Source organism: Nothoprocta perdicaria, unplaced genomic scaffold (assembly GCF_003342845.1).
Source record: "Nothoprocta perdicaria isolate Ctin4 unplaced genomic scaffold, notPer1 scaffold_27, whole genome shotgun sequence".
In the NCBI taxonomy this organism is placed as follows: domain Eukaryota; kingdom Metazoa; phylum Chordata; class Aves; order Tinamiformes; family Tinamidae; genus Nothoprocta; species Nothoprocta perdicaria.
Window position 1 is genome coordinate 1 of NW_020455499.1, and position 116221 is coordinate 116221.

A 116221-nucleotide genomic window follows, 5' to 3' on the forward strand; every position below is an offset into this window, starting at 1 on the left:
ACCAAAAAAAAAAAAAAAAAAAAAAAAGACTCCTTTCATTTAGGGGGTTAAATCCCCCAAATCACTTTTTCCTCAGAAGCAGAGAACAGGCTCCACAATTGCTAATAGATAATGTCAAACCCTAATAATTGCTGTGAGTTGTATTGATTCTTTCTTACTAGGGAAGAAAGAGACAAGCAACAAATTATTTTCCTGCAATTAAAAAAACTTCCATCACAAATTAACAACTGCTTCAATTAGATTGGGATAGGCTGAGAACAAAACTTCTGAATTTGGATTAAATGGGCATCTTTTCTCTAAATTCAGTTCTGGATTGGGGTAAGGGGCAGAATTTTCCGTCGGCTCCGGGAGATTTTGCAACATGTTGCTGCTTCACTCGGTGCCAGGTTATACACACACATGCATATGTTCACTTGCTGCAAATAAATGTGAGGCAGGAATCAGCTGAGTTAAAGTGTTATATATATAAAAAACCCCCCCGTGTGTGTATATATATATACACATACATATTTGTTATTTTTCTCAAACCAAAAGCATTTATTCTTCCCTGAAATCTGTTCTTCCTCTGTCCTGTAGGTCTAACTTTGTTATGCAGACACTTCCCCAGGCAAGAGCAGCACCACGATTCCCGGTTTCAGTAAAAGTTAATGCAGATTATCACATTATTAGCTACCTAAAAGCATTGCCGGCAGCAGCACCGGCCTCTCCTTGCACCACTAGACCTTGATCTGCGAGTGGCTGCGACGGAGACTTCGCTCTCACCTGCTACCGAGGCTGCTTTAGTGCTGCTCAGAGACGCACAGAAACGGTGGCTCTGCAACCTGCAGCCTTCAGTGCAGATGCCACCTCCACACCAGGGAGCAGCCAGGTGCATTTTTGTTGTCCTTCCTTCCCTGTATTGTGCCAGGTCGTGCTCACGGACACTTGTAGGTTCGCATGGGAGAAGCTTCTTGCAGTGTCCTGCGCTGGGCTGCTCTTCTGCAGCAAAGCCGCCTTCCCCAAATGGACTGTGGCCCACAGCAAGTCTTATCAAAGCCTTCTCATTTCCCATATCTCTTCCGGAATAAAAAGTTCCAGGAAGAGCTAATTTCTTTTTTTTTTGTTCCATGTCCTAAACCCTTATGTTCTGTTGGATTAGCATTCCAAGACCTATCTCGCCACAGAAAAAATACCAAGGATGAAGCCTCTCTGGGATGTGCTTTAAAGTGGGAGTTAAAACGCGCCCAGGCTCAGGCAGTGCTTTGTGGGGCACAACCCTCACACAGGGAGAGCAGCGGAACCCCCCACTCGGGGCACTCGGGGAGAGCAGCCATCCAGGGCTCTTCCAGTCACCCGCGGCTCCTGGGCAGCGCAGGCGCGATATGGCCAGGGTGCATTATAGCTGGGGCATGCTATAGCCAGGGCGCATTATGGCCAGAGCGCATTATAGCCAGGACGCACTATAGCTGGGGTGTTATAGCCAGGGAGTATTATAGCTGGGATGTGTTATAGCAGGGTGCATTATAGCCAGGCCACATTATAGCTGGAGTGTGTTACAGCCAGGGTACATTACAAATAGGGTGCATTACGGCCAGGGCACATTATAGCTGGGGTATGTTATAGCTAGGGAGCGTTATAGCCAGGGCCCATTATTACCAGTGCACACTATAGCCAGGGCCCCTTATAGCCATCGTGCATTACAGCCACAGCAAGCTGAGTGCCAGTGGTTGGCAGGGTCCCCCAATTCTTTTATCATGTGGGCAGAGAAATGCCGTGGCAAACTCTGCGTTTGTTTTGAAACCTCAACATGTTTCCCAGAGTTTATTTCAGTTGTGCTCGCCATGAATTTTCAACTAAATTATCTCCTTATATGTTTGGGATTCTGTAAACGAAGAACAGCTTAAAGCACCACTTGGTTAACATTTCTTAGGGAACTCTGAACTGTGAGCTGCTCCGTTAGTGCCATTAAAACCAGCAGAGAGAATAAAGACGCTGAAGACTATGTGGAAGGTGCAGTTATGCTTCGGCTTAAACCAGTGTCCTGCTTTTTGCAGGAAACAGCTTTGACAGCCACCGATTTCCTTAACTTACCTGCCGGACGTTGCTTGGGACAGCATCACACTGGGATGGGATACGACAGGAAAACTATGGACAGGTAACCAGGCTTTCACTCTTAATTGGGAATTCTCAATTTTTTTTTTTTGTTTACATTTTAATCGCCTTTAACATCGTTGGCTGCTATTTAATTTTGGAGTGGTGCCCATGGTCCAGTTTGGGCTTGGGCACCCCCTTGAGCTAGGCATTTTACAAAGACATAGGAAGACATAGTCCCTGCCCCCAAGAGAACATCACAGTAACTTTTTTTTCTGGTGATTTAATCATAATATTGACAACTTTATCAAAAATTACAAAACTGATATTAAAAAAATTTCTAATTCTTAGTAAGACTAGAATGGGTTTTTTTAAAAAATAGAAAAGCATTTTTATGCTACTGCTCTTCTGGCATTCTCACATTACAACCCTACATAGCAAAATACAAACTGTAACTAGGAAAGGTAGCAGTCCTAAGGTAATTCAGTCCACCATGAGTCCTCTAATATTTCTATACCACCAAACCCAGGGACTCCAAAACGATACCACATTACTTATAAACCTTCAGCAAAACTGATTGAGGAAATAGCTTTACGTTCTTTTTAACCCCTAGCACCTTAGACTGTGAGTATAGCAGACTGGGGACATCAGAGAAGTGTTGGGTTTTTTACTATGCAGATATTATTTTCAAGGCTGATATCAGCAAAACTTTTGGTCAGAAGTGAAAATAGGAAGAAAATCCATCGGAATAAATGAAAATATTTTTATGGTGTTCACAAAATGCACCATAATAGAAAGAGGAATATTTCCTTTAATTTGAACGTCATCTGAATGACTCAACCACATTGCCACAAAATAAAAAAAAAAAAAAAAAAAAAGAGAAAAAAAAAGGCATAATAAATAAATAAATAAATAGACAAGAATATGTAACACTTTACATCCTCAAAGAATCACGTAGTTCACTAAAATCTACCAAGATACTGAAATACTTTGTGGGCTCCCTTTGCTCAGCCAGTTCAGCTCTGCGTGATTGTGCCATATCAACGACAAATGAAACCTTGTTCCACTTTCCACAATGGAGTATTTTTTCACTTTTTAAATATAGGAATTCTCTCTTAAATTAGCAAGTAGGCAAAAAGTAGTCTTTTTTTTAATTTTCATTTTAAGTCTTCTATTAGAAAAAATATAGATTTATTAAACAAAAAATAATAAGGTAGAAAGAAGGGTTGGGCCTCCATCAAAAAAGTATATTATGCTTTAATGCAAAGAGAAAGAAATGGCTCTATGGGCAAAATTCAAGTACGAGTGACCAGTTTTTTAATTGTAAAGTCGGTGCAACATTTTTTAAAATGTTACAACACTGCATGACCTGTAATGCTCACAATATTTACATTAACTGCTTACATGAAACCATAAGAACTCTAAAAGAGAGAGAAAGAAAGAAAAAAAAAACCTGTATGGACTGACACAAGCTACTCCTAGCACCCACATCAATGCCATCATTAACCAATGAAACCAAGTGCACAAAAATACTTTACATAGCCTACTAATGTAAAGTATACAGTGGTGAGAAAGCACAAACCTAAAAAGCCGAAGGAAGGGCTGGTCGGTGCCAACGCAGCCATTGGGACAGGACACAGAGGTGGAGAGAGACGGAGGACACGCAGGCACACGGGCAGGAGTGAAAAACGCAGGCGAGGACGAGCGGCGGCCACGCGGCCACCGAAAACGGACAACACAGATCTGGGAACACAACGGACGTGTCGGCTCGTGCCCGAAGGGGCAGGGGGGCCGCGGGCGAGCGCCGAGGCAGGGCCGCCCCTCAGCGCCTCATGGCGCCGCGGCGTCGCGTCATGGCGCCCTCAGGTCGCCTCATGGCGCCCAGGCCTGGCCTCGCCTCATGGCGCCCTCACGTCGCCTCATGGCGCCCGATGCCGCCTCACCAAGCGCCTCCCGAGGTGCCTCCACAAGCACCTGGGAGTCGCTGCAGGGTCCACACGAGCAGCGGGTTACGGAGCCCGTCCGGGAGCAGGGACGGGGAGCCCGGATCTGCTCCGGGAAGGCTCCGCAACAGAGCTTGTCACCGCTGCCGCCACCACCGCCACCGGCCGTGTTCAAAACAAAGGAAATAAAATGGAAATAATGTTGTGCTACACTTCCGTTTGTTAATTTTATAATGGCTCATAGCTTTAGACTTTTAAATCTGTAGTGTTATTATTTTTTTTTCTACATATGTTTCACATTTCTCACTTAATATAACATAAATAATTTGGTTAATAGATTTAACCTGCACATTTCAGCCACATTAATATATATAAGAATCTGTTAATGGTATAAATAATTCTTTTTAAATAAAATAAATCTGATATGTTACATAATACTGATAAAAATCACTGTTGCTAATAGTTTTGTAAGCCACCCTTAGTTTTTTGCAATAACACTGCGAGCTGGAGTTACTTTGACGAACGCTGCAAACGCTGCCCTTCCGCTCTCCTGCCAAACCAGACGGTCACCGGTACCGATCACGTTAGTACGACAGGGCCTCCGCCCCATTGGAAGTAAACGAGATGGTTAATGAAGTTAGATAATTTAAGCTAATAAGTCTAGGGGGTTTGGAGGGTTCAACGTTACTGGGGATAGAAACTGCTTTGTTTATCAGGTGGCTATGAAACTTTAACTACAGAAACGGTTGACTAAAATAGCCCATCTACTTTTTTTTTTTTTTTTCCTTTTAATAAAATCTACAGCATTCTACTTTAAAAGTTAAGTAAATAAAAACGCAACCAAAGGTTGCAGCCTTTGAGCTACTGATGAGACCTGTGCTCCCGCATCCCTCGGGGCTCCTGCGGAGGCCGCAGACGGGGCACAGCACTTCCAGGCAAGGCTCATTCCAAACACACAATATAAACGAACACTCAGTGGCGTGAAGTGTATGTCATAATTAAGGTATTACATAATCATGCCTTCTCTCTGCTGTTAAATACAAAAACAGCATCTTTTACATTATCATATAAAAGCATTTAGGCTGTATTTTTATTTATCACTTTACACTGGTAGTCTCTTGTATGTGTACTCAATAGAAACCAAAGAATTTTGTACACTATTTTTTTTTGTACAATAAAAGATAAAGTGTGCATTAGGTACGCTTGTACATGACAATATTGTACAATATTTACATTTCAGATATCACCATGAAATTCTGTATTATCTATATACACAATGAAAATTTCTCAGAAACATTTGGACTATTTCTTATAATCACAATTTTAGTATTATAGAAAAAAGATTCAGTAATCATCTGACATTGTTACTGTAACCTTTCAAGATTTCTGATTGGCTTATCCAGCAACCACTATCCCTCCTAATCATCAAAAATATTGTACCACTAATCCACGTAGCACCCTGGGATGGCATCTATCTGTCTTCATATAAATATTGATATAACCACATCTATATCAATACCTACACACAGACTTATGTGCATGGTCATGTCGATAAGCACTGGACCAGTAACAAAGACATTCAATGTTATCTAGAGATCTTCCTCCTCTTGGGTTTTGGAGGCTTCACTTGTCGGTCTCCCTGTGGGATTTGGTGGACCTGAAAATAAGTATATTTACAATTAGCAACGAACATGAGGCAAAGCAACCAGCCAATAATTAAAAGTCAATATGTCACAGTTCTTGATGTTTACACGGAAGTTGGAAGCAAAAGGCAGCTCAAGAAATTTACACAAGCGGGATCAGGCTGCTTGTTCAAATTAAAGGATCAGGCTACGTTTAGCAAACTCAGTTTTGGTTTCAAATGAGAAATTCCATTTCAAGCTGAATCCCGGAGGAATTTGCATGGGAAGCGCTTGGGCTGCTCGGCAGAGCGAGTGCGGGCTGCCACCCCCACCTGCCGGCAGCAACGAGCTGTGTCCGGGAGCAGCTCCCGCTGCAACAGCGCCCAGCACCAACCAGGAATCCTTCAGCAAAGTGCTCAACTGCTCCCTTCCCAAGTGCCCTCAGAGAGCTCGTTTGCTGCACATTTAATGGCTCTTACAGTAGAAATAATGCTCCATGCTTACAGTTTGCACATACTTTTCATTCAAAACAACCGATATCTCAACAGCAGTAGCTGCAGAAAAAACACAAGTCACTACAAAGAAAACGATCTTTGAGTTTCTGTGCTTATTTTTAACAATTATAATATTCATGGAACTGACTGCAAATTTTGTGACCAGCTAATTAAAATATAAATCAGGACGAGTTAGCAACAGGGCCTGGCATCAGTGCTCCTGCAGCACGGAGCTGCCAGATCCAGGAAGCTCCTTGCAGCACCTTCCCCTGAGCCAGTTTCTACTGTAGTTAATACACAGACAGCAAACTGCATGTATTAATGCAGGCTTTATAAACCAAAGTAATGGAATTTGTATCATCGGCACTGATTGCAATAAGAAGATGCTTAAACTGGAAAGATACTGAGCTTGCTAACGAACAGGGTACTATTCTAAAAAGAAGCACTGCTGGATTTGATATTAACAGTCTTTTTAACTTACCTTACATGACAGTATCTTTCACTTTAGAAAAAAAGTGTATTCAAAATAGGGTCTCATTCAAAAGAATGACAATTTTAAATGTAGTTTCAGTAACTTTCTCTCAAGTGAAGAACAAGTGAGCCTGATTTTGCATCACTAGTCAGAGAAAACCAAGGAATATGAGCAGGACTAGAACCGATGCAAAAATTATCAGGCTGCATGTGCAAAATGTATCAGGGATCCATCTTTGTAAAAAATATAATTGGCAATATAACTAAAACTTTACATCTTTTTCAGCTTTTCCAAATGATTAGACATTTGCAGTTTTTAGCACAAGAGAAATCATGAAAATCCCACCTCATTTAAGCAAACACACAGCAAAAATCATATTAAAAAGCAATCCAAACCAACACTCCCGGTCTTCGATGCGATGCACATGCACAAACACAGACAAATGGAGACATTATTGCTAACATGAAGAGAGACTTACATTCCCAGACATTTTGTCTAGTTCACTCATGGCCTCATGAATAGCAGCTTCTAAATGGTTATTTAGCTTTCCACTTCTAGGAAGAAAAAATTAATAATGCTGTCAGTAATTCTTCGTCATGGAAGGAAACTGTTAAGATTCATAGAGAGACACAAGCACCACTCGGACAGAGCTTCTCAGGCAGTGCAAACAGCAAAACCAGACCTAAACAGGGAGTACTGCAAAGGGCTCCTGCTATAATGACCAAGAGGAGCATCCGAGAGCCAGACTCGGGCACAGGGCAGACACGGGAGGCCTGTCCTGAGCTGGCACCCAGATCTGCACCCTGACACCTGCACAAGCAGGTGTTCCTCAAACATCTCGAATGTACCAAGTTGCACAAGTTTAACTGCGGCTTGGAATGAATTAAATCAGGGCCAAGGGAGCTTTGTGCAGGTTCAGAAGGACGTGTTCTGATTGGGCTGAGATCAGCCAGAGGAACTATAGGATAAATGAAAATAAAGGTGCTCAAATAAAAGATGGTGAGTCTGCATGGGCTTCTGGGCTGCCTCAGCGATGCTGCTTTACAAAGACAACACAAATGATAAAAATAACCAGAATTTCGCTCAGAAGCAGCAGAGCTTCCTAGGAAGGTGCTGCAACGAGTCCACCTGTAATGCAAATACAGTGTTAATAACACGGCATTAATGGCTTGCCTAAATTCAATATTAAATTAGCTGGTTATACAAGCAATACAGAGAAACTCCATGACATAACACGCACAACTTTTATGGCACTAAACCTAGAAAAGAACGTGCATGCAGTGCATGCAAAAAACTAGGGTATCAGTTGTAGCCTTCAATGAGAACGAAAAGAAATTTCACGTTTTAAATACTTGCCTCTGCAGGTGTGCATATCATGGGTTTTCAAAATATCAAAATTTCTGTACTGACACTAAAAACTTGAATTTCTGTTTTAACATTTGCATTTGGGCTGATACTTAGCACGGCATTACCAGAATATCCCCCATTCCAGTGGCAATCGGTCCTACCAGACTGCAGGCCAAGTGTTAAATGGTAGTGTGCAGCCCCATTTCTGTTAACAAAACCTCAGAGAGCCTCCTTGGGGTGAGGGATGTCACTCCGCAACGCTGATTTTCATGGCCATAATGAAAGAACACTGGCAATTAAAATAACCATGGAAAGCTTTATGGAATAGACCTTTTTCCGCCCATTTCTTTCTCTTAGTGTGTTGCCCTTGGGCAGGAGCTTCCTCACATGACCTCTTGAGGTCTCGTCACCCTTAATACGACGTCTGGGAATACATGGACAGCATGAGAGGAGACCATGGTCCTGGGCAAGACCCTCAAGAGACCTGTGAGCATGCACGGGAATGTAAAGGAGATGTAATTTGCGTTTTTCCCTATTTCCGATGGTATTTAGGGTTTTCCCTATGTGGACCTTTCTTTCCAGTTCTCCCAACTTCATGTATGATCGTTTGGAGATGGAAGGAGGCCGGGTGCCAAAGCAGGTCCTTGTGGCCAAGCCCACAAGGAGGTGGGGATGGTTTGGAGAGCTTCAGAACAGGGGGAAGAGGCAGCGGCTCCCTCCGGCTCCTGAAGAGCAGGATCGGGACTGCTAACATGGAAACGCGTGGGCAGAAACACAGAAACCAGCTGCACGTAAGGGCTGTCGGCAACAGCCCCCAGGAAAAGGGCAACCAGATACCAGCAAGAGCAGCCACCACGGGAGCAGTGACACCTCCAGAAACAGCCCTTATACTGAGGGAAATTCCTACATTTTTAAGAAGCTACGTTTTTCTTCAACTACCCCGTTTCTTTCGCCTGTCACCCCTCTTTGCATTTGCTCACGGCGTCATCCTGAGTGGTTTTGCTTCAGGGAGGGCAGCAAGGCGCTGCCAGCAGCACTTCCATGAGCGCGTGAGACAGCAGCAAAACACGCGGAGGGCGATCTCCATGAAAGCACCAACACGGCCCCTCTGGCATCAGGAGCGCTTCCCTTGTGCAGCGCACGGCATGTAAATAGGGGAAGCGCTCACACCTTAAATGGAGCTGCACAAAATAATTATTTAATTCCCTTGGGCGGTGTTTATTGCTGCGAGCTGCCGGCCCCGGCATCCCGCAGCCTCCGAGGCCGACGCGGAACCCGCGCCCACGATTCCTTCTCCTATCCTTTTATAGCGGGCAGGAATTTTCTCCTCCTAAACTCCACTGCGTCTTCCCCTTTTGGTCTACGCTTTTGTTCCCTGGCCAAATACTTCCTATGTCACGTTTCTGCTGCCCTTATAAAACGGTAAAGTAGAGGTGGGATGGCAAGGTAAGACCAAAAGAAAATCCCAAGGTTTGCACATCTGCTGAGATCTCCAAAACGAGAGCCTTTAGCAGAAAAATAAGGTAATTACTATGTTTCCCTGGGGAATAAATGAGCTTTTACTTACTTTCTGTTCCTTTTCCTGGCTCGGTTGTAAGCTTCTAGACCTTCCGTTAGTGTCTTCAACTTCTCTGGCTCCACCTGAGTGAAGGTATGAACACCAAACCACATTACCCAGACCTGCAATTATCAAACACTGCTTTTACTTTGCTGCTAGACATGCATTTCTTACGGAGCCTAAGTTGCAGTGCATCTAGAAAACACTAGCACCTTCCCAGCAGAAAAGAAACGGATGCATAACAATGCATACCAGGTACGCATCTCCCTCATATGCCTTCCCCCTCTTATGCACATGTATAGAATTGCATACTGCTAGCAACAAAAATGCAAGGAGAAACATGACATTTAGGAAAACAAAATTAAGAAAGGAAAAACATATCTAAAAAGTTAGTTTTTCTTTCTAGTATTAATACGAACAGCATTGTTGTTTAAATCTCATATTCTGTACTCACATTTTACATACAGTTTTACACATTTTGGACCACTTGGAAAGCATTAAATTATTAAGGTATCTAATACACATGATCCCATTCTTACAGATGCCAACAACATTACAGAGTTCTCCATCGCCCCAAATTTCCAGGTAAGGGTTTTCAGGCCTTAGCTCAGCCGTGCTGTTAACACCATGCCCAAATTCATTCCTTTGGCAGAAGAGCCACTGTAAATGCTTAAATGAAGTTAAAAAAGCAATCAAAAAATCCATGCCCTCTAATAGATCCATATTTACACATCAACAAGAGCTTGCTTTAGTGAGCTATTTATGTGGTTCAGCTACAGGTCTTTTTTCCTCTTTTATTTAAGCACGTGTGTCAACAATCTGCTGAATTAGGAATGAACCTGAGCGTAGCTCCACAGGGCTGCAAACTGGCATTTTGGGAACGTTAACTGGACACGTAACCAACACAAACAGGAAAGGAAATGAGCTATATCTGTACAATTTTAGCATTTGCATCAGCACATTATTTCAGCGTGGTTCACAGTCATTTCTACACTGACAAAACAAAAAGAAGGTAAAAATCCCTTTTTCCTTGCTGGTAGCCTTGTATTTTGTTGGGCTCATTTTGAACCTTTGTGCAACTCTGCAAGACCTTTACATAACATTTGCTTCATTAATAACAATACAACTTGTGCTTGGACACTTAGAAAATTAAATCCATAAATACAACTTTGTGAAGCCTGTGTACAGCCTGAGAAGGAAATCTGAATGTGACTTCATTCTTAATCTAACCTTCCGATTGCCAAATAATTTACATTTACAGTGAAACTGCTTTTCAGAAGTGACAAGTTGAAGTTTTCCAAACTTTGCTCAAGAAAATAGGCTACATATAGTAAAATTTCAGACCAAATTTAACATATCTTGGAGTTTGCCTCTGTAGAAAGGCAAAAGCTCATATGGAAGCAGATCTCCTGCAAGGAGCACTCAGGGCAGCTTCACGTCCCCATCAAACCCCCTGGACTGTGATTCGATCCTTATTTTAATAGGATGATTGAAGGACAAAATAAAAAGCTTACCATTTTCAACCTGGATAGAATTAGGGGCAATAATGGAATTAGGCCCAGCCTGTAGCTATGAAGCTGTACTCCATGATGGAGATATGAGTACTAAATTGGACAGTATCCATATCCATGAGACATAACTGTATATAAGCAGCAAACTTCACTGAAGGCTGCATGTGTCTGCCATTATATATTTATATGTAAAAAAAACATATATAAGAGTTATATATATATAAGAGTTTAATGGTGAACTGCTTGTAGGCAGAGTTCATCTGAGGCTTGAATAACAAGTAACTTCAATCTCAAATACAAAAAACGAATCAGTATCTTAATTTTTTTTGAATTTCATGATGGCAGAACATAGAAAAACCTATTACCAACCTTTTTGAAGTTGGGACCAAACTGCTAACCTAGAGTGCTCTGAAAGTAAGTCTACAATAAGCCATTACAACACTGAATAATGCATAGGAATTGGATTTCCAGGGCACTGATAAAAACCCCATCTATTCCATTTGCAGGAGCACCAAAGCTCAGTCTCCCTAGGGGGGTGTTTACACAGGCCACGTACCAGTTTGCTGCTCTGGGCCATCTCCAAGGAGCTTGAACACTGAATTCCTGTGAAAGGGCAAAACCAGCCACGTAATCTGCCCTCACAGGGCATTGGACTTAACTCCATATTCATTAAAAAAAAAAAAAAAAAAAAAAAAAAAAAAAAAAAAAAAAAAAAAAAAAAAAAAAAAAAAACCACCCCAAAAACACAAGCTCAAAGCTGGGAAATGTCCTGCTTTTCTAAGGCAAACTTGGATGGGGGTGTTCAGGGTGTGCCGGGCAACTCACTTCATGCCACCCTAACCAGCATCCTGGATGTGAGGATTTCCCTTTCTCCAGTTATTTCTAACTACAAATGCCCCCGATGCTGCTACTGCCTCTGAAATGATACTCATTTGAGGAAAGGCTGAAAATTGGGGATTCAAGAGCCAGTCTGTAGGGGCAACGCAGTAAGAGACAGCGCAACGGGTCTCCTTTGTCTGCACGGCTCTCACTGAACTTTTTGCTCTCTTTTTAAGCCAGCCCTTATTTTCGTTGCATCTGCTTTTGCTCTATGTATGTATCCACAAAACGGTGTCCTGTTCAGAATTTCCTGCTGCTCCTGCTCTGCTTCCCTTAGTTCTCCCATTACCAAAAGGCAAGTGTTGACTGTGAAAAAATGCCATGCTTGGTGGCACGTTCGGTATCTCCCTTCTCCTGGCAGAGAAGCACCATTCTAGCTGCTCTTCAAACAGAAATGTTACAATGAATGCCCAAATTCCTTTAAATGGAAATAAAAATCAAATTCATGTGTGACATAGAGAGCAGAGAACACACGATGCATGACAAAACCCCACAGCACAGGGAAGTGACACTACCAGGTAAGAAATCAACATTCAATTACACAAACGCTTGAACAAGATGCTGCAAGAAGCCTCCTCAGAAAACCCAACTCTCAAGTTGTAAGTGACAGCTCTCAGCTGCAAGTGACTCCCATGGTGAATTCTAACCTTGCCGCATCTTCCGAAGAGCGGGACTTCCGAGGACCATTTGCTTTACAAACTTGTTCTCTTTTTCTTTTATTTAGAAATAAAAAGAAGCATTTGTGGGAACGGCTCCTGTCCCGCTCTACTAGCGCAGGGCCACATCTGCCCTCACACTTATTTTCACCTCCGTTTTGTATCCTCAAACATCCAAGCTTTCAGCCTCGACTCCTGCTCTTTACATGGTTTCTCATACTGCATTTCTTGTTGGAGAAGATATTTATTATTATTATGATTAAATGAAGGATCTTCTGAATCTAACGGTGCTTCGCCGCATGGGACTCGGTGATGAAGATGAGGCAGCAGCTGCTCTTGCTGCCTCCAGCCACGGCCTCAACGTGAGAACCTGTCCAGCTGGGGAGGGATCCACAGCTCGTGTCCACACTGTCTGTGTTCCAACACAACAACATCTAGGCCATTAAATATAGTATTAGGCAACTAATACATATCACATAAGGGATAACATTAAGGTAGACAGCATGTGTGTTTGCACATCAGTGACTATACGCTCTCGCACCCACAAACTGGTGAGCCAAGTTGCAAAATTGCTGAGGAATGCAAGTGTGAAAATTTTCTGTTTTTTACAAGACGTACAAAAATATGAGCTCTAAAAATGCATTAAATATGGACTGCATAGGCAATAAACTTTTTATGACATTAACACATACTTGCAGCATTCATGCAGCGCGAGGAGCGCACCAGTAATTCATACAGGACAGCAGTGGTGATCGCCTCTTCATTTCTCCATTTTTATTTAGTCGTTTACACTTTGCAGTGTGCCCAAGACCTCTGTCTTATTGAGGACTGTTTGCCTGCACTTTGAAAATATGTGCTGAAGCTTGGGGATCTAACCCTTTCTAAAGGGTAAGCTCCTTAACATGCAAATACTGCTGCTGGAGCACGTGGATTCCTCTGAAGTAACTACTTTTTAGCTGGGTGCAGTTCCTGAGCTACATGGCTTTTCTCTGCATATCTCCTCTTGGCACTTTGGGGGGAAAAAGCAACCTCTGGTCCCCCAGTGTGGCCATTCTCACATCCCTATGGTTGTTTCATGCATTGCATCCAGCAGGAATATGGGGGAAAAAAAAAAAGACAAGGTCATTTTTAAGTGGTTCCATTTCTTTGTGCTAGGGAGAAAAAGGTATTTCATTAGATCTTTGCTTTCTGTTTACATATTTCTAGAATTTATCTAGAATTTCCTTTTTTTTTTTTTTTAAATGATATTTTAAACCAGGTGGTATCTTCCCCATTAACAGATGTTCAAAGCCTGCTGTCAAGGAGGGAAAGCTTATACATTTCTTGCCAAAGAGTGTGTGTCAGTCAGCAACCTTCCACTTATTACAGATTCTGCATTCTGGTTAGACGAGTTTTACATTTGGCGTTTTTCACCACTTCTAGATGCCTACGAACACCTTACACATCGCACCACTTCCTTCAGGAACAGTCAGAAGGTCACCGAACTACAAAATCTAAGTTAAACAGTTTGCTGTAAAAGCCCAATTTTTTTTGTGTGACAAGTCTTCTGTGGACAGATTACCTAGTAAGGCATAATTAAGCCTGAACGCAATCTAGCGTATTTCATGGCACTGGCAGAAATTCCTCAGTAGATAATTATGGGATAAATTCCATTTTTCAAGTTATACGTATGAAATAAAGCAATCTGTACTACTAGAGTAAGAGACAAAGAAATAAAAAAGAAAAGAAAATTATACCAAAATAAAGTTTTGATAAGACACTTGTGTGTATGTGTGCATGGACATACAGATAGCTAAGTGTGTATATATGTATAGATATATAAATATACCTTCCCCTCCTCAGTGTTTTGTTGACATGAATTGTGAACTTCTTCTTCTCTTACTAGTTTTCCAGGCCATGAAGTCAGTCCTTTGATTTGGCCCCAGACCAAGTCGCCCACATTAAACGTCCTTGGCCTGTAATGTATCAACTCATTGGAAGAAGGGGAATCTGGATTCCTTAGGTCATCTTCACTACTGATGCTTTTAGCATCCGAAGGGCTAGGCACACACCCATTAATGCTTTTGGCATTGAAATCTCCATTGTAATGGATGTAGTCTTTCACCAACGAACTCTCCAAACTATTCGAGGAACTTGGAGATTGCTCCTCCAGAATTAGGTCTTGTTTAGAAGTGTTCAGCAACTCTCCAAATCCTCTGTTCTGCTGAGGCCTATTTCCATTTATGTGTGCACATCGTTCCACAGTGTTCTCCAGTCTTTCCTTAAAACTCATCATAGTTCTTTTGTAATTGTTATACCTGAAATTCTCCTCCAACATTTTATCACTCTGACAGTTTCGTTGTGATAACAGTATCTGATGCTGCTCCCCCTGTAACAACGGCAGCGTGGAGATGTTATTGGGCCTGTCATGACAAGGGCTACTATGGATATGGGCTGAGTGGTCTAGAAACTCCTCACATTTCCATCTATTTATCTCACCGATGGGACTTTGCTCCCCTTCCCACTGTTTTTTGGGTGTGTTACAGCTTGCTGACTTGTAATATTCATACCCATCCCCTTCACTTGAATTTTTACCGTGCTCTGAATTCTTCAGGATTCGCGTTCCTCTGGCGTTTCTTATCCTACCTTCGTGATCAGAAACGGCAACGTTTCTCCCGTGGATGACTGCGCTGACAGCACTAGAAAGATTTAGCGGGTCGCCAATTGAGGCTGTGAAGGCACTCATGGCACTCAAAGCTGGAATGGGACTCATCTGCGTGGTGCTGCTCACGGCCGTGGTGATCACCACTTGCATGCCCTTGCTCGCCGCGTCCACCACCGCCTTGTAGATGGCATCCACCGAGGCATCCCCCTGCGCAGCGACGCTCACGTTGTCCTTGGGCGGCTGGCCGAGGGGCGGCTCGCTCCGCTGCTGCAGATCGCACGAGGCTTCTTGGAAGGGAGGAAGCATCGGGTTGGAGCTCTCGGGAACTGGCGGCATTCCCATCTGAGTGAGCATTCTTTTGTTTAGGGCAGCAGCGTCTTCCTGCATTCTCACCTGGGGCAAAAGGGCAAAAGCGGGGGAGAAAAAGATGGAAATCGCTATTCTGCTTAAAGTCTCACTTCAGTAGGTAAACTGTGTTTCATTTTGATTAAAAATTAGGAGGGTAACTTAGGTTGCAACAGATTAGAAATTTTGATTTTGGTTATACATCAGTGACAAAGTTTAAAGCTGAGATAGTAAATAGAAAAAAAAATAAATAGAGCAGAACTGAGAGGAAACCACCCCCCGACTGTTACGACTTCGCCTCATGGCACAAAACAGCCTTGCATGAAATGACACAACCTGCCACCCGTCGCTGTGACTTCACTGTTTCCTTCTGCTCCTTCTCAGACCCCCATTTTATTTCTCTCTCTGCTACCTGCTCCTGCAGGCTCCTCTGTGCTCGCTCCTCTGTCAAACATTTCTGCTTTTCCCTTTTTGTTACATGCTCTCCTCACGGGACAGCCTTTTACTTGAGTCCCTTGCCAACCACGCCTGCATCCCTTTGCATTGCAGCTGTTTTGCCAGGCACTGCACAGCAAGCCACAACCTTCAGATTAAAGTAACGGAGCTTTTTGTATTTCTTGTCACATACGTAGGGAGCGAAGACAACAATATTAATCGCAGAGCCATAACAAAAAGCTTTAAGTAAAAAGGGCAAAATATTTCCCAAAGCTCCTTCAAATACTCGCCATTACTAAGTATTCACATAACTGAGCATCTGAAGCAAAGAATGGCTGAGATAAAGCTACCCAAATTCATAAAAAATCAGAAAAAGACAATTACAGGGCTGTGATTTTGCAATAGCAGTGCAATGTCTGCACTGAGAAAATGACACGTCTTCTTTCTCCTTCTTAGAGGGTAAAAGCACTCTCTGGCATCACGCATTTACGTGCTTCAGTCTTTACCTTGCGAGTTCTGCAGCAACCATGCGAAAATCAAATTATATTAAATGCACATTGTAACTGGCTTTCTTACCCTGCTTGGCTGCTCTGCCCCTGCCAGCTTGTTGTTTTAATCATTCAACTTGCAACATGAGGGCTGTCTATTCAGGATGGCAGAGAGGTATCATTTCTGCACACTCTGATGCTGTATATTAGCCCCAGTGGCTGTTTGCTTCAGCACACACCATCTCTAGCAGAGCTTTTCTTTCAGCTTCACAGAGAATATAAGAGAACTGGTAGATACAGCAAACTACTAACAGTTTTTAAGTTCCTAGTTACTGTAAAAAAGCCAAGAATATTTCCTTTCCACCACTGAATTGTTCAGAGTGGTCCAAAAGTGAATTTATGATCATCTTTTCAGTCGGAAAAATAGTTTAGCTGTAAATGTATAGCAACTGCCAGAATATGCATAGGATATTGCTTTTCAGCATAGACAGCATAACTTTTTTTTTTCTGAAGAAATTACACCCAACTTCTAAGAAAGAAGGTATAAAATTTCCATAACAAATATACCCATTTGCAAAATGCAAAACCTGCTGAAAGAAGGCAGCGGCTGAAAACACCATAATGCCTTAAACACGCAGCAAAAGCGCCGACGAGGGAGGATACAGTTTTACCCGCCGGGGGATGCGGGTTGTTTGAACACGGCCCTCCCTTTGCCTTCTACCTGGAAGTTCTGGAAGAGACAGGCCATGGGGTTGGGGTTGTTGGGCGGGCCGGCAGCGGGGGGCTGGCCCGGGAAGCCCTGCACGCCCTGGTAGCCCTGCAGAAGGTGCTGCTGCGGCTGCGGCGCCGGAGGAAACATCTGGTTGTTGTTGAGCAGCGACTGGAGGTGGCTCAGCTGGTGGTTGTTCAAGGTAGTGTTTAGGGAGGACATGTCACCTGCAAGGCAAGCACAGCGGAAGCCTGGTCAGCGCGGGCTTCACAAGGGGCCAAGAACTGCCTTGGCTCAAACACGGGTCTCCTGCTCCTCGGGGGGACCCTGCTACGAAGAGCAGGGGCTTCTCGGGGCCCTCACACAACGGCCCCCCGTTACGCTGAAGAGAAAAGAACTATTTGCAATCTTCTGTGACGGGAGAATCTCCCTGTGCGTGAAAGCAGGAAGGACCCCAACATCAATACCACAAGCACTGGTAATATAAATATGCTGCTGGACCTGATTTTGTAAAAATAAAAAACAATATGTAACTAATAAAATGTAGCTGTTTCCTACTTCTTGTCACCAAAAGCTTACATTTTTGGTAAAGGTTTCAGAATCGCTGCTTGATTGTATTTTCCATGAAAAATTAAAAGCAGTGTTGTGTTTGTAGCAGCGATTTGATAGCTAGGATTAAAGTACTGGAGTAAAACGCTTTTCAGCTCTTCACCACTGCTTTATATCTGCTAACAGTTTATTTATTAATTTGTGCAGTCCAAACAATCAATGAACACTAGTCGTGTTAGTCTAGTAGGCTTAATCTAAAGAAAAATTAAAGGATTTTTAATCACTTCTTTCGTGAGGTGCTTGTCAAGGGAGAAACCCCTGTGTTTCTGAACTACAAGAATAAGTAAAAAACCAAAGACCTGTGAGCACTGAAATACAAAACAAGGGCTCGAAGGGCAACCTTCCTCTCTGAACCCGTGTGAGGACTGGAGTGCTTCGTGTCTCACCTCACAGGGCACGTGCTAGTGGGGTTGGCACTTCCCATTCATCTGATACGGGGGCGTTTGGCCGTTTCTCACCTACCGCACAGCCACTCGTACTAACCCTGTGATGCCACAGGCGCTTGCAAAGGGAAACGCCGCGTCCCGGGACGCGCCCGCGCTCGCGCTGCTCCAGAAACGAAAGCAGCCCAATTGCTTACGGAATTTGCAGGAAAGGGGCAGGTCTAGGTGGCATCAGAATTAAGAGCAGAAGGTAATTTCCAAACCAGCATTTAGCAGTACTGAATTAAAGGAGCGCGTATTTAGAATTTCTTACAGTACTAGTTACGTTTTTCTCAATGAACAAGCTGTAACATAGAAAAGCCTTATCATAAGAGTAGAATGAAGTGGATTCTTTAACAATAGGAACTAGAGTCACAATTTCCCCCTCCCCAACCCTTTCTTTATTTTTTCTCTTTTATATCGGCGAGTAAATTGAACTTACCAAGCAGACCCGTCCCCAGTAGCGGGTTTAGCAGCTGTGGCACCACAGAGTTACTGTTGAGTTTAGCTGGACCAGATGCATTCCCAGCACTATTAGATATGTTGAGCAATGTTTCTGCCATTGACACCACTGCTGTGCCACCAGCCAGGGTGGACACAGACAGTGCTGCCACTGCTGATGAGGTGGTGGTGGTGGTAGTGGTGGCCTGGGAGGAGGTGGCTATGGAAAGCTCTGGATGAGGAGCGCTGCTGCCCGCCGCGGCGTTCAGGACACCTCCCACCAGCTGGGGGTTCAAGGCCATTAACGCGGAGGCCGCCGAGACGGCCGGGAGGAGCAGGGGGTTGGAAGTGGTGTCGGCGCCCGAAAAGCCCGGCCCGGGGGCGCCCAGGGGGGTGGCGAGGAGGCTCTCGGCCCGGCTGCTCTCGCACGGGGCGCTCGGCAAGTGCTCGGGTGGGTTTGTCAGCGGCGCTACGGCGGGCAGGGGGTTATTCTGCTGCTGCGCCGCCTCTGAGATGGTCAGGTTGAAGGATGGCAGGGGGAGCATGGCAGCTGCCTGGGCCTGGTTCTGCAGGAGGGCGGCTAGGAGCTGGAAGTGAACAGGCTGCAAGACCTGCCCGTCCACGTCACTGGAGAGGAAGGCTAGAGCAGCATTTACATTGGGGTTGAGCAAACCTAGGGGGTTGAGGTTGACCTCGGACTTGCCTTCTCCTGCTGAAGGCTGCAGGATATTTAATAGATTCTGGTTTAGGAGATGTTGCTGATTCACTGGCAAGGAGATGGGCAGAGAATTGAGGAGGTTTTGATTCAAGGAGTGTGGAAGGTTGTTGTTTGAAGCGCTGTTCGGTGGGAAATGAAGGGAGTGTTCGTGGCCGGCAAAGGGGAACTCGCTCCCGACGGGCAGCTGGCTCTGCAGCGCGTTCCCCGCTGCAGTGGTGACTATAACGCCATCCTGAAGAACAGAGGTTGTCTTCGTGATGGCGGGTTGGCTGGTGCCAGCTATGGCTATAGAGGATGACGGTCCCGAAACCCCTGCAACGCAAAAATGCAAAACACATTAGTAGCACGCTGCCTTTGGGAAAACACTCATCAAAGTCACAAAGTAACCAGGTTAATCCAGCAGAGACATGTTTGAAACTTGTGCATAGAAAAGAAAACATTGTGAGCATCCAAATTGCAGTATTTTTCAGAAATCGCGGAATCTGCAATGAATTAGCCCAGCCACATACTGAGCCACATCTCATCAGAAATTACATAACTATATACTTGTATTTTCCTCAAATTGCTTGAGCAGCAAGAGGAGTTCATTTATTATACTTTTCTATTCGTGTGAACCTGAAAGTAACTGTAACAACATCATTAGCGCCGAGGACCAGCGTGAACTGAACTGCAAGGACGAAGGATCCACGGGAGACATGGAGGCTGCTGGGGGAAGTGTCCTCCCACCTCATTATTTATTGAGAAAAAACACAACTAATTGGAGTGGCCTCATCATATCCGTCACTCAGCATGGAAGGAAAGGCCAAGTCTTGGCAACTAGATTGATTCACTGGGAGGGTGTTCCCCAAAGAAGCATTATTATTCTTCCCCCCTTTCCCTGTATCTCAACAGCACTTTGACCAGCTGTTGAAAGTTGAAGTCTAAAATAAATTATGCATTTCCTTTTAATTGAGGGAGAGTGCTGCAGTGATGTGATCACACCCAAAACAAACATGAGGGGGGACAAGGAGAATTAAAGCAAACAAAATTACCTTGAGAGATGCCCTTCCACTTTATGCATCGCATTAGCGAATGAACATTAAAAATACATAGGAAAACAAACTCTGGTCTTGATGCTATGTAACTATTATCCATTCCAAACTGCCTGTATGCATAGCTAATGTGAGGAAGAGCCAAAGGTAGCAAGTATTTTTCCAAAGAAATTCTATTCAAAAAGTTATATGCAACTAACTGGTAAGTAGGGCGAGGTGCTGACAACTCAAGGAAACATGAAAATTAAGAGCGAGTGTCTCTGACAGGGGCTACAGAAAGGAGCATTACAAGGGGAATCCTTTTCCACATGTGTTAACGAGTATGATTTATTCCTAACACACACCTGAAAACTCTGGTTATCCAAATTCAGCTACACAAATCCCCCAGAAATTCCAACTAAAATATAACTCACTTTTTTCTTTTAAACATTTGAAATATTTTAAATTACCTTTTCCGAAAAGGAATGTAATTTTTTTTGGATCTTGGTGTAAAAGAGCAAATTCTTTTCCTTTCACGACCAAACCAGTCCTATTTCTAACAGTCTCCATGTCATGGGGTGAGCCCGCGGTGACCCACGCCGGCCGCAGCACGCTGCGCTCCGGGGAAGACTTTCCTCACTTACAAAACAGAAAAGCTTTATTTTTATTCATCTATCTATTTTTAAGATTATTCAGCGTTAACGCTCCCAGGATTCATGTATAAAACCACAGATTTAACAAATACAAGAGCTATTCTTTTTTTTCTTTAGGAACTCTTACTCCTGCAGTCGGGAGGAGATGATATATGCAGGTCTCTTCTATATGCAAGTCTTTTCCTCGGCGAACAGGGAAGCCTTCCCTAGAGGAAACTTCATTCAGTGTTTTCAGCAGCACACGGGTAGATTTTTAATTCAGGTCTACGCAAACTATTCTATATTTAGCGCTTATGAATAAAAACCTAATTCAGGGTTTTCGCATGGACTAATCTATTTCTAACTTATTTATGATCATATTTCACATTCCACTCAGGTAAATGGTCACACCAAAGAGTGTCTCAGAATTCTAAAACTGTTTTTTTTTTCTCACTGAAAAACAGTCTATTTCTTATCCCTCATTAAGCCCTACTTCCAGAAACCTAACCTCAGAGGTCTACAGGGCCTTCAACGCTTGCCCTCCCTCCACTTTAATGAGGCAATTAATTAATTGCTACTGGGAGAAAGAAAAGCTTGATGGAACCTGAGTAGTAGGAAGAAAATGTTTATTTCAATCCAGGCTTGAGAAATGAGAGATTTAAAGGCTGCTTTTCAGAAGCAAGGAGCTGCTGCCCGTCCTGGACCTGTCTCCAGCAGGACGCAGCAGGAATCGGGATGGAAAAGTTGTGGAGAACTGGAAAGTTCTGCAGCTCCTATGCTCTCCACAGCTGCATCCTGGAGAAACCTCTCTGCACCAGTACATGGCGCTGGCAGGATATAATTTGTGAATCTCTTCCAAAACATCATCGCTAACAAGTCAATATTCCAGATGGAGAAACATATGCAAAGCCATTCTCATTAAAATATAGCACTGCTGGACATCTTTTCAAATCTTCACTGCAACTCAAAAGACAAAATACCAAATTGTTTATTTTTTCCCTTATAAAACACATGTAAGTTCTGAAATTTCTGAAGCAAGGTGCAAAATGCTGTCATCCCTGGGAAGAATCATGCAGCTCTTGGGAGAAACCTCTGAACTGCTTTTTCCTTTCGTTTCAAGACAAAGTCTCTTGAGATCCAGGGTGAAGAGGAGCAGTTTCATCGTGTTGACTCTTGAGGAGATCGGGTACGAGGTGACGCCCAGCACGGGGAGCAGAGCCACAAGGAGCGCGAGGGGCCCGCACGGACACACGGTCTATCTCCCCCATCTGTCACGAGATCAACTATACTCTTGGACATGGGAAGCCCAAATCCCAGGAAGGGGCCTTGCAAAACCAGGCGACAGCACTAAGGCGATCTGGAACGGATGCCAGAGTCTGAAGAGGCCTTTTAATTGAAGCAGTATCTTGGACCATACGTTATCTTGAGGAGGATTTTCAAGGAGGGCGGGATGAGGCGAGGAGCCCACAGTGCAGGTCGGTGGGAAGGGTCACTGTGAGCGAGGGCCTCGGCCAGGAAGGTCACAAGGAAAAGAGGGCTGTGACTGTGACCACCTGCATCTCCTTCGGGCCCCATAGGATGGCAGAGAGGGGGGAAGTAGACGCAGCAATTCCAGACGCTGGGATCGCCAACACTGCGACCTCAAGTGCAGTGAGAAATGTGAAAGGGACGTGAAAGCTAAGAGGAGAGCATAAGTTTTGTGAAAACATGACGTTTTGCATCCGGGAAAGGCACCAGATACGCGATTATCTCAGGAATCAAGTCCTCAATAACGAGAAGTTCTTAGAGCAAAAGCAGAATGAAAAAAGATGAAGGAGTCAGAATAGAAGGAAAGAAAGCTGAGGGCAACTGCAGGCTTCCCAACCTTGCAGATTGAAAGCTCTGCCAAAGGCCTTCGCAGCCACTGAGAAAACGGAACTGCCTTCACAGTGCTGTGAGTAGAAGAGATAAGAAATAAGCCTAGCATCTTGGAGGGTCAAATTAATGCTTTGGGAATTAAAAAATCAAGAGGATATACATTTTTAAAGGTTTTGGCTTTCATTTCTGTGCATTTCTATTTTGTTTTCCTTTGAAAACAGGTTTCTTTTCCCATGTGGGTTGTGCCTTTGTGAACCGCACTGGCTCCTCTTTCTGAAGTGCCGTTTGAGAGGAATCCGTAAGCAGATGCACTAGCATCACACGTCCTATGAAATCAGTGGCTATATACTATGAAATATAGCACGTATGTACCATATATTGCATACATGTATAGGACATATGTACTGTGAAATCGGGAAGATTCACTCTCTCTACTCATTTTAAATGAGGGGATCAGAGTGGGAGGTATTTATCACTCTGATATCAGTGTTGCTTTCCCATGGGATGACAGCAACATATATGTAAGCATCTGTATAAGCATATATGTAAGCATATGTAAGCATGTACACTACATCCCTATTTGCTTTTCTCCCATAAGAAGAGTCTACGCAGGACTAGTTTCATACATGCTCTGGCTCTGGCTTGGAAGCGCCTGTTTTTAACTGTTTAGTTTCAACTTAATAAATAAATACAATACAAACACAAATAAATACAAATACAAAAGAAATACATTGTGGAATTATACGGAGGTTGGTACCCAAAACTGAACAGCCGAACAGGCCAAATGCTGCATTTGCAACGCAGGTCTGTAAGTCCCTTGGGTTGCTACCTTTGCTTGGGGTGTGGAGAAACCCTGAGAAAGTTTTTAGACTAGTATTATTTTTTTTTCTAAAATTGCTTTAAATATGACAACTAGAACTCCATTCTACTCAGCTCAGTAGATAAGATTACAATCTAACAGGCCTAAATGCTAGCATTTGGAATTGCATATTGCATATCTAAAAGGCATTTGTAAGTACATATAAAAATCCTCCAAATCGGAGGGATTTCAGAGAGCTCCATATACCATATCCCAAGCATCCACAACAATTCCTGACAAACGGCCAGGTTTGGCAGGGTTATTCATTTCCCTTACACTCTGCACACTAACTGTGCACAGTGCACAAGGACAGCAGATGGTGACAGCACTGGGGGCAGTATTTGCATTCGGTGCAGGTGAAACGGAAACAGCAAGCGCAGTTTTGGAGAGGAAAACGGGATCCAGGGATCAAGTATCAGTAACGGGGTAGCGATCCTGACCCCAGGCTCTGATGTGGGTTCCCGGGAGGGCCCGGGATGCACTTTTTTCCCTATTTCCCCCAAGTTACGCTATTAGTCTACCCTTGAGCTCCAGGGAGGTAGAAAAGGGAGAGTTCCCTAGTTTCCTTCCTAGCTCTAAGGTCCTGTGGGCTCAGGAGCGCGGAAACGTTAGTCAAAAGTTCTCAATTTCTTGCTCTTATTTTACAAGAACAAGAGCAGGCAGATGGGATACAAGGAAAGGGATGACATTGGTGTCAGGCTGGTGGGGTATTACCAGACATCCCTCTCGTTCCGCACTGTATTTTTTAAACAACAGCAAGAGGTGCACAGCAAGCGCCACCGGCTGTCTCTGGAAAGTGGGATGCGAGCCATGGATTTCAGACTAAGCAAAGCGAGAGCCAAAAGCAAAGCAACATTTCTGCAGCAGGAGGAGAATTTTGTCTGCATGAAATTACGTGGGAGCACCAATAACTTTATATACAGTGAGGAAGGAGCGACCTCCCTGCAAACCAGGCAACTCAAACTGAAAGCAAATTGCTGTAGCCTTCCTAGGCACTTCCACAAAATTAAAGAACATGAAACTACACTGTATTTCTGCAATAAAACACAAAATTGCAATTCCAATATAGCAATTAGAAGGTGGTAATGCAAAGAATATTTTACATTTCTCTATGTAAACTCCTTGTTATGCATCCTAACGTTTCACAAGCTGCAATGTTGCATTGATGGAACTTGTAGGAGGAGACAGGTATTACATCAGGCACTTAGGAAATTAAAAGTGCTGAAAAAAATTGGGCTTTTCCTTTCAGGAAAGCACTTCAAAAATCAAAACCTGTAAATTAAAATAAAGAAATAAACAACTCCCCCACCAAACAACATGGGCTGTATTCTGCTGTGATTTAGGGGAGGACCTGCTCCAGATCATTAAGACAAATGTATAGAGAATATAGAAATATAGAAATCATTTTCAATATAGAATATAGAAAACATTTTAAGAGCTTAAAACCAAATAAATCTTATGTATACACTTTTGAAATTTGTGAGTCCTTATCATTCTGCGTATTAAACCCAAAATGCACTTAGCAGTATTTTACAATTGGTATTTTCTGTATTGCATGCTTAAGTTTAAAACATTTCCTGGTTTGAAACCCTAATCCAAGTGACATTTAACTCCCAGGTCACACAACGAGCTGTCTGCTGAAACCTTCGCTCTTTTCTTCCTCTGCTGAACAAAACCCAGTGGCTCTCACAACAGGAACCTATCAGATTCCCTTGGAAGTGACTCAGCAACCACAAACCATCCTCGACAGGCAGCACCCATCGCCCAAGGAGCCTACCAGGACCCAAAGGGCAGGGTGCTGCATCATCGTATAGTCCTAACCTGCAACCACCCCATTCCTGATACTCAGTATTTTTCAAGTATTTTTCACTCTAGCAAATTATTTTAAGAAAAAAAAAAAANAAAAAAAAAAAAAAAAAAAAAAAAAAAAAAAAAAAAAAACCCTCACCCAGGAGCCCAGTCCCTGCCAACTGCATATAAATTGATAAATTGCTGTAAAAAGGCATGGCAGTCAAAACACACACTGACCTGACAAGAGTCTGGGTAACCACAAGTGCAGGTTATTGGGAGTGAATGGCAAATTCAAATGGGAGAAAAAATGAAGAAATAAATAAAAGGAGGCATGTGCCTAAGCACATCAGGTGCTCAGCAAGAGGAGCTCAGCACCGTGGACTTGTTTTTATAAATAAAGGTAATTAGAAAACTCTACTCCACTTCTAAATTCTCCACCTACTGCAAACATGATGGTAGCAAGTAAGTTTGCACCATCTGCATAAGGGTCTGTCACACATTAACTATTCTGGTTGCAGCTAATCTCATCACTGATGACTATTAAGGCAATCATGCCTTTATGTTTGGAGAATGTGAGTGGGTTTGTGTTCTTCCATCCAGAGTAAAAAGAGCAAATTATTGGAATATCCAATGATACCAGTCAGACGACCTACCATACAGGTCATATACCTGGATATCCTAGACTCCCTAGGAAACATTTCCCCTATTCTTTAGGGTCTTCATTTGAATAGGAAATGAATGTCTTTTTTTCCCCCTTCCTAAAACAGTCACATTGGACCACAGATGAATATCAAAAAAGTGGTGCTAAATTTCAAGTAACAGTAACTCCTTATAATGATAATTTTTGTTGTTCCCGAGCAAAAGTGTCTCTGTACATTTAAATAAACTGAAGGACAGAAATCAATAGAGCGCTGCAATCTGCTTTATAATTAGAAGAGTACCTTGCTGGCATCCTGTCTGGAGGCGATTGAAATTTAATAGGAGACTTCTCTCAGACAAAGCAAGTCTCAAGCAGGCTGCCAGCCAGCCACTCTCCTAATTTTAAAATCTGTTGAAAGGTTCTACTGATTTTATATTTCAGTGACATGTAAAAGTAATTTGAGGGAGCAAATCCAAAGGCTCATGTATGTGAATAGGGCATTTGGTAGACGCTTAGTGGTTTGCACCACGATGCAAACTTTGACCATGCTGTTACATTCAGTATTTTCTAGAACAACCCATCAGGTTTTAAGCATAGGCAGACAACTTTCAGAGAAGCAAGGGCCCACACTATGCAGAAGGTTGCTACTACATCCAGTAGTAAACCTAATGAAAATTTCAGATTAGAATTTATGCTTCAGTTTCCAAAAACCACCCAAATACGGATATGGTTCAAGCACCTCATCCCTTCCACCTGCCTCACAACTTAAAGCATTTCTGTTCCTGATGCTCCTGGAAGGTAAGGAAGGATAATTGCCCCTCACTAAAAACCAATGAGGAGAAAGGAACAGCAGCTTCACAGAGATGAGAATCGGAAGCAATGCCCTTTACATCATAGGCCAGTATTTTTCACTGCATTAAGCACAAACCTTTTTGTCAGACTAAAACAATTCATTACATGGGAGACTCAGCTTTGTGCCACCGGCAAAAGCAGGAGCAAACTGAACATTTCCAATGGCAGAGGGTTGGGAATGGCCTGAGCAAGGCCAGGGGAGACCACCCCGATCATTAAGCCAGCTCCTCTGCACGCTCGGGCTGTCTCTGCCAACACACCCAGCGTGTATCCTACATCCATCTCTGCCAGGGGTTCACTGCGTGCTTCCCTTTCCATGCTTCCAAAGACCTGCATAACCTCTCTATTTTTTTTTTCCTGACAGTTTGCACTAAGGCTGTTAAATCAGAGACTCCTTCGAGGCACTGTTTTCCAAGATGACGTTCCATGCTCAATTCTGTATTCCAAATTATATTGCACTATACTTGGCTGCCTTAATATGGGTTTTGTCTGAGTGGAAAAGAAACTCCTAATTAAATGGTCACATGTGCTCCTCCTTATTATCTTACTATTCTTCCAGTCTCTAAGTTTCACCAGTTAAACTGTAGTATCCTGGATCTAGGACCACAATAGCCTCAAGACATTTTTCCTCCTCATACGTATCTGTCCTTTATTTGTCACTACAAAACTTCTAGACCTGGAGCTTCTTATATTTCTGATATTCAGATATTTGAGATACCTTTTTATCTTTAATCCTATTAGCTATGGTTATTAGATTAGTCCCCTTGGTTTCCCTTATCAACTTTGCTTCCAAACAGTTTTTCCAGTCCTTTGCCTTTATGCCATCCTTTATGCATTGTGTGTTCCCAGCCGGAATGTCAACTGCTCCACACTTACACACACACTTTCTATGCTGTGAAGGCCTCCGTGTTCCAACAGCAAGAATAAAGCAAATGAACCAGAGTCTGCAACGACCCAGAGTGCTATCTTCCCATTACAGAAAGAAGAGACAAATACAAACCTACTTCTGAGTGGCTTAATGAATAAATCTTAAAGCTGCCAAATTAGCCAGCTGGATTTTACCTTCAGAATCTCCTTCAGAACTAGGAGAGGTTGATTAACAATGAGAAATACAGTGTAAAAGGTTAACGTAACATAAACAGTAACGTTGACCATGTGCAGGTATGAGCCTAGGACTCAATCTCCTGGATGAAAATGGACTCTTTTCACATAAATAGCCTTAAATAATCTATATAGATTTGCTGCCACTTTGCTGCCTCCTATCAGGTAGTTGTTACTAAACAGTGTTGGCAACACACACAAGGTAGACCTGATAGCTGGAAAGTCAATAAAACATAAAAAGTTAATAGAAATGCAACTGGTTTTCAAGTGCTCAAACTAGGAACATGCCTGAAAGCCTCTACCACATGAACAGAAAAACTTATTTCAACATGAATTTCACTGCTAATTCTATCACACTCATACTGAAAATTACCCGGAAATTTACCTGGTAAAGATACTATCTGCAAACAAAGGCAGAATAACCAAAGAGGGCTCTTATGGTTAAAGCGTAATTAAAAGCCCAAGCAATAACCAGCCAGCTAATTGTGGAGATTCTCAGTATTTTTCCTCCGAGGAACTATATTCTGATGAGCAGCTATTCTGAAAACTGGCCCAGAAACAGGCAAGGGATGTAGCAGAATGGCAAAACCGAGCGGAGCAGGCGAGAGGGGGAGCACGGAGGCGTCGCAGCCCTGGTTCTGCACCCCGGCTCCTCACCCTGCTCCAGCCCGGACACCACCGCCCTGCGGCCCCTCCGTGCGGGACAGACCCCCGACCTTCCTGCGGCGCCGAGATACCTCTCGTTTCAATGGGGAGCGGGAATCCAACCGGCACAGCAGCCCCAGCACCGCCCTGGAGAGGAGCCTCCTAGGCAGGCCCGGAGTCAGACTCACTAGCAGTGAGCCAGCAGCAAGGGCAGCGCTTCCAGAAGGGAATGCTTCCATTCCACTGCAAAATGCAACCAAAATACAACCCTGGACTGCAGTGTGCGTGGGGTTCTCCTCAGCCGCTGGGATGGCGCAGGGCCAAAAAGGTCCCGTCTGGGGATGTGTTTAGATTCTCTGTTCTTAGAAGCCCACTTGAATGACCCTTAATTAACGTTTTATTGATAATTCTTAAATAACACACAAATTTTGTTAATCAGGCCCAGCCTATATTTCCTGCAAGGATCCTGAAATCTTGGAATACTTTTCTTTTTTGTCAGCTTGTCAAGACAGAACCACCATGAAAAGGTTACTAGCTGTCTGCTTGTGACATAAACCACCAAAATATCTACGGAAAATGAAAAAAAAAAGCCTTTTTTTTCCTCCGGAATGGAGAGAAACCATTAAAAGCCATTAGAAACTGTGGCCAGCATCATTTTAGAAAAAAGATTTTGTTATCTAAGTCGGTTCCGTGTTTTGAGGCATCAGCAGCTCTCTGGGAGGCAGCCCTGGAAGGCGGCCGGGCCCTTCCTGGGCTAAGAGGAGACCCACACGTTTATGCTCCTTCCACCTGACCTGATGCCACCTGACTGTGGATTGTATCAAGTGAACACTTGGAAAGTTAACCGAGCTGTGAGATGGACATAAAGTGGGGACGATTTTTCCGCTTACAAAATTAACACGGTATCACCATCCAAAAACGTGTACTTTGCTCAGCCAGCAGGAGCTAAATGAAATCCACCTTTCTGCGATGTCTCCCTTCTATCTTCAAACAGCACAAGGAGAGTAGGAGCTGCAAACCTGCCTCCTCTGGGAGACTCGGTGATGAATAAACCAGGAAAGCTCGCTACCCTCTTCCAACCAAATGCACAGGTTATCCAACCATCTAATTACCAACTTAGCACAATTATTACAACCAAGGCAAACACAGGCTTGACACTCTCCCCATTGCCCAGCCCCAAGGAAGGCTATTTTGCAAGTTTTTGTACCCCTAGTAGCTGCTCTAATCATCTAATCTCATTAGAGATGATTAAATAGCACTGGGTATTTAAAACAAGTGGCAGAGAACACATACCTGGCTGGGAACAGATTCTAACTAGTTGAAGCAGCAGGACATGCAGCAAAAACAATTTATTTGGGCAGTTGTTTGAAGAAATGTGAGGCCTAGGTGTGTACAAGAGCACATGAATTTTATTTGTGAGGAGAGTTAAGAGAAGCAAAGAGTGGGCACAGGAAGGAGGACAGGATGTTTTTGTACAGGAAAAGGGAGATAGACTTTAGTCTACCACTGTTTTTTCTTAATGGTTTTGAGTGGGTATCAGCATGAAACGTGCATATTTTTTATACTGGTGAATTCAGATTTCAAAGGTAGATATGCAGGAAGAATCCACTTAAAAACAGCCAAAATATATTTGCACACAGTCAAACACCTGGGTATCCTTTCACAAGGAAACATACCTGCTTCAGGACTGCTTTGATTGCAGCTGCTAACAAGGCTGTTGGGGATCACTGGGGCGGAGGAGGCCGGGATCCTCGGCGGAGGTGGGTTGGGATGCAGCGAGTTTCCTAACGCCACTCCCGGCTGCGCGAGCATCCCGCAGCTGCCGCCCGCCTGCATCTGGGTGATCAAACCCGCCAGGTGGTTGGCGGAGGCCGGGCTAGTCCCGTGGACAAAGTTAGTGCTGGAGCTCTGGCAGTGGCCGCCTTCCCCTCGCAAGGGCAGGCTCTGAGCCAGGGAGTTCTGCAGAGCGCCCGGGTTCACACTGGTGTCTGCAAAATGCATCTGGTTGCCAGAGCAAGGCAAAACAGGATTTGAGCTCCCACATGTGGTGGTACTATTGCTGCTCAGGTGAGAGCTTTGACAGCTCATGGACTGCAGTAACTGGGACATTGAACTGATGGGAAATGAGCTTTGACTTTGTTTCCTTATCAAATCGGATCCAGCCTTGGAGGCTCCAGAACTGTCCAACTGAGACTGTCTCAGCAAACTCAACACCGTGGTGGTCGGCTGCTTTCTCTTCCTCAGAGCATCTTTTTGCTGAGACATCAGTTTGTCTCGCAGTGCTGCTCGACCACTCTGCCCTTCGCTTGTTGGTAGGAGCACGTTGGCGGCAGGAGGGAACATGGTATTTAAAGTGCTGTGTCCTTCGTTGTTGCCACCACTGGCAACAGGTCCAGAATTGCTACTGCTGTTATTGTTGGTACCAGCAAGTTTATTTTGATTTGCTAGCTGTGCTTTGGCTGCTGCTGAGAGTAAACTACTTGCTGGAAAAGAGGCAGCGTTGTGCTGGTTCAAGATCTGATTTAAAGGCATTCCCAGCAAACCCGGCTGACTCTTCAAGGAACTGCTTCCAGCCGATGCAGTGGGAAACACTGCATTGTTTGGAGGATTTAATACATTACTCATTCCAGCAATTAATGGGTTGGGGATCTCCTTGTATTGATTGAGTCCATCGTGCTTGGTGGAAGGGCTAGATGGCATAGATGGCCTGGGTGACCCTATTGTTGACCGTGGGGACCTGGGAGGAACTTTAATACCACTGCAGGACGACTGTGGTCCCACTGGAGGCAGCAGGAAATTTCCATGATCTGATGACGTGGAAGAGGAACGTGATCTTTGGGGAGAAGCCTCGATCCTCGCAATCCCGGACCCCATCATGTGAACGGGGGACGTCACTGGTGACGGGGAGAGGGAAGTGGAAGCCGAATGCTGAACCCTCTGAACGTGAGTGCCGTGGTTCATGTGGCCGGGTTTCACGGTGGGCAAAGGAAGGTTACTCGGCAAGGGGACGACGGCGGGAGGCATGCTTACATTCATCACGGGTACCTGAGAGTGGGCGTTCGAATGGAAAGTCGTCGGGTTGATGATCACGGGATTCTGATTCACCGGTTTGCTGGGAATCGGGTCCAGAATGCCGAGCGGATCCTTTTCTGATGGCAATGGCTTTTTCTGCAGGGCACACGAAGGTGGAGGGGGAGGAGGTGGGGGGCCCTGGGGCGGTTTATGGTGGAACATTGCTCGTGGTACTTCCATACCAGCGGAAAAACTACACATGGGCTTTTTCATTACTGGGCTTTTTGTGGTCAAGGTTGGGGAAAGAGGTATATTAGTCCTTCCAGCCATTGCACAGGATGACTGTATGGGAGAACCATGTAGCATTACTGATGGAGGAGATAAAGGTGTCCTGCTCATGTGAATAGGACTGGAGTTGGGTGCTCCATGAAAACCGGGATTGCTCCTTGTGAAAACATCAGGGCTTCCAAGTGGGTCAGTCCTAGGAGAGATGGAGCCATCTCCATATATCTGTGATCCTGATGAAGCTGGACTGGGCATCCCACCATGACTGCCACGATATGGAGACTTCTGTCCCAGTTCACTACTACCCAATCTCTGCCTCGGATAGACAGAATGAAGTTCTTGTTGCTGGCTTCCAGCCATTTCTTGCACGTAAAGCCTACCCATGGCACTAGATGCCCCTATCATCAACTTGAAAGGAGTCTTACATTCTGGCATCACAGAATTTGTAATTCCTTCATGTGATTTATTCCTCATCGATCTTGGAGTTGCTGCTCGAGTAGGAACTACTGGAGTTGCACCTGATATTAAAACCACAAAAGTTACCAGTTAGATATCGGAAATCACAATCCAGTGCAAAACTACAGTGCATGGAAAGAACTGTGAAAGCCAGAAAGCCTTTTAACTAAACTCCTGTCTAACCAGCAATAATACCTAAATCACGGTGCGTCACGCTCCCACAGTGTGGTTGCCCACAGGTTAACTCCATATCCCATATAAACACTGTGTGAAAATGAACAAACTACTTTAAATCTTGAGTATCCTACGTTTCAAGTACACTTACCACCTATATAAGGTTATTTTAGCACAGTCCTTCCCAAGCATAGATTCCTAGAAATGCTCCCCTCTCCCTCAGCTTTTTTTCTCTTCCCTGTAACACCCACCTCCATGCTCTGCTCCCGAGTCCCCAGCATTACTGCATCCCTGTACAACGGGCTGGGTGAGCAGGATGTCACTTGCACAGGGAAAAGGAGTCTCTGGCACCATCTATTGAGTATGGGAGGAAATAAGGCGAGAGTCTCTTCTCCTGCCGTGGAGGGGAGAGCAGGATCCTGCCCCAAAGGCCAGGGATGAGGACGGAGAGGGAGCCTGGCACTTATGCCCAGGTGCAAGGCAGGAGGCCGCGCTCGGCACTGCCCGGCCTCGGAGTTCATCTGCTCTTGCTAACTGCTTTCTGGAAAGGGATGTTATATAATGTCCTTAATGCTTTTCTGCATTAAGGCTTTTCCTGCAGCTGCTGCTACAGGTTTTGTTTGGCATCAGATTATTACATTTAAGAAGTGATTTTTTTGTTTGTTTTCAGCATAGAAGCCTTGGGGATATTTACATTTGTGCACATGTGAATCCTGCTCCCCATCATGAAAAACCTGCTGTAAGTTCTGGTTCTGAGATCAGATGTGCCTGCATGCACAAAGCCACCGAGTCCACTAACACTGATTTTGCTTTTTAAAACTTTTATTTTTTTAGTCTTTTACTCCAAGGACACCATCATGAGCAGCTTCAAGTCTGGTGGACCTTCTGCCAGTTCTGCTGCTCGGGGAATTTGTAATCCAGATTTCAGTGGGAGCTTAGTAAGGGAAAAAATGAATGCATTTTTGGCATGCAGCCTGTGAATATGCAAAGTTAAATTTGAGTAATGAGCTAAAGATTGCATGTTCAAATGAATCAGAGCTACCTTTAAATTCCTGACTCACTAGAACTCGAGTCCCCTCTCTCCTTCAGTCTGGCTCTAGGAGACAGACGGCACCAACAATTCTCCCTTCATCCTATTTGCTCAACCAGCTACATCAGGACAGAAACAAACTTAATACCTTTCCCAAAATATAACTCAAGCCTTGTCCAGTGGGCAGAGCTCAGGGCTGAACTGCAAAGTGAAATATGTACAAGAAGCCTCACCTTGAATGCTGAGCCTAGGCAAAGCAGCAAATATGTGTGCTTAAGCATGAAGGCATTCTTGCATCTATCGAGGTGCTTTATTAGGAAATTGTCTTTTGCATTTAGTGCACAAAATGCTTGTACACAGAAGGTAAGACTGAATAAACAGGAATTCTGTCTTTCTTTAACTGAATTTTCCCTTCCATTTTCTAGTTCTTTTTAAAAGGAATTGTAATTTAAGAACTACTAATGAAGAACAATAAAATATGCTATGGAGAATGCATAGTAATTTGGGAAAATGTACTGTTCAGTATAGAAACAAAAATTACAACCCCAAACCAACTTGAACAAAGCTTTAAAACCACCAATAGCCATCTGAAAATGTAACACTACCTCAGCACCATGAACATCACATGCATTTCAGCACCAGGTACATAACTGAAATCTATTGTTTTTTATTGTCTTTAAATTTTCCGTTTCATAGTCAGGCTGCCAGTGGTTGGCAATTAGCCTGCTGTTATTCTTTCAGTATAGAGCTGCAAAAGATCTTTCAGAATATCAAGGGCCATTTCTGAGCAGATGCAGGTCATAGCATATAATCGTAAACTTACTGAGCTTAAAAGTATCTTTGCTCCCTTGTCCTAACTACTCAGATTAGGAAGACTTCTTCAAAATATTTTGTGGTAATCCGTAAAAATTACTTAGTTTTTGACTTAAATTTCTATGCAAATCTCGTTTTGTTTTTCAATGCAAACTCTGTCCTTTATTTAAAGTAGCTCTATTTTCTGGTGCTGGTTCTCCTAATGTGGTTACTGACAGCAATTATATCTCCTTTCAGCCACATTTTGCTAGGTTAAACAAGGCAAACCCATTTAGATCCCACCTTCTCATGGAACAGGCTTTACACTTCTCTAGCTATTCTGATAACCTCTGTGGCACCAGCTCGAGTGCCTCTTTCCTGAGTGCTGCTAGTGAGAGCAGGAGCTTGGCAAGCTGCTGTATGACAACATTTGTACTCCTCTACTTTAGTATCACACTGATCTGTGCCACACTGCCAGCTGGTACCGCTCAGAGGCATCTTTGATCAGTCAGTATATCCACGTTGCCTTCTTTCTCAATAATTCACAGTAATAGCTTTTGCTATTAGTCCCCGGGTGAATAACCTCACAGTTAATAGGTTTGTTGCTATACCTTGCTTGCCCTCCAGTTCTCAGGGACTGCCTTTTTTTTTTTTTTTTTTTTTTGACATACTATGAGTTTCTCTTGTTTTGATAATACTGTCAGCTTCATCCATCAACAAATTATTTCATCTTTGTGTTAGTAAGAATCATGAAAATATTAATCCAGGTTGGTCTGAAAAAATAATCCTTGAGAAATTACAGTGGAGAGATCTTCTCTAGCTGTATATTCTGCCTGCAATACCATTTCCCACTTAGCCTTGTCCTTAGCTGTATTATAATCCCTTTATAATCACTCTACTCAGCTTCTCTAATTTCCCATGTGACAGAATATCAGACATATTACCACAGTTCCAAAAGATGACAGTGAATGTATTTCCTTTGTTTGGAACAATCTGCTATCTATTCGAAGGAAATCATGCTCTTAGTCTGGGATGACCTGCTTTTCAGACCCATTTTCTAACTACCCACATCTCTAATTATTTTTTTCTTCTGAATCTGTTTACTACTGCAGTATAAATACATGCCTTTTGGGGATGTGTTAGTATAGCACTTTGTAATTTTTAGAAATTAGGTAATTATATGATTCTGTAAGATTTTACTTACTTGTTCCACCACCAGGACTAGTTAGAACTAGTGAAGGATGTGGTGCTTCCATGCTCTTATGAAGTGTAGCCACAGCAATAATCTTCCTTTTATGTATGCATAGTTTGGTGACATCTTCATCTGCTTTAACATCTTCAGCAGTTCTCTGCTTCACAGCAGCTCCAGGATCAAAATTAAATACCTGGGAGTAAAAATTCCAGCATTTAAAATAATTATTTCATAGGCAACAAACTTACCGAATATACCTGAACCAGAAATTTTACATAAAATGATATTTGTCTCTATTCTTCAGATCTATCTGATGCATCTTGCACTGAACAGGAGATATCTTGATAGTATGCTTTGAGACTGTAAATAGAAATTGAATATATTTATAATACATAAACAGAGACAAGTAAATTGTCATTTAGTTATGCTGAACACTAACGCCCTGCAGTTTGAAGACTTTGAAGGTGATAAAGAGAGGAAAGAGGAGCTACGAGTGAGTGAGAACATATTATCATTAAGCAGGAAATTCTAAAATGTGTATGTAGATGTACAATTGTTTATTTTAGCATGTTATAGTGATTCAGCTCAGTTACTGAAAACAATGCATCTCTGTTATATTTATATGTATGGAGCACCTTTTGTGCTTAGTTTTAAAATATGTTATCAAACCACATGAATTACTGGTCTAATCCCAGCAGCTGCTGGACTTCCCTTCCTGCAAGGAAGCTTCCACGGCGGCTCTGCTGAAGCTGCTGCTCAAGGCCACTTCTCATCCCAATTCTCACACATTAACACAACGCTGTTAATGGGAGGTTTCTAACTTGACAGGGAAGTGTTCCCACACAGCAAGAACCAAATCAGATCTCCAAGAATGTGACGGGGAGAGGGAAAGGGAGGAGGAGACGGAGACTCATTTTACTGGTTTCCTTTCCCCCATTCATCTTTATTCTGCTAATGAATAATCCTTTCTACTTAAATATTTACAAAAATGCCAATTCCTTAGGCGCCTGCCAGTTATCTCATCTCACATATACATGATGTGAGCACATTATGTTCTATCACTGCATCTCAGCTGACAGAGTGGATAAGGAGGATGATGAGGGATAGGGAAGTGGGCTCTTCCATACCTTGGGAAGAACCAGAGGACATTCCAGGCCACACTTGCATGTCCCATCAGTCAGCAAGTAAGTCTTCACCTGCTCCAAGCACGACAATAAAGACCCACTGGGACTGAAAAGGAAGAGAAATGATAAATAAAAGCAATTGGATAGATAATGACTTCTATCTAGTCTCCTAACAGCTCTCATAGAGAATGTGAAAAATATATAGCTACGATTTCATATTGTTCCACAGTATTTTCTGCTTCTAGTCAAGACCTAAGAGGATGCCTTACAAATGGCAAAAAAAAAATCTCATTTTCAAGGAAGACCTGACTACAGAGAAAGAAACTTGACAAGTGTGGAAAAAAAAGGAAAGTAACTGAGATTATGGATATTTACTATTCATGCTACAGCCGTGCAGGATTCCCTATCCGCTGCCTGACAACACCGAGATTTGCTTCCCTGTCCTGCTCCTACAGAGCGCAGCAGCCGGCGCAATCCCCACAGAGCTCCCGGAGGCAGGGCCGGCACCGGTGCCTTTTTTAGGACTGGGATGAAATTTAAGAAGAAAACATCACAGAAGTGTGTTTCAACAAACACCAAAATCCAACATGGGAAATGGGCAACAGCAATAACCTGCTGTGGCTCCGACTGTCAGGTGTGTAAATAACTTGGTTTTGTTCAGCTCAAATTTCAAGCCTCTCGCTGGAAGTGAGAAATGCTTCCCCAAGAAGCCAGTCCAGTGAATTTCTCATAAAGCGTATATGGATTTCTTCAACTCCCACCAGAAAATCATTATCTCCATAGCCAAAAATAGGACACTGGAAATTCTGCTACAGCAAAATCACTAATTCATAAGATGAAAAAAAGTTCTCATGTCACAAATCTCTAGCTCCCAGATTGCTCTTCATTACTTAGCCATCTAAGCTGTTTATTGCTGAAAACATAAAATAATTAGTAAGGACTGGCCAAAACCCTGGTTCCTAATGGCAGCTGTAAATAGTAGCCCTAATTTTAACAAAACTGATGCAAGTGGAATATTTCAGATCACAAAAAAGCCAGACATCAAAATGACCAACTTTCATATTTCAACCCAAATGTATAAACAACTACTTCTGCATGACAAGTCTTAGTTGTATATATAGCAACATCTGCAAATGACATTTGAAGTTATGCTAACAGTTTAATTAAGTGATTTATTTGCCAAGCCTGGCCTGAAATTGCTATTTTAGAGAGAATTACTTGGGTTGAAAATGCCTAACAGTGAAAGCTCTGAAGATACGCAAGATAAAGCAGCAATCTAAAAATACATGGTACAGGTATGAAGGAAAAAGTGATTGTAGGGCTGGAAAGCCAAACTTCTCCTACTACAAACTGAAGCCCCTCAACTGGGGGGATTAAATAAGATGCCATTTTGTGCTGTCCAAAGGCCTACTTAGCAGCAAGAGCTAAGCTCCTGTGTAACTGAGCTTATTAGCAGCCCTTGGGCTTCCCTGTTCCCTCTGTGTCCAAAGGGATGACTTCTCCAGCAGAGAGGGTCACCTCAGGAACCCCCGGCACCATCGTCAAGATGGAAAAGCCAACTGGAGATGTGAGTGACACTGAAAACAGCAGCTTGCATGGGGGAATACAGGACAGAACCACTTCAAAAGGCCTCCTGAACAAAGATCACAGGTAGAAAAACAAGACTGAAAAGCGACTGTCCAACATGTGATACCAACACGACTAGTTTATAAGCAAAATTAAACAGGATAATTAACTGTATAAAGGTGACAAATGTAAGTCCTTGTGCCTGGATATAGGGATGATAGAAAAAAAATCCAAATCTTTCTTTCTCATTGATTTTTAACTAAGGCAGAGGCCCAGTAAATTATAGCTGTAATGAGAAATACATGAGAAAAGTGATTTATCTTTGACATGCATATCGCTGACATGGACTTTGTTTGATTCTGTTAATTGAGAATGTAACAAGAAATCCTGGAATGAAGTTGATTTCTTATGGTAGTTCAGTGTAAAACTGAAGTACGCTTTGAGTCGTTAAAGAATTCTATATCGATAATACATAAAATATTGCAAAGAGGGGGTTATTTTAACCACAGAATATTGGGATAAGAGTAAGCAAATAATAGATTGCTAATCATTCAAAACTAATGTGATGTAAATCTGATGTATCTGTATTTTGTTAATGGTAACTAATTTTTTTCCAGCAACATTAATTTGTGGTTGTTGCTTGCCTACAAACACTAATTTAATAGTGATTTCACAGAATCCCTGAACGGTTGAGGTTGGCAGGGGCCTCTAGAGATCACCTAGTGCAGCCCCTGCTCCAGCAGGGACACCCAGAGCACGGGGCACCCGGTCACATCCAGGCGGGTTGGGGAGATCTGCAGAGCAGGAGCCTCTGCAGCCTCCCTGGGCAGCCTGGGCCAGGGCTCGCGCACCCTCACACCAAAGCAGCTCTTCCTCACATGGATTTCAAACAATTTATTTGCTCCTGTTTCAGGATGAACAAGAAAACCCCCAGTAAGCTAACAGAATAAACAGATAAAACACCTAAAACTGCAGTGAGAGATCACAGTCTTGTGTACTTGTTTTTCTACATGAGAAATGTGGGGAAATCCATACAAGTAAATCGTGCTGGAGAACACCCAGTGATGCTGAACTCGGAAACTCCACCAAACGTTTAAAAACTGATGATATCCGGGGTTACTAAACAGTTACACTGCATAATTTCCTTCCAAAACAAAGTATGAAGAATGCAAAGCATAATGTACATCTGGAATATAAACCCAGAGAAGACTTCAGGAATGGCAGAATAAAGTTACATGACACTGCATGAACTAAGCTGAAGACTGGCTGCTGAGAGCAAAACAAAGTCCCACTCTGTCCAAACTGCTGAAAGTTGTTTTGATGCCTGGCCATCAATTTGAACTCGACCAGCAAAGGGTCTAATGAAAATCCCATGCTGGTGCAAGGGAAAGGCAATGTTTTTGCATCTGCGAGTATGACGGAGACAACATACCTTTCTCATCACCTCAGCTGCAACATATAATTCAATTCTCTGGCTAGTTTCACTGTAAATGGTTTGAATAATAAAAATAAGGAAGGTTGAGGTTGCTACTGCTCAACTCTTAAATCCACATGACAATAATAAGTAATAAAGAACTATTCATGCCTAAAGCAAAACGTATAGCAAGGGTATCAAATTTTCAAGACTTGCCAATATTAGATTTGGAAAGACAGAACAGATGTTGTGGGCATGTGAAAGGCACAACTTCACTGACTTAAATGGGCTCCACCAAAACCAGTGGAAAAACTGGTCTAACGCTTCCAGAACAAGAACTCCCTGAAGTTTTTGAGCAAAAAATGAGTCACGGATTTACCATGTGTTCTTGCAAAACTACAGTGAGCACAAAACCAGCAACCACTTCACATAACCTTACCTGATATAGAGCACTCCACTTTGGTCTACCCGTCGTTGCCACCCAACTGGAACTTGCACTGCTGGTGGCCCTCCATCCGTGTCCCCTCCGTCACACTCCTTTCCTCCATTCATTTTTCTGTTTCTGTTTATGAGTCTTCAAAGATATCAACAGTAAGATGATATCCTTTTACTACATGTCATCATGGCCTCCCAAAGAAGGCCATTCAGAACCTTTCCCCAAATTGTACAAAGTGCTTTGAGAGGCTCCAGCTCAGTTTGAAACCAAGTCCTTAAACGTGGCCATTTTTGTTAATGAGTCAGTTTCCCATTACAATCCACATTAAATATGCAATGTTTAACTCCTTATATATTCATAAGGATGGACTATATAGATAAAAATTAGTGCTTCCAACTTGGGAAAATGGTAATTCACCAATCCTCTGTTACCTGTCAGAAAGGAGAATGGGGAAAAGGAGAATTTCTAGTTCAACAGCATGGCTCCAAGCTTGATGACTGTCTAAGATAACTTGTATTTTGTGAAAGCTCGTCTCATTTTTATAAATATGAGTCAGATCTAATACCTCCAGGTATTATACCCTTTATATGCCACATTCTTTTTGTTTTCTTTTTATCTTCCATTCATTATCCAAATTCTCTTCTTGAGATTCTTTCATGACTCCCCAGCTCCAATAAAACAGTCTGAAAAACACAGATATAGAAAACATATGAGCCATTTTCCTGTGCCTCTTAGCCCAGCTCTGTAACTCATGAAAATGTACAAATAACAGAAATAACATCTGCATCCGTTTACATCAAGGTATCACATACATCAAGAGTTTAGAATTGAAATCTTAACCATCAATAAAACTGTAAAACAAGGTTAAGGGTAAACACAATCTCACCAGCATATTCTTTTTCTGCGTGGGTGTAACTGAACTACAACTGTAGTTATTAAATAGTTAATTTATAGTTTGGATGATTTGGGGATACATCTTTTAAATGAACAGCTTCACAAATGCTTTTTTTTGAAATTATCACTGAGTGACTCGCTCAGCAAATGTCCTTTATAAACAGTTTATAAAACTAAATGAATGTGAAGGAAGTTGCTTTTAGGGTTGATAATATCCGACAGAATGGAAAAAAATTTTGCATTTAAACTAGATTACAAAAATCAATTTTTAAAAAGCTGTACAATAAAAAGGAAAAAGCATCATTGGATTTCTTAATCTAAATTTAATATCAGAAACTTCATTTTCTTCTGCATAGATGTCAGAATGGCTATGAAACAACTGAAATGAGAGAAGCAATACACTTTTATGATATTCTTGTATAAGCAAGTCTTCTTTAAAGAAGGTCAGAATTACATGAACTGCTATCCCCTCCAAATAAAGATTTATAAGTAACCCAGAGAAGAATTAACTCTCAAAATTGGAAGCTTTATTGAGGTGAGACAAACATGGAATATACAATTCTAGTAAGTATGTTATAGAACTATAAAACAATAATCCTAAAACTCTACTCCGTCGTAAAGACTCTATTACATGTTTTATTTGGAACTGCATGCCAATTCTGCTTTATCATTCCCACTGCTAACATTTTTAAATACAGCAACTGTTGTTATAGACGTGGCGGATTTTTGTAAGAAGACGTTTTCTGAGATAGAAAGCCTGAGGATTTTAAAACATTTCTAACAGCACCAACAATAGCAGGTCTACAGGCAACAATATCAGCAGCTCCTTTGAGACCACTCGAGGAAGACTCCAGAGACACAAACAGTCCTCGAAACGACTCCTTTAAGTGCCCTTATGCAGCACACGCTTTTTGCATGTGCTGCTTATAAATGGAGAGTTCAAAATGTTACATAAAGAGAGAAAAAGAGAAAGCAGATGTAATATTTACAAAGTGGACTGGAAAGAAGAGTCTGGAGTCTGACTAAGGTGCAGAGATCTGCAGAAAGAACCCTGTAATTCTTTCCCAAAGACCTGCTGCAGCTTGCAGAGATCTCCTTCTACACTATGGAGCATCCCCATAGGATGTAACCCTGGCCAAAACTGGGGAGAGGATGACGAAAATTCACAGCTAGAGGTTTGCACAGGTAAGAGCTTGGTTGAAACATGGAGGTTGGACAGACTACAATTATTTCTTTGGAATTATGCACATGTAACTCCCACCTTGCCCAGCGCACGCAGGGCATCTTGCTTGCAGCCAGCGCCTCTGAACAACTCCACTTCCCAACACACTTGCATGTCCTGTGTTTATTTATTTATTTATCTAAGAGAATATATTTTATATTACTAAGTGGAAAATGTATATTACTAAATTGTGCATCTCTGTCCAGGAGGTGGAATCAAAATGCAATGGAAATTGCACAAGTTTAGGCCTGCAGCCCAGATAGGTGTTTCAGGAAGCAGGGCATCATTTGTGACCTACTTGCTGCTTCCCCTAGCAAGCAAAGGTTATTGGTAAGAGCCAAAAGAGCTTTCTGGGGGCATCACCTGTGGCTTCTCCAAGCAGCCTCCGAGGCCTCCTGCCGCTTCCTCTCCATGCTGCAGATCCTGGGCACTGACAGCGGGAAGGTGAATGAGGACAAGCTAAAGAAGATTAGAGCTAAAGTCTCACGAAACACCTTGCCATGGCTCCTACACAAACAGTATCTCTCTTAATCTTGGGACCTGGCAAACAGAAATGGGATTTGGGAAGCTCTTGGCAAGAGCACAACACTCTCCAGTCCTGGTCTCTGGAGGGGAGGCTTTTAGTTTAGCAAAGTTTAGCCTTGATTCCTAGGAAAAAAAAGAGGAGGTTTATCCCCATTAACAGGTAACAGACAAGGTTTCATCGAATACAAAATGGAATTTACTCATAAGTTTCATTATTATTGCAGAAAAGGGCATTGATATTTTTATTGCAGATGCCATGTACGGTATTTTATTACAGATACCATATATGGTATTTTTATTACAGGTTCCATGTAAGAATAAAATAGGTAAATTATTTCCCCGTTATTTTTAATGAAAATTAATATTCTGTAATACAGTAAAATTAGACTTAGAAAAGAGGTATTTAAAATACTGGAAGCAGATACTACAGCAAAGGTTCGTTTCTTGACTCAGCCTCACTTGTTGCTACTTAGGGCAATTACACTGGATCCATAATGTGGAAAAAATAGCCATTAGTATTGCTTTGTGCAAGAAACAAAAGACACTTAAGTAACCTTGTATTTTTACTGGTTCTACAAGGCCACGTACCAGCTATCACTACCATAATGCTTATCATCATCTAATCTGATAAACCACCTCTGGGCTGCACATATTTTGAAATAGTACGGCAAGAAGCATAAGAATTCATGTGACTTCCTCTTCTGCAGCCAACAGTTAAAGGTTTTCACTCAGTACAGTCACTTGGAATAAAAAGGCTGCTTCAGTCATATACTTTTCGGCAAAATTTATTGTTTATATGACTTTTTCTTGAGGCTGAGGCTCTGGTTGTTCACCAGAGGCTGAACAACTGTAAACTAATACAAGGATTTCAGTGATGTCAAAATCCACGTGTATGTGTGATTACCCATTTTTCCCAAGGTACAAAACCACATCAAACAGCACATCCCACCTCAGCAGAAAACTGCAAACAACACTCCTCTCATTAACCAAGTTGGACCTTTTTCTGCTAATTTACAGCCCTCGTGTAAGTTGGGCTCTGTGAGGACAGGCCAATGTGCCCGTGTGCTACAAGTTACAGGACAGAGAGAGGCTGAGGCTCCATGGAAGCTTCTTGGAGGACACAGGTCACCAGTGTGCAACTGGTCCCAGTTTTACGTGTTTCTACGCAAATGCTCAAGGAATTGGGATCGGTTTAGTGAACGGAGCAGGAGGGATCAACATCAAACCTTTGTGTTCTTATCAGTCCAGCACTGCCCTCCTCCCCTTCCGAGGGACCTCTGCCCCCTTCCCTATCAAAGTACTCCAGCCAAAGTATTTTTATTGGTTAAGAAAGTATTTGGATTTTGGATCGGATCCAAAGTATTTTGCACACTGGATTCATGCCAAAGGTCTGATTTTCATCAACCCCTGTAATAAATACCTCTTCTCTGTAATCTCATCATAACTCCAGACAGCTCATGTTATCTCACCACGGGTAACACAACTATCCACGTCCAAATTGATTCCTCCTTTTTTCCCGAGTGCCAGGGCACGCCTTTCAGTGTTTTGCACTCCACTTCCATTATATTATGTTTAAAAATATTTTATGAGAGAACTACATGGAATTGTTTTTCCCCTACTTCCCCCAGCAAATAACTTCCCTCCCATGAAAATGCTCTCTCTAGTTTTCACATGTCGAAAGTTTGTTTTCAATTTTTAATGCCTCGCTTTTTAAAACGCTCCAGTTTCAAAGCCTTTCTGAATGTCTGGCTGTTAATGTTCACTTAACTAAAAATTGATAAAGTGGTGAAATAGAAAACTCGGTACAAAGATAAAAATAAACTTAGATAACAATAGTCTGCATTTATACCTATCAGGATAGATGACCATATCTGACTTCCATCTATCTCAGTGATATCCAGGTAGTATTTACTTCAATAGCAGTGGATGGAAACTCAGTAAGGAATATTTTGGCACTCTAATGTTGAAAATATGCTTTGTAACTTTTTAAGAATGAACTTTCAAGTGTGTTTAGCAATTCTATTCATTATAGAGAAAAGCTGCTTAGAGGCCTTCACAAAAGTCTGCCTCTCTGATGTGCAAAACTCAGCGCTTATCGAAGGGCTGACCACAGATTTTGATTATAAAGTTTTGCAAATGTTCATTCACAAAAAAATATTGCTTATAATTCCAAATACCAAACTCACTTGCAAGCTTTACTTTCCATCACAAAAATACTTATAATGTATATTTGATCAAATTTACAAAATATCCCCCTCAGTTACTGTTAAAAGAAAATTCTGTGTTTTTCTGGTACTAGTTCAAATGCATTTAGTATATAAGGATTCAGCTGCCCTTAAATCATGGTCTTGGGGTTTTAGAACTAACACAAATTCTTAGCTTGTTAAAGACCACTATTTTCAAACTAATCAGAGTTAAAATGAGTTTTAGTTATCACCTGCTAATTACTCATCTGTTTAATTCTATCAAAGTAGTTAGTAAGGACTCACTCATATAATCTAATTAGAAACAAAGACATGTCCCATCGCTTTTAGAGGATGCTTTTCCATTTTGAAAAGAAGCATTCTCTTCACCAATTAGATTGGTACTGAACAATTTATGAAGTGCTATTTTTATGAGAGTGGTTAAATAAACAAACATACCTAATGAATATTTTGTTGCATTGAGCTCTAGTACTGAAATATAGCTGTAATACAGCCTGGTCTTTGTTTTGAGAAAGACATCTTCATCTTACTCATAAATAAGAAGTATTAAGAATACACTGCAAATAACCATAAAATTGATCTATATTGAATGATTTAATTAAAATGGTACATTATAAATTGCTTTTTGGGCAGAAGCAGATTGCAGCAGTCCAGCTACCCTGGCAGGGAAGTATTTACAACTGTACAAATGACAGCACTGTTTGATGCTGCAGCTCGGCTCGTGTGGCCCTACCTTAAACTGGTTTTGGCGGTGTTGAACTTTTCAGGCTGGGAAGACACCAATTTAACCATTCTATAAAATGAGAGCTATTTGGATTAATTCACTCATAAGTAGTGAACTATTTCAAGATCCAAGGCCACCTTACCCAGCCCTCTCCACTTCTGCAATGTTCTTTACGGGTACCCAACAGACAGACCCCATCTCAGACCCAATTCCTTGGCTGCATGGACACCATCCCACAGCACTCACTGTCTAATGCTGCCAGGCTGGATGATCAGAGCAGTCACTTCAGGGCTACTACTCAGGAACCTACCTCAACACAACAATTTTCAGCTGTATCACTGAAAATGGGCAGGGAAAAGATTCTGACAGAAGAGCAGTGATTTACTGTCATGGATTCTGGCTGATCATTAAGAATAAACAATACAAATCTCTTCTGCTAGGCCATGTTGGATAAGGTCGCTCTTAATTAATTAGAAATTGCAACTGTTCCTACCAATACTTACAGTAGTACTGGTGGTGAAGCTCCAGTCCTTAACTTAAGAGACTCAGTATCACTCGAGCTCTCCAAGGCAATGGCTGAGCTGGCAAGGAGAGGGACTCTTCCCACGAGCTTTATGCAAAGGAAAGAACCAAAGCGTGAACCTTTTGACTCGCTTTTAACACATCCACCTCTGTGACTCCTGAGTTGGGAGCAACTGAAGTCTTCCTTTCCAGTAAAAAGGATGGAAGAAGCATCTCCTCCTTGAGGGAAGGGGTGATCTCCTCGGTGTACACACACGTGCACACACAGCTGTGCACAGCGGCGCGGGCAGGGCCTTCACAAGAGCACACGCTGAGTTACCAGGCAAGCAGGAAAGACGGAAGCAAATAAAGTGATGTCCTTTCAAACCTCGGGCCTCTCCACTCTGCAAGAACTTATTACACATAATGGCCACTTGACAGTGTCTGTACGAGGATACAGCAGGGCCATAAAGCTCTTTCAGCACTCCACATTAAATTCCTGGCTTTGCAAGGGAAATAAAAGGTCAGGACTGTGTCTGTGAAACAGGCTTATGCTGCTTGTACTTTATGCTGCCAGAAGACAGCGATCCTTTCTTTTTTTTTTTTTTTTAATTTTTAAAATTAAGGCTAATAGTTGGTATGAAAACAAGCACTTTCAAACAGGCAAGTTGTTCCACAGGACAGAATTTCTTGTCACCATTATCAGCAAACCCTTTTTAGGGAATGTTTTGAAACAAAATGTCACTAACCTAGCCACTAGTAAGAGGAAGTGAAGAAATATCCATTTTGTCACTCCAAGAGAGGAGTTTCTAGTATGAAATATGTTTCTCTTGAGCAACCTACCAGCGTAGAGAACTGAACAAGGACACAGATTTTTTCAGTATTTATGCTTTTACTTTTCAATAGTCTCATTTCTGTGTGCAAACATAAAGCTGCCATAATCTTACACAAACTCTTTTTTAAAAATTTTCTAAAAGACAGCAGCAAGTAAAGTAAAATTCAGCAGAGAAGAGACTACCTAACGAGGAGCCTATCCAATGAGTTCAAAAAGATAAAACCTTCTATAATAAAGACGAATGAGAGTTAAATTCTTCTCAGGAACAGCTTCTTCAGTTCTTGTTTCCCTCACGTCACACATGCTCAATACCTGCGGTCGGTTCTGCAGCTGAAAAGGCCTCTTTCTGCTCCACTTTAAGCTTTCTTTGGGTATGAAATTTGATCTCCTCTATCTCTGTTTTGCCACAGAGAAGTCCAAGGCTCTTCAAGCATTTTATTTTATTTTATTCTATTTCATTTTGCTGACATAATTCTTTTCCAGATTTTACTTTTTTGGATCAAGGAGGCATAGTTCATTTTGAGGTCCGATGTCCTCTATCCTATTTCCCTGTGGCTGCAGTTACTTTCAACGATTTTAACACTGACTTTTTTCTAAGCAAGTGGTGGACTTCAGTTCTCTCCGTAAGAGCCCAGCAAACTCTATAAACCCAGAAGTGACAGTGAGCACGACACGCCCCTTATCGTGAGGAAAGACAACAGCAAAATGTGGGAGAAAAAGAAGAAACGTCTGCAGCTACGTGAAGGAACCAATTCAGACCTTCAAAGGGCAACTGCCACAGCAAAAACAGGTATCAAAATAGAATAATCCCATTTGCTGCAGTGGGGACAGTGCTCCCTTGCTAACCTAATGCACAGAGACATTAGAAAACAACAACTGAAGACAATTACGTGGGTCAGGAAAAGTGATAAGGGTAAGTGATAAGCTGCAGACCAATGTAAATTTAAAGCTGTACAAATAACATACTCTGTTATTTTTTTTTAACTGTGTAAGAAATTCAGCCACAAATATTATAAAGGTTCAAACTGCTTCAAATGCAGTTCCAGACACAAAAGGACAAACTCAATGTCCGTGTTTCTGTCCTCCAAAATCTCAAATTATTAAATATAATTTCACAGAAGTTTATACAGGAGGCTTATATGAATTTCATAAACAAACACACAAAAAATCCTCACTTCCTTTTCACTTACACAGTTAAAAAATAAAGCAAAAAAAAACAGGTTACTGGAAATATGATCAACAGCTTTAAGCTGCAGCCATGGCAATTATTCTGCAGTTATGATAGCCCCAATCTCCATTAACTGTGCTATGTAATGTCCGAAATACAGGAGGAAAGGGTAAAAATAAAATTATGCTTCTGAATCTCACATGCAGAGACCTCAGTTAACCACACTCACTCGCTCTGTATTAGATACCTGAAGCTCAGGACACAAAATATTCAAATTATTTAAAACATTCAGACTGAGTTTCTCTGTAAGAGTATGTCAAAACCACAGCCGGATTGCAAATTAAGCCTCTAAATTGTGCTTTTGTGCCAAAGTAATAAGTCACATGACTATGCTATTTTTAGAAACAAGGATTTTTTTCTCCAGATGCTTTTCTTTTTTTACCCTGTTTACTGAAACAGGCACCTCTACTCAGCACTTTCCCTCATGAAAATACCCTTAAGACATTAAAAATAAGATAAGGAAAAATCAGCTATTCAGATACCTTACTGCAAACTCTGCAGCATTATCTGGCATAACAATAAAAGCGCTGGAGAGCTGAGGCTGCCTCTGTGAGATGGGGTGTGCTACAAACCTGTACAATATGATGCACAAATCTCTTGCTAGCATTAGGAGATTATTATTCACTGTTTTTCAATGATACACTAATTGAATGCATATTTGGAGGATTTGGCCCCACTGCTTTATTTATGAGAGAGTCACTATGAAGACTCTTCCTCCCTCTTCTAAAAGAGCACTCAGAAGTTTAAAGATATGTACAAAAATTAGTGGGTTATTTTAATCCTTTTAAAGCCTTCATGCCATGAAAATTATGACAATATTTACTGATATACAAGAGGCCCATTAATTTTAAGTTTAATCACTTTAATATAAATTGCTGTGAATATTTGTATACTTGACCTTTTCTTATAGTTTCCTTCTACTTGCACAGGTCTGAGTCAACTGTTCTAGGAATATACCTTTCAACTTGAAATACTCTCTCAACCTCTTATTAAACCTCATAATTATTTTGCTGCGTAAGAAAAATGAAATATGTAATGCAAATATAAAGTACTTTTAAATATGCTAATGAGCAGTAGTATACAGGATAAAAGAACCTGACCTTTTTCCTCATTAAGCATTAGATTTAAGGTGGATATGTTCATCTTGTTCATTCCAAGCTGAAAAACAAAGAATCGGTTGAAACAGAAGATAAGCAATATGGTCCTCTTAGTATGTAAAGATTTCAATACTAAACTATTCTTAATTAGCCCTTAACATTTATACTCATTTGATCAGGGAGGTTTCTTTGAGCAGCGCTTCTTCTCTGAAACAAACACCTGTTTCCGCTTCATATTCTGTCCACATTTTATTTCAAGAAAACATCATAAGAACATAAGAGATAGTCTAATGTACAACTTTTTAAATTACTTTGTATTCCAGCACCAATGAAATAAAGTTCTCCACTGCTCAGATGCATTTAGTTTCACATAAGATTTTGTGCTTACTGAGTCCAAACCCTCTCTGCTGTCTTGGTGTCCTGGGGAGGGCTCGGAACTCGGCCCCTGCTCCACGAGGGCAACACCCCTAATCCCCTCTGCTCAGAGATTTACATTGCAGAGAGGCAGGGTATATTTAATCTACTCAAACAAGCAAGGTATCTAAATGTTACTTTCTGCCTATTTTCAGGTTGATTTTTCACACAATAATCGTCAGCGCTGTTCACATTGACACCTTAATGCAAGGACAAATTTCATTGTCCAATAAACTGCAAGAGACTGCTCTCGGGCTCCTGCAGAATGAAATGTATGTTTTTATGATTGCTCTCCATTTTACTACAAGGATCGTGAAACTCTCCTTGGAGTTATTTCACCATCCAAATGATGCTAAAAATCTAGGTTCTAATTAAAAAGGAAAAAGGAAAATCCCACATTTTCTCAGGATATGTTTCCAGAAGCACAATTTTAGAAAAATATTTTTGAGTCCAGAAATATTTTCTCATTGTTCTAGGCTACTAACCTACAATTTAACACAGAGGCCTGGGTGTTTTCAACAAACACCTAAGAAACCTTTGTGCAACACACTTTGAAATGCCATCTCTATCCCTTTTGCTACTTCTAAAGAGTTTTTTTCCCCTCTCACAGTTAACAGAAGCATTAAAAGGCAAAATCTTGGCTATCTGGATTTTGAACAACAAAAGCCAATTTCTTGTGCTTTTTAAAAAATAGAATATGCAGGTTACTCAGCATACGTTCCGTAAAAGCTTTTTTCTTTTTGCATCCTTAAAAACCTCCTTTTCTCCCTCACAAAGCAGGAATGAGTGCTTTTATACTGAATGAATTTCTCAAGCCATATATCCTCTCCCAAGTAGTTAACCACTATGAGGGACGAATACTGCTTCTTTTTACAATATTGTTATGTGTAGGGTATAGACAGAGGATCCCTGGTAACGATGGGCAGCTCCATCCTGCCTGGTGCCCAAGGCCTGGCTCACGTGAGGCTCTGTAAAACCTGATTTTACTACAGGGACAATAAAACGACACACTCCAAGCTGCACAAGAAAAGGTTTGATTCTCTTGAGGGGGAATTCAATTTGACAGATAAAAAAGCACTGCACATGCTCACCAAGGCAGGGAAAACAAAGCAAGAGTAAAGACTAAGGGTACACAGAAATTTGAAATGCATTTCCCTATTTCCCTCTTAATGATAACTTTTTAAAAGCTTGATTAAAAGATATTCATTTAGTAACACAAATATTTCCTATCACAAAAAAATCCCCCCATAAATGAACGTGACCATTTGCATCATGAACAGATGCCATCAGCTCTTGGAATCAAAATCTAGGAAGTATGAACTGAAGGCACAGACAGCTACGATAGTTTTCTGCTTCTCTTCTTAATGTATTTATTTCTTAGGTTACACTGACACAGACCATCTCAATCAAAGACTGAATTCACCAAAATCAGCATCGAACATCCAAAGATGGAACCTGAATTTTACTCCACCTTAGATAAGGTCTTTTAAAGCACTTTAAGTAAAAAAGAAAAAAAAAACCAAAGGCCTTGGGTTCATTTTATGCAATGCAACTTGGTGTCAAGTAGGTGAAAACTTTCAATACCAAATTCCTTGAACTGAAATCTGTTATCGTTAGTACCAAAAGTTTTCAGGGAAGTAAAGCAAGGCTAATCCCAGAGTCAATTTGGTAGAATTACGGAAACTGTGAATCTGATGAGGGATCTCAGGAGAGCTATCTCGGCAGCCCACCGGCACTGAAGGAAGGGCAAATTTACTGAGATCATCTCCGAAAGCTCATTTCTCCATGCATTTTAAAAACTTTCAATCAGAGATTTCATCACAGTTGCAAGTAAAAATTCCCAGTTTTTCATCTGTATTTACAGCCAGGTATTAGGGAAACTAAAAAGGCCTGCAATATCTAGCCTAATATCTAGTCTAAATTATCTTTACTGCAAATTAAGCTTATCTTTTCATCTTAAAAACCTTTTTTTTTTTTAATCCTTAGAGGAACTGCCACCATTCCTTTTCTAAAACAGTCTTTTCCAAGCCTCCCATCCATCCTGCAGCACTTTTTCCTACAAGAAACACAATTCTTTCAACTGTTCTTTAACCATTCTGTTTTATAACTCTCTCACCAGTTTTTAGCTCTCTTTTGCCTTTTTCCAAAGACTTTTTTTTTTTTAAAGAGCAGTATCCTAAACTGCAAAATCTGCTCTATCTGAGGTCTGACACACTATCTTTTCAAATTCCCAACAGGAATGAACATGTATGATGTCTATTTTCCTTAAGCACGCCAACCACCTTCCTCTTATAAAAGAGTAAACACAAAGAAACACAGAAGTTTTGGGGAACTTATTAAAATTATTAAAAAGTATTTTTTCCTCCTCAAGCAAAATGTCTGCCCAGAAAGTACCATTAAGTACCATTTAACCATGAGTGAGCAGTGTGCCCTCGTGGCCAAGAAGGCCAATGGGATCCTGGCCTGCATCAGGAGGAGTGTTGCCAGCAGGTCAAGGGAGGTGATTCTGCCCCTCTACTCAGCTCTGGTGAGGCCGCACCTGGAGTACTGTGTGCAGTTCTGGGCACCCCAGTATAGGAGGGACGTGGAGCTTCTGGAGAGGGTCCAGAGAAGGGCAACCAGGATGATTAAGGGAATGGAACATCTCTCGTATGAAGAGAGGCTGAGTGAGCTGGGCCTGTTTTCTCTGGAGAAGAGACGGCTCAGAGGGGATATGATTAATATGTATAAGTTCAGGAAGGGAGAATGCAGGAGGAAGGGGACAGGCTGTTCTCACTGGTGGCCAGCGATAGGACGAGGGGTAATGGCCACAAGCTGAAGCACAAGAAGTTCCGTCTCCAGGTGAGGAGCAACTTCTTTACTGTTAGGGTGACAGAGCAGTGGAACAGGCTGCCCAGGGAGGTTGTGGAGTCTCCTACTCTGGAGGTCTTCAAAACCCGCCTGGATGCCACCCTGTGCCACATGCTCTAGGTGTGCCTGCTTGAGCGAGAAGGTTGGACTAGATGATCTCTAGAGGTCCCTTCCAACCTTAAATATTCTGTGATTCTGTGAAAGTAAAAATGAAGATTTTAAAGGGGTGGAGAGGCCTTTGAAGAAGGAGAAGAGAGGAGATCTGGGCTTGAGCTGTCTTGAGAAGGGAAGGGGGAGAGGCCCAGAGAGACGATGGAGCCAGACTCTTCTTTGATGTGCACATTGAAGGACAAGAGGACCCACACAGGGCTCCAAGTTTTAAACAGACATTAGGAGAAAGTTTTCACCGAGACTCAACATCCCTACGCAGAAGCCTGATGAAGCCGAGGTACCTTCAACCTCAGAAAGAGTCGAGGTTCAGATGGAAGAGGCCTGAGCAGCCTGTTCAAAGCTGGCCCTGCTTTGAGCAGGGGTGGAAACCAGATAATCTCCCCACGCCCCTTCCAAGCGTTACCTGTGATTAGCTGGTAACTCTGCCTCGTGGCTTCCCGAGCTACACTTTTCTGCTACCTTCAGCAGAAAACATTAAACAACACTCCATTAATATAAACATTTATGTCTTTTTATCCATTAACACAGAGAAAAGAATCTGTTTGTTTATTCGCTCAACGATTTGCTTTGGTCCAAATGCAGAGTCGAAGGAATTAGACACTTGCCCCATGAGCCATTCATGTCCAAGGCTGGGCCAAGTTTGGGTACAGAGGGAGTCAGCCCCTCACTAGGAATCTGCAGTATCAAGAACGGAAGCCAGAAAAACAGGTATTTCTGAATGCGGCCACGACAGCGTTGGAGACCACAGGTACAGTTTACAAGTGCCAAGGAGAAAATACCACAATACTTTCCACATTTTCAGCAAATCCTGCTCATCTACAATCCTACAATCTACTCTGATTGCCTTTCTGTTAACTCTACCGAAAGGGACAGCTCTCTAAAAAAACACAGACTGAAAACAACCTGGGAACATAAAGTATTCTGTGGGAATACTATAAACACCAGTTCCATTTTCTCCTTTCCCAGTACAAGCCCCTTCAGGAAGACTAACAGTGAAGAAATTACCCACGAGGATGCAGACGTTCCAATCTGTTTGAAAACCTTCTTTTGAAGCAGTTGTACTCAGCTACAGTGAATCGTTAAGATGCCCAAACACCTACTGCAAATCAACATCATTTTATTTAAACAGAGTAACGCACATATTTCTTCAACTGGGGCACATCAGATTAGGAATCTCTTCAGTCTTTTCTGGAGGGATTTAAAAAAGCTTTGGAGAAATCTTAAAGCTATGGAATTAGCCTGGTATTTATAGCACAGATTCCTAGTGTGCTCTTTGAGCTTCCTAGGACGTTCTTTTTCTCCATCTGCTGGCTGCTGACATGGTGTAACCTTGTATTTTGATTATGAAAATGTATAAGAATAAGAGCATTTTACGTTTCACTGTAAAGTTCTGGCTTCATCTCAGGACAAGCCAGCCACTCTTCATTACTACAATATAATCTAGGTCAAGAATGGTGCCGGGTATTTTCTGACGCAGAGAAGTGGAGCTCTATTGTTTAATTATGTCAAAATGTATTACTACTAATTATGACTAATACTCCGTATGAATCACACTCTTACAAAACTGTAATTTTCTTACCATTAAAATACTGTGCTTTATATGCTGTTTCAAAGGAATTTGTTAAATCTAGGTCAACAATGCTTTTTTTCTTCCTTGTTCAGTTAGCAAAAGGTCCACGTATGAGTGCATTATCTTATAGAAAGACATGAATAGATTAATGATTTATTTCAGCACTGCTAAATGCTGATTTTTTTCTGCTGTCCACTGATCTTCTGATTAGTTTTTGTAGCGTTGCTTCAAACCTTTTACATTATACCACCTTTATATACATTATATCAGATAATTTTTGCAACAGTCTCTCCTACCACAGCATAGATCAAAATGAAATCCTGAGTCTGTGTGAATAAAAGAAGAAATGCACAGCCTTCCTTTGGATTACTTACCTTCAATGCTCCTCATGGTCTTGCTTCTAGTGACTTTGGGGATCTTCAGGTTTCTTAAAATTCTTCGTGTCCTTTCAGCTTTGCTTTAGATATTCTCCTGTTTACAGCTGGGTGATGGGCTATGGCCATGGAGGCTGGGTCCTGGCCTTACTGCACCCCTCATCTGTGGACTCTTGCACCCCACGTTGTATCTGTCGAGACAGCAACATCGCTTGAATTAAAGGATTAGACAAATGTTTTGATTTCACTTTTCTGGACTGCTTTCAAAGCCATTATCCAATTACTTTGCGGTATGAACTATAATAATTATAATATTTGCTTTATAAAAAAACAGTAGAATAACTCTGAAAATGATGAAAAAAGCATGTTTCACTAAACTATGAAGGTTATATCACTGTCTGCAAGAACAAGGAGATTTCTATAAAAATAAATACACGGCTTTTTATAATGATGGGACTAGAACAAAACTGCCTGCATACAAAATCATGTCTGCCAAAAAATTTTGTGGTACAGATACATGCTAAAACCTTCAACTTGCAAGGCAAAAAGCCTTGGCCTTAAAGAGCTAACATATTGCAGCTCACACGACACAAAACTATTTTAGAAGTAATTTATCTCGCTTTCTCAGTGATGACCCATCACAGCAAGGGCAAGGGTCTTGGCGGCTGTTCAAAACCTCTTCCTTCCCCCTGCAGAAAACACCACACAAAATGTGTAGGAAAACCTCCAGATTAGTCCAACAGGAAATATGCAGATTCGCTGAAGGAACACTGGCAGCCCATATCATACACAGTATTTACTAGATTCTTAAATATCTCAGTAAGGTTCATAACCCCAGAAATGTTGCTTACTTGGCCATGACCGGCTCTTTAGCTTTTATTGACCTATTATTAGCAGTACCAGGAATTCAACTGAGCTATTAGTTGATCAGGACCTTCAAGGACAAAACGGGGCCACAATATATTGTAAAATATATTGTAAAAACCAGACCAGACAGTCTGGCTTTCATACACATTTACCAAACCAGCAGAGTCTTTCTTGGATCAATTTTGTGGCCTTTTTATTTTTTTTCTCCATGGGCGAACTATCTGGAAGAAAAACACTTAACTCTTGTTCTATAGTCCATACTACTTTGAAAACTGTATTTTTATAAAGCCATAACCATAGACTGCATGAAGTTCTTTCTGGGCTTTCCTAGTGCCTGGGACATGGGATAGCTTTCAGTTTTGAGCACTATTCATTTAACACTTCTGAAGATTATGGGCCTTAGCAGTTTTTATTTATCGAGAGCACTAAAAGCTCCATAGACGATGGCTACAGAGCTAACTTCAGTAGTCTAGCAATGCCAATGGAGGAAATACGTAAGAAGTCTTTTCAAAGACTAAAGAGTGCTTTGTCCAAAACTATTAAATCTTCCGCAAGTCTAAAGATAAAAATCAGGAGGCCAAAATGACAGCAATTCTTGTTGCCAGATCATCCAGTCCACAGGCATAAGATGATTAAGATAAAAATAAATAATAAAACATTTATAACAAAGTAACAGAAACAATATTATTGCTAGTAGTAAAATAAAGCCTCTTCCTCTTAGCTGAAAGGGCTTACAATGAACAAAACAATCCGCACGTGAATATCAAAGCACCGTGACTTGACAAAAGCGAGGAGCCAGAGGAGGCCAAAATGCAAATACACCTCAGAAAAAATACTGTATATTAGCTGGTGGAAAAAAAAAAAGGGGGGATTTTCAGGGAAGAATACGTCAGGTTCTCATCACAAAGCCAGATACGACACGAAAAGAAGAGGTCTTCTTGACATGGAGGTCCTGGGGCCTGGGACACGGGGACGTCCTCCTGTCAAGCGTCCTGGCACGTGCCAGGTCGGCCCTGGCTCCCCGTTTTGGCTTAACTGAAGGAGCAGACAGCGACGTCTTCTACAGTATTCAGAAAGTTTAAATCTTAAAATCTGGCATATAAGTAGCATGAGTTAAATATATAAATTTCTTCAACTGTAGAAATGATTGATTCTTTAACTTCCTTCTCTGTATACAGAATTTGATTATAAAATATTTGAAAAATAAACATCTTTAAGTTAGTCATAAAATTGTAAATAAAAAGGATTTATGGCTTCACAACAGAGCTTTCCCTTACAGAAATAACACAAATGGAAAGACGGTATAACCCATCTTTAAAGAACCTGCATAACAGCATATCTCAGACTGCAATTTCACTATGGAAATAATATTCTACAGATAAAATTATTTATTCATGTTTAAATACATTGAGAGCTATCGATTGGAGACTTTTTTTGTAAAGGCCTACCCTTAAGCACATAATGCTAATCACAGCAAACGCTGTAAAACAAATTTACTGGAAACAATTCCAGAAGATACAGGAGCCCAATACGAAGTCACATAAGAGCTTAAACAACGAGGTCATGCGGATACTCCTGAAGACTGAAGTGGCATCAGTAGAAGAAGGCCCTAAGAGATCCATGTTATTTAAAAAAAACTATATATATATATATAAACCTGTTTTTTAACCTTTACTAACTATTTAGCTAATACAATGGTATCAATGAAGTAATGACACAAATCGTCTTACTGAGCATATGAAAATGAAAACATGTAAACAAAGACTTAATTAAAATTTCTGCTGAAAGAATCCCCATTAATTATATATATTCGGTTTATAAACTTACTAGCAATAAAATATGAGCATCACAGACCTAGGGTGATGAGCCATACAGAGGACTTTTACAAACTACTAAGCCAAGGAAATACTTGTGGCTAATATGAATTCAATAGATTCCATCTTGCTGTTTCCCTGCTGAAAATCTCTCTCTCTCTCTCTGCTCTTAACCAGTCTTCTTATTTTTCTTGGCTCTTTTTTTTTTGATAAAGAACTAGAATAACCATCTGTAAAAAATTTCAAACGATCTTTTAAAATTTTCAATTAAAAAATGAAGACTTGACATTGAAAAAAAAGCACTTATACTTCTGGAAATCTGCTATTTAATGTAAGATGGTGATTATTACAGACTGCCCCAGCCATTACTAAATAGCTAGCACTGCATCATGCATCAAAAGATCAGGTTATTTTTATCATTCGGAAATAAGTATAGGACTTATCCCCGACTACAAAACATTTATCCTTCCATTGCATACACATCCATACCAATCAACTTCCCCAGGCTGCAGATATCTAACACTGAATGTATTCTGGGGGGAAGAAATAGCTATGTTTTTTTCAGTGAATATGCTAACAGATTAAAAGACCCAAGCTCTCCCCATTAACTTTTTAAGACACACAAAATATCCTTACAGTACTTGACAAATCTAAAATTCAAGATGCTCCACTATGCTGTAAGACAACATAAAAAACGGCAAAAAATCAAAAATGCTTTCCAGTAAAAGCAACAGTGCACCAACATTTCAGTTGGTTGCTGCCCCAAATGAGTAGCAAATGGCAGCCAGCAACATTTCTTTAATTTTTGTTTTCCAAGATACATTTTAAGTGTATAGTACCTAAACTAATCTACTGGATAGTTGACTATTTCTCAAATTATTCTTTCCATGTAAATTGTTGAAAAAAATGAAAAAGGCCCTTTCAAAAAATATACATATTCCAGATCAGTTAAAGGCTCCATGTGGGAATGACTGGGCAAAAGTTTGAGGCTTCTTTGCAAGCATCTGATAAGACTTCTTTTTCTTTAACAATTGCTATTCTTATTTTGTTAAGTGAAGCCCCCAAATACATATTTAACAATTGCACAGGCATCTATAATGTTAAAAATAAACACGACATTCTGCAAGTTTTAATGGTGGCACAAGAAGACACCAACATGGGCAGAGAAAGAGCTTTCCTTGTAACCCCAGAGACTACTGGAGGTCACTTTCCATGATACGGCAACCCCAAAAAATTAAATAAAGTTGCTAGTCACCAGTACACATGTACAGTTGATGACTAGCATGTTACATCAGAGAAAAAACAGAGGAAATGTTTAGGAGGGAAACTTAAAAAATGCATTTCCTGCACTTGAGTGGGAAGGAGAACTGGCTGACCTCTGCTCAGGTGGGCTGGTGGAGGGGAGTCCTGGGCTCGGTGCTCTCAGAGCGTTGGGAAGGAATTTGGGAAGTATTGCTTCTTCAGGGCTTTTGGATTCCTTGTCTGCTTTGCAGTGAAAATGCCTCTTCTTCCTGCAATAAAATACACTGTGTAGTAAAGTAAGAGCTGTGAAAGGACAAATTACCAATCCCTGTTAAAACACAACCACGCGGCTTCTCTAAGGACGGCTTCACTGCACAAGGAGAACACGGGGTCATCCACATGCTCAAATGTTGGGAAAAGGGGTTCACTTGCGAGGAGCCCTGAACTTCAAAGGGCCATTGAAACCCCCTAATTAGTCAGTGTTGTGAACTGTCTTCTAGAAGGACCTCTCTTTCTTTAGTGACCAGAAACACAAAACCAGTAGAACAGCCTCTGAAGGGGAGGGCTTCAACGTGGAGTGCATGCTCCATTGCTTTACATTTTTCATATTTCTCTCTCTCTCTTTTTTTTTTTTTATAGTTGAAACTATAAAAATAGAGCCTATGTACTTGGAGAATAAGGAAAACTGACCTTTTTATCTGGACATTCTTGAGAACTACCACAAAATTTGAAAGAATCAAAATAGTCAAAAAAGACATCCTGTGCCTGTTCCTTATGTATAATCACCTATACATGCACGCCCCTGATATATAAAAATTAACATAAACAATGCCAAGTAGCTAAGACACTTATGAGAGCAGGTTGTAGAACTGTAAGCACGTTAACAGCTTTGGCCCTACGATGAGAGCACTGAACACACTTAACCCCTTACCAATATTGTTTGCATATGGAAAATGTAACTCACATATGGAAATGCATTATAATGATGGTTGCACACTCTTACAAGAAAAAAAAGAAAGAAATAAAAAAAAGCAGCATAAGGAGAGAAGTAACTTAAGTGATTTTCTCCTAAAAGAAACACAGCTCTGTAATTCTGGGAACTGAATGTGTGAATGAAAAGTGAGGACGCTTCCGCAGGAAGGTCTTGTACTTAATTGTGTATTTATTTTATTTAGTCCTGCAATCAGCATAAATAATGGCAAAAATATCTTTGTATGATTATTGCTGTACAAAGTAGGGACTATATGAGCTTTGCAGCTCTCCCAATGCAGAACCAGAACCTTGGCAAGTCTGGAAGATGTGGCTCAAGTCAGGGCCCCGACAGCTGCACAGCAAGAAGCTTGAAAATGATGCAGACACCAGCTGAATCTTCGGGAAACTGGGACCATTCTCGAGCAGGAAAGGCCCCAAATGTATTTGCCCTTAGCCACGACACGGGCCTCCATCCTCGTTCTGCTCCCGGCTGCTCCCTCCTTGCTGCGGCCGCCCCGGTGCCACCGCGCGGATGCACCCGAGCCAGATAGGGAGCCGCTTTGAGCATTTCCGTGGGATTAGTCCTAACCCAGATCAGTTCCCTAATCCGCCCGCTGCAGGGAGGCTCGGGCAGCTCTGCGCTCACAGGAGCCCACGCAGGAGCCCAGTGCGGGACCTGATCCTACAGCAGCGGATTTGCCTCTTGTTTAAAGCTCCTGTGGAAATTCTGCATTGGTTTCTTCATTCTTTTTATAACAGAATAACATATTACTGAAAAGACTTGCTCCTTCCCCTGTTTACATAGAAGGATTTCAGTATATTGCTTCATTGTTTAAATAAAAGCAGTGTGTAGCTACCCACACATGCAAAATGTATGACCCTAATTCTAAATTTTAACTGCTGTAATACCTAAGAGTAGTTAGGGCTTGTCTTAGAATCTGCTCTGAGTTACCTGATTAAAGCCTTCATAAAGCTGTTGGAAACGGGTAATCCTGTTTCTTACTGTTGAGAATTGACATACATTATCCTACAAGTTCCTAGACACGGCATCTGGGGAAAATGAGGTTAAAACATAACAGATGACATAGGAAAGCAAGGAAAGCTAAATCCTGCCTTCCCAGACTACCTTTGCAGGCATGTATGGCCTTTCAGGACTGTTCTTTTTATACCACAGCAACATTAATACAAAAATAAATATTATTAATAATATTAATAATAATGTTAGTAATGGTAACCTTAAAATGTATTTAAAGATCTAACAATGCAATATACTGGGGAAAAATAAGGCTAGAGGATGCCCTGCTAAAATACAGGAGTCTTATGGAGGAGCTTGCAGATCAGCTCTAAGGCTATGTTTGCTTTATGCATATGACACACAGCAAAATAACGTTTCTCAGGTTTGGCAACCATGTCATCTGGGTAGAGGCAGCTTTGTACTGAGAGGAGGCAAGGGAGATGCTACCTGGCTGTTCCCTCTGCAGATACATTTGAAAAAGGAAAGAGATTTTTAATTTGCAAAAGGAGAAAATCAGAGGCATCAATTTAGCCAGCAGCCGCAGTCCTATAAATCCCACAAATCTGGTACTTTCACAAAGAAAGGGACAAGTACTAAGGATCCGTATCTCACGAACGCAGAGACACTTATTTCACAACAAGCCTGGTTTTCGGCGGCATCGCTCGTGCAGCCCTCACTGGGCCACTGAAACCCGGAGCGAAAACAACCGAAGGGCCGAACAGCCCAGACGGGGCGCGAAGCCCGCGGCGGCGCCGGGTGCTGCGGAGGGGAGCGCGGCCGGCGCCGCTCCGCTCGCTACCTGCGCGTTGCTATGGCGAAAATTCGCCTCTCTTCCCTACCTTCCTCTCTAAGAGCCTTTCTGCTCCCTCCTTCCTGGGCTCTCACAAAGTTAATGCTCGAGGTTTGGAATTGTAAGGTGCCCTAAATTAAAGGTTTGCTCAGATATTCGTGCATTTTTATTTATTTGGGTCTTGCAAAAGGATTTTGTAAATGAGGTTTAATTGATATTTTAAAATGGCTTTTATTCGTCTGTAACAGTGTATTGAAAACTCATAATTTCTTTCCATGAGCTGTGCTGCATACCTGGTGCATATGCGGTTCTGTTCTCTAGTTCAAATACAAGCAAAGGAAACACAATCTACTTTTCTCCTTCACTGCTTTTTAATTTAATATAGAGATAAGCCTGAGACTGATGAGAACTGAGATGATAAACAAATGCTTTTAGCTGCGGCTAATACCAATTTGTCTTTTTGCTCCCTTGTCCCGCTTTTTAAACAAGAGTTGTTAGGGACACAAAAGAATGGATTAATCAAAGTGTTTTTGTTCAGTTGTTACTACTTTGAGCCTGCAGACGGACCGAATCCGCTGCTGTTTTTGCCATAGTCGGGCTGTAGGTAGGAGCCCTCAGAGCAAAAAGGCAGTGAAATGCAAAAGGACAACGTGAATCCACTGTCTTCTCCCTCTGGAAGGTGAATATATAGCCACAATATACAAAACATAACACCCAAAAGGAAACATATTTGATATAATAATGTTGGTAAGGAGGAACAGGATCCTCTTCCCACCCAAGGAGTCCACGCTGCAGGTCCAACTGACAGCTCAGACACCCACTGCCGACAGAAACACCCACAACAAAACTTGCTCAAACACTTTCTGTTTAATTAGACAAAAAAACCAAGTTTCCTTTTGATCTGGATGCTGGGCAATGACCAGGCCCTAGGCAAACCCGTCAGCAGCACAGGCAACAGGGATCAAGGGGTCCCTGCACTTTGAGCTGAATCTCTCACCCAAAAGCTCCAAGGAAAGAAAAGACGCAATTTGGCGCATGCCCTTACACTTCAGATTTTCTTAATGCTACAAAACCACCACATAATAAAGCGCCTCCTCTCAGACACGACAGTGTGCCACTGTTTAAAATTAGATCCTCCAACAAGAAGACTATGTAAACTCCCCTGAACGGTGCAATTCCTTATTTAAATAGCCCTGGCGGAGTTCTCCATAACTGGCAATCCGCGGCTCTCCCTGGCGCTCGCGAGATCCCGGCGGGCGCAGGAATCTGCAGGCGGGAGGATCGGGGTCGGCCCCACTTCCACAGCGGACTCTTCCTCCCACGAAAACATGGGTTCTGTTCCCATGCCAGGAATGGGTTAGGAACTCTTAGGGAAGCCCAGTTACAAACCAAGCAACCACGGCGGCTGCCTCACCATCCTCTCCAGCTCAAAACCTCCAGAACGGTTTTGGGCTCCAGGGAACGTTACTCACCACTAGCCCCTTTGGTGCTGGGGTTTCTAACACGCTGATTTTCACTCTTTGCCTCTTTACTCTGCCCAGGCCCTAAAACAGACAGGTTCTTCCTGGCCTCCTCCTCTCCAAAGACTTCCTGGCTTCTTTCGCGTACTTCTTCTGAATCGACTAATTAGTACTACTAATTGCCCAATTCATTCATAAAGTATCAGGATGGTATTTTAGTAATCCCCCGGCACACGACTCCTAATGCAGAGCGCGGCTCCGGGAATTTTAATTCCATTCTCGCGCCCGCTAATAGGCGGCTTCCCGCTGCGCCTGGTTTAATCCACACTGGAGCACGACCGGGGGGATTCTTATAAACACCCAACTGTTTGAATCTGCTTTGTTATCTAAGCAAAAACATCTTATCAATTCACAAATAGAGATAAAATTTCTCTAAAAATGTAGCCCCTGATCTTTTATTTTTAAAAACAGAACAAAATTTCATTAGATTTTATGGAGTTTGGTTTTAGAGAACTTTGAAGGATCCATGGTAATATCATTACACTTTACCCTGATTTTTAGAAATATATAATGTTTTTTGCAAGTGGTGTGAGGATTAAACAAGCTATACATCATTAACTTAATTAATAACAAGTGTCCCAAATATAACTGGGGAAAAACATATCCATCCTCTTAAAAGGTAAGAAAACTAGCTTCTTTATTCAGATTTTTTTTAAAAAAACCATGGTCAAATATTCCATCCTCTGTCATTTTTACTTTATATTAAGTAGAGCCAATAAAAGAGTTTGCAAGAAGGCTAGAGATGAGAAAAAGACCACAGGACTACAACAGCTAGGCTATAAGTTGCACACGGACGTGAGACCCTAACGGTTCCCAGCCATCCCAGCAAACCTGCTGGAATCCCTTGAGTTTCAGTTTTGGGCAATTCCCTGCTGAGCCACCAGGCAATCCATGTTCTCCAGAAAGCCCCAAGTCTCCTGGCTACACCTCTAATTACTTTTCTTTTTTTTTTTTTTTTTTTTTTTTTTTTTTTTTTTTTTTTTTTTAGACACTGGAGTAAAGACAAGAGCTCCCCCGACATCATCGTAACTCACTCTCTTGCTCTTGTTTCCCTCATTTGATTTTCTCATGGATTCACCCTGATCCCACACCCCAATAACCCCCTTGTCTGCAGTCATTTCCATCCAGCAGCATCTCTGCCTCTTGCAAGGCTTCCAGCTATTCGCCAGCTCCCTCCTAACTTATTTCACTACTTCCCATTTCTGGTTCCCCACCTCACTTCCATTTGCTCCAACTCCCTACGAATTCTCTATGGAGTCTCAGCAGGGAAACCTTGGCCCAATATACTTTTTTACTCCGTTGCTCCATCTCATTTAGAGGAACATGACAGGGAAAACAAGCACCCTTCCTCCAGAGATGTGGATGAGGATGTTCCAGGGAAACCAAACTCCCAGCATCTGGACTGACTGGAAGGAGTGGAGTGTAATTAAACTAGCACTCAAGTGCTATTAATCATATCAAAAGCTTAGCAAAGTCTCAAGAAGAGCTTTAGGGAAGTCGGGTTTTCCTCCTGGACAGGGTCAGGAGAGCCCTTTGGGATGTCGTTATCATGGTGTTTTCTGTCACATGCTCCCCCCTTCATCACAGGCCTCTGTAACGGGAAAAATCAAGCTCTTTGGAGATGACAGCAATTTTAGCTACAGCTGGTAGAGAAAAAGCATTTTTTAAAATGTCCCCTAGCAGAAGTTAACTCTGAGAGTCACCAGACAGCAGAAAGTGATTAATTCACAGGTATTTATTCAATATTCCAACAAAGACACTCAAGCACATGTTGGAATATTAGCAGTTATGGTGCTCAAAGTAAGCAAACGTGTGTGAAACCAGAGACAGTCGGATCCTTCCCAGCACAGTTTGCAATTGTACAACAGCAATTTTTGCCAACTACTACAAACCAAAAGCTTTACATTTCCCAATTCCTGTTTCAATGCAGTGTTTTGTAACGCAGATTTATATATTTAAATTATATGCTCAAGAATAATGAGGGGAAAGAGGCATGTAACTGCTTTATTGGTCTGGCTTTCCATTTTTTATTATGTAAAACAATATTTTTTTTTTAATCAAATAAAGAAAATTTAAACATTGCATTATTTTTACCTGGAGCAATTCAGCAACAAGGAAGACTAGGGCAGATACCCAAGCCAACAGTTAAAAGTGCTGATGCATTCGGAAGTGTCAGCTATTCATACAGAAAATGAAGAAAGAAAGAGGAAATACATATTTCATAATAAAGTTGTAATGCATTTTCAGAAAGGCATATCACACAGTACCATAAATTTACTATCTCTTTGCTTTAACTGAGACAAGTGAATAGCTTCTGGAGGAAGGGGATAAAAACGAAAATAGACAGCGTTGCCTTAGGAAGGAAGACTCCACCTACTGCAAACCTAGACGCAATTCTTTATCCCACGTAAGGCGAGGAAAAAGGGATAGTAGTAACAGGAAGCATTTAAAGGTGTCGAGCTATTTGACAGTAAAACAAGAGCAAGAGAAAGTAGAAGGGATTTTTAGAGGAAATACAAAAATATACACTGAAGGATTAAAGTAAACTATTCTTATACGAGACGGAACTCCATCAAATCAACAAATTAGTATCTTTTCTGTATTATAGAATGTTTTGTATATTATAGAATCTTTTCTATATTATATTATCAAACTCCATAACACAAATTCAACACAGAAGGTGCACGAGGCTCTTTGTTTTTGGAAAGTGAATGGCTATACTGATGTTGTCATACTGAGATCAAGAAAAACGCGTTTCCTGGGCTACAGGAACCAAATTAACAGATTTTACCAGCCCCAGGTCAGCCAGCTCTTCCTATCCACAGAGCAGAGGAGCCTCCCAAAGCAGAATTTTCAGCAGCCGTTAACAGATCCGTGCTCACACCTTGCCTTGGTTCTCACTGCAAATTCTATCTAACATTTTCTCTGCCACCAAAAACAACTGTCACGCCAAAAAAAAAATTTCTAACACCTAAGAGAAAAGACTTAAATCCTCCAGGTGGTAGCATGAAATTAAACACTTGTAATTGCTTTGCAAGTTTTCTTAATTTAGTAATTAAAAAATGCAAGTATAACAGCTGCATAGCTTTACATTTTCGTATGGACCTAACAGTAGTGAACTTCACAGTTTGAGTGGCCAAATTTAACTTGTTTTTTTTTTTTTTCCTTTTTCACAGAAATCCCACCACGAACTTCCTGCTGATTTCTTTTTTAGCATGTTTTTGCCCTGGCTGGATTTAGGGGCAAGAACAGCAATTTATCAGCCTGCTGAGCCCGTAGCAGGCTCTGCCCAGCTTGCAAGGCCGGAGCAGGGCCCGGGATGAAGGAGTTAAGGGGAGCTGGCACAAGGCCTTTCCCAAGGAGATTCTGCAGCGTCCATTCAGTGGGAAAACCCTGAAACTCCGCCTGCATTACACCAGATTGAAACCGATGGGGAATCAGACCCGCTGGCAGCTCCTAATCCCGCGGACGAAGAGGTTCGTGTTGGAAGCGAGCGCCGGGAGCTCAGCAAGGAGCTGCGGCCGGCGAGTTGGGCAGGCCTCCGCCTCAGCACAAGCTCCATGAGACCCCGGGCCCATCTCCTCCTCGGCAAAGCACATCGGGACCACGGAGCAGCCTCTTTTCTCCCGTTCTCCTTCCTCCCCGCTCATCCCGGCCGGCACCACGGCGGCGGTGCTGCTGCTTGGAGCTCTCAGCTGCTAAGAAGCATCCAAACTAACTCGGCACATGCCCTGTTTGAAGCTACCGAATGGCTCCTCTGTCTTCAAAGGATTACTCACTGCTAAGAGTAATTGAATATAAGCCAATTGGATTTCAAAAATATCTTTTGGAGGATGCCAACGAGGAGTCCCAGATGCATCCAAGGAGGAATATTTTCGTCAGCTTTTTGGATCGTGCCAAACTGGAAACCTGTGACCAACACATCGAAACCCAGGCTGGGACCTAAGAAAGGGCATTTATGATTCTACTCCTTCCTCCTCACGTTGGATTAACAAGATGATCAAAATTCTGTGGAATGGGATCCTCGCTGAGGAACTAACTCCTTGCCGTGATGCAGGGTGCCAGCAGAACCACGCTCATGCATCAGGGTGCAAAATTGGGAATAGGAATCACCCATTCCAGCTACTGCTCCGGTTCAGAGCACACATGACACATCCAAACTTTGGGCAAAGGGGATTTATTTTTTTGATTTCCACATAGCCTGGGATGAGAGGGGTGAGAATCCCTGCAACCTCTACAGCCTCCTGTGGCTGGTTAACATCAGCTGTTACAGCCCTAAGGCATTTAACTGCCCCCTTGTACAAGAGGAAATATAAGGAATGTTTCCCAACCCTTACCTAATAACCCCCAAATTACCCCCCCCTTCTTCATAACAAAGAGTTTCCTGCTTCACGACATCCATAATTTCACATTTATGTGAGGAATTTGTTGCTAGTGTTCTGGCCACCGTGAGGCAGCAGGAATCAGTATCGGTGTGCGATTCCTTCCCTAATTCCAGGAGCTACAGTCTTTCTGACAGCTGTTGCTTGAATCCTGCTAGTAACATGTTCTGTATCTAGAAGTTTCAATGCTCCAGACAGTGACTCAAACTACACATCAAGCAGGACCTCAAAAAGAGATACAGAAAATGAACCAGCAATTTTTTGCACCAACCACTTTTAATGCACCAACACAATCCCCATTAAAAAACATATCTAAATGTGTCTTAATATCAAACATCTTACCAAGACGTACACAGGCAAACAGGAATTACCCTAAAAGCAAGAATCCTGCAAACCCAAGTACTGAAACTATGTTTAAAGCTTAGCAAGCAAGTCAGGACTCGTCTCACTGCAAAGGCCCTGTGCTTAACAGTTACCCTGTGCAACACTGCATCAAAGAAAACATCACCCTGATGTATAGGACTTGAATGCAGTTATCCACCCTGAAAGCCATCAGCGGGATTTTTTCCTCTTTTTTAGCCAGCATTGGCACAGGCAGCTCTGGCATAGAGTGTTTTCATTTTGCACATGCTTAAAAACAGCGCTCATTGCCTGGGACAGTTGATCTAAAAGTGTTATGTTCTCTCCAATTTAGCAAGATCTGCAGGGGTGAGCTATAAAGATTCCTTGTGCCATTAATTGTTTGACTTTCAGCATCCTTGAGCAAGGCTCAGTTTCTTTTTCAAATATATACCATAAATTATATATATTTTTCTCCCTGACAACTGATTCATTTAAACAGAAGCATGTTAAGCTTAACAGTTTGCAACGGGGAAAAGCACGGTGGAGAGATGTGAGCAGCAAGAAGTCACAGGATACAACGGTAAGGTGATGAATTTTAAAGGTGCCTATAAAATAGACCAGATCTTAGCTTAAAACACCACTTTTGATGTCCCACCCTGAGCACTGCACTCGCCAGCACAGCAGCGAAACATCTGAGCAGCAAGTGAAGCTCTTCTGTGCACGAGGCGGAGACTTTTTGGCACCAGTTAGGATCACAGGGAATTAATAGAGTAAATTAACAGCCGGGCAGGAAAGTTCTCCTCCAGCATCCAAAAAGTCTAGAGCCATTTTTGGACTTGTACACATGAACCACTAGAACAACAACAGATGAAGAGACGGCCCAATTCCTGAGAAGGACCGGCCAAAGGCCTTAAATCTTGTGTTCCTGTCAAAATATTTCCAAAGATACCACGTGTGGCATCTAGCAAAAGCTGGGCCCTAAAAAAATTAAAGCAACCTAGTGAGGAGGAGAGCGACTGTACCGTTGTGTGCAATAGGTAAGCAAGAACCGAGGCAAAGGGTCCGTAGGGCGCAGGGCTCTGGAGACCACCAGCCTTGGCATTTGAAGCTCTAAACAGATCTCAGGCAGCACAATTAGCAACATGTAGGTGTATTTAAGGGAGAGGGGGGTAAAAGCACAAAACACAGGTCTTGGGAGGTGCGAGGCTGGGCGCCAGGGGAGGTTGGTTCTCTGCAGCCGGCACAAAGGGAGCCTTGAGGCGATGGAGATGGGAACAAACCGCCCGTGTTGGAGATGGGGATCCCACCACTCACACGGCCAGACTGGGAACCCACTGCTTTAGTGAGCGTAAACCACCGAGGGGCAGAAGTTAGGAAAAAACCTGCTCAAAATTCTGATTTTCTCTAGGAACTGCTCTCAAAAGAAGCTCACTGTCAACATCTTCAGTATCCCCCACCAAGTCTTTATTTATTTATTTACTTTTTTATTAGTGCAAAAGAGGCATGGAAATGAAAGACAGGCAGAGCGTTAGCATTCAGACAGTGCTCCCTAATGCTGCCAACGAATAGATTTTAAATGGCACAAAATACAAGATGAGTTCAGGGACAGATAAGAAAAATGCTGCTGATATGGAGCCTGTAGCCTAGAGCTGGTATTACAAAACACGCGGCGAAAATACCTAAAAACATGTGAAATCCAAAGGGAGGCCCAGGTATCTCAAAGCAGATGCCTATATCTGGATTTGGCAATGAAACACACGTCACTGGGCGCCGCTCTGCACATCCTAACCATAACTAACCCCCATCTCAAGGGGGCCAGGACCTCGCTCAGACTCAGGAATTGCTTACGAACATGCACCGAGTCAAACAACCGTACCTATTAAAAAAAAATCTTTTAATCACCACTAAATGACCAAGTTCAACTCAACACCAAAGCTTACAGTTCAATCCTATGTTTATGTTTTGCACGTTTCTATTTCCACCTAACAAAATAATTCACAGTCATGACAGCTCAGTCAGTCGCCTGTGCTTTTTTTCCCCTTTTAATGAACGTATCTCATTATCCTGAGTGTTTTATGAACACAAACCTAAGCCAAAACTTGGTAAAGCTCAGTTCCTAGGCTCTGGGCTCAGCTGGCTCTAGCACCTCATATACCTAGTTCTGGATGTAGAACTGACCACGGAGGAAGGCAGAGACCCTCTTTTCTTCCAGTCCCGAGGGTGATCCCTCCGACCTGCCCCTGACCAGACCCCAAAAGTCCCCCGGAGTTTCAGCTTCCCTTGCAGCAAGGCTCCATATCTGTAAAACTGAGCAAAAAGCAAAGCGAAAGCTCAAAGGGATCCTAGGCTAAGTCTGCACTTGGAGCCCAGTCTCTTAAGTTCACAGCAAGGCAATTTTTCCCTATCACAGATTTTCTTTTAAATCATTATTATATACTGGGGACAAGAGAAGCCTTAATTCTTTTTTTAGCTTGCCCAAATCTCTAATGCTTTGTAGCACATTCATTCTTACCAGCAATTTAGAGCATAAAGCAAGGGGGCAGGACAGTAACAGAGCTGCAGACTAAGTACGCTATATAGCTACTATATGCTGAAGAGAACTGGGCAAGAGTTTAGTGTATTATTTGAAAATTAATGGCTTTCATGGGCTTTCCACTCTGCATTTTTGGGGAGGAAGGGGCAAGAAGTGTGGGAAAAATCCTCAAACATACAACTAAGAGGAAAAATAAGTATACTGCACTGGAAGAAAAATAACATGCCACGATACTATCTTGAAAGAAATGTTAGCACCTATTAACAGGGAAAGAAGTTATGTCCTTTGAGATGAAAGGCAGAGCAGTATCAGTTTCTTATGAGAAGCAATTTCTCACTATTACAGGTAATCAAACAGAAGCAGTTCTCTAGGTGAAATGATGGGCTCATTCTCAATTTCATGCTTCAAAACAAGACCAGGTAGCTTTCAAAAATGCAAACTTTAATTCAAACTAACTCTCTTTTTCTGAGAAAAAGCACGATGGCCTGCATATTGTGGGATGTCAGACGATGTCATCTCCGTTGCTTCTTCTAGCCTTCAAATTTTAAAAATTTCCTTCACTTTCCATTAGATGCCTGGGAAAAAGCCTGACCTACCTCGGCCAGGAAAGCACAATAAGCAGCAGCGACAGAAGACACAGCTAAATAACCTACGCTCGATTAGAATACGCTCCTTCCGTCTTCACACACTTCTATAAAAAGTCCCTCCAGCCTGAAAACATTTTATTATTGATCACTGCACTTTAATGCTTCGCAAAGGCGAATGCTTCGGCTCAGGGCAGCAGGCACGTGCTCGCAGCGAGGAGGAAGGAGCCTTCCTCCCTGCTCCCAAATCCTCAGAGCCCGTGGCTCCCAGTCCCATCCCTGCAGCTGCAGCCCAGCAACTCCACTGGCACTTGCAAGACGTCCTGTATGTTCAGGTCTTCTAAATATCGTGTGTGATGAAGGACAGGGGCCCACAAAGCTCATACAGTGGGTGTCTAACATTACTTTTGTTGTTGAGCTAGCTATTTTTGGTCAAAATCATCGTTTTTGGAAAAGGCCACGCTAAAGCCCTGATACATTTTGGCAATGAGGATCCAGAAAGTTCTTTCTTATGTCCTATGAGGGCAAAAAAGCCCAAGCATTTCACAAGATCCTTGTGTGGCCAAAATGGAACTTCAATACTCCGCTCTCATGCTGAGTAGAAGTCTCTGTTCATTTTTTTAAGCAAAGAGAAAGAAATAGAGGTATTAATCAACCACACATTAATCAAACGAGTGTGCTCCCACTGCCTTTAAAATGTAGGCAGGAGCTGAGGCAGGAAAGCCACCTGAAACGTGTGCAGCTTCAAAGCACGCCCATCCTGAGGAAGGTGGCTCAATCCTTTCTAAAAGATGACGCAGTGAAAAGAAGTGACTTGCCAGGCATGCAGATAGAGCATAAGAGTGATCTGCAGCTTCCTGAGAGTTTTAAACTTTTAGAGGTCTAAAAGCAGGATGATACGTGAGTAAAATCACATACTGATCAATCTTCCATGCAGACAAAATAGTATTCCAGTATTATTCCAGTTAATATTGACTTTTTCATGCTTTTCAGCCAGCAGAAAGTTATCCAACCTTCCGCTGGCACCAGCCTCTAAAGACCCAAACTTTTCTGGCTTTCTCCAGCTGTGAAGTTTCACACTACTCACAATGTCCTAACTCCCTTCACCAAGCTCTCCTGAAAACACATCTAGGGTTTGCAAAGCCACAAGGAAAGCAGAAGTTGGCAGGCAACCAGTGGCCAAGGGCTCCTGCTCTTTCCTGATAAATTAGCACCTTTATTCCCTGATTTCTTCGTCCAGCCCGGTGGCGTTGCAGGCTCTAGTGCATGTCCGCACCAGAAAAAGGATCCCAAAACTTCCAACAGGCTTAGGAGCTCCAGGAGAATTAACTATGTGAGGGTTGGTTATATACTGTTTTTCTGCCTTTTATTGAAGGTATAAGGTCATAAACTGTGACCAGATCTGCTTTTCCATTTCCTGTTTCCATTTGCCAGGACATCAGATTCCTTCCTATCTACCTTCTCAGAAACTATTTCCAAATTAGACCTAACATTCAGCAAGGAACACTTCTAATTTTACTCATCAATAACATAAAAAAAAGAGTATCCCTTTTTTTCGAGCATGCACCTGAAATATAGGGGTGTTACTTTGCAAATTCATTCTGGGATCTATGTCCTAAAAGGTTTTAGATCCCATATGAAGAATTTAGACAAAGTTGATTAAAAATAGCTATTTTCATTACTCACAATACCTCGCAAACAGAAAGTTTAGTTTACCAAATCTTCCCAGGAGCTCAAGCATTCTTCCCCTCCCAGACCTGTACCTACTGCCAATAAAAACATTAACTAATTTAAAGAACGAGGTGGAATTATCAAAGCAAATCAGAAGATCTGAATCCAGTGTGTTACAACAACGAAGAATTACCTTCTCTAAAACACTGCGTTCTATATGCATTTTTCCTTTATTTTCTATAATTAACAAGTAATGATGGCAGATCTCTGATCTGTTGTTTTGAACAGGTAGGTCTTAAAGACAGAATAAAAGAGGACCTGGCTCAATTACCACAGAAATCTCCTGATGACAGGAAAAAAGGTATTCACATAACTTTTCAAATTAATAATAATATAATAATAATATATATAATTCACATAACTTTTCAAATTAATAATGTAAAAAATACACACGCACTTTCTGGAGCCATACAAGATACCGGGACCACAGGATGCCAATCTTTAGTTAATTCCAAAGCCTGGCACATGTACATCTAGCTTTCTTTTGCTAAGAATTTTGTTATTTTTTTAAAGAAGGGAATTTTAACAGTTTTGCTATAAAATTATTAGTTTTACAGAGACATAAACAATTTATCTTAGCAGCAGGAAACTTTTACATTATTTAAATATTTAGCTTTGAAATTCCAATTAAACCACTAACCCTGATTAATTTAGTAACAGTAAAAATGTGTGGGAATATTTACTTTTCTTTGGGGCGCTCTGTGTCCTAGTTTTCCAAAACCTAAAGCTCCTGTAGCTTGCAATATTTATTTCCAGTATTTGCTTCAAGCAGCAGTTTAAAACATCAGCCCACATTTAATTTGAAAAATCTTCCAGAATGACCAGCTGGAAAACAAATGGAGAGCATGGAAGGCAAACACAAAATGTGTATTTTTAGGTCAGTCCCAGCCTTCTTGTTCCTGTGACACGTGAAAAACATGGCAAAAAAGCTCCAATATTCTTTTGCTGAGGCCGACACTTACCTCTTAAATCTATTATATTTAAAACACATTCTAAAATGTGGCTGAGAGTAGAGACACAGAAAGCCTAACTTCCACTTGTTTTCAAAAGCCTTTAAATAATTTCCGTGGAAGTAACTTTGGAATTAAGTAGGCTTCCCTATACTACATTTAAGCAGCATAATTAGCTTCTATCCTGCATTAGAGAAAACAACTTTGGTTTTCACAAAATAAATACCATTTCATATTAAAAGACGGGAGAGGACTGACTGCTCTCATTAGGGCCTCAGAAAAAGATAACGGGACTGCTCGGTTTTATTAACAATTTGGGAAAAATTGTCTGTCCGTGTGCTCGGCAGAGCTGCAGGGAGGAGCGGGGCTGCTCTGCTGTCCCCTCTGGTGCTACCAGGGTTTCCTGTGCAGAAAGAGCTGTGAGCACTGCCCAGCATTGCTACCCTTGCAGGATGGGGGGTCCTCTTTGATTAATGCTGTGTTTCTCTACTGTGTTTTTGTGTCCTTCTCTGTGAGGTTGGAGACTTCCCTCCGCAGATGGGAATGTGGGGAGGGAGCGTGAGGATGGAGAGCGGACCTGGAACAGAAAGCAAGTGACACTGGGAATCCCTTGGATGAGAGAAGAGAAGATGAAGACAAGAGAGACATGTGGAAGAGACAGAAGACATCAGACACAGAAGGATGCTAGTGAAAACGGCTCAGTTTGAAACTGGAGTTGGGAAAACCGTAGGATAAAACTAGGACTAAAAGCTGATGCCCAGGCCAAAAATCCATTCAGTTCCTGGGGCTTTGCAAGAAGGATCACGGCCCTCTCTCCTGGCTCCACAGAAGTTTTCATGGAAGGAGGACCCCACTTCTGCATCTGCTGTACAAAGCACATAACCCAGCAGCCCAGCAACAGGGACACATGGAAAGTTCACAGAACCCAATATGTTCCTCAAAATGTCTTCATGGGCTGGGTTCGGCTACGCAGTCTGCACTTCCAAGCTCTGCCTTCGGGACAAAGTCAGCAACCGAGACCAAAGAACTGGAGCCACGGACAACTAACTAAAAATAGTATACAGTCTCATTAAATGCCATTTTTTTAGTGCAAGGATTTCCATTTACGGGCAAAAATAACACACTATCATACAAATAAAGATAACTCAGGTTATCTTTAACCTGCATGATAACTCAGGTACTAGTAGGTAAATCAAGGTCACCAAGGTTTTGAAGTATTAGCCTGCAAACACTGTAATGCGTATTAAATACAAAAAGCCCCTATATTTAAAAGTAGATCAAATGGCACAGAAACAGTGCCTGCACATACACAGCTGTGAATAGTTTAGTATTGGTAGACAAAAAAAAAAAAAAACAGTGCAAAATAAGAGCTAAGTTAGGGAGAAAAAGGGCTAAATGTTTTTTGGATTTAGTCAGAAGCATTCTGAGGTTTACCCACTCATATATATTAAAACTTCAAGGAAATAATCAGTTAAACATTAACCTTACAGAAAGAAAGACTTTACCAGTTTTTCAGGTACAAAGAAGGAAAAAGAAGTAATCTTCGCAACCCAAATGCAACCTTTTATCCCCACTTTTCTTTCATCAAAATTTGGGAGCTCCTCATTTTGGGGTGACTAGATCAGCATTCCCCAAAGGCCACCCTTGCAGGAAACAGTAACAGCAGCAGCCAGAAGATTTAACCTCACCATGGCACAGGTATAAATAACCTTTATCTTATTGGAATAGAGTTTAGGTAGAATAGGTAGAATTTATCTTTTAAATGAAAAAGCTCTTCCATTCTGGGGTTCAAAAAGAGAAAGAAAGAAAAAAAAGGGGGGGGGGGGGGAAGGATGCCTAATTTTCTTTCTTAATTTGAACCTTCCTCAAACAAACAGCTCCTCTTTGTTTCCTTATTTTAGGTCATGTAATTCAGTTACGCATGCCACACTCTTTAACTATTTCCCATCTGCTTTTCTCTTATAAAATTGTTTGGGGACTAAGAAAATCTAGAATGATCCCAAACCTGATAAAAACAGGGCTGCTTTAGCCCAGATGCATCTGCTGGTGGCCACTGCACAGGGCAATATATGTTTTAGTGTCCGTGCAGTCAAACTTGGGCCGGGAAAAAACAAACTATAAAGGCCAAAGTGAAAAAGTGTTATTGAGGGAGTGCACATCAAACGCTAAGTAAACAAATAAAGTCTTTTATTTTCATCATCTAGAAGTGAGAGTCTTGATGCCGTGCAACCCAGACCTGCTGCTCCACCAGGCTAACTAGGTACCTACCAAGATTTTCACTTCATGCTGCTTGAAGAATGTAAGAGTATAAGAATGTAAGAGTAATAAAGCTCTGCAACAAAGTCCTTTTCCCCAGCAGCTCCCGGCTGCCCAGACACGTGCAGAGGAGCAGGACGAGCTCTGTGCTCTGCACAAACTTTGCGCCAGCTACTTGCTCTCCTCGCACTGCAGGGGAAAAGAGCATCTTTAATAGCCCCGTGAGGTTTGTTCTTCAATCAACAGCTCATGGGAGCTCTTTGGCTTTGGGGAGCTAAAAGACTTACTCAGCAAATGAAGAATGTTACACACTTTATTTCAGGAAGCCCGAGATGCAGTGGTTGTACACAGAAGTTCAAAATCAAGTGGTACCCTCATTTTCTAACCTGGCTACTAAGACAGAGAAAGGCAAATATGCAGATTTCAAGTGAATTAAAGTGCCCCATTAGGAGTTAAATTATATCCTGGAATTATGTCTTAATTGGTTTGCTTATAGACAAGCTGTACAGCTAACCAAAAATCTACGGCCATATAATCATCACTAAATTTCAGACGCTGTCATGTGCAAATTTAACAGCAGATAAAGAGTGGGAAAATTAGCTCTACTTCCACTAGACATATAGTCTTCTCACAATATTACCCAAGGTGCTTTATAATAAACAGGCAATAAATACACACAAAATTATTCTGAGTATCTACCACATATTTTGGAGATCACAGTCCATATACTCAAAATAAACAGGATGAGCAGAGACATATCTCTAATTAGAATGAAGACATGCTTCCAAAATCATACAGAAAACTAAGAGGCCAATCCCTGTATTTTATTGTGTGTTGCTATTTCTTCTCCACACAGCTTCTCAAGCAGCAATCCCCACACTGCAACACTGGGGTGTTTACTTCTCCTGTTGATACCCAGGATAAGCAGAACCTCCTGGCTATGCTCAGCACTGCACGCACGTGATGCAAAAGATCAGCGACAGAACAATTCAGCAAGGATAACGACTGCAATAGCAAATGCAGAAGCACTGAGTCAGACTGTCACATTTTTATAACTAAAAGATGCAAATATACCCAACAACTGCTTTCAAGTAGCCTATTTTTCATCTTGGTTATTAAAAAAAAGTTTAAAACATTCAAAAGTGAAACCAGGCCTTTATTTTGGAAGAAAAAAATTCTCTATCTCCCACAGACATTTTACTCACCTTTGCTGTCTAAAGGAAACAGATTTCGAACATCTTCTCTGTAAATGACATATTCTTCAGTATATTTATACCTCCAATGATCACCATCGTCAATAAGGATCTGAAAAAATTCACCACAAAACAGTATGTAAGCCAGGTCAGCTGTAATCATACTTAGGCTTTTTTTAAAATACATATTTGCTTATATATTTATTTATTAAGAAGGCATAATCTAAAATGGTATATTGCACATAATACAACAATATATTTAGTGCTTTTAAGAGCAAATGGACAAGCACTAAAACTATGATATTGGAGTGCATTTATCTACTTGAGGCACAAAACAAGTACTCCGTATTAACATATTTAAGATCAAACCGCAGCAAACTCGGGAAATTTACTGTTATCATACTAAAACAACATCAATGGCAATCACCCATGATTTAGGGATTACATAAGACATATGCATAGAGGAGTACTGAAGAATGCTCTTGACTATGATAACATGCGATAATAGAATTATTACGAAAAGTTAAAATAGTTCTCTTATTCTGAAAAATCAAATTACAACTTCAAAATAAGGTCCCTAAAAATGTCAGTTACAATTTTAAACAACAACAAAAGTGGCTCAATAACATAAGCACGTGGTGCCATTTGTTACTATTGTTTTCTGACTTTGGAACTGTAACCATAGGAAAATGAATTAAAAATAACACAAATGTCTGTGCTTATGGCAATGCCAGAAACCAAACTAGCTAGCCTCAGTATGGTGACGCATATTAACTTTATTTCATTTGGAAGTACCCTATACCCAGGAGTTCTATATTTTAAAGTCTCAGTTTCTTTGCTAAGACAGAAACCACTCAGCTATCACGAGCACAACAATATTTGGGGAAGGCTTCCTTAATAAAAGCGCTTCAAAGGGCAGACGAAGCCTGGTAACAGCCTTAAGTCAATACCACCCTTATGTATGTATAAAATAAAGCTCTGCTGCTGCAGCCTAATACACATTTCAAAATTCCTAAACGCTTTTGGTCCTGATTTAGCAATAAAAGCCATTAACTAGAAAGATAACAGAGTTAAAAAGTATACTTGTCCTCTCATAAATCATTTGTTGCCCTGCTCAGTTGGTGGGTTTCAACCTATGAAGCCTGAACCAGCCCCCAAGGTACCAGGGTGGGCTGTGGGACAGAGAAGATGCAAGACGGAGTATCTGCAGCTCCCTGTCCAAACGTTTATTTTTTGGAGTGTTTCAGAATCCGAGATTGGTTGCCCATAAAAGCACCTTTGAGCCTGTAGTTAAGTGTCGAGCTGCTCCATCAAATCCAGCTGTCAATAGTCTTCTATAGCTGAATCATACCCTGAACTCCCCAGTTTTTCCAAAAATTGCGGCCTTTCCTTTCTGCCGCTGTGCAAACCATGCCCACCCTGTCCTCTCTATATTAGCACGTGACTATTTTATTTTACATTGCTGTTTACATCCCGCTCCTATTGCGGATGGTATTTCTCATCATTTTTGTCCTTTTCACATTCACACGAAGCGCAACAATTGTTAGGATACAACTAATTTTGTTCTCACAGCCTTGAAGAAACACTGAGCATCACTGCAGGGAAAGAAAAGCAAAACAAGAAACCCCATTTCTTCTGCATTAATGCCCATATGTTTCAGGAACATCTTACAAAGCTCTCGAGACCAGTTCATTTTACTAGGGGTAAATACCCAGGCGGTTGGTTATTTTTTCTCTCAGTGACTTTGGGTTCTTCTTCCCAACAGCCAGGAGGAGTCAGTACAATCTCATCTTCAATTAACTTGAGTTTACCAGTAAATTAAAATGAAAGGATGTTTTAATTTACTGGTTAATTAAATTGGTAAAACATTCTTTTGCTTTAAACACATACTCTTCTTTATATTTCCTGATACACGTATGCCACCTAACACCAACACGAGGGAGGAGGACAGCTACACGCACTAGAAATACAGGCACATTTCGATACAAAACTCAGAGATTTTCTGTTTAAAAAAAAAAACACAAAACACCAAAAAAATCCCAAACTATATTCAGATTTTTTTAACCTCTTGAGCACCTTGCTTTGAATGTTGTTACTCTGAACATTTGCAAGATGAAAGAGTTGGTGCTATGAGCTTTGCATACGAGTCTGGTACCAGCCCACAAAACATATGTCTCTGCTCAAATGCAAGAAGCTGTTTTGATTTTTTTCCTTCCTTCCTGGACAGGGAACAAAACAAATGAATCTTCTTTGGAGACACTAAGCTTGCTCAATCGCCAAATACATCATGATACACAGAACCAAAAGAATATTTTGAATAATTTATTCCCAACAGCAAATTCTGAAGAAGATAAGCTGGACGCATCACAATAATCATTCAAGGAAAATGCTCTAAAATCATTTGGGATATACAATATATTGTTTTCAGGCATTATTATTTACCCTCATGGGTGCTACTGAGTCTTAAAAACAACAGATTTATTTTTAACCTAAACATTTTATAGCACAGCCATGTAAAAACATCAATATGTTTTTCTAATGTCATTAGCGGAATGGCTGGTTCCTACTGTAAATAGTTCTCTGTATTCCTATTTTGGCAATTGGAATACTTGGAATAATGCAGATTTTCCACTATTAATATCACTGACTGGAAAGAAGCATTGCTCAAGCCTGGTACAAAATGATCAAAACAGTTGGAACCTCTTCCTTTACATTACATGGGTGGAAAACGCACGTGAGCTTCGTGCTGACTTCTGGGACGTTGCAAGGAACCCGTTAGCCTGGAGACCGTCCTGTTTCCAGGACGGGGAGGAAGGACTACCAAGGGCTCCGACGGCTCGCGATTCCGACCGGGCGCTCGCCTCTGGGAAATATGCTGTTGTCAGTTGTAAGGGGAAATTTATAGTCCGATGGAGATTATTTCATGCCAAAATAAATGTACATGGAGAACGTCAGAACTTGAGTACACAAAAGAAAACCAAGAATATCTACATGTGGTTATCTAAGGATAAATCAAAGCCTCTTCCAAATTAATAGTTTTCAATAAAAAATAACAAGCCAGATCTGTCTCCTCTTGTTTTTTTCTAAGAGAACAGCAAGGGAGGATGAGTGAGATCACACACGAGACCCCTCTGCTCCTGTACTATCCCAAGAAGGAACTTGCTCCTGCTCTTGGCCACTCCATAACATTTGGCTGACACCAATAAAATTGAACTTATGCAATTAGGAAATATGCATTAGGAAAGAAAAAAATACAGACTTCTTTTTTTTTACTAAAATTTAAAAGCCCCGCTGCTTTCACCATTGATAAAGCAGCTGAGGCCGCACCTTGTTTCAGGAAGAACCTCCCTCTCTCCCTCTGGTCTGAGGGACCCATTAAGCTACACAATAAGGAAACCCCGTTTCTCTTCCAAATCCAGGTGTCCCTCCCCCTTGCAGGTTTCTTTATAAACACTCATTTAGCAGCTCAGCTTTCTTTGAAGCTGAACAGTGTCACCGCTTCCACAGTTAGCAGCAGCAGAATTCTCCCCGAAGGTCTATTTTCATTTAAAAGACCTGTTTGTCTCTTCAACATTCACAGTGCGTAAGGGGCCACCACCTCCCAGAGCACGGAGGGGACTCCACGTCCTACCTCCAACAGGATCAAACACATCTCTGAGCTTACGCAAAGCTACGTATTATCTCTCATCACACAGAGGAGCAGGCCACAAGTCCTCAAGCTCTGCAGGGTGTCCCCTCCCATGAAACACCCACCTTGTTTTCCCACCCCATTCCCTGACAGTGACGGACGGGATCATCCCAGAAACCTCTCGGTTCTTCCTCCACCCTTAGCTATTTGAGACGACCTTAACAGCAGAGTGTGCCCTTAAAGCTGGGGAGCTTAAAGTGAGTGCAGATGTTATGAGTCATCCAGCAGAGCACGAGGAGGCTTCTGCATCAATTTTCGCCACATCTCGGCAAGCTCTGAACCTTGGGCTTCCCAGGCAGTAGCACTGGGAAGAGGAAGATCACAGGATCAATACAGTCGGAAAAGACCTTCCCATCTTGGAAAAGATGGGAGGGTTTCAACTGAGAGCTTAGTTTCCTGGGCGAGAGGGGAGCCAAAGTAGGAAACTGAAGGCTGGGAAGGGGAGACAACCTGGGAAACCCATGAACAGACCGACCTCGATGCTGGAGAGACCCCCAAGGTCGAGAGGAAACACCTGGAAGAGCCCTGGTGCCCTATGAATAACCCAGAAACCGGGAAATACGGGAGCTGGGCTGGAGCCCTGTTCAGGCTAGCGGGATGGCGCAAGGCAGCTGAGAAACCATGTTTCTTACGCTTTGTACTTTAGATAGTATAAAATATATTGAATATAAGAGAAGAAATGCCCCTCAGATCAATGGCTCCACATGCGGCTTCCAGCTCTGCTCAACAGCCCATGTTCAGAAGAGCAAGAACGCTGCTGAGGAAGTGCGGAATGGCAGGTTCTGCACAAATGGATCTTTAGGCCAAATGTGTCTGCAAAGCAGTGACATGCACCTAAATAACTGCTCCAGAAAAAAAAAAAAAAAAAAAAAAAAAAAAAAAAAAAAAAAAAAGGTGGCCTTTTTGAGCTAAATTGTGATGCTTTTCCCAAATAGAAGGGAAAGGGAGAGGTTAAAAAATGGATTCAGAGATAAGGAAAAACAGGGAAGAAAATCCTATTAAGAAGGAATTATTATGGACTAAAATTTTAATATGGACTAAATATCATTCAGTTCAAAGGATGTGGGCTCAAGTGTGTGCCTCACATGCAGTACTGCACATGGCTCATCTACGGTCTTCTGACACACACGGATCCCAAAAGCTGTAAGAACCAGGACCAGGATCTTTGAAGCTGCCATGGTTTTCACAATACTCATCCAGCTGCACTGAATTCTTCCCTTAAGAAGTGCAGTAAAACTACAGATTAGCCTTCAATGTGATCTATCACTGTAACGGACTAATATTAAGGCTGATAAACACTGAGTAACCCACGACCTAACGAGGATGGGACTGAGAGCTCACAAAGTTGGAGACAGTCTCTCATTGCGGGGGGTTAGAAGGAAGAAGGATCTGCAGAGCTGTTGAAGTGAACGTCAACTGAGACAGAGAAAGAAGTTTATAAACAATAATGTAAAGCTAAAGGCATAAATTTCAGATGTTACAATGAAAATATCAGGAAATGCTGAAGCTGCCTGCACTTTCCATTAGGGAGAGCAACACGTGTTGCAGTAAGACCAAGATTCACCAAGAGAGCAGCCGATCCCCTCTGCTCCGCTGCTCAACCGAGAGCAGGGGTTGCTTGAACTGAACTTCACACCTGGATTCCCCACTTCATCCCAACACCTAACATACGCCCAAATACACTCGTCAATGGAATTTATTTTGTAAGTCACGTGAACATGGTATTTTAGTAATAGAAATCTGAGGCAGAGCGATTTAGTGACCTCCTCAAATTCTCCATATGTCAGTGGTATAGATGGAAACAAAATCTGAAATTTCTGTCAACTCTAATCTCGTCACTCCTGCACTACAATCCCTGCGATAGTTCAAATCCTTCAGATAATCTGAGGCTGCAGAAGTCGAGAAAAATGAATGAAAAGGATTAGGGATATTAACTGTTTTTTTTTTATTTTCAGATTCAAGCAAGAAAGGGAAAATATTATTTTTATAACTATGCAAGTATTACTGGGCTTTGTAACATAATGTTCTTCTTCTGTTTAGATGGTTCCAAAAATATTCACCTCCAATTTGTGGCAGCTGATATCCCCCTAACAGCATTTTCTAGCTCCAGGGCAGTCGATGTCTATAGCAAATCTGTAGAGAACTGATGTCATAGTAATAATTTTCTAAACATAGAACTAAAGAGTGAAGGAGCAGCATTACAGAGCTGAGAGGTATCCAGCCTTAGCTTCTGAATGGGTATTTCATTTCAGCCCTTGCATATATATAATACCTGCAAAACCACTGCAAGTTGGACTGAAGTTCTATTTTTGCTTGATTTTGAGAAAACTAAGTGCTGACATCTACCATTACAAATAATGAGCTTGTGCTTTCAAAGACTGAGTAGCAGAAATCTCACGACTGAGGGAAAAACTGGAAAGAGGCCACTACATGGCAGATAAAACACTGCCATCTCTTCAGAGATTTTTCTTTTAAAAAGGAAAAAAACGGTGCAATGTTAAGTCTCAACTGTTGGGAGAAACAACTCTCCTTCAAAGCTGAATTAGAAATACTTAGGAAAAGCACAAAAATGTCATAAATGCAAGAATGTATGCATCAGTGGTGATTACACAGTAAAAGAAAAATAAATGCATCTTCAGATACACCTCGTTCTGTTTTCTGTCTTTTTTAAACAGAAAAGGTAATCAAATGAAAGAGAAAACTGCCATTAATTGGCTGATCGTGCACAGGTTTCCCTGCAACAGCCTGTTTGCATCCACTTAGCTAATGCATAGTTACTTGGAGCAAAATAGCAAGTTTAATATCACATCTCAGGTACAAACAGGGAAAACACAATTGTTTGATAGAAGAATGGGTGCAAAAAAATGAGGAAAGGACACAGGGACATCACCAGAGCCCCCGCTACCTGTTCAGCAGAGCCATTCCTTAAGATCTTTATGTTTGCAGAGATTAGATCTTTATGTTTATAGAGAAACGATTCAGCTGCCTGCTGACCTTCCTACCTAGCAGGAAAAACAAAGCAAAACTTGCTCTTCATTTGCACCAGTCTGCAAGCTCCTGGCCATTCTAACGCAGAAGAGTTTCCTGTTAATTTTTCTGTACATTGAAAGCAGTCCTGATGAAATTGAAAAATGCTCATTTTTGGTACCCGTATATAACACCAGCTTCCAGACTTAGCAACAGTTGGCTTGATTCCAGTAAATAAATTGATATAGGTATTTCCATGGATTTGGGAATATCTTATTTGTTTATTTATTTACTTATGGATAAAGATGGGAAGCAGAAGGAAGGACTGGGAAGCCTGGTGCTACATCTGGGAATCCCAGTTAGCAGGATATCAAGGTCTTCTCTGCATTTCTACCCTCAACCTTCAGCTGCTGCTAACTGCATTTAATTCACCAACACGAGAAAGTTTTGGTGTGAATCTTAACATCTGTAGTTCTACAAGGGATTTCTCTTTCAGTGGAGTTTCCAGAAACAAAAAGTGGCCCCAGATCCCACAAGCTCTAATGGAGGCATTTCTCCTTATACTGGCAGTGCATGGTCACTCTCCATATGAAGTCCGGGAACCCCATCCACATAAAATTGAAATTCCTTTTGTTCTATCTATACAAATACAGGTGGCATCTCTTCCTCCATTTTCCCACATTCCGGTTTCCGTACCCGCTTTCCCTCCACCCTGATGTTCAGAGATGGGCCAGGCAGGAGGGTCCCCAGGGCTCCTGGCTGCTCCAGGGACACGGAGCAAGCGGCACCTGAGTTGGGCCAGAGAAAACAGCAAAAGGTGGGAGCCAGGAGGGGGTGTGGAAATGTGCCACACAAACCCAAATGCTGCTCTGGAAGAAAACCCAGGCAAACCACCCTGCAGCACAGGCATCATAATTCTAAGGAGAAGGAACAGCTCTCAAAAGGAAGAATCAAACAGAAAATGGTAGAAAAAAAGAGATAATTCTCTAACTATTCAGGTAAAGCAGTGCAGGCTTTGCTTTGACTTTTAGTTTCTCTAGAAAAAGCTGGCATGATCTTGTTATCTTTTTGAAAGAAATGGCACTGACACTACTACTGCCATCCACTGCACAGCTGAGCTCCAAGCATGACTCATATTTACTAACATTCTTTATCCTCCGTTAAAACAAGACCATTTTGCAGAAGTCCTAACTGCAGCACTTTTAACAAGGCCCTAAACAACTACCATGTTCATCACACTGATTGCTGTCAGCAACAGCGACCCTCACCTTCCCAAACTCCCTTGCTTTCCTTGGCACCCAGACCTAGAGCTATTTTTCAGCTGATTGCTTAGGTTTGGGCAACACAAAAGGCACGAGCGAGAACTTTGCTCCCTCAGCCTACCGGCATAAGCAGCACTTTGCAAGAGGTTTGCACTGCAGACAGAAAGGAATTTATATCCCTTTTCAACCACATACCCGCTATGTGCAGAGCAGTCCTGTGGAACCTGCAGATCACTAAGGAACATTCAAGCACTTCCAAAATGCAAAAATGCAAATATCATTTAAAAATAGATGATTTATCTGAACTTAGGCCTGCATTCCCTCTCCGGTTAAACAACAAAATAAACACCTATTTCATCCATGCTTCTGAGGATGTCTCCTTGACAAGCAGATTTTTAGATACATGAGAACATGAGAAATAAGAAGAGAGACTGTGGTGGTACTTTTTTTTTTTTTTTTTGGATGGACTTTTTGTTTCTTTACCTCATTTCCCCTCCAATGTATTTGGTTGCCAGACTAAAAACAGTGTTTCTGTGTAGCAAATGCATTGTGCCATTTAATCAGCTTAGCTCAATGGTAATTTTACACTCTGGTAAGAAAGGGGACTGAAGTTTCAGGCAGGGACAGTTTCTTGCCAGAAGGCTCTCAAATTCGGTTGCCACCCTTGCCAAGTCCAGCGACACCAAATCTCCAGCCTACCTGCTCCACGATCCCTCAGGAGGCCAACCTAACTCAAAATATCAAGTATCTGTTATTAAAAAAAAAAAAAAAAATTCTTTCACAAAAAGATCATCAGTTACTATTAAAGACTTCAGCTCCGCACTGGTAACTTCTTTGCACTTCCCAGCTCCCAAAATGCACCTAATACATCTTCTAGAAAATTCTGGCTTTAGGCTGCTATTCCTTTAGATATTTCTGCCTTTATCAGTTGTTTTTTTTTTAGCACTGCTTTTCCCATCTTCTTGTTGAAAAGAGAATCTTTCTCAGCAATCTGTGTTATCCCTTGGAGGGGTTTGTGGAGCGCCAGGGCATCCTCATCCCGCCGCAGCCCTTCCACACATGAGGCAATTCCAGGAGAAGAAGCAGGGAGCAATATTCCCTTCCCACCCTATCTGGATGAAATGTGATTTGGAGCTTTTGGAGCTTTTTGTTATGAAAATGACCTTGTTAGTTCTTTTTTAAGGACCTCTCCCTGGAGAGCCAGAGCCACCACATCCCTGTTCCACAGTCAGGATGGGGCTACCACGACCGCAGTGCTCGGCTCCCCCAGCACCCAGCAGCTCAGGTGTTCAGTTTGCCTCTTCACTACCTATCAAAAACAATATTTGCAGCAAAAGCTGGTTACAGACGTTGGTGATTGGGGACTGGCTATTCTTTGAGAAAAGGAGGGTCTGAATGTCTGTATTTCAGTAAAATCCTCTTGGGAGGGCACCGAGGCATTTGAGCCTAAGGAATAGTTGTGTTTTAAGGTTTAAGGAGAGATTTAACTATTTTTGTTATGTATCACATAACATCTCTTCTTTAAATACGTACGTGGTTGGGAGCTAGGCTAGTCTCCAGTTTCACGGAGGCGGCACTTCATTACCGAGCTGGAGGTGACAAGCCAGGTTATTATTTCAAGGAAGGCTCAGTGGGAACAAACGCTGCTCACGCTCGGCACAGCAGCGGGAAGAGGCCTGTGCTACCCAAAATGAGGACAAGGGGATCCTGAGAGACCAAGCAGCTACAAGGACAAGCGCAGGGTCCTGCACCTGGTCAGCAATAACCCCAGGCACCAGTAGAGAACAGGGGTTGGAGTTGCTAGGACCTGGGAGTTCTGGCTGACACCAAGTTGCCCATGAGGCAGCAGTGCCCTCATGGCCAAGAAGGCCAATGGGCTCCTGGCTGCATCAGGAGATGTTGGCAGCAGGGCAGGGAGGGGATCCTGCCCCTCTGCTCAGCTCTGGGGAGGCCAAACCTGGAGCACTGGGGGCAGCTCTGGGCTCCCCAGGACAAGGGGGACATGGAGCTGCTAGAGAGGGGCCAGTGCAGTGCGACAGGGATGAGGAAGGGACTGGAGCATCTGTCATACAAGGCGAGACCTAGTGAGTGGGGCCTATTCAGCCTGGAGAAAAGAAGGCTGAGAGGGGATCTGGTCAATATGTGTAAGTACATGAAGGGAGAATGTAGGGAGGAAGGGGCCAAGCTCTTCTCAGGGGTGGCCAGTGACAGGACAAGGGGCAATGGGGACAAGTTGAAACACAGGCAACTCCATCTGCATGTGAGGAAGAGCTTCTGCACTGTGAGGGTGCCCAAGCCCTGGCCCAGGCTGCCCAGGGAGGCTAGGGAGGCTCCTGCTCTGCAGATCTTCCCAACTCACATGGATGTGACCGGGTGCCCCATGCTCTGGGTGTCCCTCCTGGAGCAGGGACTGGACTGGATGATCCCTAGAGGTCCCTGCCATTCTGGGATTCTGTAATTTCAAACCACTTTAGAGACATTTTTCACTTTAAATTAGAGCTCTTTTAGAAGTTCCAGTAAAAGTATCACTTATTTTAACAGATTTCTTAACTATAGTTCCTAATAGCTATTTGTGAAGACTGGAAAGATATAAAGGGAACAAGAATAATCAGTAGACCACAAATACATACTACAACCTCATCTTTTTCTAGAGTGATACTAATCTCAAACAAAAACAGGACCTATAGCTGGTAAGATTGTCACCCAGGCCCTCCTGATGGCAAATATGGTGCCAGTATCTATACGAGTGCCAGAAAATCCAACCAATCCAATCCAACAACAAAAGATCAGATTTTTTTTTCATATCTTCCTTCTTTTTATTTTCTCTGACCACTTCAGCCCAAGTAGTTTTTGCTCTTGTTTATTCCACCTTGTCCAAAATGAAGTCTGGAGTTGTATGGATCATTTTGCTCCTGCAATGTCTCAGTGGGGCTCGTGGGATGTCACACGCTCACCAGTGACACAGACTCAGTGACATGACTGGAAGAGGAGCCCTCCAAGGGCCTGAGGACAGAGCCTGCGAGTTGGGTTGGGTTTTGCAGAGCCTGGGCATCGTGACAGCAGCTCCCAAGGCAGCAAGATTCCCAAGAGTTTAGCACATTCTTTGCATACCCATATAAGACTCTTTTGCATTGATTGGTTAAAGTGAAGGCAAAGGGGAGAAGAAGAAAGAAATAGAACAAAAAAAAAATCAGAAAGAGGGTGAAAAGCAGAGCCTTCGTCTTAAAAACAGTTTTTTCCTCTGCTTTCTTTGGGAGAGTCTTCTAAAAAAAAAAAAAAAAAAAAAAAAAAAAAAAAAAAAAAAAAAAAAAAAAAAAACCCAAAAAAACCCAAAAAAACCCAAAAAACACTACTACTATAGAATATTCTTTCACAACATTTTATCCTAATCTTCTCTTTCCTCATTTCACAGCTTTTATTCTAGCCCCTGCAATACCCCTGAATATTTCCTTTTTATCTTCAGCTGTTTACAGTTTCAGATATACAGAGGTTACATTACATTCTGTCTCCTTTCCTTTCTTCGCCCATCTACATTATTTCCCTATAAGACGAGACAAAGGCTCGTTCAGATGCCTTCAGTAAGCAGAGCATACCACTATCTGAGGTCAGAAGAGGTAATATGAAATATCTGGCTGGATCTCTTGGAATGGATGCCCACACAGACATATCCCGTAAGCAGCTTCATTCTTCTCTGCAGGTTGCACCAAGGTCCTAGCATTTGGCTTCCAGGTCTCTCACATCAGGACCTATGAGACTTCAGGCAGTACCTCCTTCATACACAGTCACCTCGGCCGTTTGAAACAGTATTTTCACCCTAAGCAGTCAAAACAATCTATCTGACCCGGGAGGTTGTGGAGTCTCCTTCTCTGGAGACCTTCCTAACCCGCCTGGATGCCACCCTGTGCCACATGCTCCGGGTGTCCCTGCTGGAGCAGGAGGCTGGACTAGAGGTCCTAGAGATCTCTAGAGGTCCCTTCCAACCTTAACCACTCTGTGATTCTCTGTGAAATAAGCAGCACAGAGTAAACGTAGCTTTATGATACGCCCTGACCAAACTCCTCCCATGCTCCCCATGCAGTCCCCGTAGTGACACCCAGCTCTCCTCCTCCCACACTGAGGAACTGCTGCCACCCTTGAACATTTTGGGTTGAAGAAGCTGATGTGGTGGCTGAAGCAAGTGCAAACACCAGCAACAAACTGCACCACGAACTGGCCGTTTAAAGTAATTTCTTTTTCTCTCCTCTGTAGTAATTATAACTTGGATGTGTTTCTTAATGCAATTCATTGCAGAAACAACGTGCGGTGGCAGAAGAGAGGGCAAGGCGACCCTGGCATAGAAATGTCACACTGTCACCTCAGCCCTCTCCGCACCCTCTCTTAGGGCAGAGTGACACTCTCATAATTCACCCTCCTTGCACGTCAACCAGCCCCCTACATGTACCCATTAAACCCACCAGTTTCTTTCCTCTTGATCTCCCAGCGAGGAAACAGGCCCCGTTCACCGCTGGGATGAAGACCCGGGAAGGCTGCAGGTGGGCAGGCAGAGCTTAACCAAGCTCCCCAGGCCCAGCCAGCAGCTCTTGTGGGGCAGACGCTGCCCCTGCTCCTTCCACTCGCTCACGCCACAGCACCTCAGCACACAAACGATCCCCAGCTGCCAGCTCAGCACGGGAAGGTTTAAACCTGGATTTGCTCGTACTATAACTCTTTGCTTCCTTGCTGTCAAGGCCTGAGATACCCTGAATTCTGGGTGCTCTAAGAGCTGTAGAGATGCTGCAAAACAATCCCGACCCCCTCTCTGCCTTTTTTTTTTTTTAACGTAAGGAAGTATTTTTTAGAGTAAATGGTGTCGGTGTCCTCTGCTGAGGCTACGGTGCCAGCTTATGGCAAAGGGACACCAGTGCTTTGGGAAAGGGCAGTCTGCTTGTCAGGACTGCTTTTCTGCTGGCATCAAAGTAATTTAATGCAAAGAGTTAATAAAATCAGTACTAAGACTGTCCTTAAGAAAATCCTTGTTCGCTGTGTCCTGAGAGCTCCCCTTTCAGCACTACCAGCTGTCGCTTTGGAAGATCCTTAGCAAGGTGCGTAATTCCTGCAGCCCTTCCTAGAGTCTATGGTTTTGATAGAGCTACATCAAGCTGCTTCCCTGAAACACCTCCCCATTCCTCGCTGAGCGGGAACTCCCTGTGGCAAACAGCACAGCCTGAAATAGCTCTGAGAGCCGTAAATCTCCCTTCCCTCCCCGGGGTGCCTCAGCTGCCTCCTCCTCCAGTGGCAGAGCACAGGAACCCACCACATGGGCACCTTGCTGGAGTCTGTTTCCTTCCACCAAAAAACAGAGGCAAGTGAGTGCAAAAGAGAAACACAACAGGCCGATCATCATCATCAGCAGCAGCTTTAACTACAGAGCCCTCTCCATCTGCAGCCAGGGAGCAGCTGGGACGGTCGGTACCTGCAGTGCAAAACTCAGCCTTTTGAGCCACCGATTTGGGGCGGCCGCCTGCAAATCCTTCAGCCAAATTTTGCTTCACATGTTTGTCCCTATTTCCCAGGCACAGTGCTGAAAGCAAAGGCTGCTCAGAAGAAGGAAACTTTCCCTGGCAAGTCCAATACAGCTTAGTTAATGGGCTGTGCGGCGGCTGACAGAAATTTTGCAATGCTCAGATGATTTGATAGATGGGGATAAGCAAGTCTTGACCACGAAGTGTTGGAAAATCCTTTAATTTCACAACACGTTGATGCTTGAGAAACAGTAAAAAATACTTCTGATTTTAATGGCCTGAAATTTAGCTCAGGGAGTACAGGCAGGGCCCTCCGCTTCCTGATGAAACAGAACAAATTTTGGGACAATAAACCCAAGGATTTTATAGCACTCAAAGTCCTGCTCCATCCATGATTTACAGCGACATTTCAGTACCAACATCTGTATGACGCTGAATAAATCCCAGAGAAACTACATGACTTAGAATAATGAAATACAAATTCTAAATTAGGATATTGCACTTATATGTTATATGTATAGACCGTTACAATATGGAACACAAGTAAAAATGTTCACCCATCAATATCATTCTTCCCACTGCAGCTAATGCTTCTTCAGCCAAAACAAGTTTCATTCACCTCAAGATGGAAAAACTTCAACCCCACCTGGAACACGGCCACATTTAGGTTAAAGCTTAAAAGGACATTGAAATTTTAGCTCTTCTAGCTACTATTTACAAGTTGAAAATGACGTTCCTGATTACTAGTTCCAGGGCTCCTCTTTCAGAGATGCCCCCAAATTACATTAGTAAGTCACAAACTGCTGCATTTGGGAAAGAAACTCCCATTTTCATGATTTTAAAAATAATTTAAATAGGAAATACTAATGGAAACTTTGCCAACATTAAATTTGGCACTTAAGTTGCTATGAGTTGTTAAAAATATGGAAATAGGTATGTTATAAGCGTGTTTGACTTTTTAAATAAGAGCCAGATTTACTGATAGAAGTAAAAAGAAAAACATTGTCTTCATTTATCAGCGTTATCTGCTGTATCAAAGACGTAAAAAAATGTAACTAATGTATAGAAAAATTTGGAAAGTGAACACCTTCTGTGCCAAGATTTTGAACACAGACTGTAGTACGTTGGGTAAATGAGAAAAAAAAAAAGTAACAGAAAGGCCAGAATAATGATTATCTAGTAGCGACACTGCATTGAGATGACAGCAACACAAATGACTTACAAGTCTATATACAATAACTGTTCATCACACTGCAATTCCAGCCTCAATTCCAGCTTCTGCTGCTTCCCGGTCCCACACAGAGATCAGTCCCAGCAAACTGGCAAGAGGAACAGAATATTCCTTTCATAGCATTTAAATAAATTATAACTGCAGCGAGGCCAAGAAGCCGGCAGGCTCCACAACGCGGCACGTGCCAAGCGCGGCTGCTTGGCGCGAAACCTGCTCCCAAAAGAGCCTCTGGACTCCTCCTTCCCTACGGAACAGGATATTGGAAATCATCTCATTTCTAAAGCTAAATATGAGGGTTTAAAAAGTCCAAAATGTTTTGGTGATATAAGACTTGCTTTTGGTCAAGGAATTCAATGAGTTTGAACTTTCAGATACTTACAAATATGTGAATTTTAATAATAATTGTTCAGGCTTTTTTCCATTAAGCACCTGAGAAGCTACTCAGGTCAATGGAAAGCTGGCCTTGGCCAAAGTCCCCAAGGTCACGTTTTTATACACAACCACTTTTAAATGCTCTTCCTGAACACCACAAATGGGAGCTGAAGGCTTTTTTGGGCACGAATGGACCGATCATTTTAGGTACCTCAAATCGCCCTGATACTTTTGCAATGTCACTTTTCAAATGCAATCACACGTGAGATTATTAAGTGCTTATTAAAGATTTGAAAGAAACCCTGACAGCTTTTTATAAGAATAAAGGTTTGCATAGATGCACAGTATACCGGATATTTTGATATTCATCCACCATTAAAGTCAGTCAACTCTGGGAAACAGAACAGCCTACAAATAAAAGCAAGGAAATACAAACTGGATTCTATGAAGAGGGGTAATTTAATGCTCACATTTTGGACCTAAAAATATCACCCCATAACATTAAGGGTCAAAACCAAACCTCTTCAGCTGGTGGTCAAGCTAAGTCACCTAATCACCACTGTGCTTCAACTTGTCTGCAGCCAGCCTGAGGTTTTCTGGTGGCCTATGGCCTTGCTGGGCTGTTTGGTGGTGGCGTGTTGTCAAATCAGAAGGAAATAGAGATGATTTAGAGATGGTTTATAACTAGCAATATCAGGAACTACAGAAAGATAACCCAGGCTGCACACCCATGCTACAGCTAGTAATGTTTTCTGTTATTTGTTTGTGCCTATAGGATTTGGTTTCGTACAAAAGGCATCCTCTGGAGAACTCGACTAGCTCCACCATAAACAGAAAGATAAATTCAGCACCTGCACAGTTAAATCCCCCCTCCCAAGTATTTTCCCCAAACTGCAAATCCTAAGCTCATAGGAACAGCAAGTGCAAGGTGCGAGTGCTGCGCTCAGGAAAAAGGTCAGGAAAAAGGTCAGGAAAAATACAGATCCCAGCTCCGTATCCCAACCGTGCTGCAATTCCTGCCGATCTCTCCACGTCCCAGCGATCCCACATCCCAGTGGGATCTGGCTCCACTTGCAGCCTAGCTGGACAAACTCCCAGAGCCACAGCCGGGGGCCAGGCAGGACATGGGCATTAAAAGACCCGACGTGCTCAAGACCAGGTTCCTGAACCCTGCTTTCAAGTCTGCAAACCACTAGTGAAAGGGATTTTTTCCCCCTCTGTTTCAATAATTTTGTTGTTTTCAAAAACTCAAACCCAGCGCGGGGGCCCGCCTTTCCCAGAGGTTTGGGTGGGAAGGCGGCAGCAGGAAGCCCTGGTGCGGGCTGCACTCGCAGGGGCGCGTGTGACGGCAGCACCCGAGCGCAGGGCACGGCGCGGCAGGGAAGGCGGCTTCGCTGGAGGCTCCAGGCACGTCCTGCTTCCTCTGCGGGCAGTGGGGAAGGAGCGCTCCCCTTCCTGCGGGTCAGTATCCTATGGGCCCTGCTAGCGAGTTCCTGCTCCTCTTAACGCACGTGGGGAAACCACTTCTGCCCACCAAGATGGGGGCAATTCTTCCTTTGCAAAACTACCTGGTGTGTCCCTCCAACTGGGGCTAGAGCCCAAAAGTTCCAAAAACACCAAAAGTTCCACAGGAACCTAAGGAAAAAAATTCTTGACAGAGACAGTGAGGGTGCCAGAGCCCTGGCACGGGCTGGCCAGGGAGGCTGTGGAGTCTCCTTCTCTGGAGATCTCCCAAACCCACCTGGATGCCACCCTGTGTCCTGTGCTCTGGGTGGCCCTGCGTGTGCAGAGGGTTGGACTGGATGATCTCTAGGGGTCCCTTCCAACCTTAAGGATTCTGGGATCCTATGATTCCACTGCCTGTGTTGGGAGGCTTTGCCTGCCTTTAAGCTGAAAAAGCAAGTTGGGACTTGCTTTTCAAGTTAAAATTAATGGCACCGTGAAAAGGCCACTTAAAGGCAAAACAAAGGAACACAACTTCACATCAGAGTCACAGGAGTGCCAAGAACACCCTGAGCCTCCAAATCTCCTGTTTATAACTTGCACGTTCTCCTATTTTCTTCCATAGTGTGTACGCAACATAGCAAACTTCAGGAAGACATTTTGATACTAAGTACATATTGATAATACCTCCCTGTGATCATTCCCTCTTCTGACAAACTCCAAGTTCATTAAAAACCCGCTAATTGCTCTATCCTTTTAGTAAAGGAAAACACGCACCTGGGATTTTTTGGGATAATTTAGTTTGACCAACCTGTATTAATGATACTGCTGATTTCAAATAATGTGGTTGATGTCAGACTTTCATCTCTCAACCATGTTTTTCTTAATGAATGAAATTTACTTTCTTGAAGATTGAGCTTTAAAACTTGCTTGAACATACATCCTTCATTGGATTAAGAAAATAGAGATACTCAAGTGATCTCAAAAAAGTGTAAGCCACTCTTCTAAACAGCAGAAAAAGAGTATTGAAAAAGCGCAGTAATTTTAATCCATAAATGATTCTTAGGCCCAGAAGACGATAGGCACTGCTACCTCCGGAACCCATTTCAACATTTCCACTAATTTAACCTACAATCTGCTGTTTAGTTCATGTACCAACTTCTTCAATTCTTGGTACATGTAAAACCCTTTCCCTATCCAGTACCTTGTTTCTCTTCCATGCCTACAACCTCAATTCCTTTGGTTGCACAGTGTTTTAACTACTAAGTTAAAATACGTTTTTAAACTGGTATCTTTACCAACATTAAAATTGTTATACATGTATATATAAATATTAGATTTTTACACATCCCTGGAAAGAGGTTAACAAGGCATGTTTGTACAGCTCCTGGGCACGGGTGATAAATCCTGCTCGTCACACAGCAAACTAGGTATGAGTAAGAGCAAGAGAACACACTTATCATACTAGCTTCTAAAAGTTGTTTTATTAGACAATAATTCAATAGAGAAATATCGTAATTCAGTATGTACAACGAGACAGAAGCAGAAACCTTATCCCATTCCAGGTCCTGACCAGAGCACATTTTCTAATCTCAGTTTCCTGTTATCAAATGAGATATTTGTTTGACTTGTAAGTAACTATAAGGATGCACCAAAATAATCAACTTTGGGGAAAAGAAAAAAACAAACAGAAAGATAAAATGGAATTGTGGGGCCCTAAAATATCATAATATGGGATTATTAGAGCAAAGGAACACAATCTAAGCATATCAGGGCAAAATTGTACCAAAAACCTTAAATCAAACGACAAGACTTCACCAGCAATTGAAGACGTGTAATCATGAAGCACGAGCTGCCTGTCCACCACAGCAAACACCTGGGATGCCCAGACCTTTATCTGGGTTTTTTTTTTTTTTGTGTGTGTTTTTTTTCTGGTAACAAAGAGAAACTCACTGTTGGTGACAAAACCACGTGGAAGTTGAGCCACTCTTTGCAGCCACGCAGGAGCAGCGAGCAGGAAACACGGAGCTAGGAGCGAGGTGCTCAGGTCTCTGTCTGAAAGGCTTTGGCATAAATCACGAGACCTGCTGCAACATCTGCATCAGTCTGGTGTTGCGTGGAGCTGCTGAGCAAGGGAAGCTGCTGCTCAAAGCTCTTCCAAACAGTACGAAATTGAGATGATTGCCTTAATTCCCACATTGCCTACAGTATTCCAAAGAAGGAGAAAACCCACCACAGAGTTACGATTGTTTTTTCTGCTGCTGCTTTTCTGTTTAGCAGGGCTGGAAGCAGAAGCAGCAAGTCTGTGTTCTTGGAAACATTACACTGCACCGGCTCATAATTTAAAGGTTATTTCTGCAACCAAAAGAGCTCAAAATTGCTCTTTCGGAGCTAATACATCCTTCTTCCTGCCCAGGAAATGCTCAGCAGAAGTTCCCTGTTGGAAAACTGGGAAGAAGCAAGTGCTTTATCTGAGCTCCTGCTCGCAGAGCTGTTGGCCCGCCCCTGCCTCCCCTCCATCTCCTTCCTCTTCTACCTGAAGCCCTCATGTCCCAGCGCAACCAGACAAAAGGACTTCTAACACCACACAGTTTGGTCAGAATTTTGTCCTATGAAAGGCTCATCTCTACAACCTTAAATTAAACACAGGACTCTCCGAAAAATAAATAGATTGTCTCATTCCAATATTCTCCTAAGTTATTTCTCCACTGGCACATCCAGATATTTTATGAAAACCTGCAATCAATTTATTCTATGTGACACTGGTAAACAAAGTAATGGATAATTTAATTGCCTTTGTCTCTCTAGCTCAGAACTGCCTTTTAGTGGTATTTATCTCAAATTATGATCTACAAAGAAAATAAATTATAATTGGACTTACAAAATTGATCATATTTAGAGGTTGACAACTGTCACAAAGACTAATCTGAATTTTAGCCGTCCAGAAAGAAGCTTATTTGATCATAAAAAAAATATCTGCAAAGAAGGCTGATTTTGCTGTCTCATGTTTCCTGCAGTATTTTACTCACATTCATTTTTCCAGATTTATTTATTTATTTATTGCATTTGTATAAATCGCTCTTCCAGTTTCTTGCAAAGCACAGCAGAGACTCTCTTTTGGCATCTTTTTTTTTCCTATAGAAATATAATATAATCGAATCTTAATAATATGTGTTCCACTGAGAAACAAATAAAAGGAGTTAAAATGCTCCATGCTAATCACTATGACATAGAGCATCCTGCCTTCTCAATACTAGTGCAAATCTTGAAAAAAATACCAAACCTGAATATTTGTATACAAAAGTAAAAATAACACATGACATTTATTTTCTAAAGCAAAGTCTGAATCATGGTATATGGAAAAATTATGGCAATGCATACCGTGCATTCCTGAGAGACCCATGGATTTTCAGAATTCCTACCTATTTAAAATATATCTTATAGTTGCACCAGACTACAAAAGGAAATTGGTATAAAACAGGTATAAAAATCCTTCTTTGTTTAGAAATTTCCTCTGTAAAGAAGCCTTAGCACAGAAAATATCTTCTGTTTTTTCACTGAAGATATGGGTGCCTAAAAAATAATATTCCTGTTTGCCTACTTTGAGATTCATACAAAAAAAAAGAAAAAAAAAAACCCAACCCCACAGATCTGAATCTGGAAGTGAAAGTTTATTTTCTTTAAGGAGAAACGTGCAGGGTGGAGGCTGGGAAAGGAAGCAGCCAAGGAGGCAGCTGACTACACTTTTGCTAGTGTGGGTATGAATGGACTTCAGTAAGGTGTCTTAGACCTATTTTGCCTAGAAACTGAAGCTTTTTAGGGCATAATTCCCATTGCCTGGAATTACTTCGGATTATCTATCTATGTGGACAGGAGAAACACAACCTTGGACTTGAGATTGGCACTTAGGGGTTTCACAAAAGCCCATGTAAGGATTTAGTGATCTCCACCATCCGAAACGGCGCAGCTCAGTCCTTCAGACAAACTTACCTCTAGCAAAGACAAGGACCTAATTGAAACCCAATGAAATCTTTTACGAACATGTGTGTTTGCTTTACACGTTAAAAACAGGAAGAACCACAGCAATAAATCCTTACTGTTATCAGGCAAAGCAGCCACCAACATTTCCCCATTCGGGATTCACAATTCCTTGCGTGTCTTTGGCGTCAGAGAGGGACAAGAGGGAGAATCCTGGGCAAAAGGGATTAAACGCAAGGAATGCCTACAGCGCAAACAGGAGGGTGCAGCTGCAGACAGACGCACGGACGGAGGCGACGCATCCCGCCGGCTCGCTGGTGTGCACAGCGAGGCGGATGAGGGTGCGGGTGGCAGCGTGTTGCAGCCTGCGCCCGTGCGAGCTCCCTGCCCTCGTGCCCGGTGCCCAGGCCCCGGCACTGCCCTCTCCGCAGCGAGCAGCCGGTGCCCGGAGCAAGGGGGTCCCTGGCGCGAGGGGGCAGGCAGGGCGGCCTGCGAGGCTCCCACGCCAAAGCCACGCAAGCGCTCACTGGAAAACAGCGGATCTGTCTCCAAATGCTCGTGCCAGGGCCCTTCTCTTCACATCTCCCTTTGAGACATGACTCAGCTCTGCTCTGAGCTGAGCAGAGCGCAAAGGAAAAAGGCCACGCAGAAAAGAACTGGTGCTTTTATCTCCTCTCCTGTCCTCAGCAATGGGCCCATGACGGGCAAAGCAACTGTCCTCTCCTGCAAATGAATTTTATACTTACAAACGTAAGAGGCTAGCCAAGGGGCTAAAGCCCTGTCATTAAAGTGTTAATACAATGATTTGCTACCAGAAAATTCAAGCAAATAAGAGGAAGACAGCTAAGGAGGAGGGACGAAACCCTGCTCTCCCGCTAAAACTTGGTATGTTTATGCAGGGAATATTGCAAGCCTAAAAGCTAAAGTAAAAAAGTAGTCACGCACTGTCATCCCTGCAGCACACGCGGCTCGGGAACCGGTGACCATGTGAACTTAAGCAGTGCTCCCTAAAGGGTAGTCGGCACCACTAGCCATGATAGTATATAGATAGCTATAGTATGGATATAAAATGTATGCATTTTAAAAACTGGGCTCTGGAAGAGCAAGCATTCCAGAGGAATTCTCATAGCATATTTAGTAAAGACCAAAAGGTGAATGCATAAACATTATTTAATTGTTTTCAGCTTTTTATACAGGAGCAAGACAAACAAACTGCCAGGGAGTGCAATCCCCCCAACCTTTACTCTGCACGGACATCAGAGGAGCACTCTCAGATAGGCATCATCTCAAGTCAGCTGTATTTATACAAAGTCCCCACGCAAAAGCTCATCAGCCAATGGTAGATGCTTCTGCCTTAATATGAGCTCAGAGCAAGATGCAGAGGAACCATTTTTTATTTTATTTTCCATCAGGACTATGGATATGGCTAAGGATCAGACATGCTGGATAATGAAAAGCAACTGCCATGCCTCCGGAAGGTTTCTGGCACACAAACCTCACTTCTCAGGGTTTACAAACACCTCCTCCAAACGCATTTGTTATGTCTCTTCCTCTCCAAAATTGCTGGCTCTTGATGACAGATGCTGCACAACACCGAGCCCGTTGCTGGTAAGGGCCTAAGCATATGTGCCGGGCGGCTGCGTCCGCTCCAGAGCCGCGGTGTCGGGGCAGGGATTACCTGCTGGCCACAGCAGCACCCCGTGCCCCGTATGCACTGGCTTTTCTAGGGAAGCAGAGGCCACAGCGTGTTACCAAGCAAGGCTAGTGCCACGACGCCCGTTTCGATCCTCCCTAGCTGCTCTCACTGCAGGCAGCAGCTCCAGCTTCCCGTGTGCGGAGCCGCACACGCTGCCGCCAGAAGTGGCTCCTTCCTCTCTAGGAACAAGAGCGAGAACCCAGAGCAAGCGGGTGACCCTCAGGCACAGCCTTTCTCACCGGGCCCCTTCACCACAGATGCTCCTGCAGGGAGGGCAGGAGGGTTTTAGGCCGCTGCCCGCAACCCTCCAGGCCCTCCAGGCTCCGACTTGGTGCTGCTCTCCTCCTCTCTGGGTGCCAGGATGGGCCGTCTCATCAGCTTGTTGCCACCAGCAGTAGCTTCTACAACAGGCTCCATTTTGTAAAGGCACTCTGATCTAAGCAGGATTAAAGAAACTTTCTTTTGCAGAAAAAGGGCTTGTTTTAGGAAACCGACATTTCAAATTGAGACAAACGGGTGCCAATGACACTTCCTTCACCACACAGAAAAAGGCAGAGATGAGGAAGGAGTGTTTGTGCATATCCACGCATAAAGCACAAGACTGACTATCACCATCTCCTGTGTGGTCAGGACAACGACCCTGCCAAGGCACTTGCTGTGCGGGGACGACGTCTTCGCCAGGTGCCCCATGGCGGTGTCTACAGGGCCCCATTCCAGGCACGTGGATGGCAGCTTGGAGGCTTCTTCCCCCAGCAGCTCCCGGGCAAGGGCCAGCGCAGGCAGGGCACAGAGTCAGTCCGTGATGGAGCCACTTTACCAAGTGAGGCCTCCAACCAGAGGCTGCTGCTGAAGGAGGCTCTAGAGGAGGAGAGCTCCAAAAAAGGTGAATTAGCAGCAAGCACAGACACAAATGTGCTACTTGTCAGAGTACCAGGAAATACTCCTAAGCGCCAGCTAGGCACAGTTCAACCACATCTTTCTTTTCCTTCCTCCCAGAATACAAAAACGACCCCAAGAGTTCAACACTTCTTAGAAACAGATAATCATTTTTAAGAGGACAAGCAGGTCATTATTTCTCCAAAATGCCGCTGACACAGAATCCTAAATTTACACCAGAAAAGGGTCCACCAACCCCAAAGACTCAAGAAGAAAGAAGAATGATATCTATCCTTAGCTGAGAAATTCACCTTGGATGGGTGCATTCCCATCCGTTGGTACTTCCCATAATGTGCGGTTATGGAGGAGCCAGCACGGGTTCCGAGCACGGCAGTGTTCCCGGAGGGAGCTCCCCTGGAGGCCGCCGCTCCAGCTCCCGGTTCCGAGGGCAGCGCCTGACTCCCCGCGCGAGCGCGGGCAGCAGCTCGGAGGGCTCCGACTGGAGCTGCCGAGTTGTGCTAATTAATAGAAATTGCGCTAACTGGATATACGGCTTGTGGCTGGATTGCCATGTAGGATATGCCAATAGTTTCACTCATAGACATGTTTGAGCCCCAGACCTTGTACTGTCAACAGGCTAACCAAAAACACGGACGTGTATGTGGCTTGGATTAATGATTGGGTTTTTTTTGCAAATATTGTGGGCATAATTCTTGCAATCTCCTCATGCTGAAAGCTAATGCTGCTTATACATAGTTTTTTGCTCTTTTGCATCATCTACATGAATCACTCAAACTCCAGCTGTCTACTGTCACACTCAGAATAGCACCTGTGAGGACTGGTAGGGACTAAGACTTCGGGAGGAACACCAGAAATGCCCATGTGCATTTTACAAACCAGCACAGGTCACTCGTACTGCTGCATGACACCAGAAACGTGTTTAGAGATGGAAAACCCTCTTCTGCAAGGAAATGACAACTGTGGGTGCCTCTTCCCTTCCCACTCCCTATTCAGGGAGTTTGAACAGGTCATCCTTCATTTTCTAAATACAGATGTCATGACTAGATTCTGCTTTGTGAACAAGAGCAGAGTGATTCCAGCCTGGAATAGCAAAATCCCAGAGCAAGGCACAGGGCCCGGTTGACTCCTGGGTAAGGTCACCACAACCCATGGAGGGCAGCTGGGAGCCTGAGGATCTACCCGCTGCGAAGCAGCCACAGCCGAGCAAGGGGTAGCAGCAATTTTGTAATACAATGGGGTAATAAAGTGGAAGCAGCTTCCACATCTTAGCCTGTAATGCTGGAGTAATGAAAGAATATTATAAGCAGCAAATTGGGTGGCTCTAATTGCAAGGTATTAGTAACACTATTTCCCTGACTTCCTCTGTAATAACTCAGATGAACTCAAAGGACTCAAAGCAAGAGAAAGTAACTTAAATATGGGACTATTGCTTGATTTCCTGAAGTTTGCATTTAGTTAAAAAAAACAGGGGAAAGAAAACAAAAACCAAGCCAAACTAAAAGCCCAACCCCCAAACTAGATTTACAGGTCTAGCAAGTATTACAGCATATTTCTGTAAACTTCCACACTCCTTGCAACTCCATCAAACCCGTAATTTAATAGTGCTATATAGTTATTAGCACTAGAGGAGTGTTTCAGTAGGTCTGGAGAAGAACCCGAGCAGCAAAGCAGCACCCAGGGCCCTGGCTGCTTGGGCTCCCACGAAGACCGGCCGCCGCAGGGCCGTTTACAAGCTCCTTGCACGCCCTGACAGCTGGTTCAATTATTAACAGCATTAACAACCTGGGCACCATGCGACAAATCATTTATGACCCTCTTCCTCTTTCCTTGCTGCTTTTGCCTCTTCTTTCCTGCCCGGTGTCTCAGTTCAGCTCAACTCTTTGTTCATTTACTCTTTCTGCTGGGGGTGGGGAAGAAGCAGAGCATTTTTCAGTGAGGAGCCAAGTAGGATCCTTTTGTTTTCCCAGATTTATATTTTTTAAATTCGGTATGCTTTTCCTTCTGTACTTATTCAGGCTTTAAAATCCCAACTGGCAAAATGCTCCTTGACAAGACGCCCAAGCCCCTATGCCAGAAATTTAAGATTGCCCTTAATTGATAGATTGTATCATTGAACGGGGCCCTTTATCTGTGCTGGTGACAACGTTTCCTCGGGCTGCAAGGGCTTTAAGAATATATTGGTCTAGCAGAAGCGGCCGTGCAGAAGGATCCCATCCAGACGATATGCAGAATATTCCCAAGGGTACAATTCTGCATCAGTTTTTATTTCACGATCCAATTTTGCTTTTCAACTTATTAGTGGTCAAGAAACTAGAATACTTTTCAGTGTATTATTGGTTAGTTTAAGGCTCTGTTTATTTATTTATCTTCTAAAATATAATGTCATGTTAATTTCTGGAAGAAGAATGATCAGGAAGTTATACATACCTTTCTAATGTCATTACTAAATGGCCTACCAGTCTGTAGCACCAGCACATCACAAACACTCCGGCTGCTGCACTAGCAGAGTAGGCCACTTTCTCCTGGAAAAGCTGCATTTTTCTCCCTCTCGATCTTCATGCTGAGCAAAGATGCAAACACAGAGCAAACTGCTCCTTGCTCACCTGGACCTGTCCCCAGCCTTGACAGCCAAACCTGTCTGAAAGATGCCTGTTTGCAGCAGTGCCTTCAGTTCACTTTAAATTAAAACAATATGGGTGCTTATGGCTGTGCAGGGCACGGCGTAACCCAAAAACACAGATCATGCTGGCTCCATGGCGTTCAGATGGCAGCTCTTTTGCCTTCAGGTGTCAAATGTGCGTTGTGCTGCAGCTAAGTTTGTATCAGAACGTGCCCGCGCTAGTGGCTTGCTGGAAGTCATGGTAGCATGAGCTGGGCAAAACCCTCTGCAAAAGCACTGGAATGCTCCTCCTAAAAAATAACATTATTCGGAAAGTACAGGGCTATCACTGCTTAAGTAAATTAATGACAGACCTTCCCAGCCACGTGAAGCTGTGCACTGTGCCAGTGCAATGCTGTTATACTTGTGACTGGGAAGGAGCTCATGGGGCTCCCGGAGCTCTCGGCTAGCCCTGTGCCAGGGAAACCCCACCAGCAGTCAGGAATCCCAGAAGATCCCCCTCTAAAAAGCCTGCTATCACTGCACGCATATTGGCTGCATTCACCACTGTGATCATCTCATTTCCCTGCATGGACAATGAGCAACAGCAACTCTCTCAAAAAACACTCCACATCTGCCTTGTTTTCTCCATTGAGGCCTTGGGGTATCTCAGGATTTCACCCTGTCTGGCCTGCCCTGTGTTGGAGGGCAGCTCCAGGAACGGCAGAGCTGCCGGGGTTCCCATGTCTCCAGCCTGCCGTGAAGAGCTCCCTTGGGAGAGCGGTCAGTGCCATCTGCAGAGCCACGGCGTCGCGCTCCCCGCGGCCATCCCGTGTTCCCACGGGTGGCTCATCCAGCAGCTGTGGGATCACTAGCACCGGTGGAAAAAGGGGCAGAACATCATTCACCAGCTGCACCCCTTCCTGAAATAAAAAAGGTGGTGGCAATAGCCATTTTAGAGCCTCCAAAATGTTCGCATCAGTAACTGTGAGCTACAGCTTGGCATGACTGGAGTGCGCACAGTTAAGGCAGGGGGCTCGGAGCTCGCTTCTGCCGTGCCACTCTGCATGTTCTGTAACGGGGTCTGGCTCTGTGGGGTGCAGAGCACCCAGAGCCATTGGCTGAACAACACAATCACAGAAAGGTTGAGGTTGGAAGGGACCTCTAGAGATCATCTAGTCCAATGCCCTGCTCCAACAGGGACACCCAGAGCACGGGTCACCCGGTCACATCCAGGCGGGTTCGGAAGATCTGCAGAGAAGGAGCCTCCACAGCCTCCCTGGGCAGCAGGTCAATCCCCAACCAAAGCTGCAGAGCACCCAGTGCCATGGGTAGAACAACAAGTTTGACCAGTTCCCAGCTCCAGGGCCCAGGGAAGCAGGTGGACAGATGATGCCAAACACCCTTTGGTTCAATGACCTGTAACTAGTTCTATCTGCACCTCCCAGTTCTCAAGCTAACATGAGCATCCACATGGACTTCACAGCTCCATGGGCAGAAATTGAGACCAAAACTAAGCAGGGATGTGAAATGTTAACTGCTTCAATCTATCCATTGAGTTGCTTATCCAGTGATAAGTCTGCCCTCAAAAACAAAAGTTCAAAGCCTGCTAAGATGCCTTTTCCAAGACATTAACATTGACTTTTTGATCTACCTGCTCCAAACTGCTCCAAATTGGGAATCATCTAAAGACCAATATCCCCTTTTCCTGCATGCTGGTAGTGAGAGAGAGAAAAGAAAACGAGAGAGAAAAGAAAACGAGAGAGAAAAGAAAACGAGAGAGAAAAGAAAACGAGAGAGAAAAGAAAACGAGAGAGAAAAGAAAACGAGAGAGAAAAGAAAACGAGAAAAGAAAACGAGAGAGAAAAGAAAACGAGAGAGAAAAACTGTGCCCTTGAAAGGACAAGTTGAACAGCTTTAGGTATGCTATAGCCGTCTTCATATTGAAAAATAAATAATTTTGTTACACATTGGCTGCCCTCAACGAGGGGCAACTCCAACTGCACCTCTCAAAGAGCTCCTCAGTTACCAACCATCAAATGAAGTTACCTCAAAAAAGCTGCACACAGATAAACAAACACACGGATTTCAAATTGGGCAAAACAGCCTCTTCCCCCCAGAAATTCACAATATTCTGTTCAGACTTTCTGAAGTTTCATTATGGAAAATCCATCATCAATATGTAAATCACATATAGACATTACAATGCCAGGACTGAATCACAACGCATTGTACATTAAAAAAAAAAGAGCAAGAGAGAGAAACAAAAAACAAAAAAACAAAAAACAAACAAACAAAAAAACAACCCCAAACCCTGTCTCAAAAGCCCAAACCGACAGCTTACAGAATACGTGGCTGCTGCACAGAAATGACATCCTACAATAAGCATTAAAACATAAAAGCAACATAAAGATTCCTGCTTATAGCTGAAAATGCTCCAGCACTTAAAACCCCTTGAATTTCCAATTTAATATACCAGCTTGAAACACTGAGGAAATTCCTCTCCCACTTTTATCCAAAACAATTAAATTTGATTTTAAAATTTTGCTTTTGATATCACTGGAAAAGTTATCTAACAGGAATGATCTTCTGAAGTTAATCCAATTGCTGAGTATAGTATTCATATTCCTTCAACAAGAAACATCTTGGCTTCCTTAGGTGCTCCCCTTGCAAAGCTCTCGGAAGTCAATCTTGCAGTGTCCAGCTATATAAATATATCTCAACAGGACCCCTAAATTCTTTCCAATCTATTTTCCCAAGTTAAAACAATTACTTATTAACATACTATTCATCAAATACTGAACCATGGGGAAAATGCATAACCAACTCATTGCTACTTTGCAGATAATTTTATTTCAGCTGATTGAACAAATCTCTCTCTCCGTGGCTTTGGCAGAGCTGTATCAGGATATTTATTTACCAGAATGTATGCAGCTGTTGGAGCTTAGGAGAAAAGAGAGAGAAGAAAAAAAAAGTCTAAGATTTTTGTGACAGATTCTTTTTAAACCACTGAATATAAAAGAAAAAAAAAGAAAAAATAGCAAAGGTTTATTTCTTACAATACAAAGATATTCCTTGGTAACCACTACAAATATTAGCAATATTTAGAATCTAATAGCAGTAGCAGTAGTTGGAATTTAAGTTGCCCAATAGAAATTAAATTTGGAATTCAAGCTTAGCTTATTGTTAGAAAATCCTTCTACTGCTCATCCTAAATTAACACTACTTCCCCCCACCCGACACACACACATTCTTCTCTGAACTATTTAAAACCACCTCACTACACAAGGCCCAATTTCATTTTCAAAGAAGCCCATGAAAATAATCCTTCATTATTACTATTATTCCTATCACAGTAATTCCAAGGTTTCAGTCAAGCCTGTGACAAATACACAGAAAGACTCTGTCCAGAAGATGCACAGATAGGTTTTGTCAGCCACTGAGTACCAGGGAATGAGAAAATAACTCTTTAAATGCAGACTGCTTAAAGCATATAAAACCAACACCTTTGAACTTCCTTCAAAACTTCTGCTCCTATTTCTGTTGAAAGGCCTAAAAATTCAATATACACAGAAACTAATGTTATTCAAAAGATGCCTATGCCCTCAATAAGGTATCATGGATTTATTTCCTATAGCTTAAGCCAAATTTTTAGCCACAGGCAATGCTATGCATACTAAAACCTCTGTCCATACTCAACAGAATCACTTTTGTGCCTTTACATACAAACACAGAAATATTAATTTGAAAAGGAAGATGCAACCATTTCCAAATAATTTTCCTATTTTTATTAACTGCAAAACATAGGCTTTTGGATGAATAAATTCATCATCTCCCAACTCTGAAGATAAGAGTTAAAAAACAGAAAGTTAAATTCTCCATCAGAATCCCTTTGCTCAAGTGTAAGGCTAACAAATGCTAACATTTTTGGCAACACATCTGCATTGCTGAATCATTAGGTAGTCAAACTATTTTTTGATTTTGCTTGCATGAGGTTGGATTATAATAATCTGTATAAATCAGTGGTTTCCCCTCACTAGGAATTCTGTGTTTACTTCTGGTCATCTGATGTCAGAAGGATGCATAAAAAAGTAGGGAGGTTCAGAAATAAATAACAAAAAATGGCTTGAATGTACAGTAGTGGATTAGAGCTGTTTACTTAAGACACAAATAGGGAAGAATATAGTCAAAATAAACAATATAATGGATAGCCAGAGAAAGTATGCCGAGCATTTCAGTCATCCTTTTCAGAATATAATAATGTGATGTTTCTCCTAATGAAAACCTAAACATTTAGGTCTTTGTGCAAGAGAACTGTTTATGCTATGGGAACACCAGGATTCTCTAATGCTTTTGTGCAAACAATGTGGAATTTGCAGCCAGGGGACTGAGCTGCACTAGGACGCGGCAGAAAAAGCTGACTTCAAACCAGGGATTTAGTTGCCTAGAGACTTGTGGAAATCTAAACATCTAGGCCAAAGTTCTCAAAGATATTTAAGCATTTTGTTTCCACTAATATTAGTTAATGTTTGAAACCAGTAGGGTTGGGGGCCGAATATGTATGCTGATTTAGACTGCAAAAGCTTTCAGCTTCTCCAAGTCTAGGCAGCAACGGTGAAAATGCTATGGTGAAAATGGTTTGTGTCTTCTTGGGTCCCCACTTCTCCTCTTTGCTGCCCATTACTAAATCCCTGCCTCTCTGATGTACCGTAAGTCTCTTGCAAAAGTTTTCTGGGCAACAGAAATTATTATAACCACATTTTTCTTATGGAGCAGAACATCATCCTCCTATATGATGAACGCATCAAACAGCAAAAAAAAGTTAGTAGAAGGTCCACATGCAGCACCTTCCAACTCTAAGGAACTACCTCCTGTGCTGGCACAGGCTTTGTCACTGTGTAGTTGCTCAAAAGTAAAAAGATTTTAATAGAGCAATGTTTCAAATACCCTCAAACCCTTCAATTTTATCTACGCGGCACTCCAAACTCACTGTGCCACCAACAAGCAGAAGAACATCATCAAACTGAATATTCCACACTGCTTTTTAGACCAACTAATGGTGAAAAAGCTCCTACATAGTTCTGCTGGGGAGAAGCAAAGCGTCTCGATACATTTAAAAAAAAAGTTAAAAGTAGCAAAACCGTTGACAAAATAATTATGTATCATATTGGATTGGATTAATACAGAGCCTAAAAAATATTTATTATTTGCAGATTTTTGTTGCATGTGAGAATTCATATAATGGAGCCCTACATCGCTGCTCCCCGTGCTGATCTCTGCTGCTGCTACCTGGCCCCTGTAGCGGGTCATTAAGCAGAAGCCCCTCTGATGTGAAATACCTTTCTTCCAATATCCTGCTAACTGGAGACGCTTTAAAGTGTCTTCCATATGGGCTCCAAGTATGGTGAAGGAGGAGTAAATCTACATTCACCACCATTACATAAGGCATTTTTATATGACATATGAATTCTGCCTACTTCTACCAAAACAAGAATTTAAAAAAATACTTCATTTCTATTTCAACTCAGAATCATTCTAAAAATACACACCATAAAAAGAGAAATCTGATGAGCATGCATTATAATTACTTGCAAAATCTTAACATTAGCACTTCTAATACTGTTAAGAAGTAACATTAAAAGAAGTAACATTAAAAATAATATATATCTAACAGTTTCACTAAGGGCTAAACAAGTTTAGAATTGTTTTATTAGACTCGTATCTTTGTTCCATGTCTGTAAAATGTTACTTTTTTTTATTCCTACTACATTGATATTTAGAGACAGCCCATTAATTTTCTGATTTCCAGTATTAAAAACAAATACAGTTTCTAGAAGACTTACAAATTAAAATTTCTGAAAAGACAATAGGTATTGCTCTGATCATTAATAAAGAAAAAAAAGCTAGATCCTACACACAAAAAATGCATTTACTGGAATAAAAACATTTATAAATCACTTACACAAATAAAAATCTGAAAAAACCATGATCTTTTGTTTGCTGTTTACTTTTTAGACCCAGAGATATGTGCTCATTAAGTCCTACTTCCCTGTGTGTCTGCAGATCCCTAGCAGAACTCTTAGATAATGATTTATGAGTTACAAAACAAAAACAAAAAAAAAAATTACAACTGATTCATAACTGTGAAGTCTTAAAAAATGAGCATGGGAAAGAACAGTAAAGACTGCAGATACAGGAAGAAAGCTAAATATTTAAGGTGATGCAATAGGAACATACACATACCAACTGATGAATAAGTTGCCTAAATACTGGCTTAGGGGATTATAACATGGTTAAAACTCTTTATTTCCCAATGCCTTCACGAAGTTAGGACTCATGAAAAATTTAGGTTTAGGGCTTGATCCAGCACCCATTATTAATAAATATTTTACCACTGACATCAGTGAAAGCAGAGTAGATCCTTTATGTTTTTTCCTTAGGATAAATATTTCATATATAGATTTTTTTAAAAAATCAGAAAATACCAAGTTAAACATATATAGTATTTTATCAAAATTTCAAAAAAATAAAATCACCTTACACAGCAAAATTTTAAAACCCAAACTACATATCCAATACCAGTTTAATTATCAAACTGTAATATTTTGTCCAAAACATGATGTAAAGCAGCAAGGACAAGGAAAATGCAAAAGCCACAACCACAACATTACACGTGTACTCCAACTTTCAGAAACAAAACCACCAACACAACTACAGCAAACACCACAGCTTTACAGCCGGTACCTCCTGCACAGATGGACAAGCAATTTTTAGAAATGAATCACACTGCAAATGATTTTACTAATTTTAAAACAGAGGTGAGGCACCAGTAGCCTACAGGCCAGCTATGGCTGGCTGCTTCGTTTCAGATGGCCTACAGACACGTGTGTACATTCTTACTTAATAACACCAAAGCACCCTTCAATGAAAATCACTCATCTTTTAAAATGCTGCTATTCTTCAACACATAATCCCCATATTCAAACACTAGTTTAAGGTTTAATGCATTAAACGAACTCTATTCTAAGAGTTCACTTTTTTTTTTTACAAGAAAAAGAATATTAGAATTATTGCTCATTAAGTACAACACAATCTTGCTGTCCTGAAAAGGCTGGACTTTACAACCTTAACACCTAAACTATTTAACTTCAGAAAAGTCTAAGGTATTTTAAATCTCACTCCCAGCTTATGCAATGACTATGGTAGAAGTATTTTGACAAGAAAGAAGACCATATTTCACAATCCTTATTTAGGCCCAAACTTCTACTGAAATCAGTGAATGTTTTGATTTGGAATGAAACAGTCCCAAATATAGATTTCAGTCTTTCATAGACAGTTGTTTTTTTCAAAGTGCAGAGCATTTCTGAATCTGAAAATATATGCAGGGTTCTAAATATGAAGTGAAAAGAATAACAAGTAAAAAAATCCAATAGAATATACCGAGAAAGAAAGAAATCAGACTACCCCTCTTTTTTCATCGTTTCTGGCAATTATTTGCAGCTGCTGCAAACATATTGATATTTAGTAAACTGAAGGCTGCCGCTTTAATTGAAGTTTGAATGTTATAAACAGTTGGCTGTCTGGCTCTGGCCTGCACTCTAATACCAGCAGCAGAACAGAGATGGGAAGCATAAACAAACCTTTTAACTAGATTACAGCTTCGAAAATGGCCAAGAAACCCTTCAGCAAAAACTCCTGTGTGACAAAATGTTCGAGAGGGAAAAATTTTTTACGGCAGTATCCTAAAAAAGCCTAACCTTTACTGGGAGTTTTCCAAGGAAAAAGTCTTTGTTTTAAGCTTTCAAGTGGAGCTATCCTTGAGAAACATGGTGTCATGCTAATTCTATATATAACACCCTTTCAAAACAATATTTGCAAAACAAAGAATATCTTCCAAAGTATTTTTTCCTCTTCAGAATTCAAAATATACTGAAAAAAGTTCCTGGTCTCTAAATACCAGCTGACCTAATAATAATGCCACATTTCAAACAGCCACGCTCAAACCATAACTAAGACACCTCAGCATCGACTACCACTTAAATTTGATCCTGCAAATACCATGTTCTACAGAGAGCTTCTTCCTCCGAGATAACAGGAGAAAACCTCCCCCAGCCCAGATCTATGAAATATTAACAGTCTCGTCTCAAAAAACAAACCAAAAAATCCCAACAGTTATCAGAATTTCTAACTTGGTATCTTTAGCTAGTGATGTTATTTGTTCACTTTCACAGTGGTTTTGATAATACGGGATATTCAAAAATTCTTCCTCTTTCAGGTTTATGGATTGCATTCTGATCCAGCAAAGACTGTGTGCTGGTCTTCCGCACAAATATAAAAAATATGTAGAATAAATAAGATCTCTCTCATCAAGTCAACAGCGTGCTTACATACAAAAATTAAGTGCATGCATAAATCTTCCAACCATCAGAGCCTTAAAAGTACAAAAATAACTTAAAAGCAGATTAGGTTCAATCACAGTCAAAGTACAAGGGTTGGTTGTTTGTCATTGCAGCCTCAGCCCTACAAAAACAGATGAAATTTGTACCAATTCCAGCAGGACCAGTCCTATGCGTTTATCCGTCTACATCTAGAGAGATCTACTGGTAATATCTAGAGAGATCTCTACAGCTAAACCAGTGTAGATCTACACAGAACTCTACAGATACATATTGCAGGCACATGCTATAGGTATGCATGCATGTGTACATATACATATTAATGGACATAAATTAGGTATGGGGTAACGGCTTGGAGGATGAAGACAGAAGTCAATATTTTGCACATTTTCATAAAAAAAATAAGATTGGTTTGTCCCAACAGACAATTTTAAAGATGTGTTGGAAATGCTCTAGCAGAGCTTAAAAATAAAGCCTCTAAAATTGGCAAACTGAAATTTATATGTTTTTGAAACATCAGGCAGTATGAATGTAAAAGTGCAACTCTTTGTTCTTATAATATATAGGCCTGCCCTTTATTTGCCCGACCTGTTCTACTTTACTCCTAACTTCCAGGGTATTTGTTTCCTTTGGCAGCAGGGAACAGGGCAACATTATTGCAAGCTTCTCTTTATCTAAATGTTGGGAATATCACCATTTGATCCGGCAGGATTTGTTGTGTAAACAACTGACAACTGTTCTGGTTCCCCCACTTGGGAATTCCTCTAAGCAAGGCCACACTACTGATGTTGCAACCCCAAGGCCCTAAAATTGAAGATGTTATTTACATCTTAAGTAAATAGATGTATCTACTTAATGACTCTTCCTTCAATAAGTCACCAAAATAATGTTGGATTTAATGTCACTGAACATAAAGCAACCTCAAACTCCAAGAGTAATGATCTTGAAAAATCCTGGACTTCACCTTCAACACACTTAGAAACACATTATTGTTTCATTAGGTTTCAGTTACCAGACACCGTGATAAAATAAACTGTTGGTTTATTTTGTTTTAAAATATTTTCTTCAAAAGAAATGAGTAGGAAACAAAACAAAACTAAAACAGCACACTGAAGATGTTAAAACAGGGAATAATGGATGAAATCCTTTATTTTTTCTATGATAAAGGAAGTTGTTAGAAGCCTCAAGAAGAATCTGCAGCCACTTCAGCATTTCCATTTTTAAAGTAAATGCAGTGCTCAAAAAACAGGATTTTGGAGAACCAAAGCGACACATGGCTCCTCTGCAGGGCCTTTGCCACGTTTCCCAGCTCCAGCTCAACGAATGACCCTCTAGAGAGGAGCGAGGCTCTCGAATCCGCCTTCCGCGCTGCGTCCCCCGGTCCCTGCCGCGGCAAGGACAGGAGGCAGCGGCGAGTTTTGCGCCGGGGACACCTGTCAAGCCGTAGATAAGCCGAGATGAGCGACCCGTTTCACAAAGGTCTATGAATAGCCACCTCCTGCTAATGACCCGCTCCTGCTGCCATGTGCCGGATCAAATCAGCTACGCGGACGGACAAGATTCCAAACACAAACACTGGAGCCTCTCAGGCTCTTGGATTCTAACTTTGGAGTACTGCTTAAAATTACATTTCTGGTATACATACACACAGCGTGTATATATATATATATTTATATACATATATATTCAATGTGCATTTGTCTCTGCAGCTAAACATATAAATATGCACACCTGCCTTTATATTCTAAAGATATCAACAAACTGTACATTGAATTTAAAATTCTGCTAAGTCGGAACTGCTTTCCAGGCAATTCATCAGAAAATAGGTATCCTTATAAATAAGGATTCAGATTTTAGAAGGCAAAAGGAATGAGCACTCCTAAATCTCATTAAAATATTAGTAACCAACCTGGCTCCAAATACACAAATATATGTGCATATATATGTGTGTTTATATGCAGTTTTCAGGGAGATTTCATTCTTATCCATCTCCAATATCATTCCAAGATTTTACTTCCTGTTCTTTCTGTTCATTAATAAATTCCTACTTTCTTTTGCAATCATAGTTGAAACCATTTGAGCAGTATCATTCTACCTCATGTTTCCCAAAATATTTGCAGAGAAAAGCCAACGAAAGTCTCCGAATCACTTCTGAATAACCAGGTCCTTAATGTCATAGGAACATTCAAAAATTCACCCCTTCTTTTGTTCTTACTGAAACCAATGAGTGTTTTGATGATCCCTTCCATTGAGGCAAGGCAGAAACCAAGACCTTAAAAACAAAACAAAACAAAAAACCAACAGAACAAATCCCAAAACAGAGGAAAAAAAATCCAAGAAAACATCAACAAAGAAAAAGAGTTTTCAAAACTATTAATACTATTTTTGAAAAGGAAGGTTAGGCACTTCAAGTTTGTATCTTGTGCCATTTATTGGCGAGCTGCTTCTCCTGGAAGCTGCTTTGTGCGTGTGGTCTCCTAAGCCCATGGAAAGAGGCAGCGACTCCAGGGGGTTCCCAAGGGCTCCCCTTTTGGGGACACCCACGTGAACCCCTTGCTGACCATTCTGGAACGGGCACTGCAGGGGTTACGGCTCTAGTCAAGTTACTGATCTCCAGGCCTCCTCATAAAAGGCATCACCACAAATAACAGGAGGAGGATCTGCTAGTAAACTGAATGGAACAAATGCAGATGAAAAACAAGCATTCATTTTTGCAAAGTGTTACTCACGCCAACATCTTCATTGCGTTTTAAAAATCAAAATAACAACAACAATAAAAAATTGATCCCTCCACATCCCAAAAATGAAGGGTTGCAACCAAAGAAAAGTTAGATCATTTAGAGGACAATGCACGTAACAACATTCCCTTTAAACATCTGCTTACTTAGACTTCATAGGAACTATCAGGTTCATCTACAACGAGTAGCAAACTCCACGGAAAGCCTGATAATTTAAAGATAAGTCTAAAGGCAGCCTGAACAACATTCTTACATCCAGCACAATCTATATTTTGTGCTAATTCAACACGTTCTCTCTGCTCTAGAGTCTGGAAAGCCACTAATCAGCAACACTTAAGAGAAAGAAAATATGAATTTTGCCTTGAAAAAAATAAAAATTGAAAAATATGAAATTATTTTCGTAAAAAGTAATTAGCAGTTTTAGATTCCCACTCATAATAGTGGCATAAATAGCTTAACCAAAAAAAAACAAAAAAACAAAAAAAACCCCAGTAGTGACCTTTAGTTCCAGCTGTTGATAACTAACAGTTTCCCTTAATGCAAGTTGATAGGTCCGATTCATCCAGTTCTTGGAAGGTTGTTGTGACAGCAGCCAGAGGCCCCACATTAGCCTAAGACCTCTTTGTACGAGGCGCTGCGGCCACGCAGGGACGGCCCCGACACCACCCTGACAACGTTACCGCTCGCTCCAGCCCTACAAGCCGTTTCCTAAGGGGGACCTTCCATCCTCAGGCCCCCAAACCAGCGGCTGTCTCCCCAGCACAGCCACAGGCCTTTGGGATTAAGATTTTATCATCACTTTTTCCTCCATGGTTTTAAATCGAAGACCCTGGCAGACCCTACCGCATGTTAGAATGTTGTTAGCCTATTTTAAACAGATTAAATCAAACCTTGTCTATTTTTAACATCGCCGCACTAGGAAATTAAAGTGTTAATCTCCGTAATAAATAATCCATCTCATCAGCTGTAGTCCATGAAAGTTGCCGGCAGATCTGAACTACACGTATGTTGGGAGCATAATCCTGAAGGTGCTGCGGGTTCCCACGCACAGATATCTCACCTTGGGATAAAAATTATTGTTATGGAGGGGCTGAGGTGGGGGAAAGCGTCACTTATTTCTGTATTTACCACTGCTGTCCACTTCTTGCCTATAGTAAACTAGCTAAAGGGGAACTTGCATGTGAAGAACGCACTTTCGTAGGTCTACCTGCCAATTTTGCAGAGCAACATCACTTCACCGAGGATTTTCACGCAATTAAAACTCAGTCATCTTGTTTTCACAGGCGGGTAGAAAACTAGGGGCAAAACTATTAGAAAAAACGGCACTTCTGGCCATTAGCCTCAACTCTCCTCACAGCATTCGGCCAGGAGCCTAAACGCGCTCCTGCCGCCCAGGCAGCCCCCCAAGCCCCTGCAGGACCGCCGCCTCAGACGGGGTGCTTTGGGGGTGAGCCGCGAGCGGGAGGGACCCCGGTGTCTCCCGAGGGCCCCGCGGCGCCGGCGCCCGAGCCCCACGGGCCGCTCTCCACCCGCGAGCCCCACGCGCGGGGCCTACTCGGCGAGAGCCGCGAGAAACGGGGCCAAGCGGGCGGGCGGCGGCGCCCCGGGCCCCGACACCCCGCTCCGGCGGGGGGCCCTGCCCCGGCGGCCGCCGCCGCCCGCTGGATGGGGGGGTCCCCGCCGTTTTCGCCCGTGTTTCTCCCCCGGGGACGGGCAGGCCGCGGCGGCGCGCGGAGGAGGCCGCGCCGGGCGCCGCCGCGGCGGGGGGATTAACGCGCGGGCACAAGTTGAGCGCGGCCTCCGCGGCGGCCTCGCCGAGACCCTGCGGGCCCCGCCACCAACGTCAACACCGGCGCCAACCGCCGCTCCCGCCCGCGCCGCCAACTTTCCGGCGGCGCCAACGGCCGCGTCGCCAACGGCCGCGTCCCCCCCCCAACCAACCAACCCCCCCCTCCCCGCCAACCGCCACCCCGGGCCGGGCAACAAAGCTCGGGCAGGACGTGCCCCCCCCGCCCCGCCGCGCGCTGACAGGCGGCCGCCGCTCCCCGAGGTAAACAAGCGGCGGCCCCGCGCGCACTCACTCACTCACCTCGGCGGCGCCCGGAGCGGCGCGGGCGGCGACGCGCACACAAAGGGTAATAAAGGGGGAGGAGGAGAGCGGCGGGGGGGAGCGCGGGGGGTGGCGGCGGCGGCGGCTGCTCCCCGGGCCGCGCCGCTTCCTCCGGGGCGGCGGGGAGGGGGCGGCGGGGAGAGGGGGGGACGGGGGACACACTCGGTGCGCGCGGCTCCCCCCGGCGCTCTGTGTGTGTGTGTGTGTGTATGTGTGGGGAGCGCCGTGGGGGGAGGGGAGGGCGCGCTGGCCCTTTAAGGCGCGAGGCGGCGGCAGCGGCGGCGGCGCCCGCCGCGCCCCCCCGCGCGCCTC

At 42.4% G+C, this 116221-nt stretch overlaps 1 protein-coding gene across 3 annotated transcripts; it reads right to left on the bottom strand.

Annotated features, from left to right (window-relative positions):
- Nucleotides 1–4557: 4557 nt before the first annotated feature.
- MBD5 (methyl-CpG binding domain protein 5) lies at nt 4558–59019 on the bottom strand. 3 transcript variants are annotated; one of them, XM_026040864.1, is made up of 13 exons: nt 58898–59019; nt 54841–55031; nt 49465–49522; nt 40235–40914; nt 36819–36921; nt 35704–35884; nt 30427–32565; nt 18647–19675; nt 17186–17400; nt 14381–15589; nt 9516–9628; nt 7080–7155; nt 4558–5670 (listed from the first exon to the last, which is right to left on the bottom strand). In XM_026040864.1, exons 4-13 carry the CDS (start codon nt 40345–40347, stop codon nt 5599–5601), a joined length of 5250 nt encoding a protein of 1749 aa, XP_025896649.1. In that variant the 5' UTR covers nt 40348–40914; nt 49465–49522; nt 54841–55031; nt 58898–59019; the 3' UTR covers nt 4558–5598. The 3 variants fall into 3 exon arrangements, with proteins under 3 accessions (XP_025896649.1, XP_025896650.1, XP_025896648.1); XM_026040865.1 differs by lacking the exon at nt 49465–49522 and having other exon boundaries at nt 9516–9589; XM_026040863.1 differs by lacking the exon at nt 49465–49522.
- Between the last annotated feature and the right edge of the window lie 57202 nt (nt 59020–116221).

Bases quoted from the DNA above. Each gene is read 5' to 3' on its own strand.
- MBD5 (XM_026040863.1), bottom strand. From the start codon at position 40,347: ATGAATGGAGGAAAGGAGTGTGACGGAGGGGACACGGATGGAGGGCCA. The intron at 36,922-40,234 runs GTAAGGTTATGT...CTTCCTTTTCAG, and splicing joins AGTGGAGTGCTCTATATCAG to TCCCAGTGGGTCTTTATTGT. The intron at 19,676-30,426 runs GTATGTTTCCTT...TTTGCGTTGCAG, and splicing joins TCAAAGCAGTCCTGAAGCAG to GGGTTTCGGGACCGTCATCC.